This window comes from Sminthopsis crassicaudata, chromosome 6, assembly GCF_048593235.1.
Source record: "Sminthopsis crassicaudata isolate SCR6 chromosome 6, ASM4859323v1, whole genome shotgun sequence".
NCBI lineage: Eukaryota > Metazoa > Chordata > Mammalia > Dasyuromorphia > Dasyuridae > Sminthopsis > Sminthopsis crassicaudata.
Window position 1 is genome coordinate 174,209,781 of NC_133622.1, and position 144,179 is coordinate 174,353,959.

The following is a 144,179-nucleotide window of genomic DNA, read 5'->3' on the forward strand; positions in this document are numbered from 1 at the left end:
TGTTAGGTGTGGGGCCAATGCCTAGTTTCTGCCATACTAGTTTCCAAATTTCTCAGCAGTTTTTATCATACAGTGAGTTTTTATCCTAAAAGCTGGGGTCTTTGGGTTTATCAAACACTAGATTGCTATAGTTATTGATTCTTTTGTCCTGTGAACCTAATCTATTCCACTGATCAACTAGTCTATTTCTTAGCCAATACCAAATGGTTTTGGTGACCACTTTATAATATAGTTTTAAATCTAGTCCAGTTTAGATTTGCATTTTTTTCATTAATTCCCTTGAAACTCTTGACCTTTTGTTCTTCCAGATGAATTTTATTGTTATTTTTTCTAGGTCAATAAAATAGTTTCTTGGGAGTTTGATTGGTATAGCACTAAATAAATAGATTCATTTAGGTAGTTTTTTCATCTTTATTATATTTGCTTGACCTATCCAAGAGCACTTCATATTTTTTCAGTTGTTTAGATCTGATTTTATTTGTGTGCAAAGTGATTTGTGGTTTTGCTCATATAGTTCCTGACTTTCCCTTGGCAGATAGATTCCCAAATATTTTATACTGTTGACAATTAATTTAAATGAAATTTCTCTTTATATCTCTTACTGTTGGATTTTGTTAGTGATGTATAAAAATGTTGATTATTTATGTGGATTTATTTTGTATCCTGAAATTTGCTAATTTGGTCTATCTATTTTCTTTCTCTGTTTTCTTCCTACCTGGTTTAGATATTAGTACCATGTCTGTGTCATAAAAGGAGTTTGGTTAGAGTCCTTCTTTCCCTATTTTTTCAAATAGTTTGTATAGTATTGGAGTTAATTGTTCTATAAATGTTTCATAGAATTCACATGTAAATCCATCTGGTCCTGGAGATTTTTTCTTAGGGAGTTGATTAATATCTTATTGTATTTCTTTTTCTAAAATGGGATTATTTAAGTAATTTATTTCCTATTCTGTTAATCTGGGTGATCTATATTTTTGTAGATATTCTTCCCTTTCACTTAGGTTATTAAATTTATTAATATAAAGTTGGGCAAAATAACTCCTAATTATTGCTCTAATTAACTCTTCATTGGTAGAAAGTTTTCCCTTTTCATTTTTGAGATGAACAATTTGATTTTCCTCTTTCCTTTTTCCAATCAAATTAATTAAAGGTTTATCTTTGGGGGGCAGCTAGGTGGCACAGTGGATAGAGCACCAGCCTTGAATTCAGGAGGACCCGAGTTCAAATCTGGTCTCAGACACTTAACACTTCCTAGCTGTGTGACCCTGGGCAAGTCACTTAACCCCAGCCTGGGGGGGGGGGAAGGTTTATCTTTTTTTGTTTTTCCATAAACCAACTCAATTTTATTTATTAATTCAATAGTTTTTATTTTTACTTTCAATTTGATTAATATATCCTTTTATTTTTAGAATTTAAAGTTTTGTGTTTGATTGAAGTTTTTAATTTGTTTTTTAGTTGCAAGACCAATTCATTGATCTTAGCATCTAGAGATATAAAATTTCTCCTTATTACCACTTTGCATGCATCCCACAAATTTTGTTGTTGTTTCATTATTGTCATTCTCTTGGATGAAATTATTGTGTCTATGATTTGCTGTTTCATACATTCATTCTTTAAGATGAAATTATTTATTTTCTAATTACTTTTTGGTCTATTTCCCCCTGGCCTTCATTTAAATGTAATTTTTTCTTGCATCATGATCTGAAAAAAATGCATTTAGTATTTCTGCCTTCCTGCATTTGATTTTCAGTTCTTTATGTCATAATATATGGTCAATTTTTGTATAGATTCCATGAACTGCCGAGAAGAAAGTGTACTTCTTTCAGTCTCCATTCAATTTTCTCTAAAGATCTATCATACCTAACTTTTCTAGTATTCTATTTACCTCCTTAACTTCTTTCTTATTAATTTTGTGGTTCAATTTATCAAGTTCTGAGAGAGTAAAGTTGAGATCTCCCATTATTATAGCTTTGCTGTCTGTTTCTTCTTTCAGTTTTCTTAAGAGATATTTTTCTAATACTAAGGGTCTTAAACCCTCATCAGTGTGCTATCTCATTTTCAGTTGACAGAAATTGGTTAGACAGGTTTAACTTAACTTTTAGAAAAGGGTATTTAATGAGTTTCTAATTAAGAACAGTTGGTAGAAAACATTTTCAATGGCATATAACACATTTGCCCACCAGAGTCCAGGGGAAAGTGGGCTTAGAAAGCATATACAGCCAAAAGGTAACTCATAGCTCTTGGTTACTGAAATCCTTTTCTCTACCATGTGAAAAACTTCTGATGTTCTCCTTAGGAATGATGTACCTTTTCTTCTGGGCTTATTGTAGAATTACAAAGCTCTCTTTCCTCAGAATATATAGTCTGTCCTTCATCAATGATGTCAGCTATTTTGGGAATACTGTAAGGACCAGGGAAGCAATGTGAAGTCCAAAATTACCCCACCCTTCAATATTTACAAAATCTTCCTCTGGGGAAAGGTCAGGGCCTGGGAAGGGAGAAGTCATAGGATCTTGTCATCTCCCAATAACTGCATTTCTTCTCAGAGGTTTGTCTGAGAGTTTTCTCCTTTATCCTAGCAAATGCTTTTAAATTAGACTGGTAATTATACAGTCTCCATAGGGCATGAACCAGTTGCTCAATCAGATTATTTCTTATATCTAGATGAAATGATTTTGATTGGTTTGGTGAACCTGTGGGGATAACTTAAATTGCTTGATTCAACTGAAATGTTAAATCATTAAGCGTTGACCCTCACCCTTAGAGTGTTATATAACGAAGTCCATAAGTTCAAGATTTTACATTTTATTTTGATTTTAGAAAAAAATTCAAAATGTCTAATCAAGTCAATGATAATACAATTTAATCTTTGACTGATGACAGTCTATTAAAAAAAATAGCTTCAGGAACTGGCAACTAGTAAGTGCTTAAAATGCCTATATTATTTCTTTTACCATAACACAGGAAGTAAATAGGTTGTTTACAGGTAAAGAATTTGAGGCATTTAGGGATTAGATGATTTGCCTATGGAAAAGCATTCCACTTTTGTAATTTACTGGGTGATAAATAGTGGAAATCTATAGGCTTTAATTTTAAAACAGTGGCCCTAATGTCATTTATTTCATTTTCTTTAAATGCTATTTAATGTTGCCTTCATTTATGAAATTGTCATCATTATGTATGTATATATATATATATATGCATATATATATATATATATGTATATATATGTATGTATGTATGTATGTATGTACATTGTTACCCTGGTTCCCACTGCCTGGAAGGGCAGGCATGTTACATTTCACTCTTCTCCAGGATTCTCTTGTAGAAGAGAATCTACTATTTCTTGCTGCTGTCTCATAGCCAGTTTCCTCAAGTGAGAAGACCTCAAATCATAAGTATACTACACCTTGAGCATTCTAATTCCTGTTGGGTGAATTGTATTTCCTGAGCAAAGGCTGCTTGGACCAGACCGGGTATCATCAACTTTCCCAAAAGCAACCACTTCCATTGGTACTAATACAAAGTATTAGTATTATCTCCTACTACCTGTTGCCAGTTTAGTCTTCCAACTAAGATGTGGAGAACACCCAATGCAAAGGAGAGCAACCTTTTCTCAGCTTCAGACCTCCTGTCCTTGGAGGGTAAAAGAGTGGCACCATCACTTCAATAATGAACATTCTCACACCTGATCATATTTTCCACATCCAAGTGAATTTTAAATTTTATAGATCATCATCCAAAATCCACTCAACACCCCATACCAGCTGATTTCTCATTTTCATCCTCAAATCTTCTACCCCAAAGTTTCATTCTAACTGTACTTGGTCCTTTCACTATGCCTTCTGGAATATCTATTCCATAGGTAACAAATTTCCTTCATCTTAAATCTATTTCTCTTGTAGCCCTTCCATCTGCTAGCTCTTACTCAAAAATGATTTTTTGGCTTTGTAATCCTACATGTCCAATGGTGTCATTAGTTTCCTCTTGCCCAATTCTAATTTTTTAGGAAATTATTTTCAGTAAGCTTTTCTATCTCTTTTCTTTCAGCAAATTCTGTTTTTAAAATTTATTTTCTTTGTATTTTTGTGTCTCTTTTTTAAAGAAAAAATCTGTTAATTGTCTTTTCATAATTTTATAATATTTCATAATTGTCTTTACTTAGTTTTTTCTTTACTTTCTTTATCATTCTTATTTGATTTTGAAAATAATTTTAGATTCTCCAGTAATTCTTATTGATTTTATGTGTTATCACATTTTTCCTTGCTTGAAATCCCAAGTAAAATCTCATTTTCTAGAGAATCTTCCCTCCTAATTCCAGTGCTTTCTTGTTTTTAGTTATTTCCTAACTATCCTGTATATAACTTGTCTATATATAGTTGTTTGCATATTGTTTCTTGCTTTAAATTGTAAGTTCATTCAGGGCAGGGACATTCTTTTGCCTCTTTTTGTCTTCCTTGCACTTAACACATATTAGACACTTAATAAATGTTTACTGAATTGGAATTAATTTGAATACAAATATGTTTATTTACATATCATATGGTTGTATCATGATTCTTACAAGGAACTAAGACAGTGGAATTGATATAGACAATAATTATCTAATTTAGCATGGTTCAGTATGATTGATCTGATCTTACAAGGAGATGTTATGGGTCAGAACTTGAAAGAAGGAACTAAGTGGAATTGAGGAGACAATGATTAAATCTAATTTAGCATTGATTTAATCCTACAACAAATAATGATTTCCTAGTGATATAATGATTGGAGTATACTTAGTGCACAGCATATTAGCAAGAAGCTCTCAGGGCCAGACAAAGAAGCCCACAAGCCCACTCTCAAAGGCGGAGTCAGATTCATTCTAACTTCCACCTTTGTGCTGACTGGAGGCTTAAGTGAAGGAGAAAAGACTTTGAAGGAAACAATAAAGGATTTGAACTTTAATCCTGGCTGAATTCGAGGTAATTATTACACTGAACTGGAACTAAGGGTGCCTTCAAAAGCTCCCCAAGAAACCTACTCCCAGAGAAAATTACATTTTTGGTACCCGAACATGGGACAGACACAATCCTGATCCAGTGGAAAAGTCTCCTTTACCCAGAAATTAGGGTGATTACGACAAGGAAACTTTGTTAAAGAGCTAAAGTAGAATTTCAGCTAAAATGGGACAGATGTTTAGAAAACAGCCTGCTTTTCCTCTTCAAGGAAAATGTGTAGAGATCATTGCCAAACTTATAAAAAATCAAGGTTTAATTATAACTTGGGAGCAGATCATTGATCTTTTAAAAACTGCACAGTACACATCTTCTTGGTTCTCTAAGGAAAAAAAATTCGATTTAGAGAAGTGGAAATTAGTAGGAGAGCAACTATGTCAATTCACAATAAAAATGGACCTGACTCAATTTCCAAAGATACACTTTATACATACAATTTAATACAACTGAATTTAGGAAATTATATGTTATAGAATAAGGAAAAAGAAGAAAGAGCAGGAGGAGGAGGTGCCATCTAAACTAGGTGAAAAGGATGAAGAATCAGATAAGAATGAAGTTAAGTACAATTCTGAGTGTGGCACTTAACAACAGGAGCATTACCCATCCTCTGACCTCCCTCCCTCAATTAACCCTTCATGGGTGGAGGGAGAAGGAGGAGGGGCAGAGGCAGTAACACAGTCAGGACCTCTTATGAAGCAGCCTATGACAAGATTACAAAAGGCATTTGTTAAAGCAAAAAATGAAGGACAGGATGTATCTGATCTAAAAATAAATGCATACCCTCTGATTGAAGAGCTTGACCTTTCAGGGCAAAAAAGGAGAAGATACACTCCTTTTGATCTGGAAAAAAATCAAGGATTTGAATAAAGGTTGCACTTTTTATGGGGCTACATCATATTATGTTAAGATATTATGAGATAATTTGGCTTATGAAATCCTAACCCCCAGTGATTGGAAATCCATATCAAGAACATGTTTAGAACCTGGAAAAAACTTGTGGCTTTCAGAGTATCATGAATTATGTAGGATTCAAGCCCAACATAATAGGTAAACAGGAGTTAATGTACAAATCACTTTTGACAAACTAGCAGGTGAAGGTCAGTATGGAGAGAACTCAGCACAGATTAATTATCCCATAACAGTGTATGAGTAAATTTCTAAGGCTGCAATAAAAGCTTGGGGTTCCCTCTCCAGACAGAAAGATGGAGGTAAAGCTTTCACAAAAATAGAGCAAGGTCCCAATGAACCTTTTGCTGATTTTGTGGGACATTTGCAAATAGCTGTCACAAGAACCATTGGAGAAAATGCAGCTACAGAAATAATGACCAGACATCTGGCTAAGGAAAATGCTAATGAGATTTGCAAAATAATTATATGGGGACTACACAAAGATGCCCCTTTAGAGGAGATCATAAGAGCTGTGCTACAGTGAACACAAATGCTTATTATACCCAGACTATGATGAACACGGGAAGACAGGGTCCCTCTTGCCAAGGGACTTCTAGAGAAACTTGTCAATCTTTTCATTGTGGAAAATAGGACATCTTAGAGCTCAGTGTAGATATAGAGATAGAGTGAGAGGGCAGAGTGAGAGAAGCCTATGTCCAAAACCCTATGTCCAAAATGCCACAAGGGCTTCCACTGGGCCTCAGAATGTAGATTAACCCAGGGAAATGAGAGCAGGGCCCCAAGATAGCATACAAAAGACAGGTGGGGCATGATGGCAGCTAAGTTTACACCCAAAGAGTGTTTAGAAGGTTAGGACTCTGATGTGATCAATCAGCTGAAAAGCAATCACATGGCAGAAAGGGATTACATGATCAGTCATCCAAAAAGCAATCAGATGGCAGAAAGGGATTTCAACCGGGGAGAATAAAGGCTTTTTTAAACCAACAGGGCAGTGTCTAGTGCAAACAGCTCCAATGTAATTGCCAGATGATGAAGAGAGAGTTAGAAAATAGTAAATAGAAGGGACTAGATAGGTTAACCGCCTGGGAGAGAGGGTTTGCTTGTATTCCTCCATATAGAGAAGGAAACAGATGGAGAAGGAAACAGATGGGTGGCAATGAGCACCTGGAGAGAGACAGAAAAGGAGAAAATCCTCAAAACAAAGGAGAAGATCTAAGAAACATCTGACTCTGAAAGAGAATGGCTGATAATGAGACTGTTGCAAGACTTGAAAACCAGCAGGAACCATTGGATTCCCTAACACAAGATGAAATGTTGCAGGACTTTAAAACATGCAGGAATTATTGGATTCCTGGCACATGATCTTTTGGACTATTTCTAGGACTTATGGACATGTATAATTCCTCATGTTGATTCATGTTATTTGTTACATCACTACTAGCCTGTGTTATGTTATTATGTGCTTATGTAATTTATGCAATTATGTGTAATTCCTCCCATACTGATGGATTAATGTGTACCTATTTTAAGAGTGAGCCCCTTCAGAAACCCGCTAATCTGATTTGATTTCCCATTTCCTTTGGTGTTTTCATCTCCCTTCCTGAGATGTCAGGGAGGGGGTAATCACCTCTTTTTATTCCTTTTTTGAGCAGTCAGGGAAGGCATGATCACCTTCTTTTTTGGGGTTCTCACCGCCTTGAGAAGTCAGGGAGGTCATGATCACCTCTGTTCTAAATCAAAAGAAAGGGAGAAGTTATGATTCTTACAAGGTACTAAGACAGTGGAATTTATAGAGACAATAATAATTTAATTTAACATGGTTCAGTATGATTGATCTGATCCTACAAGGAGATGTTATGGGCCAGAACTTAAAACAAGGTACTAAGTGGAATTTAGGAGACAATGGTTAAATCTAATTTAGCATTGATTTAATCCTACAACAAATAATGGTTTCCTAGTGATATAATGATTGGATTATATTCAGTGCACAGCATATAAGCAAGAAACTCTCAGGGCCAGACACAGAAGTCCACAAGCCCACTCTCGGAGGCAGAGTCAGATTCATTCCAACTTCCATCTTTGTGCTGGCTGGAGGCTCAAGTGAAGGAGAAAAGACTTTGAAGGAAACAATAAAGGATTTGGACTTTAACTCCTGGCTGAATTTGAGGTGATTATTACATTGAACTGAAATTAAGGCTGCCTCCAGAGAAGATTATAATTTAAAGAACATTACATAGTTGTACATCTATTTTATGTATTTTTAGATATCTTTTAATGTCTCTGTCTCTCTCTATATATACATACATGCACACATACATACATATATGTGTGTATATATACCCACACATATATGTGAGAATAAACTTACCTGTATGATTTCTTGTTCAAAAATTATGAACAGTATGGCAACTTTTATTCTAGATCCATATTGCTTTCTAAGTGCAGTATTGGACAACTCCAATAGTAGCTGCTGAATGTGCTTTTTTTTTTCATAGTCTAGATAAAACTTTGGTTTGCTCATGTTTCCTTTTTGATAGGTGTAAAATGATACCTATAAATTGCTTTAATTTTCATATCTCTAATCTTGAATAGATTTACACCCTTTTTTAGGAGATTGATAGCTTGTGTTATTTCATCTAAAAATGATCTAGTCATAACTGTTTACTGCTTCTCAACTGGGATAAAAGCTTTCAATTATTTTTATTTAGGAAAGCTGAGCTTTGTCAATAGCCAAAATAGGGCATGAAAATAATGAGGCTTTGCAATTGACTGATGTGCATAAAACAATCAGGAATGCAGACAAGACAGATCAAGTTGACCTGACCTTCTTAGCTTACTTTTTGTTTTGACAAATTCATTTGTAAATTAAGCCAGAAGGGATCTTGGAAAGTCAGAAAGGATCTCAGAAGTACATATAAATCCCTAATCTTTAATTAGATTGTTATCCATAGTAAAAATCTTCCTTTGAGATATCAAGGTTGAAAAGAAAAAATAATTAAAGACTAATTAAAAGGCACTTATGAAAGTCAAATTGTTTATACATATGCAAAACTCTCATCAATATTCTTAAAATTCATCATTATTAAGGTAATTTGAAAGAAAAGTTGGAAATGAGTTGTTTATGATTAGGTGATTCTAAAAACCAAAATTTCTTTAATTTTAAAGAAAAGAAAAGAAAAGAAAAACTATCCTTAGGTTGATGTTGTCTCTGCTAGTTTTTTTTTTTTTTTTCTTAATCTGGGTGGGTGCAATGACCTTGAATAAACCTCCTGGGATGTGGGAAAACTGGGACACTAATATATTGTTAGAGGAATTGGGAACTATGTAATCATTTTGGAGAGCATTTTGGAACTATATTAAAAACCAACCAACAAATAAAAAACCCCCACAAGGGAAATTGGGACACTAATACATTGCTGGTGGAGTTGTGAAAGAATCCAGCCATTCTGGAGAGCAATCTGGAATTATGCCCAAAAAGTTATCAAACTGTGCATACCCTTTGACCCAGCAGCGCTACTACTGGGATTATATCCCAAAGAAATACTAAAGAGCGGAAAGAGACATATATGTGCCAAAATGTTTGTGGCAGCTCTTTTTGTTGTAGCTAGAAACTGGAAGATGAATGGATGTCCATCAGTTGGAGAATGGTTGGGTAAATTGTGGTATATGAAGGTTATGGAATATTATTGCTCGGTAAGAAATGACCAGCAGGAGGAATATAGAGAGGCCTGGAGAGACTTAAATCAACTGATGCTGAGTGAAATGAGCAGAACCAGAAGATCACTGTACACTTCAACAACAATACTGTATGAGGATGTATTCTGATGGAAGTGGAAATCTTCAACATAAAGAAGATCCAACTCACTTCCAGTTGATCAATGATGGACAGAGGTAGCTACACCCAGAGAAGAAACACTGGGAGGGGAATGAAAATTGTTAGCACTAATATCTGTCTGCCCAGGTTGCATGTACCTTCGGATTCTAATGTTTATTGTGCAACAAGAAAATGATATTCGCACACATGTATTGTACCTAGACTATATTGTAACACATGTAAAATGTATGGTATTGCCTGTCGTCGGGGGGAGGGAATAGAGGGAGGGGGGGTAATTTGGAAAAATGAATACAAGGGATAATATTATAAAATATATATATATATAATAAAAAAAATAAAAAGCTTTAATAAAAAAAAAAAACCCACAAAACTAAACCAAACTGTGTATACCCTTTGATCTAGCATCATCTCTACTGGTCTGTATCCCAAAGAGATCATACAAAAGGGAAAGCGACCTGCATGTACAAAAATATTTGTAGCAGCCCTTTTTTTAGTGGCAAAGAATTGGAAACTGAGTTCTATAAGGAATGATTACCAGGATGATTTCAGAAAGGCATGGAGAGACGTACACGAACTGGTGCTAAATGAAGTGAGTGGAACCAAGAGAACATTGTACACAGCAACAACACAATTATGTGATGATCAACTCTGATGGATGTGACTTTTTCAGGAATGAGGTGATTAAAGCCAACAGACATATAATGAAGAGAGCTATTTGCATCCAAAAAAGGGGCTGTGGGGACTGAATGTGGTCCCCTTTTTTGTTGTTTGCTGGTTTTAATTTTTTCTCATTTTTTCTCCTTTTTGATATGATTTTTCCTGTTCAACATGATAACAGTGGAAATATGTATAGAAAAATTGCATGTTTAACCTATATTAAATTACTTGTTGTCTAGTGGAGGGAAGTGGAGGGAAAGAAGGGAGAAAATTTTGGAACACAAAGTTTTGGAAAGGTAAACATTGAAAATTTATCTTTGCATGTATTTTGGAAATAAAAAAATTATAATTAAAAACATAACAGTGAGAAGCCCTAATCTCTATATCCTAGTGGACTGACATTGAGATGGCAGTCTGAAGAGATGAGGCCAGAAGATAGTAGCAGGAAGTAATTTACAGCAGAAACCATATACTCAGCCACTACTGGACCAATGTCTAGCACAGTTCAACAAGTCTTAGCAGTCCAGTGTGCTCAATGAAGGTAGGATCAGAGACATTTAAGAATCAACAAGGAGATACAAACTTGACAACAATGTGTGCAACAATTGTAATGATGGAGAGATATGTGTGAAGACCCATAGAGATCAGTAGAAAACATTTCAAGAAGAAAAACCATAGTCATTGAGGAGCAGGCCTAGTAGTGAGACTATCTCCAAGACAAAAACAGAATATAGCAAAGGTAGGCAGTATTAGAGATATGACTTCCCTTCTCTCCCAGGTCTTTAATATTCCCCTCATGTGGGGCCTTCATGTGTGATTCCTTTCATGTTTTCTATCCCTACTGAGTTGTGTATATTTGTGGGAGATTGTGCCCTAGGTTTATGTGGGAATCTTTGATTGAAAATCTTATTATACTATGTCATGAAATCTTTTTGCTTTGAATGAATGGACCAGACCAGACCAAACTCAGCCAAGTGACTCAGGTTTGGCACTGGAATAAATGAAATGAGAAATAGGTTAAAAAGGAAACATAGAAAAAGATAGTCATCAAGAAGACAGCATTAATTAATTTGAGTGAAGTTTACCTGTTGGCATACTCGCAAAGCCAGAGGGAAGAGATCTTGACTTCTCCTAGATTAGTATTTATAACTGAGCAAATAAGAAGTTGCCTTAGCCACCTAGATTAAGTACTGGAAACTTCAAGGAGAGTTTCACTATTTATTTATAGAAAAACAAGGCCAACTGATTTGGAAGAGACTTTAGTCTTAGAATATTTATTCCACAGTAATCACATCCTTTGGTTGATTAGAGAAAAAATAAATATAGTAATGTGCAATCTTATTGAGGGCACATAGATTCAGGAAGAACTTTAAACTTCAAGTAGCTATTCTAGGGGAGGTCCAGAATATGGGCATATTTCAGTTGCTATATTTCAATTACATATAGATTTTGAATTTCATGCTTTTGTTAGATATATTAAATACAAAAATGTAATATTCTTCTCTAAATTATAATGTTCTCTGGGAGCAGGTTTCTTTTCAGTTCAATAATCACCTCAAATGTAGCCAGGAGTTAAAATCCAAATCCTTTAATGTCTCTTTCCAAGTCTTGTCTTCTTCACTTGGGGCTCGGCTAGTTTTCTTGGAGGCCTTCTGTAGTCTTGGTTCCGAGAGCTTAAGCTGCCTTCTCTGGCTTCTGAATATTCTCTACTGAATCCTGGCTGAGGCTCCCAGAGCTTCTAGTGAGCTTGTCCTTTCTGGCCCTGAAAGTTCCTCCTTATATGTTCCACACTGAGTATACACCAATCATTATATATCACTAGGAAACCATTATTTGTTGTAGGATTAAATCAATGGTAAACTAGATTTAACCACTGTCTCCTCAATTCCACTTACTTAGCACCTTGTAAGAATCCTAACATAAAGATTATCAACTAATCTGCCTTTTCTTATTCTGATTGCAGTGTTTTTATTTATACAAAAACTTTAAAATTTTTTCATAGAAACTATCTCTTTTGTCCTTCAAATTTTCTTTACAGGACTGTTGTTTAAACATATCTTCCTTTATTCACTATAAAGAAATAATCTTTGATTTTCCTCTTTTTAAAAAATAATATGTGTCTCAATGTTTAGATCATTTATCCATTTGGAATTGATTATGCTATTTGTGTGTATTCATTTCTCACAAACTACTTTTTCATTTCCCCAGCAGTTTTCACTAAATAAACAAGATTCACCCCTGTGGTTTTCATTCTTATATTTATTGAGCCATTGTTCAATAAGTGTTTTTGCTTCTAAATCTTCTTATTCTAATCCATTTCACTTATGTCCTATTCTACCAGGTAGTTTAGAATCGACAGCTTTGTAATATAATTTGAGATCTATTAAAGCTAGTTCCCCAGAAAAGGTTATGAAAGCATTTCGGAGGCATTTTCTTCCCTTGAATCTCCAAAATTGAAGTGGGACTTCATTAAGAGGTTCTTGTTTCTCAGTGCTGTGGAAATGGCACATTGCCCTACTAAGCAAGATTCTTTCCCAAGCCATCTAGATGACTGTCTTTAAAAAAAAAAAAAAAAAAAAAGGAGCTTACCTTAAGTATTCTTAAGATATTAAGTATCCAATTGCAATTTTAACTTACCAAATTGGTGATTTAAGACTCTCTCAAAAGATTTTCTCTTTTGCCATGTGTTGTAAGCTCTAAGTATCTTAACGGAAAGACTTTCAGACTGATACACATACCTTGTGTATGCCAATCAGCAGGGGTCATATCTGAGTCCTCTGCCATTGTTTTAATATTAAAAGTTTGCCTACTTACCCATGATATGTGTTTACCCAGTCCTTCTGTCAGGGAACTCCAGGAGACAAGAAGCTGTTTTTGGAGAAAGAAATTCCCCCTCTGACCTACAGAAACTATTAATGCTGAGCAAGTCAATTTTTTCCATGTGACAATTAATAGCAAGTTGTACAGGATAGATTTTCAGTTTCATGTGCAATTGTCTCTTACTACTATAGTTACTAATTATTATACAATATTGAAGTATTTATTTTATTCCATAAATTAAGAAAAAAAAATCTACTACCTAAATAAAACTTTATGGAATGGAACGCTGCACTGTGAATCAGGATAACTTGGGTTCATATCCTGACATAAACTAATTAACTTTGTGATCCTAGGCAAATCATTTAATCTCTCTTAGTTCCTCATTTGTAAAAGGGGGGAATTGAACCACATGACCCTTATAAGGTTCCTTTAAGTTCTAAATATATGTGATTACAAGTTGGTAGAGGTGATTAGTGTTTTGTTTTATTTTGAATTATTCATTTAGCAGAAATAGAAAAAGTTCTCAGTCGAGGAAATAACAGATATAGAGGGATAATTCCGTATGTGGGATTGAGGACTCAATCTGGATTGAATTTCCCCTTTGATAAGTTCCTTTTCCAGTCTGGGCCTCAGTTTCCTCACCACTAAAATAAAGAAATTGAATTACAGTCGCGGATCCCAAGAAAAGCCAGGGAACGCCTACAATCCGCGTGAGGGTGAATCCGCGCGAACTGGGCAATCCAGCCGGACTGGGCTTGTAGGTGGGGAGCCCTGGCGCATTGTGCGTTTTGATTGGAGGGCTGTCGACATTAAAATCTGCTCCCCGCTCCGCCCTCTAGTGACTTCGGAGTCTAGAAGCAGGTGCTCTGGGCAAGTGGTCCTCATTGTGCTCCTGCATCTTCTTTCCTTTAGGCATCTGAAATCCCGTACGGAGGTATAGAAGCTGAGAAGGATGTGAAGCTGAATCCTGTCTGGGAAGCCCACCATGAAGCTTTCTCCTCGCATGCTGATTTGAGTTTAAAAGAATCTTTGCCTGATTTCCTTTGCATTCTCGTAGACCCTCACCAGAGAGAGAAGTTTCTCTGAGCTTGAAAATTCTCTTGATTCTAGTCCTTGCGACCCTTGTAACTGCTCCTCTTTTCTCTTCGTTTGAAGGCACTCCCCTTGCTTTTTCTCTGTCGGTTTTCCCCGATCTTGTGAGGTGCAGTGGAAAGAAAACTGGATTTGGAGAGTCCCGACTCTAGTCGAGCCAGTTACCTCGGAGAAGTCATTTGACTTTGCCCCGCCTGTTTCTTGTCAAATGAGAAGGTTGGACTAGATCACTTTTAAGGTTTGACTGTGCGATACGCTTCTAGGTGAGGACCAGCGTTAATCCTCTCGCTCCCTCAGTAGGGTGAACAGTGGAACTCAGACCCCAGAGCAGGAGCCGAGAAGGAACCGCTCCCTGCAGGTCAGACCCCAGCTACTAGGAGGGCAGTGGAAGCTCTCCAGTTTTTGCAGGTCCCCACCGCCTCATCACGGGCTTCCCAGCTTTTCCCTTGCATACTGGTGCGCCCAAGCGCACCCTCGCAGGCACGCTTCAGCCCACTCCACTGCGCTGTCTGCACTCTTAGTTGGAGCAACTGACCACAGACAGCCTCGGGACCCTGGACAGCTCTTGAGCTGCGGGGCCAGAATCTTGCGCCCTACTTCCTTAGTCCAGTGTTGTACTTTGCCCTGCGCGCCATGCAGTCCCTCAACATCACCTCGGAGCAGTTAGCCCGGCTCCTGCGGGAGCACAACATGAGTCGCGAGCACTTCATCTCCCTGTACGGGCTGCGGCCCCTAGTCTACAGTCCCGAGCTGCCTGGCGCTGCCAAACTAGCCTTCGTACTCATCTCTGTGCTCATCTTTGTCTTGGCACTTTTCGGCAACGGCCTGGTACTCTATGTGGTGACCCGAAGCAAGGCTATGCGGAAGGTCACCAACATCTTCATCGGTTCACTGGCACTCAGCGACCTATTCATTACCTTTTTCTGCATCCCGGTCACTATGCTTCAGAACATCTCCAGCGACTGGCTAGGTGGTAAGCATGACCCTGTGCTTTATCTCGTCTCCTTCCCGCCACTAAAACCATTCCTATCCCTCTCTTCCAATCCCTTGTCTTTTTCTTAACGAAAAATTCCCAGATCTTTCCTCCCCTTTCTCTTTCTTGGGGATTTTTTGTTGATGTTATTAGAATTTCATGTTCACTTCTGCATTTTGGATAGCCTTTCGTCTCTACTGACAGGTTCACTTCCCCATTAATGATGGTGACTCCTGTTTCTTTAGCATTGAAGGTTTGCAAAGTACTTTCCTCTTCATGCTGGAAGGCACGAATGAATGTTTATCACATCCCATTCTAGATTGGATCTTTGCTAAGGGTTTGAAACCCAGGATTTCTGACTGAGTCCAACGATCTATCCACTGCACTGGGCTCTCCTGTTTCCCTTTGCACTACCCAAGAAGCCCTAAGCAAGAACCAGGCAGGAGAAATATGACCAGATTACCTTTCTCTCATTTTTTAGTTATATCTTAGCCAAATAGGTAGGGAGAAAGAGCCCAGAATTTGGCAACTAGTATTTAAAATAATGGAACTTAAAAATTGGCAGATAGTAGAGATTTTCAGTGGAAAGAACTAAGGCAAGAGAGGTCAAATGACTTGCTTAAGGTCAAATAAAATCAATAAGGGTAAAGGACTAAAATTTGAATTCAGGTCTTTTGACTCTCAATGCAGTGTGCTTCCTATTACATCAGGTCACGTCTCAAAGAGTGTGCTTAAGGTGAAAGCTACCTATCTCACCTTTTCAGAAACAAGGATAGTACTAAAGGACAGACATTTTGGGTACACTGACTCCTGGGAGAGACAGGCAAAAGAAGGAAAGCTAGTAGGCCTTGACTAGGATGCACCCTTTTAGATTACAGTCCATTCCTTTTCAAGTATAAATACTGGCTTTATCCCTTTTGGAGCATCCTCTGTACCTGGAGTGCTAGGCACGAAATCAGAGTAAATAAACTGGCAACATATTAATAGACTTGAGGGAGAAAAAAGATAATTGTTTTGTGGAATTTTATTTTAGCCAATCCTTTAGTAATTGCCCACAGAAAAATCTTAGGTTTGGTTCCCAGTTCATAACTTTTGATTTCTACCTAAACTGTGCTTGACTTCTATTTAACTTCATTTGGCAGGGGATCTGTGCTACTTAATAAATGTGCTAAAAGGAGTGTTTGCCATCTCTTTTGGTATTGGAAGGTTTTCTCGATCTCATTACTCATTAGGCTCACAGTGAGAGCACGAATTAAGGTTGCAGGAATGGTTGGCTTTCTTTAAATATCATGATAGAATTAGTCTACATGGAGTTTATAGCAAGCATTGTTTTTCGCTTAGCACAATGAATGAAAAGAGCCAGGCTGTGAGTTAAACCATTGAAATACATCAAGAAATACCCTACTTTGACCTTCAGAGTTTTTCCTGTTTAACTCAATGCCTTTCGTGGTGCCTAACAGACTTAATGAAAGCTTTCAGAATTGGATTGTAAATTTGCTTTCCATTGTTATAGTCTCCATACTTACATTTAAAAAATAATTGTTTTATTTTTTCTGGCCATACCTAAATATTGATTTTTAACACACATTTCTTTATTAATCATATTGGGAGAGAAAATCAGAACAAAAAGGAAAAACCATGACAGAAAAAAAAAAAAGAAAAAAGTGGACATAGCTTGTGTTTTGATTTATATTCAATCTTCATAGTTCTCTTTCTGGATGCAGATGTCATTTTCTATCAAAATTTTATAGGGATTTTCTTGGATTTCTTAAGTTAAAAAATAAGTCTATTAACTTTCATTTAAAAAAAAAGTCCCAAATTCTTTCCTTCCTTTTACTCCCTTCCCCAATCATTGATAAAATAAACAATATATCAATAAAAACATGAAAATATTTAAAAAACCACATTTCCATATATACACCATGTTAGATTTAAGTAAAAAATATGCTTCAATCTGCACTTCAGGTGCTTTTTGTGGAGATGAATAGCATTTCTCATCATGAGTTTTCATAAAGTGCCAGACATATAGGAAGCCCTGTACAAATAAAAGATCTATATGTCTTCAAATATCTGCTGTTACCTTAAGAGTAATAATTGGGATAATAGCTAATATTTATAGAGCACTTCTGTGTGCCAGGCATTATGTTAACCACTTTACAATGATTTTTTCCTAGTAAATTTATTTATTTAATAATTTTATTAATTATATTAATAATAATGAGTCATGTGGGGAGAGAAAAATCAAAGCAAAAGGGAAAAACCATGGGAGAGAGGAAAAAAAAGACAGAAAAAAGAAGTGAACATAGGAAGTGTTAAAGTGTTAATTTATAATAAGTCTCCTTCATTCTTTTTCTGGATGCAGATGGCATTTTGGTCCAAAGTCTATTGGGATTGGTTTGGATCACTGAACCACTGAGAATAATCAAGTCTTTCATAATTGATCATTGCACATTCTTGCTATTATTGTATACAATGTATCACTGATTGTGCTTGTTTCACTCAGAAGTAGTTCATGAAAGGTCCCAGACCTTTTAAAAATCAGCTTGTTCATAAATTTTTATAGAACAATAATATTCCATTTCCTTCATATACTGCAATTTGTTTAGCCATTCCTCAATTGATGGGCATCTATCATTTTGTAATTCTTTGCTACCACAAAAAGAGATGCTACAAACATTTTTGCACATGATGGTCCTTTTTCCTCCTTTTTTAAATTTCCTTGAGATACAAATCTAGTAATGGCACAGCTGGGTCAAAAGGTACACACAATTTTATAGCCCTTTGGGCATAGTTCCAAATTGCTCTCCAGAATGGGTGGATCATCTCACTACTCCATCAACAATGCATTAGTACACCAGTTTTCCTACCTCCCCTCTAATATTTATCATTATTTTTTCCTGTCATCTTAGCCAATCTGTGAAGTGTGAGATGGCATCTCAGAGTTGTTTTAATTTGCATTTCTCTAATCAATAGTAATTTAGAACATTTTTTCATATAACTATAGATGGCTTTAATTTCATCATCTGAAAATTGTTTATATCCTCAAACATTTATCACTTGGTGAATGACTTGTATTCTTATAAATTTGACAAGGTTTTTATATATTGTAGAAATTATACCTTTATCAGTAACACTGGCTGTAAATATTTTTTTCAGCTCTGTACTTCCCTTTTAATCTTGTTTCTATTGGTTTTCTTTGTGCAAACCCTTTTTAATTTAATGTAATCAAAGTTGCCCATTTTCCCTTTCATAATGTTCTCTATTTCTTCTTTGGTCATAAATTCCTTGCTTCTCCAAAGATCTGATAAGTAAAATATCCCTTGTTCTCCTAATTAGTTTATGGTGTCATCTTTTATGTCCAAATCATGTACTCATTTTGACTTTATTTTGGCGTGGGGTGTGAGATGTAGATCTATGCTGAGTTTCTGACATTTTTTTCCAGTTTTCCCAGAAATTTCTGTCAAATAATGAATTCTTATTCCAGAAGCTGGAATTTGGGGGTTTATCAAATACTAGGTTGCAATACACCTTGATTTATTGTGTTGTGTGTTATCTAATCTGTTCCACTGATCCACTTTTCTATTTCTTAGCCAGTAGCAAATAGTTTTGATTACTGCTACTTTATAATATAGTTTTAGGCTTGGTACTGCTAATCCACCATCCTTTGAATTGTTTTTTACCATTAATTCTCTTAATATTCTTGACCTTTTGTTATTCTAGATGAATTTTGTTATTTTTTCTAGTTCTATAAAGTTATGTTTTGGCAGTTTGGTATGGCATTGAACAAGTAGACCAATTTTTTCCCCAATTGTTTAGATCTGACTTCATTTGTGTGAGAAGTGTTTTGTAATTGTGTTTGTATAGTTTCTATGTTTATCTTGGTGAGTAGATCCCCAAGTATTTTATTTTGTCTACATTAATTTCAAATGGAATTTCTCTTTCTATATTTTGCTGATGGGCTTTGTCAGTAATAAATAGAAATGCTGATGATTTTTGTGGGTTTATTTTATATCCTGCAACTTTGCTAAAGCTGTGAATTGTTTCTAGTAGGTTTTGGGATGATTTTCTAGGATTTTCTAAGTATATCATCATATCATCTGCAAAAAATGATAGTTTTATTTCCTCATTGTCTATTCTATTTCCATTAATTTCTTTTTCTTTTCTTATTGCTAAAGCCAAGGTTTCTAGAACAATGTTGAATAATGGTGATGATAATGGGCATCCTTGTTTCACCTCTGATCTTATTGGGAATTCTTCCAGCTTCTCTCCATTATACATAATGTTTGCTGTTGGTTTTAGATAGATACTGCTTATTATTTTAAGGAAAGCTCCTTTTATCCCTATGCTCTCTAGTGTGGGCTTTTTTTCTCTTTTAAATATGAATGGATGCTGTATTTTGTCAAAAGCTTTTTCTGCATCAATCAAGTTCATCATATGATTTCTATTGATTTTGTTATTGATATGGTCCATTATGGTAATACTTTTCCTGATATTGAACCTGCTTTCCTGGTGTAAATCTGACTTTATCATCTTATATTATCCTGCTGATAAGTTGTTGTAATCTCTTTGCTAGTATTTTATTAACATTTTTGTATCAATATTCATGAGGGAAATTGGTCTGTAAATTTTCTTTTTCTGTTTTGGCTCTTCCTGGTTTAGGTGCCATGGAAGGAATTTGGCAGTACTCTTTTACCTATTTTTCCAAGTAGTTTACATAGTATTGGAATTAATTGTTCTTCAAATGTTTGGTAGAATGAACTTGTGAATCCATCTGGTCCCAGAGATTTTTTTTTTTTTTTTTTTGAGAAAGTTCATTAATGGCTTGTTCAATTTCTTGTTCTAAAATGGGACTGTTTAAGTAATTTATTTCCTCCCCTTTTAATCTGGGCAATTTATATTTTGTAAATATTCATTCATTTTGATTAGATTGTAAGACTTGCTGCCATACAGTTGGGCAAAATAGCTCCTAATTATTGCTTTAATTTCTTTGTCATTGGTGGTAAGTTCACTGTTTTCATTTTTGATGCTGGTAATTTTTTTTTCCTTTTTCTAATCAAATTAACCTCTTAAATTTATTTTGAAATTTATATTTTTACTATTTTTATTCATAATAATTATTTGATTAATTGTTAATTATTATTTTTATGTTTTATATATATATATGTTACTTTTAAAATCTATTTTGTTGGTTTTTCATAAAATCAACTCTTAGTTTTGTTTATTAATTTAATAGTTTTCTTAATTTCAATTTTATTAATCTCTCCTTTAAGTTTCAGGATTTCTAATTTGTTATTTAATTGGGGCTTTAAAATTTGTTCTTTTTCTAGCTTTTTTAGTTGCATGTCCTCTTTATCTATTTTATTTATATAGATATTTAGAGATACAAAATTTCCCCTAAGAACTGCTTTGGTTGCATACCATAGATTGTGGTACATTGTCCCCTAGATGGGGAAACAACATCTGTAACTTTTTTTGTAACTCTTGAGAACTGTATCTACCACTGGGGCAGATCACATGATCTGAGAGTGTCCCTTTTTCTTGGTAGTTTTTTTTTTTTAACCCATGTCACCCACTACCTTATCTTCTATTACCCCTTCCCTCTTCTCTTATCTTTTCCCCTAGTGTTTCTACCTTGCCTTCTATCCTGTCCCTCCTTTTTCTTTACTCTTTCTCCTCCTACTTCTTTATAGGATTAGATAAATTTCTACACTCAACAGAATAATTAAGTTATTCCCTATAAAAAAAAGTTACAGATGTTGTTTCCACATCTAGGGATGTAAACAGTTTAACCTTTAAATAATGTACATTTTTCTCCTGTTTACTTTTCTATGCTTCTCCTGAGGCCTATGTTTATAGATTAAATTTTCTGTTTAGTTGTGGTTTTTTCAACAGAAATGATTGAAAGTCTCTTACTTCACTGAAGCTCCATTACCTTCCCTGAAATAAGATGCTGAGTCTTGTTGGTAGTTGTAACCCTAGATCCTTTGCATTATGGAATATGTTATTCCAGGTCCTTTGATCCTTATTGAAGGAGCTGCCAGATCCTTTGTTGAACGCTTTTTTGGGATCTATGTCAAAATAAATATGTGTGGTTTTTTTTTCTTTCTTTTCCTCCTTTTTAAACAAGTCATTGTCAAACTTTCCTAATATTGAAATATGCTTACATCAATGGTATAAATCCAGCTTGATTACAACAAATTTTTTTGATTAGTTGCTATAGTTTTTAAAAAGTAGAATATCTGGGGCAGCTAGGTGGTGCAGTGGATAGAGCACCAGCCTTGAATTCAGGAGGACCTGAGTTCAAATCTGATCTCAGACACTTCCTAGTTGTGTGACCCTGGGCAAGTCACTTAACCCCAGCCTCAAAAAAAAATAAAATTAAAAAAAAGAAAAAGAAAAAATAAAAAGAAAAAAAAGTAGAATATCTATATCAGTGTCTACTAATTATATTGATCATAATCAATTCTGAATAAGTACCTTTGATTTCAGCTACCTTGGAAAACTTTTTTTTTCCAGCCAGTATTTCTGATGGAGAGAGATCTCATTTCTTTTTTTTTTTTTAATTTTTATTTTATTTTATAATTATAACATTTTTTTGACAGTACATATGCATGGGTAATTTTTTACAACATTATCCCTTGCACTTACTTCTATTCAGATTTTTTCCCTTCCTCCCCCAACCCCCTCCCCCAGATGGCAAGCAGTCTTATATATGTTAAATATATTACAGTATATTCTAGATATAATATATGTGTGTAGAACCGAATTTTTTGTTGCACAGGAAGAATTGGATTCAGAAGGTAAAAATAACAGTTTACATTCATTTCTCAGTGTTCCTTTTCTGGATGTAGCTGGTTCTGTCCATCATTAATCAATTGGAATTGGATTAGCTCTTCTCTATGTTGAAGAAATCCACTTCCATCAGCATACATCCTCATACAGTATCATTGTTGAAGTGTATAATGATTTTATGGTTCTGCTCATTTCACTCAGCATCAGTTGATGTAAGTCTCTCCAAGCCTCTCTGTATTTCTCCTGTTGGTTATTTCTTATAGAACAATAATATTCCATAACATTCATATACCATAGTTTACCCAACCATTCTCCAATTGATGGACATCCATTCATCTTCCAGCTTCTAGCCACTCTGAAAAGGGCTGCCACAAACATTTTGGCACATACAGGTCCCTTTCCCTTCTTTAGTAGTTCCTTGGGGTATAAGCCCAGTAGTAGTACGGCTGGGTCAATGGGTATGCACATTTTGATAACTTTTTGGGCATAATTCCAGATTGCTCTCCAGAATGGTTGGATTCTTTCACAACTCCACCAACAATGCATCAGTGTCCCAGTTTTCCCACAGCCCCTCCAACATTCATCGTTATTTGTTCCTGTCATCTTAGCCAATCTGACAGGTGTGTAATGATACCTCAGAGTTGTCTTAATTTGCATTTCTCTGATCAGTAGTGATTTGGAACACTCTTTCATATGAGTGGAAATAGTTTTAATTTCATCATCTGAAAATTGTCTGTTCATATCCTTTGACTCATTTCTAAAATATATAAAGAATGGTATCAAATTTATAAACATACAAGTCATTACCCAAATGAGAAATGGTCAAAGGATATGAAAAAGCAGTGTTTAGATGATGAAATTAAAGAGATCTGTAGTCATATGAAAAAAATTCTCTTATCACTATTAGAGAAATGCAAATTAAAACAACTCTGAGATATCACCCTATACCTCTCAGATTACCTAAGGATAAAGATACATGTTGGAGGAGATGTGGGAAAACTGTGACACTAATGCATTGTTGATGGAGTTGTGAAATGATCCAACTATTCTGGAGAGCAATATGGAACTATGCTCAAAGTGCTATCAAACTGTACATACCATTCAATGTACCAGTTCAAAAGAACTTGTAATATTCTAAGAAAGGAGAACCAGAACAATTGGCATTGTTCTCTATGTCAATTACAGAGATTTTACTCACAACAACTCTGCATAAAGTGACAGCAGCATCAACAAAAGAAAATAAAGGAACACTGAAAGACATTAGAACTCAGATCAATGCAACATCATTTCTGAACATCAGAAAAGAAACATACCTTCTTCCTCTTAAGTAGAAATATAGTGTGGTATGTGATAGAACCCCTGTTTCCCAAGAAGTAGAAAAAAAAGTGACAATTGGCTTTATTGGCTAAAGAAAAGGAAAAAGCTTAAGCTGTGCTCCCTTGACAGTTTTCTGGTGGTCCGTAATTATGTGAGCCTTCTGGTCACCAATAGACATAAAAGTCCTACCCTTTTGAAAAAGGACCATTCTTGTTTAGTGAATATCTGAAAATTAGGAAAGTAACCATACTCAGCCTTTGTGAGAAGATAATTTTCCAAATAGATGTTGGGGAGGGGGTACATCTGTGAAGTTACATGTCACTGTATCCTCATTACATATCTTTGCTATAGTAAGAACAAGTAAATCTTTTGTTAATTGTTCAATTACTTTTGAGTACCTCATTTCATTTCAGTATCATCCTAGGCTACCAGTATGAATTTAGTGCCCCTTAATAATGGATTACAAGAGTGGAATGAGACTTGTTTTACTTAACTTCTTTGTTACAAAAGAGTTCTATTTGGAACTTATTGAGAACTGATGAAGAATTTTTTAAATAAGTGAATAAAAAATCTCAAGAGTTTATCTATAATAGTCACCCATAACTCCTATTCATACAGCACTTTAAAGTTTGCAAAGCATTTAAAAAAATTGTCCGAATTCTTCATTTTATACATTCACAAAACACAGTTTGATTAACCATTCTTCAACTGATGGGAATGTAATTTGCCCACCATTTTGTTACTATATAATGCTGCTGTGGATATTTTGGTATTCATGGGCTCATTCTTTCTGCCTTGATATCCTTGGTATGTAATCACTATAGCAAGAAAGCTAGTTCATTCATTATGCATTATGCATTATTAAGATTAATGATTTTTTTCATTTCATTCTAAATTGTTCTCCAAAAGAGTTAGACTAATGCATAGCTCCATCAACAGTATCCTAGTTTTCTTGCTTCCTCCCTTACCCTTCAATGTTGAGTATTTTCATCTTTTATAACTTTTGTCAACTTGATGCACCTGAAATGATAACTTAGAATTTATTAAAAAATAATTTATCTCATGAGTATTTGAAACCCCTCTTCCCCATGATTGTCAACAATTTTCCTTTTTTTCTGAAAATTATTTCTTCTTATGTTTCAGTCACTTTATTGTTAGGAAATGGCTCTTTATTTTTAGAGAATTGTATCAGTTTCCAATAGATTTTGGATGTTGGCTAGATAGCATTTATTAATCACTTAGTTTATGCTAGATACTCTCTCTCTTAAGCACTGGTTACATAGTTCTTTCCATGCACCCAACAAAGAATTCACATTATAATGAGAGAGATAACATCTAAATAACTATGTATGTATAAGACACATATGGAACAGATTGATGATAACCTTATAGGGGGAGTATTCAAGTATGGAGGAGAAAGAGTCTCCAGTAGAATGCAGGATTTGAGCCAACTACAAGAGTAGTTTCAATTGAAATATGAGGTTGAAAGTCAAGTTGGTATCTAGGTCAAGTATCATGGTGGAACAAAATAAGGCATTTGTACTTCACTCAACAATCAACAAAAAGTTTACTTAGGCATAGCATAGAAAGAATATTCAACAAGGATAGTATAGTGCTTAACTTGGGTAAATGTGGGTCCTCTTCAACTCTATGTGGAAACAGGTCTGATTAATAGGGCCAGACTCCTGTGCTCTTGAAAAATCTGTTCAGTTTGAAGGACTCTGACTTCATATTAGTAGAACTTTTTAATGCCCTTAGATGATCAGAGAGCCACATTAATATGATCAGATGTTTTCAGGAAGGTGCATCAAGGTAGCTTTAATCTTAGCACATTGGGTCAATCAAGTCCCCAGGATGAATATGTGCAGTGAATGTGAATAAAGAAGGGTTCAAGGACAACATTAACATAGCAAGGGTGACTGATTGGGATGATGTAATAATACAATTTGATAATAATACATAATTTGGAAAGAGAGAAAGGTTTGGGAAGAAAGATAATGAGTTCTTTTTGGATATGATGAATTCAAGAATCCTACAGAATATCTAATTTAAGATGTCCAGAAAGCAATAAGTGATACAGAAATGGAGTTCAGAAGAGAGACTAGGTCTAGATATGTAGAAGATATATAAAGATAAAGATTTAACCTATGGAACATAAAGACACACACACACACACACACACACACACACACACACACACACACACATATATATATATATATATACACACACACAGCAGGAGACTGAGAAGCAATGGCCAGACAGGTAAGTAGAAGAGAACAAGGAGAGAATAATATCACGAAAATATTAGAGAAGAGATATTATTAGGAGAAGGTGGTGATTGACAATGTCAAGGGCTGCAGAAGTTAAGACCATTATTTTAAACAATTAAGTAATTGACAATTTTGCATAGAGTAGCTTCAGTTGAATTATAACATTCAAAACCAGATTGCAAAGGACTTTTAAATAAGTGAGAGGAGAGGAAATGGTACCTAATATATCTATTATAAATGTTGACTACTGTACTAGTTACCTAGTGTAATGGATTTTTAGGGAGTTTAGCCAAGAAGACAATAAAAGATTTCGATAATAGATAATGGAGAAAGTCTACTCAACTGAGGATTCTTTTTTAAAGGATAAGGGCAATGTGCCATGTTTGTAGATGACAGAGGAGACTGTAGATAAAGATATACTGATTTGAGAGTTCAATTTATTAACTCTTTGACAACACTTTCACTGCTTTTCTTATACAATTAATGCTAGCACATGGAGTTTAGATAAATATTTCTTACCCCTTTATAGAAGGATCTTTCCATGGGTCTGTTTTATAAAAAACAACTTTTTAAACATAAGTGCCACATTTTGTTGAAGGCTTTTTTTGGGATCTATGTCAAAATAAATATGTGTGTTTTTTTTTTTCTTTCTTTCTTTTCCTCCTTTTTAAACAAGTCATTGTCAAATTTTCCTAATATTGAAATATGCTTACATCAATGGTATAAATCCAGCTTGATTACAACAAATTTTTTTGATTAGTTGCTATAGTTTTTAAAAAGTAGAATATCTGGGGCAGCTAGGTGGTGCAGTGGATAGAGCACCAGCCTTGAATTCAGGAGGACCTGAGTTCAAATCTGATCTCAGACACTTCCTAGTTGTGTGACCCTGGGCAAGTCACTTAACCCCAGCCTCAAAAAAAAATAAAAAATAAAATTAAAAAAGAAAAAAAAATTTAAAAAAAGTAGAATATCTATATCAGTGTCTACTAATTATATTGATCATAGTCAATTCTGAATAAATACCTTTGATTTCAGCTACCTTGGAAAACTTCTCTTGAAGCAAAGTTTATGTGTAATACTTATTTAAATAATACTTATCTCTCTGTTATCTCTTCAGGTTCTGTTTTGTTCTTCTAAAGTATGCAGATTGATGACTGTGCCATGTGCAAGTTTGGGCAAGGCACTTGCCTTTTCTGAGCCTAAATTTCCCCATTTATAAAATTAGGAATTTAGATCAAGGAAATCATCTTTAAGTTTCCTTTCATCTCTAAATCCCATAATCCTTAGCCTTAGTAAAGGGAAGAGTCACATTTTCTCAATTTGGAATGAGGTCAGAGTGTCAGAGGTGTGGCTCTAATGTTAACACTTGAGATAAAATGAGGCACTCAAAATTAATTGAGTATTTACTATCAGGAGGTTTATTTTGTCCAAACACAACAAAGATATGCAACAAAGATACAGTGGCACTTGGTTTCTCTTAAAGAAATGTTAAAAATATTTCTTCAAGTTCCATGTAAAAACAATTGTTATCATTCATTTAAATTTTTTTTGAGTTTTAAATTATTTCCCTCCCTCCACCCTTCCTTGAGAAATCAAGCAATTTGAAATAGATTATACATGTGCAGTCATACAAAATACATTTTTGTATTAGTCACATTGCAAAAGAAAATCAGACTAAAAAACTCCAAGAAAAAAAAAAAAAAGTATGCTTCAATCGGCATTTAGATCATTAGTTCTTTCTCTGAAGGTAGATAGCATTTTCCAACATAATTAATTCAGAATTGTCTTGGGTCACTATTTTGCTGAGAATAGCTAAGTCTTTCAGAGTTGATCATTATACAGTTTGGTGTTACTGTGTGTAATGTTCCCCTGGTTATGCTCACTTCACTTTTCATCAATTCATATAAGTATTCCCTGTTTTTTTTTTTTTCCCCTGAAAATATCCTGCTTGTCATTCTCAGAGCACAAAAGTATTCAATTACATTCATACCCCCCATTTTATTCAGTCATTTCCCAGTTGATGTGCCTCCCATCAATTTTCAATTCTTTGCCAAAAAAAAAAAAAAAAAAAAAAACTTCTATAAATATTTTTGAAAATATACGTCCTTTTCTTTCTTTTCTTTTTTTAAAATTTTCTTTGGAATACAAACCTACTAGTGGTATTTCTGGGTATGCACAGATTTATTAATGTTTTGGGCATAGTTTCAAATTGCTATCCAGAATGATCCAGTTCACAATTCCACTAACAATGCATTAATGTTTACATTTCACCATATCGCCTCCCAAGATTTGTCATTTTTCTTTTCTGTCATATTAGTCAATCTGATAGGTGTGAGGTAGTAGTATTTAGAATTATTTTAATTTTTATTTCTCTAATCAATAGTGATTTGGAGCATTTTTTCATGTGACTATATATAGCTTTTTTTGTTATATACATTTGTTATATACATTTTATTTCTTTCTGTTGAATTTTGTGGATAATCTATAGAAATCCTAATAATTTCCATCTCACCTCTATATGGAAACTTTCTGATTCAGGAGAGGGTATTTATTCAAATGGGCTTTAAAAATCCACCAAGTCTTGTGGAGGAGGAAGGAATTTATGACCAGAGGAGAACTAGAGATCATTATTGATCACAAAATAGAAGATTTTGAATACATCAAACTAAAAAGTTTCTGTACAAATAATACTAATGCAAACAAGATTAGAAGGGAAGTAACAAATTGGGAAAATATTTTTAAAAACAAAGGTTCTGACAAAGGTCTCATTTCCAAAATATATAGAGAACTGACCCTAATTTATAAGAAACCGAACCATTCTCCAATTGATAAATGGTCAAAGGATATGAACAGACAATTCTCAGAGGAAGAAATTGAAACTATATCCACTCACATGAAAGAGTGTTCCAAATCACTACTGATCAGAGAAATGCAAATTAAGACCACTCTGAGATACCACTACACACCTGTCAGATTGGCTAAGATGACAGGAACAAATAATGACAAATGTTGGAGGGGATGTGGGGAAATTGGGACACTAATACATTGCTGGTGGAGTTGTGAAAGAATCCAGCCATTCTGGAGAGCAATCTGGAATTATGCCCAAAAAGTTATCAAACTGTGCATACCCTTTGACCCAGCAGCGCTACTACTGGGATTATATCCCAAAGAAATACTAAAGAGCGGAAAGAAACATATATGTGCCAAAATGTTTGTGGCAGCTCTTTTTGTTGTAGCTAGAAACTGGAAGATGAATGGATGTCCATCAGTTGGAGAATGGTTGGGTAAATTGTGGTATATGAAGGTTATGGAATATTATTGCTCGGTAAGAAATGACCAGCAGGAGGAATACAGAGAGGCCTGGAGAGACTTAAATCAACTGATGCTGAGTGAAATGAGCAGAACCAGAAGATCACTGTACACTTCAACAACAATACTGTATGAGGATGTATTCTGATGGAAGTGGAAATCTTCAACATAAAGAAGATCCAACTCACTTCCAGTTGATCAATGATGGACAGAGGTAGCTACACCCAGAGAAGAAACACTGGGAGGGGAATGTAAATTGTTAGCACTAATATCTGTCTGCCCAGGTTGCATGTACCTTCGGATTCTAATGTTTATTGTGCAACAAGAAAATGATATTCACACACATGTATTGTACCTAGACTATATTGTAACACATGTAAAATGTATGGTATTGCCTGTCGTCGGGGGGAGGGAATAGAGGGAGGGGGGGTAATTTGGAAAAATGAATACAAGGGATAATATTATAATATATATATATATATATATATATATATATATATATATATATATATATATATATATATATATATATATATAATAAAAAAAAAAATCCACCAAGTCTGAAGTGCCTAAAATCCACATGGGAGCAAATTTTTATGCCCTTACCTTTATTGTTTCTCATTTACTGTTCCTTGTGTGATGATGGTTGATATGTCCTCTATCCTTTGAATTGCTTGTTTCACTTTCCTTTATTTCATTAAGACCATTCCAGGTTTCTTTGTAATTAATCTCAATTACTTCATAGCATTATCTTACAGTACTATTTTCATTCACTGGATAGACTCCTGACTTGTGAAATGGGAAGAGATATTAGAAATAATATGTTCCAATCTTTTCTTTTTACAGAATAGGAAACCAAGGCCTATAGAGTGGAAATTATTTGTATATTTTGACATGTCTATATCTGTTTTTTCTTTTCATGATGACCTGTGGCATATCCTCAAATAATGGACACTCCATTTTCAAGGTACTTTGTGTGCTTACAATCCCTAAAACAATAGTACACAAGCATCCCATCACCCTCAATAAGTTTACCTTTAATAACCAAAAGATATAATCAATTCAAAGGAAAGGCATTTTCATGAAATGGATTAGAAATAAATATAGCAACAAGTCCCTGCTCTAATAAACTTGTGACACCATCTCCCATAATTTCCACAATTAAATATGGGGAAGCAAAATGTGCCTTCAAAACTGCAGAGCCTCTCATGTCTTCTGGTCATATATCCCACCGTTTTCAACAAGCATTTTCGCACCTTATCCCTACACAATGCTGATTGGCTGGACATTGTTAAATCAAAAGCTGCTCCACTAAATTTATTATCTTTATCAGGATCTGCACTGCGGGGCCTCTTTTGATAGAAACAAACTATCTTTGTTTTTTCTCTTTGACTCCAACATCTGATTCTGCTGTTTCTTCTTTCTTATGAGAAGAATGACTCCATCATAATTTTTTAGCTTACTGACAATAGGCTTCTTCTTGCTACAGATCTTTAGAAACAGAATAAATCTTTTTAGTGCATAAAAACTTTTTAGCATAAAACCTGATTTTAGCTTACCTTTCTTGTTCCCTATAGTCTTGGATCTAACTTGCATCCCTAAAAAGAAATTCTCACACCAGGAATATAGGCTAATTAGAATGGAGTAGGATGCTTTCTAAGTAGCTAATATGCTCACACTTTTATCTTTTCTTTTGGACTTACTTCCCCCCTCTTAGTCTGTGGACTTGGGTGTCTCTGCTGGAAATCTCACTCTAGCTCATGATGACTAGGTTCTTCTAGTGCCTTTATAATACATAGCTTGTTTGTACATAGTTGTTTGCATGTATTTATGATCATTTATTAGCATTTTCTTTATTTTCTCCACTCTTTACATCTATTTCCTTCCAATTTCTTTGGTCTCTTTCCTTGTGATATTTTCCTCAGGTTTATGAAAATAACACTTTTTCAATGTTTCCATGAATAAAAGCAGTCATGAATTTTAGCACTAGTGAGACAGCATTAAGAGTATATTTCAATTGTATTAAGGTAACTTTAGAGGGAGCTCAGGGACACTAGGTGACTCAGCAACTACAATGCTGGAACTGCAGTCAGGAAGTCTTGGGTTTAATTCCAATTCAGACTTTCTGTGTGACTCTGGGCAAGTCATTTAACTTCTCTTTGCCTCAGTTTCTTACTCTGTAAAATAAGAATAATAACACCCCTTACCTCTAAAGGTTGTTATTAGGATCAAGTGAGATAATGTTTTAAATGTATTTCATGAACTTTAAATGTCAGATAGACATCTCTGCAAATGTCCTATTCTGAGGTTTCATCCCAGCACAGAGGTACTTTGGATTTCCAAAGGCATATTGGTACTATCTACTATAGGAAACTTTTTTCCTTCCTCCCTTCTAGTGTTTTTTTTTTTTTTTATTACTCCCTATACATCCTGTATATAACTCATTTTGACACATTAATTTGCTTGTTTTTCCCTTCCAGATTGTCAGTTCCTTGAAAGTAAGAACTATTTCCCCCCTTTATTTTCCCAGAATAGTGTCTGCACATTGTAGATACTTAATAAAACCTTACTGAGTGACTGATGTGTCACTATACTTTACACACCAATGGAAAACAAGTTGTCAGGTTCTGCCAAACTAGAAAAGTTTCAAGTATAACTCCAGTAATACATCACAGGACCATAGATTCAAAGCTGAAACTACTCTTAGAGGTCATTCATTAAACCTGTTTATTTAAAAAATGAGGAAACTGAGGTCCAGAGAGGTGAAATAACAATCAAGGCCCATAGATAATTCATAAGAAAGTGATGATTGCAACATTGGTTTTTTGATTCTCAGTCCAGCTCTTTTTACTTGGCTCCATGATATTTTGTTTGTGTGATGTATCAGTCATGAGCATAGCCAAGTTTGGAAATGGACAGCAATAATAATTTATGGAAACTGCCCATTTAGTTATTGAGGTGATTTTTTTGGTGCAGGTATAAGGTGAAGTAGGACAACAGTGAAATCCTAGTTTCATGAGGGAATGTGCCAGGGAAGTACCTGTTGACTAAATCTCATGTGAAATAAAATAGAAATTACTCCCAAATGATAGGAATATGAACAGATAATTGAACTCTAAGAATATTGTTTTCTTTCCTTAAAGATCAAAGGAATCAAGAGACCAAATTCAATAGCATTGAGCTTAATAGAAAATCAATTCTACTACTTCTAAGAACTAGGATTTTATTCTTCTGTGCAGGTTTATTATTATTATTATTATTATTATTAAAGAAAGAAAGAAAGAAAGACATAAAAATAAGAAAGAAAGGAGGAAGAGGAAGAGAGAGGAAAAATAAGAAAGAAAAGAAAGAAAAAAAAGAAAGAAAAGAAAACAAAAAAAGAGCTGCCTCATTCTCACTTCTCCTTTAGTTAACAGAGAGCAGAGGATGAATCCAGATTCTGAGAAGGTTTTCATTAAAAGGCCATGAACCAGTACACCTAGTTAAATCACAGGATTACATGTCTGTGTCATTCTGAAGCTTTTGCAGCCGAAATTACCTTATGATTTCTTTGGGCAGACACTCTCATTTTGGAAGATACCCATTTAATCACATTTGGCAATTTCACTTTGTGTAAAATGAAGTTTTCTATATATAAGACATAACTGGTAACTGTGGAGATTTATATATATATGTATATTTGGAACTGATAGCTACATTTACAAGTTTCTTTCATTTCTTTAAAAATTAATCTTATCTCTGTAACAATGAATTACATGTTTACAAAAAGTCAGCCAAAATATTTAATTATGTGTCAACCATTGTGCAAAGTGCTGGGAATATAAATTTAGACAAAAGACAGGCTCTGTCCTCAAGAATCTCATAGTCAAAAGAATATGATACATAGAAACAAACAACTGGCAGAAGAAGGTGAAAATAATAAATAGAGGAAAGAAAAAGAATTATGGGATGGGGAGCACTAAGAAGGAAGTAAAATTTAATATTCTGGCATAACCTATAAATGTATTTCCCCATATTCACTGAATAGAAGCTATAATCCAAGGGTAGTGAGAAAATATCTCATATAATTCAGTGCTTCATTTCTTGAAAGTTTTAACATGTTAAATAGAGAATGCATTATTCATCACGGGTTTCTTTTTTAATTAAAGCATCACAAGTTTCTGATAATAAATCTAGCACTTTGGTGGTATACTATGCTAATCCAATGTGAGAGGGGGGGAGACAAGGGAGGTATGGAGGGAAAGAGGGAAGTATGGAGAAAGGGAAAGAGAGAAGAACAGAAAACAAAACAAAACAAAAAGAATCACCCTAGGAAATTATTATGATGACAGGGAAGACCAAGATATAAACTTAGACCAAAATATGAACTCAGAAAAGGACAAAAATTTAAAAAAACCTCCAAAAATAAATTGGAAATGGTTTTAAACCCAGAAAGAACTCATAGAAGAGTATGAAAAGGAGCTTAAAATCGTATAACAGAGGTAGAAGAAAGAAGAAATGAGAGTGATACAAGAGAATTATGAAAAAATAGTCAGCAGCTTAGAAAATTGCTTAAAAAATAGAATTGGCCAAATTGAAAAGAAGATACAAAAATTACTAGAAAAAACAACTCCTTAAAAAGCAGTTGGTCAAATAGAAAAGAAAGTAGAAAATATAATTGAGTAGAACACTTCACTTGCCAATCTAGCAAGTGAAAGAAAGCTAATGATTCTAGGAGACTTCAAGAATCAGTGAAAGAAATTAAAAAGATTGAAAAAAGTGTAAGAAAATGTAAAATATCTCATGGAAAAACAACAGACTTGGAAAATTGATCTAGGGCAGACAATATTAGGACTACCTAAAATATAATTCTGTTTTTAAGGAGTTTTTTTTTTCAGCTAATTATTTTGCTTCCTTTTCCAAGATGTTGACTCCATTTTCATAATTCTATTGCATAACTCATTTTTCCCCTGATTTTTCTTCTCACTTTGATTTTAAAAATCATTTTTTAGTTCATTTAAGAGGACTTTTTGGGCTTAAGACTAATTCATATTCCTCTTTGTAGAGTTATATGTAGGCATTTTGACATTGCTATTCTCTTCTGGGTTTGTGTTTTGATCTTCTTGTCACCATAGTAGCTTTCTATTGTCAGGGCCCTTTTTTTTGGTTTGTTTTTTGCTCATCTTAAAAAAACTTAAACTATGTTTCTGAGGTACTGGGGCACTGGCCCAAGCTTCTTGCACTGGGGACCAGTGAATTTGGCCACTGATAATCTGTGCCAAGCCCTGTAGAGTTGGTGCCATGGCTACTGTGCTGATATAGCTTAGTCTATGTTTCTGTTGTACTGTGGATTCCAGCCTGGCAGTTTGCCTACTGTACTTGGGCCAGAAGCCTTACAACTAGCCTTCTGTGCCAATGGCCTGCTGAACCAAAACTGCAGAACTCTAGTTGTTGATTTGAGGCTCTCACTGGCTTGTTTGGACAATGAAAGTATTGGGTTTTCCCCTTTTATACAAGACAGACTTTTCTTGAAATTCTTATATGTTATCTTGGCCTGGAAAAATTGTTTCACTGCATATTTTTGTGGATTTTGACACTCCAGAATTTTTTAGAGGCTTGATTTAATGTTGTTTCTGAAGGAAACTGGGAAGAGTTCAGGCAATTTCCCAGCTTCTCTCTATCAAATTGGCACTGCCAGTCTAACAAATATTTAAAGAGAACTACCTTGTGTCCTATGAGTCTTCTGTCCTCCAGAATGGTCTTTTTTCCTTCATCTAATTCTCATTTTTTTCTCTATTTCTGTCACTCTCCTGGACCACCTAAATTCAGTCCAATTCAAAAAGCATTTATTAATCATTAGTCTTAATAAAGCACTGTCATGCAGTGTTAGACATTGAATATATGGAAAAAAACCACCAAAATTTCATTTATGTCTTTTCTAAAATATGCTGCTGTTACTGTTACTAAAATATGCTACTGGGTTCTTTGTAACCCCAAATCTGAGGTCTTTAGGCCTTAATCTTTGTGAATATGAGAGAATAACTGCACAAATTTAATCTCTAGAGAGATATGTTTAATAAAATCTATCAATTCATGGGAGCTAGGTGGCATAGTGGATATAGTGCTAATCCTGGAATCAAGAAGACCTGATTCCAAATTCATCCTCAGACACCTACTAGCAATGTGACTTTGAGAAAATTACTTAACTCTGTTTGCTTCAGTTTCTTCTCTGTAAAATGAGGTGGACAAGGAAATGCCAAACCACTTCAATATCTTTGCAAAGAAAACCTGAAATGGGATCACAAAGAGTCAGCCACAATTTAAAAAACTCAAATGATTTAAAAACAAAATCAACACATGGTCCTACTTTCCACCATGCCCTGATCTCTGTACTTTATTCTCTCTTCCTCCTCTTCCTCTTAGAAAGTAGTCTCTGACTCATTGGATGTTAGGTTCTGATTGCTGAGCTTTTGACATCTTCCCAGATTTAGGCTTGCCATGTTCTTTCCTAAACATCTTCATTCTTACTCTCTTCCATAACCCTTTTCAAATGCTGTTTCTGAGAACAGTAATCAAATCAGTCTTGTTATTCCTAGATAAGCTGTGTCCAACAATTTCCTCATTACTCTATCATTCCTCTGACTTTACTATCTGAAACATTCCTCACCTTGACTCCTCTTGTCTATTCCTTTTTCTATATTAGAATGCAAATTCCTTGAGATTAGGAGTTTGTCTTGCTTGCTTGTATTTGTATTCCCAGTGATTGGCACAATGCCTTGCAAATAATAATTGTTTAAAAATGCCTTTTTTTCTCTTTCATTCATTTGTAATATACTTTAAGGAAACAACAGAAAAATCTTAAAAATACTATATTATTATGTATTCATTTATTTTATTCATCAGTTCACATATCATAGAAATGCTTAGCTGAGTAATTCACTATAAAATAGTGGTATAATGAAGAGTATCCTGTAACAATAACCCCAAATTTGCAAGGGCCACAATTATTTACGGATCTAGCTCTTTCCCTAGTATCTGCTGTTCTGTTCAGACACAAAATGACTAGTCCTTTGACCTATGTGCTAGAGGTGAATCAAAATGACATCACTATATTGGGGTCAAGGCAGAGCATGTTTGACTGTGAATGATCAGAATAATATGAGCTTTTATGGATGAAAAAAGTCCATATGAACATTTAAAGTGGAGATAGATCTAAATCTCATCTTTCAAGTATTGCCATTCTGCTTTTGATAGATCACAGTGATGCAGATGTATTATTATTATGATTCTGGGTGTTTTTAGGTGAGAGAGAGAGAGAGAGAGAGAGAGAGAGAGAGAGAGAGAGAGAGAGAGAAAGAGAGAGAGAGAAAGAGAGAGAGAGAAAGAGAGAGAGAGAAAGAGAGAGAGAGAGAGAGAGAGAGAGAGAGAGAGAGAGAGAGAGAGAGAGAGAGAGAGAGAGAGAGAGAGAGATGTGGATGACCAAGAGGGAAACAAGATCGAGACTCCTGATGCTCTTATGAACCTGAGAGATAAGAAATAAAAAAACAAAATATAAGAAAATCTTCACTTCTTTGTTCAACAAAAGGAGGGGGGAGAATCAAAGGCTGCTTCACTGTAGAAGCAGGGTTTTAAGAGGCTGGAGTAGTGTCTAGATGACCAACCACTTTTATGTTCAATAATTAAGGGAGGGCATAGAAAAAGGAGAATGTGTTTACCATTGAAAATGGGGCTCTCAAAGCCCTAAATTGCTACCAGAAATGAACAAAAAAGTTGCAGGTACAACACAAAATGATTATGGGGAAAGAAAATGATAAGTGAGTTTAGGAGCCAAACTTCAGGTAGTCTGCCAATTATTTCCAGTATGGTTTTAACCATGATGACGCTTCATCTCTTCCCCTACAAGAGCAAAACAATGCCTATTCATTTTAGAAGCTCTTCCAAGAATACACTTTAGGTTGAGGTGACATTGAATCCATTAAGTGAAAGAAATTTTCTCTCTTGGTCCAATCCTCAAGAATCCTTGGGATCTGTGTCATTCTATCAAAAAGACCCTGATCCTTTCAAGAATGGAAAATCATTCATTTTGTGGAACATTTTTGTTCTGGGGTTGCTAAGTGGCCGAGATAAATATGGTCTCAGATACTAGCTTTATATATCTGGGTAACTCTCTGCTATTTGCTCAACAACTTCTTTTTGTAAAATTAGAAAAATAATATTTCCCACTTCCCAGAGTTGTGAAGATTAAATGAAATAATACTTGTAAAGTACTTTTTAAATCTTAAAGTAGTTTATAAGTGCTAGATTTAAAAGAATAGAGAAGGAGATAGACTATTTTACTAGCATCTTCCCATTCAATAACTAGAAGGTATCAACTATTATCTATGAGAGTACATCAGCTGTGGTCTGATCAAGGTATTGACAGTAAAACTTTCTTCTTCCTTGTTCTCAACATTTGCTTTTCTTAATGAGCCATTAGCTTTTCTATATGCCATGTCCCACTATTGACCACTATTGAATTAGAATTGAATATAGAATTGAATTAGAATCCATTAATACTCTTAGATCAATCTTATTTTCAGGAACTATTACTAGACATGCCTCCTATATTCAGTGTTTTTAAAGTTCTTCACTTTGAATCCAAGCTTAGAGCTAATTTACATGTAATTAATACTTGATGTTATTTGGTCAAACCCAGTACTGTGCCCTACTGAGGTGATTTTGACATTGAGGTTTGTTATCCAATATACTAGCTCTTTTCCATGCTCCATGTACTTTGAAAATTTGATAATTCCTTGATACAAAGTAGTAACTCAGGACAAGGCACACTACACTTTTTAAATTGATACCAACTCTAATTCTGATTATATTAGAAATATACCGATGCTAGTTAGGATTCTTTAGATTTGTTCATGAAACCATTTCCACATTTATCATTTTTATTATCATTAACTCAAGAGTCTGTTGGAGTTAATTCATTGGTTTTTGAGAACCATTTGTTAAATTTTCCGTGTGAACATTTGAACTTTAGAAATTGACAAAAGCTACAAATCAGCGTTTAATTTAATTTTTTTGATTGGTTAGACTTTAGTGATGGAGAAAAAGCTAATGCAAATTCAAGTTAAAATTGTACTGTGTATTGTTGGAGAACTGGTTGGTAAATATTTACTCATAAACACTATATTTAATCTATGCAGGAAATTATGAAATACTTTGTCAAATACTTGGATGGATTCTGAACCTTAGATAAGGAAACCGAGACTCAGAAACATGAAATGATGTGCCCAGTGTCACACAACTACTTAGTGGCAGCATCTTTATGTCCTCAGACTTAAAGTTTAGGGTTCTATTTGTTATTTCATGGAGCTGATTAGTATGTTTAATCTGCATTAGTAACATTTTCTTCATCACTTTCTTAAATCTAGATAATCAATGGAATAACATCAAATTCTAACTTTTAGAGTATGTTGATTTTCAAGGTGGGACTGTTTATAAAGAAAATTTGACAATCTGCTCATTGAACCCTTGTTCTTTAGGTGCCTATAATCTAAAAGAAAAACCCAAAATCAGCATCAAAAGGATATCACTGAATATTTTCTGTATAGATTGAAGGGAAATAAGATGTGAGCAAAATGAGTCCATTTTTAGAAGAGAAAATTATTAAAAGAATGTACACAGTGAGGAAATTAATGCACATTAGAAAAATTGCTGAAAAGAAGTAGGGCAGACTTTACACACACAACTCAACTGAACACAATTTTTTTGAGCACCTGCTATTTGTAATCCACTGGTTGTATTCTAGAGATAAAAAGATACAATTAAATGGGTGTTACCTCAAATAGTTTACATTCTACTGAATCTTACAAACTCTACAATTGTACCATTCTAGTTTTGTGGTTATTGGGTGATAAGGTTTTTTGTAAAAAGTTTGAAATTATAAAATATTTTAAATAGTAAATACTACTCCTGTGTATGAAATCTGTGATTTCATGTGATGTGATGAAATCACATTTCAATACTTAAAGGATACTATGGATGTATTATTAATAATAATAAAAGTGACATACAAAAAAAGAAAAAAAGAAAATATTTTCTATACCATGAACTTTAAATATGTAAAAAGTCCTATAGGGAATTTTATTCTAGCTGTATTGGTTCTTTTCAATGTCTTGAATGCAGTGGTCTGAAAAGAAGAGGCCTTAGATCTTTGTCATTCTTTTGGCATTTTGTCTCAATCTCCACCGAAAATTCTCTGATATCCTACCAAAAAGCAAATGTTTGTTACCTAGAAATTTTAGAGGAGAGAACTAGGGAGTTTAAAAGAAATTATACAAAGTCAGAAGAACTGAAATATATTATAATTGAACAAATCATTCTTGGTAATGAGTTTTTTGTTTGTTTTATTTCAGGGGGAATCTCTGAAGCAGTGAAAGAATTATACAATTTTCCCAATGCAATTAAATCTATTTTCTATGGTGCTTTTGGCCCTTGTCCATGTCTATGGATAAAAGGGAAAAATATTGGTTCATGGCTAAAAGTCAGTTTGGTTTGGAGTGATTGAATAACCAGGCTGAGATAGCTATTAATAGGCTAATATTTAATTGAACAAAGTTCTCTAGTGGAACATTCCAGATATATATTCTTGGATTTGTTTTATTTGACATTTTTATAAATGACTTAAATAAAGGAACAGATTGCATCCTTAGAAAGTTTGCGGATTATATGCACCTGGAAGGGATAGATAACACATGCATGACAAAATAGGTTCTACAAGGATCTTGGCAATATAACCTGATGGAATAAATCTAATTAGGATGAATTTAATAGGCATAAATGTGACAGAAACTGGAAAAGACAGGACTAGACAGTAGTTTATGTCAAAGGAGTGAGATTTGGAACAAAATTGTTATCATTTGGCAATGTGGCATGATAACTTCCAGTGCCATTGTGATCTTAATCTGATTGCATTAAAAGTGAGAGTCCAGAAGAGTGATGAGAGAGACTTTCTGTTCTCATTCTATGTACTGGATGGAACATATCTGGGATCCTATGCTCAGTTCTGGGCACTGAATCATACAAAAGGCATTGACAAGCCAGAAGGTATCCAGAGGTGAAAGTAAGAGAGGGATGAGAATTACTAGAAGACTTGGGAACAGTTGGGAATGTTTCTGTGGAGAAGACCTGAAGAAGACCTGATGGCCATCTTCAAGGCTAAAGGACTATAGAGTGAGAAGTCACATCTTCCATGCTGGAAACCCTCCCTCTTCCTCTCTGACTCAAATCATATGAAAAATAACATATTAAGAACAATGGATAAATCAAGAAATCTGATGGGGTTTTGGAGTGACTGAAGTAGGGTTATGGCATTTAGCATTTTTCAATAATTTAAATGTAATCATTTGACAAACTTAGTGGCTTTTATTGCTATTCAAAGTTAGAAATCAAAAATATTCCAGAGTTCTGTGGCTCCCTGTCATTTCAGGATTAAAATACAAGTTCTTCTGGCATTTGAAGCCCTTCACAATGTCCAACTTTTTTAGGCTTATTGTGCACTGCTCTTCTTTGTGTATTCTATGTTCCAACCAAACTAGCCTCCTTGTTTCTCCTTATATGTCCCATCTCCATGAGATTTAAAGATAGGTAAATGGCCTGGTGGATAGAATGCTGGACCTGAAGTAAAAAAGATGGGTTCAAATATGGTCTCAGATACTTACTAGCTATATGATCCTTGGAAAATCACTTTTCAGTTGTCTACCATTGTTTCCTTAACTGTAAAATGAGAATAATAATAATTCTTACTACCGGGTGTTGATGTGAGGATCAAATCAGATGATTGCATATAATAAATGCTTAATAAATATCTGTATCTTTCTGTTTATGTCTCTTTCTGTCTTTCCTTCTCTTTTCCCTCCTCCTCCTCTTTTCCCTCTTCCTCCTTTTCCTTCTCCTCCTTCTCATCTTCTTCATCCTTTCATCCCCCTCACAGTTTTTCCACTATGCACAGAAAATACTACCTCTTTTCTTCCTCTCAGAATTCCTTTCTTCAAGGTCCAGTCAACTTCTAAATGAGATCTTACCTACTGTCCCCAATCTCTATTGCTAATACCTTCATTAAAGTTACTTTATAATTGAAAGGTCTCATGGTGTTTTTACTGAAGCATGTTTTTTACTTTTTCACTTTCATTCTCTTTTTTTGTTTGACTCTTCTTGTACAAAATAACAAATGTAGAAATGTTTTACATGATTGTACATGTATAAACTACATCAAATTACTTACCATCTCAGGGAAGGAGGAGGGAAAAAAAAGGAGGAAAGGAAGCACAGACTTTGGATCTCAAAATTTAAAAACAACAACAACAACAGTTAAAAATTATGTTAATTTAATTGGGTGAAAATAGAATATTATTAAAAAGATAAGAGTTATCTTAAAGCCAGGAAAACCTGGGTTCCAGTCCTTTCTTTGAGAAATACTATCTCTGTGACTCTGGGCAAGTAATTTAATCTCTCTAAGTTTCAGAGATCTTTACCAGTTGAGAGAATTTCTTCATTAGGGAGTTCCATTATATAAATGAATTCACAGGTACAATCTTAATGGGGAAAAATAAAGACTTTTCTGTTTGGTCCCAGAGGGTATATAGTTACTGAATTTTAAATTTTGTGCAAGGGAAAATATTCCTAACAGAGTTATACAAAATAGGATGGGATGGTTTGGGGCACCATGGGTTTCTATGTAGCAATTTTCAGGCAAAGGATGCATGACCATTTTTCTTTCTTTCTTTTTTCTTTTTTCTTTTTCTTTTTTTCTTTTTTTTTTTTTTTTTTTTTTTTTTTTTGCAAGTTGTGGATGGGATTCTTGTTCAGCTGAGAATTTGAACTTGAGTTCAATTGGAAAATTTGTGATTCTCTTTTAGTGGGGGAGGGAAGAAAGGATTTTGATTGTCTTTAAAGGTGCTTCTAGTACATAATATTGTCCCATGATTGTGATAATGGTATTTTTCAAGGTTTGGTTTTGTCAACAAACTTTTTAGAAACACAAGTTCTATTTTAGAGAACTTTATATAGAAATACCTAAAAATACAAATCCAGAAGCAATTGAAGAAGAAAGTCCAGTATTTAATACAACAAATATGATAAATTCCTCCATATTCCAATAGAACCATTGGCAAAATGGGAAGAAAAAAAATCTCTGGCAGAAATTAAGATTGAGAATCTTAGAAGACATGTCACCTTAACTCCAAATAGATATGTGAGTTAAATATAAAAGATCAGAAAATTAAAAAAAAAAAGAGTAGAACAGAAGCCATCCAGTCTATTAACACTTATTAAGTGCCTATTATGTTCTAGGCAACATGCTAAGCCCTGGGGTTACAAAGAAAGATAAAAATAGATCTTTCTCTAAAGGAGCCCACAGTCTAATGGGAGTGACAATAGATATACAGGAACAAACAAAATCTGTACAGAAAAATTGGGTCTGGTGTGAGAAGAAGGGCACTAAGATTTAGACTAGGGAAGATTTCTTGCAGAAGATGAAACTTTGAGAACAAAAGTAGCAATGTTTCACTTTTATGACAGAGAAATTCTAGACATTAAAACATTAAAACGAACAAAATCAGTATAAATAAATAGTAAATAAATAAAGTAGAGAAATTCTTGAGTGAGGGAAAAATCTTTTATATAAATTAATACACATATACAAATTATATATATATATACATATATATGTATATATATGTATATATATATATAAAGCTATCCCCCAATTTGGCATAGAATCCAAAAATTATGAATAGTTTTCAAAAGATAGAATGCAGACATTAATTGTAGAATATTTGATCTTAGAGGACAGTTCCAGGAGCAGTTGATGAACTCTATAGACACAAATATAGAATTCAATTACAAAACAAAACAAAAAATTCTTTTTAATGATTAGAGTTGCTCCCAAATGGACTGGGCTTCTTTAAGAGAGGTACTTCTTTCCCTGTGTAAGAAGATCACTTGTTTGTTTTGTTGGAGTTGTGATTCTTTTTGGACATGAGCTGCACTGTATGGCTTCTGAGTAATCTTCCAACTCTCAAATTCTGTGATTCTGTGCATGGCCCCCCAGTGGATGGGTGTGAGCAAGGACAAACACCTTTTTTCCAACCACCTCATTTGACCTTGCTGGTCTATATTTTCTGCAATGGAAGTTCTCCAGCTCTGAGAAGTGGTTCAAAGTATCTTTCTTTCCCCTTTCTAAAGGAAGATCCCTTTAGATCTTCCAGGTCGAAGATATTAGACCTTGGGAGAAGAAACTAGCCTTTCCAAGCTTTCCTTAGGAAAAGCAGGATTTTTAGCTTTACACAGTGAGGCTTTTCTTACTTTGCTGTTCTTTTTTGTTAGTGCTGGATTAAATTTACTCTTTTGTCTAGGCTTCATTTAGGATTCTAAAAAAAAATCTTTACAACATCCCTATTAAATTGTACAAATTCTCTCTAATTGGTTGGCTGCCATCTCAGCCAAAGAGGAAAATAAACATAATTCCCTCTTCTCCCATTCCCCCCAAGCTGAGACTTCCTCCCACTCACAATACCCTCTTCATTTAACAACCAATATTAACAGGTAAGGGTTGACAGTAATCAATTTTCTTATAAAAGCAGTTTAAATAACAATCATAAAATCATATATGCAGAACTAGAGGACAGGACAATGGTTTCCAATGTCATCATAAAAGCAGAGAAAATTTAAGTGGTCTGTCCAAGATCAGAGAGTGGTCACAAAGTGGCAGACTTGGGATTCAAAGTCAAATTCTCTGATTCCAAAAACCAGTGTTGTTTCCAATATATTATGGTGCCTCAAGGAAAAATTCAAGAAACTAGTCATTATTAGTCATCCCAGGATGCTGCTCTAATGGCCAGTCTGTATCCTCATTCTTGCTCTTTCCAGTCAGAAAGAGGCAGAGTAGAAAACTTCATAGACCTTCCTGTCTTTACCTCCCAGGCTATCTCTGGGTGGGGATTTTTCCTCTTCTCTCCCTTTCTCTCTCTCTTTCTCCTTCCTGAAGCAGGGGAGAGAAAGAAAAAGGCACATTATTAACAAAATACCAGAGATTCTCTATCTAGGAAGAAAACATTCTATCAGAAACCATTTTAAGATTACCTACCCTTTTTTAATTATCTCTATGGGACTGTTAGTAAAAATTAAATTAAATTAAAGGTTGCCTCAATTTCTTTTCCAGGTGATTTAAAAAAGTACCATGCTGGAAAAAGAAAGCTTTGGGATTTGTTTCTCTGGGGAGTTACATCTCCATGAGCTTATACTATTTTATATTTTAAAAATTATACAAAATGAAATGCACAGCTCTGAAAACAACCGCATATATTTATGTGACAAGACAATTGGGATAAAAAGAAAGATAAAACATAAACAGAGAGTAGATTCTAAAGGTTTATGATATAGCAGACAGTTGGGTGAAAGGGGGAAGGGAGTTGAAAAAATAAGCTTTGCAGATCTTTTCTAGGTTCCTAGCACACATAGTCAACTTCTTTTATTATAGAGCAGAAGTCCAAGTCCAGAGCACCAATCTTTGCCCTTAGTCCACTATTCCAAAATGACAAAGTTTTCTTGATTATTCAGTATTATTGCTCAAAAGCCATCTCTGTCTCTCTTCCTTTTCAAACTTCTCTAATTCTCATAGGCTGAATAATCTTTCCAATAGTCTTTCAGTTTTGGCTAGGAAGAAAGCAAAGACTCTTAGTCGCAGAAATTTAAACTATGGTTCAGGCCATCCTTGGTGAGGAGAGGGGAAAAGTGGAAAGGTAAGATTGAGTGAAAGATGAGACTCAGAGAATATGTTACAAAAATAGAATTGGGGATACTAAAGCTGACCAGTAATAATTTTTGGTCCAGTAGCCAAAGAGGGAGGGGTACTGAGTTAAAGGACTGACTAGCAAACAGTGGGAAAAGAATGGATTCTATATGGACAGATGGGAGATGGGAAATACAGGTATTGGTGCTGAGCTGGTATTTCTTATTGGTCCTAAGATCTGATTCAGGCTGTTATCTTATTTTTTTCTCCAGTTTTTGCCTGGTCAGAATTCAGGTCCAGACTTTTTCTCAGTTCCTAATTCAATAATGTCTACTCTTTCCCATTTTTTATCATCACTCTTCTTTGTGCTCATATGATACATAAAAGAGACCCAGGTACAGTGTATCATGACACTTTGTGAAGTCTTTCTGCTCCCAATAGCATTTCCCTTTTAGCTGTCTTTTTGGCTTCTTCCTTGAATTTTCTTCAAGGTTAACACCATAAAACCTTAGGAACTTTGGTCCTGGCTGCAGACAGATTCTTTGTTTCTTTGGCAATAAATATTTGAGTGGGGGTCATGATCAATTTACACATCAATGGATAAACAAATTGTGGTATATCAATGCAATGAATATCATTGTGACTTACCAAGTGTGAGGAATGGTTATTATGACCAACATCAATATTAGAAAGCATGATAATACAAACATTATTTCTCTCAATTGAACAGTTAGGAGAGGGAAAATATGGCACACATTGTCAGAAATAATTGCTGTTTGTTGATTTTGCCTTTATGTTCTTTATTATAGGGGAAGATTCGGTTAGGAAGAGTATTGCTTAGGGGAAATAACTTTGGTATAAAAATACGAGTAACTAAAGAATTAAAAAAATGACACAATGATGAATTAAACAAAAAGAAAGAAAGGAAGAAAGAAAAGAAAGGAAGGAAGGAAGAAAGAAGGTAGAAAGAAAAAAGAAAGAAAGAAAGCATGTGCCATGTGCTAGGCACTGAAAATATAAAGATAAAAATCAAACAGTTTTGCAGCTTACATGTTCATGAGGGACCAATATGTACATACATAAGTATATATAACCTATATATCTATATCTACACTTATATAAAATAAGATAATTTTGGGGAAATGTTAGAAGCTTGCTGGATTGAGAAAGAATTCATGTATGTATTACTTGAGCTGAGCCTTGAAGGATATCAGATATTCTAAAAGGAGAATATTAGGAGGAAGTACATTTCAGGTATGAAGTATAGGCAGTATAAATATTTGTATAGAGATGAGGGACTAATTCCTGTTCGTGGAGCACTAATTTAATTTTTCTTAAGTGTAGATCATTCATAATTTATAGACTTTTGGATGAAATGGTAGACTTGTATGATGGGAATATATATGTTCTCTTCAATTTTGTGGGGATACTTTGTGGGAGGTTGCTATTCTTCATTATTGTTTCATTATTGAAGATTTTTCTAGCCTACCAGTTGAGTCAATTTGAGTTGACTCAGGTTATCAATGAGTTAATTTTCCTTGCACGTGTAGAAGAAGAAATGGGCTTTGAAAATCAGAAGATAAAAAAAAAAAAAAACAAATGTTCGCTCAGTTTTATGTTAATGATTCCCTAATTGGGAGTTTGTGGGAATCTCTGATTAGAAAGTGCTAAGGTAGGATCTTATTGCCAAGCTAATGTGCAGTGCATTTTATCTACATGTATTAATTTTCAGAAAGCCCAATTGACTTTGTGTTTATTCTTTATGGATTCAGGTAGAATGACTAAAGTAGATAATGGAATTCTATTTAGAGTATTGAAAAATGCAGTTTTTCCTAGTTTGAGCATTTAAGCACTAACTCATTGCCTACTTAAGAGATTCCCCCAGTCATGGTTGGAAGCTACCAAAGGTCCAGGAAACATTTAAATTCTCATTAGTAGCTCTTTGAGGTAAGATTCTATCCTATGATTCTAATCCTCTCTCTCATGCAATATTGTTCACTACAGAAATGCTAATTTTTTTTCTTCAGTGTGACTCTGGTCTTTCCAACCCATTTGATGATCTTAGAAAAATCTTCTTCCTTGGAGTTTCTCCATCTGTAAAAAGATCAGACTTTTTCACAGACTGATCTGTAAGGCTATTCATTTCCACCTTCAACATTCTAGAATGCTGCAATATGAAATCCTAGGATGCTTCAGGTCTCATTCAATTTTTAAAGGTCATAATTCTTTGATCCTGCTCTATTCTTACTTGATATTCTTTGAGACTGGGTATTTAATAAATTCTAAGTTATAAGTTCTATTCTCTATAGCCATTAACCTGTATGAGCTCTCTCCTCTGTCACCACCCTCAATTTTTGAGCAATTTAAGAGCAAGAAAGAGAATAAAATTTACCTGCCATTTTTGGAAAACTAATGGTATAAGTTGTAGGAGATTTCAGAGGTCAACTAGTTTAATTTTCCATCTACTGTCCAACTTTCCATCTTCTTGGTCTAATATTTGAACATTTTACATAGGCTCTTTGGTAGAAGGATTATAGGATTGCAGAGTTGAGTTAGCACATCATAAAATAAACACCTTAATTATTATTTTCTATAGAATGCTAAATTGGATGGGAGGAAATTAAGAATTTACAAAAGGCCCTGGGTCTTAAATTCTCTTAAAAGTTGTAGGATAATTCTGGAGAACAATTTGGAACTATGCCCAAAAAGTTATCAAACTGTGCATACCCTTTTGATCCAGCATTGCTGTTATTGGGATTATATCCCAAAGAAATACTAAAGAGCGGAAAGGGACCTGTATGTGCCAAAATGTTTGTGGCAGCTCTTTTTGTTGTAGCTAGAAACTGAAAGTTGAATGGATGTCCATCAATTGGAGAATGGTTGGGTAAATTATGGTATATGAAGGTTATGGAATATTATTGCTCTGTAAGAAATGACCAGCAGGAGGAATACAGAGAGGCTTGGAGAGACTTACATCAACTGATGCTGAGTGAAATGAAAAGAACCAGAAGATCGTTGTACACTTCAATGCTGTATGAAGAGGTATTGTGATGGAAGTGGATATCTTCAACATAAAGAAGATCCAACTCACTTCCAGTTGATCAATGATGGACAGAGGTAGCTACACCCAGAGAAGGAACACTGGGAAGTGAATGTAAATTGTTAGCACTACTGTCTATCTACCCAGGTTACTTATACCTTCGGAAGCTAATACTTAATGTGCAACAAGAAAATGGTATTTACACATATATATTGTATCTAGATTATATTGTAACACATGTAAAATGTATGGGATTACCTGTCATGGGGGGAGGGAGTGGAGGGAGAGAGGGGATAATTTGGAAAAATGAATACAAGGGATAATATTATAAAAAAAAAGTTATAGGATATTAGGGGGGGTCTTGGAGGATGTTTTGTCCATTTCATTATCTCTCATACAATTATAAAACCATAGAGTTGTGAGGGATATAGAATTCTAAGTATATGTCTTAAGTCAACATTGTCTGAAAGAGAAATCATGATTTCAGAAACCTAATCTGAACTACATGATCTCTGATTGATCAGTCAGTCACCAAGCATTTATTCAATACCTATTATGTTCTAGCCATTATAAACTGGGATAACAAAGAAAGGCAACAGATAGCTCCTGTCCATAATGAGCTTATAGTCTAATGGGAGACATGATATGTAAACAGCTCTGTATAAGCAAGCTATAGATAGTGAAAATGGGAGGTAATCTCAAAGAGAAGGCACTAATATTTGGGGAAAAGGGAATGATCCATGAAGATTTCCAATAGAATATGGGATTTGAGTAAAGGAATTTACTATTTTCTGAGAATTAATATAAATACAATGACAAAAACTGGAAAAGACAGAAAAAGGAGAGACTTTTCTTGATGGAATTATTTTTTTATTTTAATTTTTTGAAGATGATTAAAAAAAACTACTTGGAAGACCTTATTATTTAATTTTGGTGTTTTAGTGAACACATATTAGTGAATTATATAGCCAGCAACTAACTGTATTTAATCTTAGGAAATTAGAGCTTTCAATATGTAGAGAATATGCAAAATTTCTTAGAGGAAAATAAGTTTCTCTGGTTAACAAATAAGAAAAATTTAATAAGTTGTAATAGAAATTCTGAGCTAACTAATGAATTGAAGTGCTGCAATTTCTAATTAAATGAGAAATATGTAAATATTCTCTTGACTACTGTAGTGTTCTTATTGGTTTTCTGGAGGTCTTGGAGCAGCCTTAGTTTCAGTAGAGTAATCACCACAAGAATAGCCAGGTGTTAAAGTCCAAATCCTTTATTATCTCCTTCACAATCTAGTTTCCTTGCCTGGGGCTCCAGCCAACTTTTTGGAGAGCCTTTCAGATCTGTCTTGGTCTCAGTGGGGGGAAGTATAGGAGGCCAGCCACCAAGGTGGTGTGATATGAAATGAATGAATCTGGCTTGTGTTTTAGCCTCTAGCCACCACAAAGGTGGAAATTGGAAGGAATCTGTCTCTCAGTCCCTGCTGGTTGTTATATATTGTATTATAATTATATCATCATAGGTGTGAATCTTGTAGAACTATATTAAGTACTAAATACATGTACTGAACTAGAGAACTATTAAGCACCATGCTAAACTAGATAACCATTTCCTTGCCAATTCCACCGAGTTAGCACCTTGTAAGAATCCTTGTTTTAAGTACATAGTTCTCGCCCATAACAGATTACCATAGAATTTATGATGAGAATGGACATGATAGTCATCCAAGTAGCAGGGCAATCTAAAAGGGAATATGGGAAACTGGAATATGCTGTTACATAAATATATACAATACATATAAAGAGAATAGATAAAAATAAATATAAGATAGTTAGAGAGAACCCTAACATTTGAAGGAGTCCAGAAAAGTTTCATATAGGATATAGTGCTTAAGCTATGTTTTGATGGAAGAGAGTAATTTTTTTATGGAGTAGAAGTAGGGAAGAAATCCATATTAGGCATGGGAGATGGCAGGTGCAAAAGTACAAAGATGGGAAATATAGAGCTATGTGTAAAGATCAGAGAAGTCCAGTTAGTTGGATATTAAAATGAAGATTTGGGAGCATTGTATCATGAAGTTGCAAAGATATATTTGATGCAGTTTATACACAGCTTTACAAGATCAATTTATATATTTTTTAAAACTAAGAGAAGTAAAAAGTCACTGAAGTTCATTGAGTAGGGGAACGATATAGCCAGAAATGTACTTAAAGAAAATAATCTTGGCAACAGGGTGGAAAATAAACTGCATTGGAGAGAAGCTTGAAGCTAGAAGAATAATTAGAAGGATGTTGTCATAATCTATTTGAGAAGTGATGAGGACATGAATCAATGTCAGTAGAGGGAAAGAGTTAGATGCAACAGATGATATAAAAACAGAAATGGCAAAGTTTGGCAACTTTTCCATTGGGACAATAATTCAATATTCAATAAAAACTGCTGGGAAAACTATAATCTAATTAGGTATAGAACAATATCTTACCCTGTAGACCAAGATAGTTCAATGAAAGAGAAGTTATCTCTGTTGAAACATTCCAATTTTTGATAGCTATTAGTGAAAGCCCTGATATTAAGCTTTAGTTGGCATTTTTGTACTTTCTCCATTCATTGCTCCTTGTCCTTCATACTGAGTCATGCAGAACAAGATTAATCATTCCTTCATGAGAACTTTCAAATCCCTAAACCTAAATAAAGCCAACATGTTGCCTTTATTCTTTTGCTCTCCAGGTTAGATATGTCCATTGCCTTTAAGCACTCTTCATAACTCATGAACTCAAGTCCTTTCATCACTTTGGTTACCTTTCCTTTGTCCAGCTTAGGAATATTGTTCTTAAACTATGGTAGCCAGAATAAAATGCAATTATGGTGCCTTAAACAGAACAAGGAAATTTAAAAGGGCTGGGTTTTAGATATTTGCTTATAGTATCATTCTATAGTAAATTCTATAAAGGGAAGTCGATTGGTGGAGAGCATGTGGTAGTTTGTCGATCCCCTTCACTTCTCCCCCTAAAGACCAGACTTTTGCTTATCCTGACTCTGGCTGATTCTGGGGTCTCCAGGGGACTAACTCAGACTTTACAATTTGTTATTTGGCCCATCAATTTTTTAGGTTTAAGCTTAGTGTCCAATTAAAATCTTTCGTACAAAGATTTTTTACTGAGTACAATTTTTATTACATTATATTTAGTAAAACATTTAAGATTTCAACTTTTCTGAATTTATTTATGAGATTTTTATGCCCTGATACATGATCAGTTTTTGTGAATGTGCTAGTTTCATCAGGAATGCTTAGAAGTTTTCTAATTTCATTTTAGAGCTATTTTCCCACTATAGGATTATACTCAATTCTTCTGGATAGAATATTCTTGGTTGTAAAAAGCATATTCACAGCTCTCATTTCCATTATAATGGTGATTTCTAAATCTTGTTTTGTTTTGATTGTGATTTTTTGATATTTGGATTACTTCTTTCTGGCTAATTGAGTTATTTCTCTCTTAACCTGGGAGATGCTGATGATGGGAACTGCTGAGGCAGTTGAGGTTAAGTGACTTGCCCAGAATCACACAGCTAGGAAGTATTAAGTGTCTGAGGTGGGATTTGAACTCAGGCAGGTTCTCCTGACTTCAGGGCTGGTGTTCTATCCACTGTGCCACCTAGCTGCCCCCAATCCCCAGAAATTAATTTTAGATATATTATCTCTGGGAGTTTTCATTTTGGCAGTTCTTTGAGGAGATGATTGGTGAACTTTTAAAATTTCTACTTTGACTTCTAATTCTAACATATTTGATTAGTTTTATTTTATGACATGAAAACAAAATATTTAAGCATTTAGGAGTTTCAGATAGTTCAGTAATTCTTCAATTATCTATCCTTCATTTATTTTTCAGGTCAATTGTTTTTCCTTTGAGATATTTAACTTTTCTCCTATTTTTCCACCCTTTGATTTTATTATTTCCTGTTGTATGATAGAGTTATTAACTTCCATTTAACCATTATTCAATTTCAAGGATTTACAATTTTCAATTAGTCTTTGTACCTCTTTTCCCAAGCTGTTTTCATATCTTCCATACCAAAACTCTTTGCATATTTTCTGCCCTGCTCTTGACTCTTTTCCCATTTTTGCTATTGTTCTCATTTTATTTTTAAAATTATTTTTAGCTCCTTATTTAACTCTTTAAGGAAGTCTTGTTGGACTTGTGTTGTAATTTGTGATTTTTTTTTTATTCATTCTTTTGTGTTTGTGTCTTTAACTTCCCTGTCACCATTATAGATCTTTATAGTGAGTTCTTTATTTACTCATTCTTCCAGATTACTATTTGACTTTGGACTTTTTTTGTTAGTTCTAATCTCTATACACTTTTGGAGAGTCATATTAAACTTTAGTTTCCATTGTCATGTCATTCTGATCCTTTCACCATTCTGACTACAAGATTTCCTCCAAAGTTCTATGATCTTTGTAGATCTATTTTTGCAAGTTTCTGACATTCATTTGGGTCTGTCACTTTGTTCATGGTAGAGAGTTTCAGCAGATTGTTATTTGATTGCCATTATTGGTCTGATTCTACAATGCACAGCTACTGAGCTGCCAGCTCAGTATTTTAGTATGAACCATTGTTCTCTTTTCCTTGGAATCAGAGCTATACAACTACTAGTTGATTTCAAAACTTGTCTGCACAGATAGTACTCAAGCTCATGATCACTCTTGGCCATATATCTGTGACTTGGCACTGGGTGGAGGGCAACAAAATTTCTAGATGGCACACATTCCTGTACATAGCACTTGCTCAGTAATTCCTTGGAATCTTTATGGCGTCTTGTCTCAGCCTTTTATTAATCTCTGGATTCTGCAATGCTCTCCACTGCTACTGAAGCCATGACATGGGCTCTTTGCCAGCCCTTATCTTAATGTACAAGATCTCTCTGTCTATCTTACTTAGCCTCCTTAATATGGATAAATGATATATAATACAATTGGGAAACTTCTTATTTAGCAGTCTTGATGACTAGACTAGAAGTACACAATGATTTTTCCTTGGCTTTGCCAATTAGTATTTGGTCTAGTTTATTCTCTAGATCTTTGTTGAGGAGGTTTGAAGGGGTGAGCTGGACTGTAATAATTTCTTGCATTCCACCAATATGGCTCCCTTTTGTATGTGATATCTCGACATATACATCCAATCAACATGTTTGAAATAAGACTTATTATGTTCTTTTACCCTGCTGTTTCTCCAAACTTCCCTATTCTCTACCTCTTCCTCCATTTGAAAACCACACTTTATTTATGAAGGTGAATAGAAATAACCCATATTTTTTTAAGTAAAAACAAACAAAAAAAAGCCCAAGCAAAATGTGAGAGATTTCCTCTCACATTTTCCTTCCTTGTAGGGTTATTTATCTAAGACAAAAAAAATGTTAGTCTTGGTTATTACATTGTATTTCTACAAAAATGGAGAATAAGTTTTTTATTTGCAAATCAATCAGGATCAATGCACTCTGAACACATGTTGTTTTCCTAAGATCAAGATGGTTTATACAGATTCAACTGTGACAAGTTTTTTTTTTTTTTTTGTACTGCTTAAATGTAGCATGTAAGACTTAGTAAACAAAATGAAAAAGGTAAGACGCTGAGAGGATACTATAGGGGAGAGCACACTGATAGGAAAAGCCCAGAAGTCTCTGCCTGAGCAAGAGTTTCTATCACCAGCTGGGTTGCTCTCAGCACCACATGCTCATCTGCCCAGTTACCTGGGGATGAAGGGTCATCAGTTTACTAAATGGCATCATTTCAGGGATGTTCCATGTTTATTCTACTGCCACAGCTACTTCTGTCCTTACAAGAAAACACAGGTAGTGCATGGGTAACACTCCCCTCCCCCTTCCAATATTTTTAGATGGGAATCCTTGTCTATGCAGGCAGAGCCAGAAGTGGTTTTTGGAGAGTCCCCAATTTACTGTTATTTAAAAGTCATTTGAGGAAAGGAAAGCAGAGGTGGCAGCTGTAGCAAAAACTAGCACCCACTGAAATGAATAGCTTCCTACCAGATCTTGAGATCTGTCATAAAATAAACAATCCTGCAATGCAAAAAGAATCATGTATTTAATATTGGATCATATAGCTAAGTTCACCTACATGTTTCCTCACACCATTCTTACCCCAAAGTATTGTGGGATTTTTTTTTTTCTTTCTTCAACTAACATTTTTTTCTTCAATCGACAATTCACATTCAAGAAGAAAGAAAAGAAACCTACACAGAGTTCAAACTCTTACAGTGACATTTGGGCAACAGAGGAGCCAAGATTACAAGATAGTATGCCAGGCTTACAGAAGTATTTCCAAATTGCATGCCCTCATCACAATGCAGGGTCTAATTGTTTGATTTCTCCTCCCAATGCCATGGGAGAGAAGACCTGGTGCATGCTACAGCCCTCACTTCAGGCAGCTCCAAACTCTACCAAGTACTCACTACATCATTGCTGTTCCCACTTTTGGTTTTGCCATCTAAAGAAGCATTTTTATTTTAAAAAGTACATCAGAATTTTTTAAAAAATGAAGGCCCAATAGGTACGAAACCATTTCAAATTTTACATAGAGCAATATTCACCTCTCTTTGATTAGACCAATTTTCCACCATGACTAGTTAAAAAATCTTTAATACAGTCTTTTTCCTTAACCCCAAAACCTAATCAAGCCCAGGGGGAGCCAAATTATTAATAAAGCAAATAATTTTATGTATTATCTTTTCTTTTTCCTTTAAGCAATTTTAAAGTTTTAGAAAATATTTTTCTATTTCTTATGTTTGTGATTCAGAGTAGGATAACATTATCTGATAGATTAATTGTCAGTCAATCACTATTACATGCTCCTGCTGTATTGGAGGCAGAGAAGGAATTATCTTTCAAACATCTCAGTTTTCTTACCAGAAGGTCATGTGGTTTGTCTTATTGAGAGGTCCATTAAGTGATGTAGGTGGTTTTTCCATCAGCAAAAGACTTTATTTATTAAAAGGACATTAATGCTTAACATTCAACTTTGGATAACAATTTGATGATGAGATTCATAACCTTGAATTTACTTTGATATTTAAATATGTTCCTGGGGGTTCTGTACCACATTCTGGAACACCACTACAACCTCTGGGTTCTGCATGGCTGAAGCACTTCTGGGTCACATCATTAGGCCTAAGTATTCCTGTCATCTCAGCCATGGCCTCTCCCATTCCAGGCATGCCTCCAAAGATCCCAGGCTTACCTACAAGGAAAATCTAGAAAAGAAACAAATTGGACTCTGGAAGTTTTCTAGGCTTCTTCCTGCTTGTAGCCTTATTCATGTTCCTCTGGGGTTTTCTTCACTCTTTCTAACATTTCTTTGTTGTCTCACTCCACACATTTTCCCCCTGTGTTTCCCCTGATGTTCTAGACCCTTGGCTGGACTTTTTTTAAAAATAGTTTTTATTTCCAGATATGTGCATGGGTAATTTTACAGCATTGACAATTGCCAAACCTTTTGTTCTAATTTTTCCCCTTCTTCCCCCCCCGCCAAGATGGCAGGTTGACCAATACATGTTAAACATGTTAAAGTATAAATTAAATACAATATATGTATACATGTCCAAACAGTTGTTTTGTTGTCCAAAAAGAATCAGACTTTGAAATAGCGTACAATTAGCCTGTGAAGGAAATCCAAAATGCAGGCGGACAAAAATAGAGGGATTGGGAATTCTATGTAGTGGTTCATAATCATCTTCCAGAGTTCTTTCAATGGATGTAGCTGGTTCAGTTCATTACTGCTCTATTGGAACTGATCTGGTTCATCTCATTGTTTAAGATGGCCACATCCAACAGAATTGATCATCATATAGTATTGCTGAAGTATACAACAATCTCCTGGTCCTGCTCATTTCACTCATTCGCTGGACTTTTTCAACATAGCATTGGTATAGTCATCATAGTCCAGTTTGCAAGCCATGGAAAAATCACAGGCTGATTCCTCCCAATGGCCAAGTCTGTGGGCTTTCCCTCACAATTTGTAGGGTTTATTGGAGTTTGGGTTTATTTAGATCATTCGTCAACAATCTCTAATAGTAGTCTTGAGTTTTTGCAGTTTTATAAAAGATACTGACTCAGCATATAAAATGGACAAACAGAGATGCAGTTTGGTGAGTCCTGTGAGAAAATGAATGGCAGCTTTAAGATCACCTCATTGAGGAAGTCAATGGCCTCCACTTTCTTTTTGCTAGCCTGATCCACCATCTCATCTGTTATCTTGGCAATTTGACTTCCCATTTCCTGAGAGGAATCTGTATCTGTTTCAATCATTCTTTCATTATCAATTTCTGTGTTACTTTCCTCACTTTCTTCTAGCTTTTCTACTTTGGGGGATTCCTCTGATTTCTTACGTGCAGCTTTTTCCTCAAAATTTTTTCCCTTCTTATTTCCCTTTAGGTAGAATAGATGGAATTAATATTCTGCCAATACTCTCCACATAGTCCAGAAGGAACCGTAGTTCCCGGGTTCTGCTGGCAGAGCCTGATGAAAGCTTGATGCTGCTTGAGCTTGCGACTGTCCCTGTTGGGCAGAGTGGGGGTGACTGGGGTCAGATCCGCGGGTTCTCGAATGCCGGGGGGCGGCTGCTCGCTAGCACTCCCTCGAGACAAAACCGCCTGTGGTGGAGACGGGAGGAAGCAGAGACCTGCGACTTGGGAGAGGACTGGGTCCGGCAAGGCAGATCCAAACTTCGCTATTTTTGTTGAAGGCGCTATCACACATCCAGTTACACAGATTCACAACCTCAATCATCGTGGATGGTTCTCTTTCTCTCACTTTATGTATACAAATCATTATCAGGTCTTGCCAGTTTTACTCTCTTCCCTCTTCCCTTTCCCATAGCACTGCCACGACTTTACTTCCTAACACACTCTTCTCTCTACTCACATAGCCACGTTCTCATCATCTTTTGTCCAAACTCTAACAAGTCTCCTTATTCCATTGGCTGCCCTATCTGACACATTTTCCATACAGCTACTAACATAAACTCCCCAAGACACAGCTATGATTAGGCCCACATTCTCACAAATTCTCAGTATCTCAGGTTTGCCTCTAGGATAAAATGCAGGGTTACTGTAAGGACTAAATGAGTTTAATGTAATAAACATCCTCAATACTCTCTTCAAAACACTTTGCACATGCATGGGTAGAGGTTCATTCATTAATGTTGGACCTTCAGTATGGCATAAGTTCCTTGAAAGAAGGGAATATTTTATTTTTTTGTTTCAGAATTCCCAATGCCTTACACTTGCCTATATTTAATAAATACATATTGTTTGAATTTGTTAGACTAAATTTGATAGCTATCCCAAAGCAATGAAGTTACCTTGTCCTATAATGAGTTTTCCAGCACCAAGAATTGTTTATGCTTAAGCTTATTGATACTTTGTTACTGATGTAATAGAGGAGATTCTTAAATTAAGTAGAGGATTGGGTTGCAAGCTTTCTAAGAGTCTTCCAAAAAAAGGGTCTCTTCCATGTCTGAGATTCTCTGCCCCTGTAATATATTTAAAATATACATCCAATGAGAACCCTTGAAAAGACACATGTAAAACAATTTATAATCTAAAAGTAATAGATAGGTTTAAAGGTTACTTATATGAGGTAATGAATCTTTCACAAACCGAATACAGAAATAGGATCAAATAATGAGATGTAAATCTCACTGTAATAATTCAGCTTACTAAGTGATCAACCTTTCCAAGGTATAAATGAGTCCCTTGAGTGAATCAGAAAGAAAGTAATGCCCTAGGGTGAAAACAGGCAACATCTCAGTTAACCTTTAAAAATTAGTCCAGAAGGGAGACTTGATGGGGAAACCAATTCAGAGTGTAGAGTGGAAAACACATGAACCTTTAAAAAAGGAACTGATAAAAAGCTACAAGCACAGGCAGAGAGGGAACTGACACAAAAAAGGAACCAGGATTTTGGGAGCAAGGCTGTTTTTTTAATTTTATTTATTTTATTTTATTTTATTTTTACTTGGCTGTGAAGAGGATTAGGATTAGGATTAGGATTATTTTTATAATAACATATTATTTATAATTCCTGTGACAAGCATTTATTAAGTGCTTATTAAGTGGCAGACAGTGCTAAGGGCTGGAAATACAGAGAAAAAGAAACATTCTCACTGACCTTAAGATGTTTGTGTGCTATGGAGGAGACAACATGTTAACAATTACATCTATACATATGATATACTTTATATTCAGTGTAAATGGGAGATAAATTCAAATAGAAGAAACAAGTAGTACTGTTAGGGTAAGGGGAGAGAATTTAAAAAGCTCTTATAGAAAGTGAAATTTGAGATAAATCTTGAAGAAAGCCAAGATAGCAAGAAGGTGGGAACAGGATAAGAAGGGAGAATGTTTCAAGTGTGGAAGACAGTCAATGAAAAGGCAGAGATTTGGGATGGAGAATATTATGTTTGAGAACCAATAAGAAAGTTAATATTACTGGATCACAAAATACATTGAAGAGAATAAATCAAAAGAAGATTGGAATGGTAGTTAAATGCCTTCCCATCATCTATTTGGACGCAATAGTATTTTTTTACTTTGTATGCATAGGCTCCCTCATGTATATCTGAAATCTTTCCCATCTGTTAGCTTTTCTTTGTTTTAGATGTTTTCTTTAAAAACAGCATTAATAATTGACATTTACTAGCCTAAGTGTACTATCAAGAAATACAATTGGGAAGAGACTGAAGGGGAAACATCTCCAAAGAAGAACCAGAGATAGAGCTAACAAAGTCATTTTGCCAGAAATATTGTCCTGGCTTGGGGCTCAGAGCTGACAAATCAGATAAAAAGAATTACAATTTTTGTAGTATTTAATAGAAAGAACATTTTTAATTAAGAATATTGGTGAAAGACAAAATGGAGTATTTGAATAACCACCTCAACTCACTACTGCACACTTTTATTATTTTTTATATTTTATATTTTATATAATAAAATATACTATTACCGTAATAATTTGTCATTTGTAGTCAAGATTGATTGGACTCAGGATAGAGTAGAGTAAAAGATACCAAGTAAAAGTATTGTTTTCTTCAAAAAATGAATGCATGGACTCATAATAACCATGAATTCCAAGATACAAACAGATTGAAATGACATTTTTAAGGAGGAATCCTTTTGAGTGATTGTTTCTAGACGTGAAGGAGGAGGAATAGAAAACTTCAGGATGTTTTTTGATTTGATTGTGCTTAGGGCATTGTAGCCCAGCAGAGTCATTAATCAGAATTTTAATGCTAAGATTAGATATAATTTCATATGAAGAACACTATGAAGATTTCAGCATATATTCACCTCTCCTTTCTCTCCCTCCTATTGTAGTTACCATCTATTTTATGCAACTAGTTTCAGATAATTAGCTGTTTTGTCTTCTGTTTTTACTGAATAATGATCAGTGGCTTATAAGCTTAACTAAATGGGAGTATCAATGTCTAAATGGAGTGATATGATAAGCATGCATGAAACAAGTATTCTTTCTGATTGTATAGTAATGATGTAAACTAACACAGCATGCCATTGTGTGTAGAGTGCTAAGCTTTGTTAGAAGGGTGAGGTTCAATTCCCATCTTTGATACCAACTAGGAGTGTGATGCTTAAGCAAGTCACTTAAATTTTATGTGGTTCAGGTAGACCTCAAGGGGGTTATATGGATTGTGTTCATACATTTAGAATTACTGTCTTGTATAGGTTAAATATAATGCTTATGGGTAAATATTTAACAACTAGCTTTCCAATGACACACAATACAATTATATCCTTCTCTATATGTAAAATGTACTTCTCATTTCAAAGAATAAAAAATGAACTATTTTCATCAAAAAAACACTATAAATTTGAGAAGAAACACATCTTCTAAGATAAAATGTTGAGGAGAGACATAAGACTGTTCTCAGGTTTAAATAAAGAACTGTTCCTCAGATGAATGTACTGAGGTGACCTATTTAAAGGCAAACCAATTACTGAGGTAATTGCTGAAGGACATTGTGGTCCATCAACTAATTTGAATGTGATACAAGCAGATCCCACTCCCTTCATGCCTTGTTTTTCAGGAGTTATTATGATCTAAAATATGGCCAACTCACACAACAATTCTGTAAGAATTTCAGAATTTTTATGGCCATAATTGAGAAATAGTAAACAATATAATTGAGAACTATGGGGAAATTATTTAAGGATTTTTGGAGTCAGAATTGACAAAAAAGTGGAATTTTTCAGTTTCATATCATAAAAGATGGGCCATTTTAATTAATTAATTTATTTTAAGGAATCATTGCTTTGAGGTAATGAAAGTAGTGAATGAAGAAAGGAAGCTGAGGGCAAGGAAAGGAGGTATAGAAAGTGATAAAAAAAAAAGTACTTGCAGAAGACAATATGTTGCAAGCTGACTGGAGTATAGTGAGGTCGGATATCTGATTGAAGACTGATAGTTCGTTGGAAAAAAGCTGAATCCTGTCAGTATTTGAAGAACATAGTGATTTATGGATCTCTAGTCCTATGTATAGCTTAAGAGAGGGACAACATCTTTTGTTTCTCTCTATTGCCTTCTCTGATGTGAGAAGGAAAGAGAGAAGAGAAAACAGACTTTGGTATGAAATAAAAAATAAAGTTTGCTGAGAACTGATTGGACAAAGTAAAATCCTTTGCTATTTGTAGATTTGAGCAGATTGACAATTATCTGGCTTAAGGGAACTGCTTGTTTCTAAAAGAGTGTTACACTTTGTCTGTCCTTTGCCAGTTCTTCCTGTGTACTAAGAGTCTGTTACTTCTTCAGTAATTGGAGTGATGCAAAGATTGAAAAAAACATCTTTGTAACAGAGCAGAAAACATATAGGCATTTTGCCTAGAAGGTAATACATGTTGTAAATTATCTATTTTTAAAAAATTCATTTTAAACATCCATTAAAAATTTTTAAGTTTCTCTCTCCTATCTCCCTCCGTTGAGAAGGCAAGCAACATATCAAATATACAGTTGAAGTTCTATAAAACATATTAGTTATGTTGCAAAAAATAAAAAGCGAGAAATATAAAGTTTAAAAAGTATGCTTCAATCCACTTTCAGTGTTCAATAGATGTTTTCTTGGAAATGGATAGCATTTTTTGTCATGAATATTTTGGAACAATCATTGTATTGGCTAAAATAGCTAAGTTTTTCACAATTGATCGTCATTATACGATTGCTATTACTATGGACACTTTTTTTCCTGGCTCTTTTCTTACTTTATTGTACACCAGTTCATATGTTTTCCCATTTTTTCCCCTGAAACTCTCCTCTTTATTATTTTAATTTTGATAATATTCCATCACAATACTATTCCATTATAATCATATACTACAATTTGTTCAGCCACTCCCAAACTGATGGACATCCTATCTATTTCTAATTCTCTGCCAGCACAAAAGAGCTGTTATAAATATTTTTGTACAATTAGGTCTTTTCTTCCTTTTTATTTACATTTTTGAAATATAGACTTAATAGGGGTATTGCTGGGGTCAAGAAGTAAGCACATTTATAGCCTTTTGGACATAATTATAAATTGTTCTCCAAAATGGCTGGTACAATTCACAACTCCGTCAATGATGCATTAATGTGCCTATTTTCCCATATCCTTTCCAGTATTTATAATTTTCTCTTTGTGTCATGTTAACCAATCTGATAGGTTTGAGGTCATAATGTGGAATTGTTTTAATTTACATTTCTCTAATCAAGAGAGCATTTTTTTTTCCAGGTGACTAGTGATAGCTTTAATTTCTTCTTTGGAAAATTGCCTATTCACATTCTTTGACTATCAATTGGAGAATTACTCTTATTTGCAAATAGTTATCTAATGAGACATAGGACATCAAGACATACTACCCCAAGTTCTGAAGTGCCCCTAGCACACTGATTCTCCTATTCAGAAGCATCCTTGAATAGTTTCTGTTAAGTGTATGTCCATTCTTTGACAAAGAAATTATGTATATAGATACCAAAAAGTGGTCCAGGTTTATGTGTGGAGTAACATTTTGAGGTATCTGCTCTTGCCTTTTATTGAATAAAAATGTTATGATCATTCTTATGTTTTTTTATTGTTAAATAAATGTTTTACATAAATTGTGTTTGATTGTGTATAAACAAGAGACTCTCTGCTGGGGTCTTAGGTGTTACTTTGGTAAGTAGTGTGAGTATATTTCTTCCATACCATCATTGTCTCATGACCTTGGGAGATATGTTGACTTGCAGTCATAGACTTGGATGGCCCCATTGTGGGAAACAAATAAACAATCTCAGACTTGCTAATACAAAGGCACAAGGTGATGACTGAGCCAAACCAGAGGGAAAAGGATTTGTGTGTGCCATGTTGAATGCTATATCTGTGAGCTAGGCTATTTGTACAGGTGGGCCAGTGTCAAATCTGAATCATATTTTTATGATATAAACTAACAAAAACTTTTAAGTTTAATTGATCATTCTTGTCACATATTGCTTAAATGAGATTTATTTTTAATGTTTTATTTTCCTCCTTTTCACAGGTGCCTTTGTTTGCAAGATGGTACCATTTGTGCAATCTACAGCTGTTGTTTCTGAGATTCTGACTATGACTTGCATTGCTGTGGAGAGGCATCAGGGAATTGTGCATCCTTTGAAAATGAAACGGCAGTATACCAACAAAAGGGCCTTCACGATGCTGGGTGAGGTCACAAGAAAGTTTGATTATTTTTATGCTTTTACTATATTCTATTCAGTCAGAAGGCCCTTGACAATAATATGGAATAACTGGCAGAGAATCCTGTCCTAGTACCACCCTAAGGTGCCAAGTAAGCTCATATATTTCTCCTTAGCTACCTTTTAGTTTCAAGGAAAGAACTTTGTAAATTTTAATGTATCATATAAATGTGAACTATTTTATGCACCTATATTTCAGGATTAACTAGTATAGTAATTAATAATAATAATAATGATAATGATAATGATAATAACATTATCTTACTTGAGGCTCATGATGATCCTGTTATTACAGATGAAGAAATTTAGTCTCATAGGGGATAAATAATTTCCCATTGTACACATAGTTAAGAAATTTCAAGGACAGATTTCAAATTCAGATATTTCTAATTGCAAGTCCATAACTCTATACTTTACTGCATAACTTCTTCAATTTCTTTCTTCCTCCCATCGATAGTATTAATATAGTCATAATGCTCCTCCACAAATCTCTCTCCTAAAACTTATCATAGTGGAAAAGTATTCATGGGTTCTCTAGAATGATGTAGGCAAAAACAAGGCTTGGCAGGTCTTTCCAAGCTGGCTTCACTTCAGTCAGAAGCTCCCCAAGAAATCTGCCCCCAGAGAATGATCTACAATCTAGAGACAATAGAACTTTACATACTAACACTGACACAGCAATGTCTTTCACGTCTGTCAGGCAGGATATGCCATTTTTGGCCACCATAATCCATGTAGACCTATGTGTTCAAGTTTTAGTATTTGCCTCCATGGAAACAGTGTCAATAGAGAGCAGATCAAATTCTTGCAGTTTGGCCATCTGAATCCACACTGAAATAATGTGCTAATCTTTACAGAGCACTTGATTAACAATAATTCTGTAATAATCAAAATTTTTTCAAATGGTAAAATCTGATAAAGATTATTTGTGACTTCCTCTGGTCCCCATAGTTACTAAATTCTGGAGATGTAATTAGAATAGAGATTTTCTGACTTAAGTAGTGATCTTTTCTTGGGAAGAGCATTAAAGTTTAAATTAAACAACCTGGATTCAAATCCCAGTTTGGCTACTCGTTGCCTACATGACTTGGGCTCTCTGAAGTCCAGGATTTTCATCCGTAACATGAGGTGACTGGACAATATGATCTTTAATTTCAGAATCTATTATATTGTGTGATCTAAGTCTGGTCTGAAGTTACATAAATTATAAATATCAGAGCTTGAATTGGAATGTAAATATCCTGAACAAAATTCAGCTTTCTATTATATCTCACTGCTACTGGCATCGACTGTAGAAAGGCCATGTTAAAACCTGTTACCAGGAAAGTTTAAAAGGGTTTATTTTGTTATATGCTATGTAATGGAATGTAGTAATGGATATTTTTGGAGCCAATAAGGTTCAGCTTCACCATCTGGCACATGCTGGCTCTGTAACACAGAGAAACTCACTAAACTAAGTATTCTAAGCAGCTCACCAAAAACTCTACATGCTGATTGCCTAAAGTAAAAGGAGTTTTGTTAGGATTACAAGGTGCTAACTCAGGGTGTCTAAACAATTCTCTAGCTCAGAATTCACACTTTTAGTTCAAGCCTTTAAAAGGAGTTTACACCTTTAGACTTCTGAAAAGGAGTTTACACATTTAAAGGAGTTTACACCTTTAAAAGGAGCAAGTTCATTGGCTGTAGGAGTTCTCACAAACCCATTCTTTTTGAGGATAAAAGAAGGCAACATTGAGTCTGAAGAGCAGTCTAGACTGGGACATTGAGTTGGGACAGGAGTCTGAATTGAGTCAAAGAGAAAACAAATGGATTTGCAAGTGCAGCAATCCAACACTTTTAGAGGGGAAGGCTCCAGAAGCCTCTCAAGAAACCTGCTCACAGAGGAAAAGATTTCACAGAAAAGAAACCTCCTCCCAGAGAAGGATTACAATTGAGAGACAATTAGAACTTTACATTTTGGTGCCCAAAGGTGGGGCAAGGACTTATTCTGAGCCCTTCAGAGGAGCTAGCCCAGACTTTACATTTTTGGCACCCGAACAGGGAAGTAGGAAGTAAGAACAGTTAGGTTCTTACTAAGTGCTAAGTTGGTACTTAACAATTCTCTAGTTCATATCTTTAGTTCACACCGTTAAAAGGAGTTCTGAAAAGGAGTTTACACAACCTTTAAAAGGAGCAAGTTCATTGGTTGAAGGAGTTCCCACAAGCCCATTCTCTGGGAAGATAAAAGAGAAGGGCGGTCGGGCAAGGAGAGTCTGGATTGAGTCAAAGAGAAGATGTCCAGTGAATTCACAAGTCCAGCAATCCCACACTTTTGGAGGGGAAGGCTCCAGAAGCCTCTCAAGAAACCTGCTCACAGAGGAAAAGATTATACAGAAAAGAAACTTCCTCCTAGAGAAGGATTACAATTGAGAGATGACAGAACTTTACAGTTTCCTCACCTAGGAGGTCCCCATATAAATGAAATCACAAGACTAGTTCCTGCCTTTGTTAGATTAGTATGATTAAGTTCATTTGATTAAGGAATTAGGGTTGTGAGTTGGCTAAGCCAAAGGAAAAGATATAGACTGGAACAAATTCTAAAGACATGTATGGGGAATGGGAAAAGGACTTTTGAAAAATGTTGGAGAGAAGATACAACCTAAGAAAGGAGGTCTAGTTGAAGTTTTAGGGAGAAAATCAAATAAGAAGCTATTTGCTGACACCTGGAATCTAAGTTCCTCAGAATGGTGTTAGGAAAGGTGACTCAAGACCAACAGCTTTCATTCCCTCTCTTTTGCCAGGTTTTTTCATGAACTTCAGTTTTCCACAATTATTTCTATTCTGCCTAGGAAGAATGATGGACAGGAATTTGGCAATAGTTAAGAAACTTGAAAGGATTTATTAAAGTCCAGCACAACAAAATAGGGAAGGTTCTTGGTTCAATAACATACATTTAATTATCTTAGTAAATTTCCTTGAGAGTTATGCTTGTCTGCTCATAGTAATGATTCACCAATCAATCTTGTTAATATTCAGAGAAAGAAAATTCTCCTAATCTCCCACCTGAGAAGAATAATTCAACTTTTATTTTTATAATGAGAAGCAGTGTTGGACCATGGAATAAAACCATCTCTACAGATTTGTTAACTTTATGTTTTGTTTTTTTTTTTTTTTATAGAAATACCAAAATAGAGGGAGAAATCAATAGGGAAGACAACTGAGCAGACTCCCTGTATTTATTCTTATATTTTTTTCCTTCTGCCCTCTGAAGAGTTCAAAGAGCTGGAGCTAGGAAGAATTAAAATCCCTCATATCATTAACCTCAGAAAACAGTAAAGCTTCTTTGTAGAAAGTTAAACCCAATTTGTTAGGAAAAAAATACTTTTTAGTCCTTTCCTGCCTCTGTCCTCTCTTCAGTCTTCACAATTGTTCCTTCAGAACAATTAAAATTCCCAATCAATTTAGAGATTCCTTAAAGTATGGCATTTAAATTCATACTTCAAGATCCCATTGCCTCTTTGAGATAAAGAACAAACATCAATATGGGAGAAATTGTTGTAGTTTGGTGTTAATTTCCCTTTATGATTAAATAATTTCATTGCCTGAGAATCATATGAGAGTATATCAAATGCAATATAAATATAATTTAATAGGCTGCTTCAAATAAGGAAAAATGAAATACAACAGTAATAACAATAAAGATAACAATATACATTCATAAACTGCATATACATTTAGAAAGTACAAAGCAACATGGTATATAATTTTATAATGAATTAAATTTAACTGAATGAGTAACCATTTCTGCAACATTATAATTTAGCCAATATAGTTTTATTTTTTGTGACCTATTGATGGTTTCCACATGTGTGGCTAAGTTGGTTGATAGGATAACCACACTTTCAATATTTGTAAAATGTGTTTTTCTCTCTATCTTAAGGAACTCTACTGAAAAGATTTTAGATATTAAAGGTATGGCCTCTGGATTCAGCCCTTCCCCTCTTGTATGAATTATGTGTTCTTATCCCTAGATAAAATTACTCGTTTTTATATATAGTATCTTTTTTACATGAAAAGATGCTTTATTATTTTTTCTAGGAGCTCTCTGTGCTATCTTGGAAGCAAGCTGAGCCTCAATATTCTTTAGCTGCTATTTCAATATAATAGTTTCATTTTAATCATCATTTAGTGGTTCTTTTGTCTGATGTTGATGGTCTTGTTTCAATGATAAACTGTCTTTTTGTAACTAAAATATGAAGATTGTGAAGGTTTTTTTTAAACGTAATTCTTTACTCTACTTTCCAATTTCTCCTTCAGCTAAGATGTCTTAAATCAATATTTTTATTTTAACAAATGATGATTTTTTTTCTGATTCCACTGTATTGTAAAATTGTAAAATCCATTTGCAGATTTTCTATAAAATGGTCTTTAAATCTGTTACTATCTGGCTCTTTTTCATGCTTCTTTAAGCCAAAAATAAGAGGATATTTTAGAGCTAGGCAATGTTGAGTTATTCCAGACAGTTATTCCTTTGGCAGCTCTGCATTCACACTCCATTCTAACTACTATGTCTATTAACTTTTAAAACTTTGGAAAAGCCTGGTACAGATTAATATCAACTTGATGTTAAGTTGTTTCCAATTTGTCATGACTCCATTTGTATTTTTAGTAAAGATACCATAGTGGTTTGCCATTTCTTTCTTCAATTCATTTTACAGATGAGGAACTGAGGTGAACATAATTAAATGATTTGTTGAAAGTCACATAGCTAGTGTATGAAACTGAATTTGAACTCCTGAAGATGAGTCTTTCCAACACTCTATCCATTGGCCAACTAACTTCTTAATATAATCTAGATGCCATCTAATTCCTGGGCTATATATCAAGTTATACCTTTAGTCTAGTCTAATCTCAAGTTTTACTACTCCCCTTTGTATTTCTTGCTTTATTTGTTAGTATGAACTGCAAAGTTAGTAATTTATTCCTCTTTATATTGAGGAGTAACCTTAACAAAACAATTCTATGCTTCCTTTGACATCCTACCAATTCTCTCTCATAGTTTTTATAAACAGGTTTGCCATGTGAGTTTAGGGTGGATATCTTTTGAATCATATGCAAGTTCAGAAGCTAAGGCATTCCATTAAGCTAATTTTTAAAATATATTTGATTTCATGGTGATAATTTTATCTTGCTGGATCAATTTTCTAACAATCCCTGGAAGATATGATACTTTCTTAAAAGTTTTCTAACATTGGTTTGCAATGTCTTTCTGCAATAATGTATCTAATTTTGGTCTTCACACCATAGACTTGGCATCTTAACAAGTGAGGAGATCTAGCTCTTTCTTTTCTCACAGATGAACCATCTTTTTCTGCCATAGGAAACCTTTGTACAATTTTTCAGGAAAACAATCTAAGGCTACATGATTTTTCCAACCTTGCATTCATTATTCTCTTAAATAGAACCAAGTGCGGCTTGCATATTCAAGGAGTGAAACTAAGACTTCTTATTAGCCACATGTATATAATGGCATCAAGCCATTTGGTTCCCCTGAAGAGAATGGAGGGAACAGATTAAATAACTCCTTCATCTTTCACAGCATTTCTCCAATATTATATAAAAGTTATTCAGATTCCATAAGTATAACATTCTGAACAAACATGAAGTCTCTAAGCTTTAATATATAGGTAACTGACACTGAATCAAGGTAATTTGCACAAAAACTTTGAACTCCCAAGCAAAACATAGCAAGTGTTACTATATCAGGTACAAAGCAGTTCTGTATACTTTAAGAGACTTGTTAACATTCCGAGACAAAAGTTAATGGGAAGGATACTTAGAGCAGTTAATATTTATCTAATACTAGTGTATGCTTTTTGAATTAAGAAATGAATCATAAACATTTAGAAAGAAACATAATTATTAATTAATCATAGATCTTATTGTCCTAAGGTAACTAAAGAATAGATTAATACTTTCATGCTAAAAGGGAGAGAAAGAAATGGCACACAGTCTCAAAGGAGATGATACAGAGGCTGTTGTTGTTTGTCCTTCTTTCTCAAGGAGGACCAATTATATCATCAAGATGATATCTTGATTTTTGATTTGCAAGGGAATTGTATTTTAGTAAGGCAGAATAGCACAAAGTTGTCAGCCTTAATCCTTCAGAGTTTTGGGGGCACACGGGAAAGATGAGAGCCAAGATAACTGGGATGTGCTAGGATACAGTGGGTAATTTTGGCTTTTTTTTTTTTTTACCTTAGCCTTTTCTAAATTAGGTCTTTCCCAGGTTTCAGTTATTCTAAAGCTACAGAAGTTAAAAAATGTTCAGAAATATTTTTGGGATAAACAAACATTAATGCTTCACCAAGGAATAAAAGCAAAGTATATGGCATTAGATTTGTCCTAATGTAACCTCAAGAAGTATTCCTCTAATTGTAATCTAGTTGAAATTAAGTGAGGTCTTAAAATAGAATCCAAAGACACTCCTTGAGTAATATCCTTGGGAATTCAATCAACACTATGTTGATGATGGGGAATGAAAAGAATAATTAAGTAATACACATTTCTTTGGGAAATGAAGAAACTTAAAATGGTAATAAGGGACTAAGGATATTGCTATTAGAAATTATAGCAGCATTAACCTAGAGCCCAGATTAGCAATTTATGTAAATTTTGCAAGGAAAAGACTGTAATCTGGTGATGACATCTTTATGCTCCATATCAACCTCCTTAAGTAGACATTAGTCTGGCCCATAGAATTATGGGGCATCTCTCTAAAGAATTCACCACTAAATTATCTAGAAATACTGTGGCTCCAGGGCAGCTAAGCAGTGCAGTGGATAGAGTGTTGAGTCTATAGTTAGAAAACATGAGTTCAAATCTATATCCAGACACTTACTAGCTGTGTGATCCTGGACAAATCACTTAACTCTGAGCTGGAGAAGTAAATAACAAACCAATCCATGGTTTTTTGCAAAGAAAATCCTAAATGGGGTCACAAAGAGTCAGGTACAATGAAAATGATAGAAAGAAAAGTTGTGGTCACAGAGGGCCAGTAGAAAATATAATAAATTACTAATAATATTTAACACAAATGGTCTCAATTCCATTAAAATATAGAGTTATGGAATGGATAAAGAAAATTTTCATAATATCTAATGAATATACATTTCACACAAATAGTTATATATAGATTAAATTTGAGAAAGCCAATTTTCCCTCCATGATATGCATTTTGAACGTTTTAGGAGATCTGTATTATACATGAAATTCTCTGATATAGATATGGAAATATTCAGTATGAAGCATATGGAAAATTTCTGGTTCCTTATATATTTATAAGGAGATCAACATAACAAAGTGAAAGGTGGGTCAAATATTCAACAGAAAGCTTTCATGCTATTAACATAATGAAAAGCAGAATAGTTATAACAAAGGAGAGCATAAAAATGCTAAGATTTCTGCAAAATTGGAAAATGATGAAAATGGATAGGATTCATAATTATTGGCTCAAATGCTTTATGATGGCTTATATATGTATCTAAATTTGAAGTTGTAGTCATGGGTAATACTCATAAGGGTCATCCCAAGGAACTTATTTAGATAAGCCTTGTCCTTTGAAATGATGCCACAGTGCCCTATTGGTCATTCAGTGAGTAACTCAATCAGAGGAAAAGGGATTGTGGAAGCAACTTTGTGAGTTTGAGAGGGGAGGGAAGGGATGTAAAAATCATTTATATAATATCTACTGTGGTACTGTTTACAAATAAAATTTCATTTGACCCTCACAAAAACCCCACACAAGGTAATAACTATTACTGTTACTATTTTAAAGTTGATAAAAACAGAGATAAAAAGTTTCTTTAGAGACCTAAAGTTCATAAGTGTCTGCAAGTGTCTTTGAATTCAATTCTTCCTGACTCCAGGGCTAGTGCTCCATCCATTGCCATTGTACCACTATCTGCCTCTGCTAAGTTGGATATCCTCTATATCTTGATCTTAAGATCATCAGAAATGAAAACCACATGGACACATGATAAGGAAGATGTGCCTCTTGTCCTATCAGTTATTGGAGCCTTTCTGAAGATAATCTTTCATTTGATATTCTAATTTAGCTACCCAAAGTCAGAATTTCATTGACTCAGGTAATAGTCTGCAGAACATTGATTATAGAACAATAAAGGATCATGAATTATACACGCATAGTTTCCATAAAAATTCCATTTTTGTATAATACAGGTGGCAATTTGTATATTATAGGTGGGCAAGTCTTTTAACTTGTAGCCTCATTTTCCTTACCAGTAAAGTAGAAATGCTCCATCTGAAAAGGTTATTATGATGACTGAATGAGCTAATATAGAGAGTTTTTGAAAGCTTTTAAATAGAGAGGGTATAAGTATTATGGAATTTAATATGAAAGTGCCTCAAATTTTTAAGACAATGGTCATGATAGATGGAGGTGTGTCTATGAATGATCAGAATGCTCCATGAGATTTTAGTATAGAATACTTTCAGTTATCAGCTCATAATCTTGAGTAGTTTAGATTTTAAGTTCAAAATAAATCATGATTGCAAATATTTTCCACTTCTATGGCTTATTTTTGAATATAATTATTCAGTAACTGATATATGCAATTTGATCATTTTAAAGTGGCATATAAATGCTAGTTGTTGTTATAATTCATTATTATTGTTATTATTGTGGTTGTTAATTACTTGATGGTTTTTCAGGTATTGTTTGGCTGGTTGCTGTGATCGTTGGATCTCCTATGTGGCATGTACAGCAACTGGAGGTATACAGTTGTATAGCTATTTCATTTTGGAAATCTTCTCCCTATTTGCTGTGAAATTTGTGCATGTTTTCTTTCTTTTGCAACACTTTCCATATTTCCTTGGGAATCTTCCAAGAAGCTCAAATAGAAAAAGATTATTTTTAGTAAATGGGATCAAAGAGTATTTCATCCAAGCTCTTCTTTGCTATTACTTTTCTTGGGAAATTATGATTTAAAAAATAGATGCTAAAACCTCTATCTCCCCATCTCTGCTCCCTGAGAGTGTTTTTTCCTCATTCACTAGTGCTACCCCTAACTTTATAGTGAAAAACAGTTCCTCTTAAGTAGTAGGACTTTTGCTCATTTATTATTGTGATATTCCCTATCACAATTGCCTAGCAATTGCTTGTCCTGTGTTGTTTACATTAAAAAAAAGTCTGATTGGTTGACCTTATACTCAATTTCCCTCTAAAATCCTGAATCCTATAGCTTAAGAGCCACATATATAGTGATTTGTATTTCAATTGCATTTTAATTTTTATGGAGCGCTTTATATGCATTGACCCTGTAAAAGTCCAAGGATTAGCTCCATTGTAAAATCATAGAGTGAGAATTAGAGGATCTCCCATAGAGAATGTAAAAGGCTTTGTTGTTCTCTATTTCTTTTTTCTCTGGGTGAAGAGTCAAGCCATCAAGAGAAAGCTGGCCTCTATTTCTAGTCTGTTGGATCACAAACTCCTGGTTATAGTCTTCCTTAGCTGCTTTGAATATTAAAGGCAAAAATTCTATCTTCTATATTCTAGATAAAAGTTCGTGGAGCTGTTGGAGTTGTACACATTTCTGCCCTCATTACCCTCCCAGGAATGAGTTTGTTTTTTCTTCAAAGAATCTTGCTCTATTAATAATAGAAAGCTTTCCTCTAGGCATATAACTCATCTGTCAAATTTGATCATTAGGTGAATTCCTACCTTGTTAAAAGCAGGAAACCACCTACTCGACTGAGTTACTTGATTTGGTTTTGGGGACCATTTTACTGAGACATATTCTTTGCCTGGAGCTGGGTAAGAAGGTGAGAGCTTTTATATACTGCCTCTACCTTCTCCTTTTCTACCATTTTACAATCAGCTAGAAGATAACTTGGTGACAGCTAAAATTATGAGCTAGCTAAGGAAAGCTGAGGGAGTAGGTGCCTATAGGGATGAATAATGTCAAAGTATACCTTCAAATCCCGAGTTAGAAGGATCATCAGAAATCTTTAATGGCAGTAATTCTCAAAGGGGATGTCACCAGTTTTGCTAGATGTGTCATGGAACTCATTACTCAACCTCAAAGCTTCCATGTATTCTGTTCTTACCTCAGAGGCATTTTGTTTTCTCCCCTTTCTGGCTTGTCAAGAAAATCATAGTATAGTTCTCTCTATGAAGGCTCAAGGCTTCCTTTTCCAGTGTGCATCTTGGAAAGCAAAGATAGAAGTGGGAAAAGAAAAGAGATATCCTGGGGATTGCCAAAGTCTGGGCAATGAATCTAGAGGCCTGAACAATGTTTTTAAAAAACTAACTTAAACTTTTGTTCTGCCAAAAAATGTTGCAAAAACAGTGATAATCAATGAACCAAAACATGCTTTTCCACTGGAGGAAAATGAGATCAAGCAAAAGCCTAATAGAAAAAAGCTTTTTTTTTTTTTTTTTTTTTGGTGCTAAGTTCAACGATCACCCATCCCTGGGAGGTGCCTCACTTTTTTTGTTTCAGTTTATAGGTCCATTTATTTAAAGAATCCTAATATTCCTGAACCTTGCAACCATCACAAACCTGAAAGAGCTTGAGTATCCTCTGAGGATGCAAGGTCTATCATTCACTTCTTGAAATGGAATGACCTGACACAGGGAGCAAGAAGGGTGTCTCAGATTTGGGAATACAAAAAGGTTTTCTGTATTCACTTGGTTAGCACAGAATCATATCATCCACTGATCTTCTCTCAGAGCTCAAAAGCATACATGTGACGCTAAGGGATTTAAAAGTTACAAGAATAAGCTATGTCTTACTTGAAATGAAAAATTGAGAAGCAAAGAGTGATGGGTTTGGAGTGACGGAAATCAGAGTCAAATCGTGGTTTTGTCTCAGTAGCTACATGTTCAAATCCTGGGTAAATCACTTAATTTTTCTAGGTCTCTGTTTCCTTATTTGTAAAATGAATATTTTGAACTTCATTCCAACCCTGAACCTATTACCCTATAACTCCATGATTGATGGTGATGGGGAAGTACCTTATTGGGAAAAAATCATTTTTCAATCATTTTGATCCTTACAAGGTAAGTTATCAGTGCTTTAAAACTCATTACATTTTATAAGATAGAAACAATTTTGCATGATATATTAACACAAAGAAGTGGACCATATTTTTTTTTTGATTCTGAGTATTGATTCCTTTTTTCTTTTATAGATTAAATATGATTTCTTATATGAAAAAGAACACATTTGTTGCTTGGAAGAATGGAGTAGTCCTGCCCACCAGAAAATATACACCACATTTATCCTTATCATCCTCTTCCTATTGCCTCTTGTGGTGATGCTTGTCCTTTACAGTAAAATTGGCTATGAGCTTTGGATTAAGAGAAGAGTGGGAGATTCTTCGGTTCTCAAAGCTATTCATGGAAATGAAATGTCAAAGATAACAAGGTTGGTGTGTCGACAGATTTGCTCCTATTTAAAAGATATTCCTATAAATGGCATAATAAAACAATATAACTATTTGTATACATTATCTTATGAAAATCTTCTTAATAAGTCTTTGAAGTAATGTTATCCCCTCACTTTACAGTTGTAGAAACTGAGGCTCAGAAAGCTCAAGCTACTTCTCTAGGATTACAGAGCTCAGATGTATTAGACACAAGATTTGATTCCAAGTCTTTCCTGATTCTTAACTACAGCACAGTACCTACTTTTTCAAACTCTCAGGTGAATTTAATCAAATTGAACTATAAATTGAAAGTGGCTAAGACAAATCCTAAGTCTCAATCTTAGAGATGTAGGGACCCAAGGATGAGTACTTGGCACACATTTACCAACACTATTTGTCACTCTCTAGTGGAGTCTTCATTTTTTCCTAACTCTCAAAGTTTTCCTAGTCACTCCTCCAGATGAAAATCACTCCCTCCAACTGTCTTTAATCTGTCCCTCCTCTAAACAGTTTACAATTTACTCCCACCCACCATATCACTTCGCACTCAGTAACCGTATTCTGTTCCCAGGTAATTTTCAGTTCACCAAAGTTCCTTGAATGTCCAATGGATGGGGTTATTCATATTTCCTGAGGTTGTTTCCTAAATTACCCAGGTGAAAGGGAATAGTGACATTCCTACCCCAGAACTGCTGTCCAGCTGTGACCTTGGTACAAGTACATGGTTACATACATGCATGCATACAAGCATACATGTGTTTTGGAGCTGGTTCCAACACATCATTGAATATTCACATTTATGTGCATATGTATATATAGCATTTATTTGCATATTTATCTATTTACATGTACATATATAGATATATATGTAAATGTATATATATATACATACATACATAGATACATATATATGTATCCCAACTACCTGCACATGCACATTTATACATGTGCACATGTGTGTGTGTGTGTGTGTGTGTGTGTATCTTCAGGGGTATATTGGAGTCAGCTTAAACTGCTTTTCAAGAGTCAATTGTTAAATTTTTAATGTGACATATATATCTCAGAAAATATTGCTACAAATCAGGACTTGATTTTTGTTGTTCTTGGTATTATTGATTGTCTAGACTTAAAACTTAAGAAAGTGAAGGATATAATACTAATAATGTAAGTCAGACTTAAAAGTCTGTCTTGCAAATATGTTTTGGTGTGAGGGAAACAGTTGCTAAGTATTTACCAGAACATACATGCATGTGTATATATGTATATACATATATATCAATTATCTATTATAGTGTAGCAGTTTTTGCTTACAGCACTAAAATTTTTGGTTTATCCTATATGTTCATAAATATAGATGTGTGTTTATATGTATATACATATATACATGTGTAATCTTTTTAAAATCTGCGTTTTGTTTGAAGTACTTGGTGAGTGGACAGAAGTGTAATTATTTTTGAAGTACACACATAGCAAACTCTACTGGCTTGTATGTTCCACTTTCAATTTCCCGTTTTTCTATTTTTTTTTCAGTTATTTTTCAGTCATGTTTGATTTTTAATGAGTCCATTTTGGATTTTTTTTGGCAAAAATACTGAAGTGGTTTGCCATTTAGTTCATTTTGAGGAAACTGAGGCAAACTGGGTTAAATAACTTGCCCAGGATTGCACAGATAGCAATTATAGCAGTCCAAAAGTGGAATGGAGTACCTTAAAAGGTAATGTGTTTTCTCTCACTTCAAGTGCCCATCTGGTTGTTGGAGACATCACTGAAATAGAAGTTCAACTTGATGAGCTTGGAAGTTCCTTCCAGTTCTGATATTCTGGGATTGAATCCTTTTTAAAAAATATTACTTTATATTACTTTTCTATTAGGCTTTAAATATTGTCAAATATTTCTTTTTTAGAACAAATATTTCTTTTTGAAAAAGTGACATAGAGCTTAGAGAATCTGAGTTTTTCTTTAAAAAAAAAAACAATAAATTTGTCATCAGGATAGTTCACAAAAAGAGTATGTGATTACTCTTGAATGAATAAATGGCATATATTGAATTTTTCCTAATTTAAAATTTGCTTTGTGTTTAACAGTGCCATGCCTGGGACCCAGTTCCTCTTGTTCCAATTCTTTTGTTCTTTCTACTAAATATATAAAACACTTTTCAAGGTATTAAGCATTAAAAGTATGGTGATTATTATTGTTGCTATTATTTACATATTTCACAGTCAACTATCTTAGGAAACACACTTATGTTTGGTTCAGAAAGATCTTAGTTCAAATTCTGCCTCCAACACTTATTGGATGTGTGATACTGAGCATGTCATTATAGCTTACATTTACAAAGCATTTTCAAATCTATGAAATGCATTATATTCATTATTTCATGTGATCCTCCCTCTCCATTTTATAGATGGAGAAATTGAGGATGAGAGATCTGAAATGGTCTATCTAAAAGTCACACAGGTAGGAATTCTCTGAGGTAGAATTTGAATTCTAATCTTATATATTCCAGGTTCAATATTATCTACTATGCTATAATGCCTCTCTCATGAAAGGAAGACCAAAATTGACTTTTCTGCTAATGTCTTGAGTAGTATTTGAGAAATGGTGGGTGAGAATTCCTGGACGAGTAGGCTGGCTAGCAGATAAACACATTCAATTGCAAAAGAATCAGGATAACAATGACAATAACAAATGTAATGATGCATTGATTCACAATCATTCTGGAGCTGATTGCTTTTTTCCTCCCAGGAAGAAAAAGCGAGCTGTCATAATGATGGTGATGGTTGTTTCCCTCTTCACTGTATGCTGGGCTCCTTTCCATGTAACTCACATGATGATGGAATATAGTAAGTACTTATCATTCCTAGTCTCAAGATGTTACCATTTCCTTGCATCTGATAATGAGTTATATATTATTATATATAATTCATGATATAATAATATAATGTATAAAACATATATTATGTAAAATAAAAATAAATCACAATATAATTTATTATAATGCATAATTATCAAATTATAACAATAATGCAAATATAATAATAATTTACAATAATAAAAAATAAATAATGACCAAGGGTAGAAATTGCTTAATATTTAGCACTGGCCCCTTCCCCATTCTTTCAGAAACACACCACTATCTGACTAAGGGACCTAGATGGTAATTAGGTTGCATTTCTGCAGATAGGACTTGAATAATTGCAGAAAGATCGGTTAGGCATATTAGTTTATCCCACATCCCCAAAAGTGAATCATTCTATTTTCATTTAGAAAATGTACACATTGTGAAATCTAAGAGAATAAGTTTCCATCTATCCTAATTTAAGTCTTGACTTGAAGCTGGTAGATATTCCAGTGTCCTGGATTTCAGCCAGAAATTTCTAGGTTACATTTTCTTTTGTTAACACCCTGTTTTTCCACATTGTGTTTTTGCCCTTACAACCTAATGTTCTACTAATATGCCAGTGAATGTCAGAGAAACTCAGAGAAAAAGCCCACAATGTTTAGAGCCTACAGCTTTCAAATTGACCTCATTGGAATTGATTATATCCTTAACAAAGAGAATAAGGATGTGGAACCCTTTAGGCTAAGAATCACATATGTCATAAAGAATATGTGTTGAATTTTAAGGATTTATCATTTCTCTGGATTACTTTCCCTCTAAGGTCATCATGGTATCTCACAATCTATCACCATTAAGGTGATTGTCATAAATCTTCTTTGCAATCATGTGGCTCAATAAGATTCGAAGTATGAACTGGTTTCTTTCTAGCATAAATAAAGCAAATGAGGTTTTACAAACCTCTTGGGAAATGAGGACACCTTTGTGTGAAACACTTTAATAAGAAATCTGAGGAACTTTGAGTCATGGCCTTGGTAGTCTCCTAGGAAGCATTGCTCCTCAGTATGATTCTTCTGCAGAAGTTTTGATGGTTGCTCCTAATTAGTGTTCTACTCACTTCCCAATTCCTTTGAATAGTTATATACTACAATGTAGTTTATGGCTTTCATTGCCACAGATGGAAGTGGTTAAGCACTTCTTAATTTTCATTTCCCATTTTGTATCAGCACATCTCTTCACAAGATAACATTGTCTTTCTTTTGCCATTTCTAGCCCATGGTGAAACCAGAGAGTAGTCCAAGAACCACAGGATATATTCTAAAATTATCTTATCTTGGCAGACATGGCCTTCTGAATCCATCCCCCTCTTAATTCTATGGCTTACTATATTTCCTACAGACCTTCTGAATTATATCTTTACAGAATCCTTCTCAATATGTAGAACCACTTAATCCCTGCAGATCTTTTAATTATATCCCTGCCTTCAAAATCAGATGGAGTCAGGATTGATTGCTCCACCCCCCACTATCAGGACAAGTAGTTTTTTTTTAGTATAGCTTTTTATTTACAAAACATATGCATTGGTAATTTTTCAACATGGACTCTAGCAAAACCTTCTGTTCCAAATTTTCCCCTCCTTCCCCCATTCCCTCCCTTAGATAGCAGGTATACCAATACATGTTAAAATATATGTTAAATCCAATATATGTATATATAGCCATATAGTTATCTTGCTGCAAAAGAAAAATTGGATCTAGAAAGAAAAAAAAAATTGAGAAGGAAAACAAAAATGCAAGCAAATAACATCAGAAAGAGTGAAAATAATATGTTGTTGTCCACACTCAGTTCCCACACTCCTCTCCCTGGATGTAGATGATTCTCTTCATTACTGAACAACTGGAACTGGTCTGAATCAATTCATTGTTCAAGAGAACCATGTCCATCAGAATTTCTCATCATGTAGTCTTTTTGTTGACATATACAATGATTTCCTGGTTCTGCTCATTCCAGGCCTCTCTGAAATCATCCTGTTAGTCATTTCTCACAGAACAATAATATTCCATAACATTCATATACCATCATTTATTCTGCCATTCTCCAATTGATGGGCATCAGTTTCCAGTTTCTAGCCACTATTAAAAGGGCTGCCACAAACATTTTTGCATATGTGGGTCCCTTTTCCTTCTTTAAGTTCTCTTTGGGATATAAGCCCAATCGTAATACTGCTGGAGGACAGGTAGTCTTACGTGTCTCAGTGACTCCAATCAATCTAGAATAGGGATTCTTATTTTTATGTCATAAGTCCTTTTGGCAATCTATAAAATCTATCAAATATTTTTCAAAATACCTTTTAAAATATATAATTGAAGGTGATGCTAAATTTCATTTAATGAAAATAAAGATGTAATTTTTTTCCTATCCAAGTTCAAGGGCCCCTTGAAATCTGTCTACAAACCACTTATGGACCCCAGATTAAAAACCCTGATCTGGAGACTCATCAAAGCCTCCAGTTTAATGTTGCATTCTCATTTGCATCTTTAAATTCTAAAAATCTCTTTGGGTAATACTGGGTGGAATTATTCAAATTACCTGAGACTGCTTTCCTTGACATACAGAATAGAAAAGTGGGAAGGAGAAGAAGGGTTACCAAGCCCTTCTGCCTTGCCAGGAAGAAAAAAATTTTTGCAACCTCCCGTGTCAGATACCTTACTATATCAGATGATTTTAAAATCCACAGATATAAGTTTATAGTACTTAAAAGTACTTTAAAGTTCATAGAAGATGTAAAAGTCCAAAGAAATCTTCTTGTGAAGTGTACTAAATCTTTTATGGTTTGGTAGAGAGAATACTGGATCTGGAATCCAAAATCCTAGTTCTGAGTTTCATCTCTATCATTCAATAACTAGGTGTACCTAGAGAAGTTGCTTGACATAACTTTCAGTTTATTAATCTGTAAATAGAGGTGATTGGGGTAGATGATGTGTGTGTCCCTTCTGCCTCTAAAATTGAATATTCAGTTTCAACATTCTGGGTTTTATTCCGAATGGGAGTTTCCTTCATCCATTAGGAAGAAATTAGGTAAATGTCTTCAAAAGTTGCTGTGGCCTAAAACAATTTATTATCTTAAAATAAAGGGGAGGAGTTAGAATGAGGTTTGAAGTGGACTAAGATAAAGAAAAACAAAACCCTCAACATTTTCAACCAGTTCCAGAATCCAAGTAGAAAGTGGAGGTGATTGTCAGAGTAAAAAAGATATGTTAAGATAGTGGGTAAGGAAGTAGCATACAGGCCTGAGTTTTTGCAAAATAAGACAAATCTTATTTAACAGAATAGCTGAACCCGGAGAAGAACTTGTAAGGTACGAATAGCCTTTCAATCAGATTGTTACTGCTTAGAAAGTGCCTTTTCCACAATAATTCCTGGAAATTCTAAAAATTAAAAGTGAGCTTAATAAAATTGAATAATAAAAAGCCATTGAATTAATCAGTGAAGCTAGGAATTAGTCTTATTCAAAAACTGTTACATGACTAACATGGAAATACATTTAATATGATTGTACATGTACCTATATAAGATTGATTGTTATCTTGGGGAGAGCTAAGGGGAAGGAGGGAGAAAAAATTGAAATAAAAATTTTACAAAATTAAATGTAAAACACCTACTAAATAAATGAAAGAAAACCTAGTGTATTTTTCCATTTTTGTGGGTTGGAGTCTGAGGACTTATATGTGTTCACATAGTCAATGGGTTTCAGCACCCAAAAGGCAAATCCTAGCTTCTGGCACTTAGGCCAATGCACTGCCCATTGTGCCAGAGTATTTTTTATAAAATAAGAAAAATGAGTAGGGCCATTTTATTATTGGCACTACTTGATGAATCTGTGTGCTTAAACTGTTGCTCTTCCTTTTTAGGTAATTTTGAAAAAGAATATGATGATGTCACCATCAAGATGATTTTTGCTATCGTGCAAATCATTGGCTTCTCCAATTCTATCTGCAATCCTATCATTTATGCTTTCATGAATGAAAACTTCAAAAAGAATTACCTCTCTGCGATCTGCTTTTGCATTGTCAAAGGGTCCCTCTCTCCAGGTAGAAGGAGGGACAGGCTGAATCATCGAAAAGGTGCAGTGGAGGAAATGAGGAAAGAAGCCTTCAGTGATGGCAATATTGAAGTCAAATTGTGCTAGCAACCAGAAGTAGTACAAAAGCCTGAAGGGATCTCACCCTGTTTAACAGTGATTTTTTATTTTAGAACATTCTCTATTCCGAGAACTCTGTATGTAGAAATGGAAATTAATTGTCCCTTACATTTGGCACTTTTATGTGTTATACAGAATCATTTTGGGTGATTTCCATTTGGAGGAAGAAAGGTCAAAGGCTTTTTGTCAGCTTTGAACGGTAGACTAATGGATCTGTGGCTATTTTGGACATTTATTGCAGTGAGGGTTGGCTTGGTATATATCTGAAAGTGCTAATGTTTCCAGAAGCTAAGGGAACTAAGTGTATGTTTCCATGTGATAGAAGCCAAATAGACAATACTGATTTTGTTGGATTTCTAAAACACAAAACCATGTTTTAAAAAGATGGTTACTAAATTTCTGGGAAAATATTGTGTTATGGGTATAGAAATATATAGAGATTTTCTGGTATTAGGAGTAGCTATTCATTACAAGGATAACTGGGTGGCAGAGTGTATTGAATACTGGTCTTGAAGTGAGGAAGATTCAACTTCATGAATTCAAATATGACCACAGACACTTATTAGCTATGTGACACTGGATAAGTCACTTAACCCTGTTTCCTCATCTATAAAATAAGTTTGAGAAAGAAATGGAAAACCATTCTATCATTTTTTTTTTGCCAAGAAAACCCAAATGGGGTTGTGAAGAGTTGGACGTGACTGAAAAATGATTTAACAACAACAAAAAATCTAGTATATATCTAATGATAGAACGTAATTAAAAAGGAATATGAAAGACTTGGAGGATTATAAAGTAAATTTTAGTAAATTCATTATTCGTGTCCTATCCAACCAGTTCATGTTAACCCCAATCCAATCCAACTGTACTAACATTTCTTTTTTAAAGTTTTTTTTATTTAAATTTTTATTTTTATTTTTTACTAACATTTCACAAAGATGAAAGAGAGAATGAATGTTAAGAAATGAAATAACCTATTCTTGTTCCACATGTAGTTGTCTATGTTGAGATTCTATGTTTGTACCTAATTTTGTATCGACAGCTCTGGAACATACCCTAGGGGTTTCTGTTTTCATTGAATATATATTAGGAAACAAAGCATTGCCTCACAGAGAACTCCAGTTGATCTCCTGGTTGTGGGCAGGACAGTGCTTCCTGTAAGAAACTGTAAGGCTTTGTCCTGACAGAGGTTCCCCTTTCCCTTACTAGGCAAATTTGCCCGCAGAGTCCTAGAAGTACTTTGAGAAATCCCTTCCAGTACTGTTATTCACAAAGTAGAATGAAATCCTCCTATGATGGCTATGATGGGTCCCAGCTTTCCTGCCCTTACTTCCAGTATTTCAAGGAAGGGGAAGATTCTCTTTCTTAGCAGATATTTAGCACTTTGGTTGTGTACAGGACTCTGACTTGAAGGGAAGGGGAAATTCTCAGCAAGTCCATAGGTAAGGGACGAGTTTTTATGGGTGTACCTGGAAGAATCATTGACTCATAGATAAATTCTATGTGATATTCTCTGGGGCCCAAACATAATTGTCATAGCAAAGTTATTTTTAATGGTCCAATATTAATTTTTATTGGTTTGTTTGACTTTCAGCTTGAAGAATATGTTGTCTATTGAACAAATTCATATATTTAACTATATCAAGGTCTGATTTGTATGTGTTTATATGTATACATATATGTATGTGTGTAGATATATATATATGCATACACACATAGACATGCACATTCATATACACATGTACTATAATATATATTGTTGTCTGTCATCCAGCTTTGATCCTAGGCTGCTCCTTTGTCCAAGCCAACGACAAGTGTTAGAGGAAGAAATCTGCCTTTTCTGGAATATTGCCCAGAGAAAAAATTCTTTGTTAGACTACCAAAATTCATTGTGAAAAATTATTAAAAGTAAAATAAAGTCAGTATAATCTGACATTCAGAATGATTTCCCTGAAGGAAGGTGAGTGTTCTGAAACCTAACATACTAGGAATTCTCATCTCAGACAGACAGTGATTTCTTCCCATCCTAAGAAAGACTGAGTCCATCTTGAGTGTTATAATAAGAAGATTGTAGCCAAGCTAACAGCAGCAAATGTGATGGAGACAGAAAGATGGAAGTGAGAGAGGAGAGAAACTCTATGCCAGCCTTATGACAGCCTAGAGTCTAAGTATTGTAGACTTGACTCCAGTGACCAGAGCTTCAACTCAAAACCAGACACTTATGGGGGTGCTCAAATCGACTGAAGTTGCTGGCTCTTCTTGCCTTTTGAGATCAGCAAAATGGGAGATTTAATTTATTTCTCCAATGCTTTTCAGAGAGGGACAGTTATTTCCTAAATAATTTTCTCTGTTTCTTTTTTTTTTAATTCTTTTAAATAATATTAGCCTTTTATTTTTCAAAATAAGTTCAAAGATAATTTTCAATATTCATCCTTGCAAAATACAAATTGTTTTCCCTCCCTCTTCACTTCTTGCTTCCCCTAGACCACAAGTAATCCAATATACATTAAATATACGAAATTCTTCTAAACATATTTCCACATTTATCATGCTGAACAAGAAAAATCAGATCAAAAGGGGAAAATGATAAAGAGAAAAAAAACAAACATGCAACAACAATAAAAAGGTAAAAGTTCTATGTTGTAAATCCCATTCACTCCCTATAGTTTTCTCTTTGGAAGCAAATGGCTCTCTTCATCACAAGTCTTTTGGAATTGACCTGAATTGCCTCATTGTTGAAAAGAGCTACATCCATCAGAGGTGATCATCACATACTCTTGTTGCTGTGTACTAGGTTCTCTTGGTTCTACTCACTTCACTTAGCATCAATGGTAAGTTTGTCCAGGCCTTTCTGAAATCAGTCTACTGATGATTCTTATAGAATAATAATATTCCATTAATCCATATACAATAACTCATTCAGTCTTTCCCCAACTGATGGGCATCCACTCAGTTTCCATTTCCTTGCCACTACAAAAAGGGTTGCTATATTTTTGCACATGTGGGTGCTTTTCCCTTTTTAATGGTCTTTTTTTTTGATGATCTTTTTAATGATATCTTTGGGATCTCTTTTGGGATATAGTATCAGTAGAGACACAGCTGGATCAAAGGATGCCCAGTTTGATAGCCCTTTGGGCATAGTTCCAAATTACTGTGAGAGTGGTTGGATCAATTCAAAACTCCACTGTCAATGCATTAATGTTCCAGTTTTCCCTCATGTCTCCAATATGTATCTATCTTTTTCTGTCATTTTAGCCAATCTGAGAGGTATGTAGTAGTACCTCAGAGTTGTTTGAATTTGCATTTCTCTATTAGACAGTGGTTTAGAGTGATTTCCCATATAATTAGAAATGGTTTTGATTTCTTTGTCTGAAAATTGTCTTTTCATATTCTTTGACTATCAATTGGGAGAATGGCTTGTATTCTTATACATTTGAGGAAATTCTCTAAATATTTTAGAAATGAAGCTTTTATCAGAACCTTTGGATAAAATGGATAAAATCCACTCCACACTTTCTGCTTCCCTTCTACTCTTTGTTTATACAAAACTTGTTAAATTTAATATAATCAAAATTGTCCATTTTCCATTTCATAATTTTCCTTAGTTCTTCTTTCTCTTTTTCTTTAAGTGCCTTTAAATTTGTGATTTCTTTCATATAATTATACTGTTGATCGATCATACTGTTTTTCTGATTCACACGTGAATGAATTGTACAAAAGGAGACTGTAAGAGAGGAAGCCAGTAACAAGTTTGTGGTATAGAAACAGGCAGACTAGATGCATCTTCCTTGTCTGGCTGTCAGGGCAGCAGGGAAAGGCATTCTTTTCTTCCCCCACCACCTACTCTGAACCAGTTATAAAGAATTTTATGGTTTTGAATCAATAACTGTTATGAGCTCCTCAGAAGCAGAGATAGAAAAACTACAGAACAAAGGATCTGGGCTATAAATCCATTGGCAAACCATATTCAGGGAGCTTAGAGAGAAAAATGTTTTGATTTTGATAAAAGGGACAGTATAGAGATGTAAACCAGGGGAATGTCCCTTTCTAGGATATTCAATGGGAGGAGGAATGTATGATTTGGGGAGATTTCTCTACCTCTTAGTTAACTTCTAAAGGTGAGAGGGAAAGAGAACTTAAAATTTCACTCCCATGTCCAAATTCTGCCTGACAATCCTGCTTATTATTGTTATTGTTTTGTTGTACTATTTGCAACAGCTTTTCAGGTATGCCACTGCTGACTGGCCAATGGCTTCCTTTTTCCTATAAAGCTTCCAAGATAGCTTGGCTGTTAGCCAGGTCTCCACCAGTAGAAAGATTTTGTTAATTATAGTCCATCTTTAGCTGATGATTTAAAACTTAAACAGATTTATTTTATTAGTCCAGATTGTCCCTGATGATTGAGTGGGACAGGTTACAAGATAAGCCTTTGACGTTGGGACTTGTTGTGGGTCTGCTTCCCTGCAGCTTCACTGGAAACTGAAAGTTTCTTACTGCGCACTTCATGCTATCACCAGCCTTCGGATGTCTCCGGCCCCGCTCCGGAGACAGGAGCAGGGAATAAGCAAACAGATAGCCAACATGTAGCAGAGCTGTTCTGCTCCCCAAAATGTCTCCCCCAGCCGTTGCTGTTCCCTACTTTTATACAAAATCTTCTTGGACCCTCCGCATTCCTCCCTTTGTGGGCGGGGCCAGCTCCTTTAGCAATGCCTAGCCGTTTTTCTCCTTATATGGCCAGGCAACTCATAGTTCCACGCATCTACTGACACGTAGCTCTATTAGTCGACCCGGAACCACATCCTGGAGATGACTGACATTAGGGCGGCTCCCTTACGCACAGGGAAGATCGGTTCTAGGTCCCTTACAGGGACTTTAACCATTTCCCACACTCATCAAGAACTGGTTAGTAGAACTATCCATCCATCTAACCATCCATTTATTATTGTTGGCATTTACTTTGTTATTATTCATGACTAGAAACTATTCATGACACAGATTCAGGAAGACCTAGATTTAAGTTTAAGCTCATATCAGCTGCATGTACTTAGAAAATTGACTTGACCTTGTATGACTGCAAGCAGTTTTTAAACTATAAATTGCAAGGAAATTATCACTTTGCAGTGATAGTGCTTGTTATCCCATCTAAGATTTCCTAGTAAGAATGAATTACAAGTCCAGTCCCTATCATATTTTTAAACAAAAATCATCTTAATTTTGGTATGTTTTTCATCATAAGGGAGATAATTCATTGTCTTCAGGGAGTATTCATTTTCTTGATCTTAGTCCCATGACTACTTCAGTCCCACCATGGTGTGCCCAATGTCAAGGAGGTGGACCTAGGAAATGGAATGGGTGCATCACTCATTTTAGAGGAATACAGTGTTTTTTATGATTGAATAAAGATCAGGGACAGGACCCAGAAAATTTCTTGTGATTGGCTGAAAGAATCAGATATATCCCCTGGTCTATACATAACATGACAAACTAGTTTGAAAACAGATTTCCATAGCACAAATGTCTAGTGATTGAAGAAGTCTAGTCATGTCTCTAAGAAGCAATCATTTAAGGGGTAGGAGAGAAAATTTTTTACATAATTTATGTAACCATATGAATTTTGGAAATCTATGAATGTTACTCATCATGGTGATATATAGTTCACTAGAGGAGTTGCAGTGGCTGCCAGGGCAGTTGTGGCTGATGATAAAGTACCTGAAAACAGATGTGGAAAGGCAGTCACCCAAGCTTTAGGGATTTTGATTCTCTAGAGTAAGAGAAAAGTTTCAGCAATAAGAGAGTATAAAGACAAAGAGCCTATCAGAGAGTTACTCCTACGGATAACTTCAAGAAATCTAGTTGAAGAGAGAAAAGGATTATCAATAAGCAGGAGATGTGCTTTGCACATGTATGTTCCCTATGCTCCTTTTGCTACCATTTAAGATATGTTTGAGCATATTCCATAATAAGCTTGTGTATTTAAGAGTATGCACCTTGTATGCACACCTCTAGTTTAGAGAGATTATTTTGGGAACAACTATCTTTGTTATTCCTGCTTAGTAAATACTTCTCCTCCCCTAAAATCCAATTAAGGTCTATTGATAACCAATGGGGATCACACTTAGAGGAGCTCATCAGTAACAGAACTAGTAACTTCAATGACTATCATTAAAACCTGTAACAAAGCCTGTAGTGGCAAAGTAGTCAGCCACTCTTTAGTGATTCAGTCTGCTGATATGAATAGAAATTAGGGAAGTAGAATGAGAAGGGATAGTTTGGGTGATACTTATTCATTTTTAATGTGTCAATGTTAAATTTTGTTTAATTCTCCTTGTGAGCTAAGCCCACTCTGTTTCTTCTTCAAATCTCTCCCCATCCTAATCTGCCTTGGATTCATTATTTTCCCCTTTAATTTAAAAAAAAATAATCAATTATTTAAAATAATTTTCTTATTTAGTAGTTTCTCATTTAACTGTTATGTTGTTATCATTTACAAAGACCCTTTGAACTGATGATTTCTAGTTGGAGGGATAGTCCATTTCTGATTCCTTTATTTCTGGAATTTTTTAAAGTCTGAATTAATTGGTTGAACTTTTTTCAGAAAATTAGACTGTCCATAATTTCCCCTCTACCACAAAGTTGGGTTTATATGTATGTATATAGTTTATATGTATATATATATATATATATTTCTGCTTCTTTGGGTTGTACTTTTTGTTTTTAATTTTAGAAATTTTTGTTGTTTTGGATATCACATTTATTTCCTGAGAGAATCCTCTGCCCCTCTCCTACAGTTTTATTCCTTAGATAAAGAATTTTAAAAGAGGACAAAAGGAAAAAAGGTAGTTCATCAGAAGTTTCCAACTCATCTATTCGGTCTCAAAGTATTTATAATATTCCATATCTATATAATATTCCTTCTAGGCACCAATCCTGTCACTCACGGTCTTTGAAAATTCCATGGGGACCTCAGAGGCAAAGATTATTATGCATTTAGGGACTCAGGTGGTATTTGAAACCTTTTTATTCTTACTTTTCTAAGATACCTCTGTGGAATTTTTGGTGATTGTCTTTCTGGTCAGTACCTAGGAAGTCATTCTATCCATGGCTTCCAGGGTAATGAGGTATAACTTTAAGTTGGAAAGGAGGAGAGAATGTGTTTATATGTGTATTTCTGCAGTAAAATTCTGATTTTTGAGTGCAGCCCATCATGATAATTTAGTATGTTTACTTAGCATCTTTCCTTTTTGTCTACTTCCAGATCCCTAAATGTCCTATTCCATTTCTATCTGTCATAAGCCAGAGAGATTAGAAAAAAGAAGTAAAATAATTAGCATCTGAGTGAGAAAATGGCTAGTTGGGTGTGTGAATGGACGGATGCATGGATTCATGTAGGTTCTGATTTTTTAAATAGCCTCTTCCTTGACTTGTCCAGAGACAGAATTGCTTGGTCATAGCATCATAGATTTAGAACTGGTAAAGATATCAGAGAAAATAGTAGTATAGGAAAATGAAGTGACTTTTCCTGGCTTCACATATGGCCCTAGGATGTTGATTCCTCGTCCTCGCCACAGGTCAAACATCCAAAGTGAGAGGGGAATGAATGAGTGAAAAGATGGGTGGATAGTTCATGCCTTCACTTGCTCTGAGCCTTGGAGGAAAATGTCCTTAAGGATCTTCTATTCCTATGCTCTCCATTCTTGCCCTTAATTTTTGAGCTTCTGCCATATTTTCAGTCCTCTGGACTAGGGCCTATTCTCAAAAGCAGAATCTCATACCTGGGCTCTTCCCTGAGTTGTTGGCTTACCTCACAGAGAAGAGAGCATTGAGTTCTTCTTGATCTTTCTAGTATTTTTGACCTTGCTCCCAGGAAGAGAACACTAGCTAAATGCTCTTCTGTGACTTTGATCTTGGTCTTCTTGGACTGTTAAGGGAGGTAGAGCTTAGCAGCTAGTCTCCTCTTCTTAGTTCTCTTGTTCCTTCTATCCTCTCTGATTATGCCCTGCTGTGGTTTTAAACTTAATAAATATTGTTCCCTTTTAAGTCTTCTTAATCCTTTATTTTTCTGCTTATCTCCAATTTCACATTGGACATTTTACATTGGATGTCCCATAGACATCCACCTTCAATGCTCTCTATGTATGTATGTATGTATGTATGTATACACACACACATAAACTGAACTTATAAGGCATCTCCATCATCCCAATCATTCAGACATCATCTTTGATACTATCATCCCCATATTCAATCTGTCATTAAAGGCTATTGATTTTAGCTTTAAAACATCTCTCATTTACCCTCTTTTCTTCTCCAACATAGCTACTACCATGGTACAGATCCTAATGACTTCATTCCTAGACTATTACAGCAGCCTACTGGTTGTACTGCTTGCCTCAATTCTCTTTCTAATCTTGCCCATCCTCCATTCAGCTGTTAAATGAGCTCCTTAAAGTGCAGGCCTGACCATGTCACCCTTCACATTCAGTAAACACAATTGTCTCCCTCTCAACTCCAATATCATATACAAAACCTTCTATTTGTCATTCAAAGCCATTCATAACCTCCCTTCCAGTTATCTTAAGCTTGATACCCTATCCTGTACTCTTTGAACCAGATACATTGTTCTCCTGATTTGTCCATGATCAAAATACTCCATCTCTTGGATCCCAGCACGTTTTTCTTCTGTTCATTTAAAACTTAAATATAAAATAGAAAAAGAAAAAAAAAAGCCATGTACATAACAGAATCTAAGAGAGCATTCAAAATATGAAACAATAAATTTCTATTAGATATTGTACATTGACTGCAGTCAGTATTTTTTGATATCTCCAATGCTTGGCTCTCTCTCCTTCAATTCTTTGATTCCTTCTAATGCCATCCAAACCTTTCCTTCTATAAGAAGTCTTTTCCAAAATCCTTTAATTCTACCTGAAAAGAATTTCTAATTTATCTTCCAAATATTTTATATCTAGCTTGTTTGTATATAGTTGTTTGTGTATTGTTGCTTCCAGTAGAGTGTGAGTTCTATGAGGGCAGAGCCTAGGTCTCTTGCCTTTCTTTTGTGTTTTCAATGCTTTTAATAATGCTTGGCAAACAGTAGGTGTTTAATAAATGTTATTGACTGACTCCACACATTTTACAGTTAATCAACATTGGTCTTTTTGCTGTTTCTCACATTTCATATTCCATTTTCTGACTGTGCTTTTTTCTCCAGCTGTCCCCTTATGCTTAGAATGACTTTCTGACTTCATTGGACTTCCTTTAAGATTAGCTCAAATCCTTCCTCCCAGAAGGCATTTCTTTCTTCTTTCCCTTGTTTCCCACTGCTGGTGCCTTGCTTCAGAGATTACCTTCATTTTACTCTGTGTGTATCTTAGATGCATATAGTTATTTGCATGTTATTTATTTTATTAGAATGTGATCTCCTTTAGACAAGGGATGTACTTTGTATTCCCAGGGTTTGTTGCAACATCTGACATATGACACATGTTTAATAAATGTTTATTAACTGATTGCTGTTGTCTGTGTTCTATTCCGTTTTTTAAATTTGCATTTTTATTACTGAGGTTTTAATACATTAATATGGCTAATATCTAGGGTGTTAGCCTTCTTAGGTATATTTTAATTTTATTAGAAGCTCATGAAAATTGAAAATGCTTTTGAGAATTATAGGGACTGATGATACTATGTTATAAGTATCAAGATGAATTATGGTAGTGGGGGAGATATTTATAATTAGAGGAACTTTTCTTAGATCTACCAAACATAAGACTTCTCAAACAAACTTGTGGAATTGAATTAAATTCTTTTTCCCATGCCAAATGGGTTGTCCTGTAAAACATTTAATCAGAAGGTAGTATTCAGAATACTATTCAGAATACAAATTTAGCATGTCAACACTTTATAATTCTAGTTTATTAATTTCCTCTACTTCTAAATTTGTAAAGTTTCTGTGGTATAGCTAGGAAAGTATAACTTCCAGGATAGGAGGGGAAAGTTTCTCTGTAATCTACCCTTGTTGGGGTTATTGTATTTAGTTTGGGGAAAATCACAATTTAGTAAGGATACTCATCAGTTGGACAATGTCTAAAAGAAGGCAAACAGTGGTGAAAAACTTTTAGTTACTTAAGGATCAGTTGAAGGATAAAGATTGGTGTCGTAACCTAGAGAAGAGAAGAGCATATTCTGGCCATCCCAGCTGGCCTGCTCTTCCATTATTTTTTGTGGACTTTTCCAGCTCTGTCTTAGGAGAATACACTGGCAAAGGTTTTCACATCTCAATAGTGTAATTGAATAAGTTGAAATAAAGAAAGAGCTTTAAAAAAAGCTTACTTAGATTATTATGATGAAGCTGTGTGAAAATTGTCATAAGTACCTTTATCTCCCCTAAATCCTTACAAAGATGACATTGGAAAAAGGAACAGTTCAGCCTATAGAGTCAGGAACCCATCAGATCTGGGGTCAAGATTATATTATGAACTAGAGGTTAGTGTTGATATTATATAATATATAGCTCATTTATTCATTTCTCAATTCAAAAAATTAATTCAATTCAGAAAGAAGTATGACATAACAGAGAATCCATTTTACAACCTTGCTATATGTGATCAACTAGATTAAAGTCACTATAAAGTCTCTAAATCACTATTGATTAGCGAAATGTAAATTAAAACAGCTCTGAGGTACCACCTCACACCTATCAGATTGGCTAAGATGACAGAAAAAGATAATGATAATTGTGGGAGGGATGTGGAAAAACTAGGACAATTGTTGGTGAAATTGTGAAGGGATCCAATCATTCTGGAGAGTAGTTTGGAAATAAATAAGCCTAAAGGGCTACCAAAATAGACTTACTTTTTGATCATTTGTGCCACTACTGCATCTATATGCTAACAAAATCATAAAGAAGGGAAAAAAACCCTGCATGTGCAAAAATGTTTGTAGAAGCAATTTTTGTGGTGTCAAATAATTAGAAAATGAATAGATGCAATAGGGGAATAAATTATGGGATATGAAAGTAATAGAATATTATTGTTCTATAAAAATAATGAACAAATTGGTTTTAGAAAGGCCTGGAAAGATTTACACAAACTTATGTGGACCAAAACAAACAGAACCAGGAACACATTGTACAAAGCAACAAGACTGTGCAATGATCAAGTATGATAGACTTGGTTCTTCTCAGGAGTTCACTGATCCAAGGCAATCCCAATTTTGGATAGAAAATTCCAACTGCATCCAGAAGGAGAACTATGAAGATTGAATATAAATCAGCAATGCTAGGTTCACTTTTTTTTCCTGATTTTTCTCCCTCGTGGTTTTTTCCTGTTGTTGTAATTTTTCTCTTCCAACATGATTCATAAAAATGTTGAAATGTTAATACACATGGATATCCAGAAAAAAAGAGAAAAATTTAAAAAGTCACTATGAAATGAGATGCATTTAGTAGCCCTTTATTTTTGTGATAAGCTAATGTAGATCTAACAATTAAAAAATGTATTAAAAAGTGATTGCCCTGTTTTAGTCAACCCTTAATTCTCTTTTAGACTTTACAGGCTTTTGAGAATCTTATGCACTTTCAAATACTTCAAATCAGGAAGATAAGATTAGGATGGAAAACAAGCAAATGGATCTGGTAGCACAGATCACAGTTTCCCATTAGATGGAACAAATCTTCCTTATAGATAACAGTTCTAGCCTTTCATGGAACAGATATGCCACCTACACAAAGAAACTGAAAAAAAAGCATCTAACCTGATTCAGAATCATTGTGATCAGAAGAGCTTGAATTGTTGCTGCTGCTACCCAAACCCAAGCAGCTGCAGATGTTGCTCTCACTCAGGGCTTGTGATATCTCCTGCTGCCTTGGACAATTGAATTTTCTCAGAATAAAATTCCTGGGTCTTTTTCTCAAATAGGCCATGATGTATTTCCCAATTCTCTCAGGGTTGATGCTTTAAGTGTTTCAAAGACAATTTCTATCAACTAGGATTAGAATTCCTTAAAGATGGTTATCTTGATTCTATGGGCCATACATCCAAGCTTGTATCTGGGGAGCTTGTTATTATCTAGGCTTGTCATTTTTCATTATAATTCATAGACTTAACATTATCTGCATCCTCAGTTTTATATGTCACTGCTTGATGATTTTCAACTTTTTCTGTAATTTCATTTGCTTAATTTTTTTCCTCTGAATTTCATCTTTGTTGATAAATTTCTTTTTGTCTTTAACATTGCCTATTTTAGATCTTTTATTCTTTTTCTTTAGCTTGTAGTAATGTACTCAAAATAGAACTTTTAATTAATAATGAATGGCTTTAAGCTGCTCCTGAAACTTTGCAAGGTACTATACCTGTTCATCAAGTGACTTCTTCAGAAAAATTGCATTTTGAGGAAGCATCACTACTATATTCTTTATAAACAAACAGTCTTCGTGATTTCCCTTTTCCTGTAACATTTAGGCATTCTTTCAGTGGGTTCAACTGTGATCTACCAAACTGCATATCAAGAATATCCCAAAAGGTTCTTTCCATTGCTACAGCCTCATTATCTGGAGGTTTATCATTATACAATTCATAAACATTAACTAAATATCTGCAGCAAATTCATATGCATCCTAATATACTTGTTTGCCAATTTTTCATAGTTGTTCCAAGGTCCATTGTGTTTTTAATACATGTTTTTAAATTTTATTTTTATTATAGCTTTTTATATACAAAACATATGCATAGGTAATTTTTCAACATTGATCTTTGCAAAAACTTCTGTTCCAACTTTTCCCCTCTTTCTCCCCACCCCCTCCCCTAAATGGCAGGTGGACCAATACATGTTAAATGTTAAAATACATGTTAAATACAATATATGTATACATATTTATATAGTTATCTTGTCGAATAGGAAAGAGCAGATTTAGAAAGAAGGTAAAAATAACCTGAGAAGGAAACAAACAAACAAAAGAAGCAAGAAAACAGTAACAGAAAGAGTGGATATGTTATGTTATGGTCCATATTCATTTCCCAGTGTTCTTTCTATAGGTTCAGCTAGTTCTATTCATTGCAGATCAATTGGAACTGATTTGGATCTTCTCATTGTTGAAGAGAGCCATGTCCATCAAAATTGATTATCATGTAGTATTGTTGTTGAAATATATAATGATCTCCTTGTTCTGCTCATTTCACTTAGAATCATTTCATGTATATCTCGCCAAGCCTCTCTGTATTCAATCTGCTGGTCATTTCTTATAGAACAATAATATTCCATAACATTCATATACCACAATTTATTTAGTCATTCTCCAATTGATGGACATTCCCTCAATTTCCAGTTTCTAGCCACTACAAAAAGGGCTGCCACAAACATTTTTGCACATACAAGTCCCTTTCCCTTCTTTAGTATTTCTTGGGATATAAGCCCAGTAGTAGCACTGCTGGATCAAAGGATATGCACAGTTTGATAACTTTTTGAGTTTAATTCCAAATTGCTCACCAGAATGGTTGGATCCATTTACATTTCTACCAACAATGCATCAGTGTCCCAGTTTTCCCACATCCCCTCCAACATTCATCACTATCTTTTCCTGTCATTTTAGCCAATCTGACAGGTGTATAGTGGTATCTCAGAGTTGTCTTAATTTGCATTTCTCTGATTAACAATGATTTGGAACACCTTTTCATATTAGAAATAGTTTCAATTTATTTATTCAAAAATTGTCTGTTCATATCCTTTGACCATTTATCAATTGGAAAATGGCTTGATTTCTTATAAATTAGAGCCAATTCTGTATATATTATGGAAATGAGGTCTTCATCAGAATCTTTAGCTGTAAAAATGTTTTCCCAATTTATTGCTTCCCTTCTAATCTTTTTAACTTAATATAATATAATTTTTCTATTTTGTGATCAATAATGACCTCTAATTCTTTGGTTGCAAATTTCTTCCTCCTTCACAAGTCTGAGAGGTAAATGATCCTACATTTTTCTAATTTATTTATAATCTCATTCTTTATGCCTAGATTATGAACCCATTTTGATCTTGGTGTATGATGTTAAGTATGGGTCAATGCCTAATTTCTGCCATACTAATTTCCAATTTTCCCAGAAATTTTTGTCAAATAATGAATTCTTATCCCAAAAGTTTGGGATCTTTGGGGTTGTCAAACACTAGAATGCTATAATTATTGACTATTTTGTCCTGTGAACCTAACCTATTCCAGTGATCAACTAATTTGTTTCTTAGCCAATACCAAATGGTTTTGGTGATTGCTTTATATTATAGTTTTAGATCAGGTACAGCTAGGCTACTTTCATTTGATTTTTTTTTTTCATTAGTTCCCTTGAAATTCTTGACTGTTTTTCCAGATGAATTTTGTTGTTATTTTTTCTAGGTCATTAAAATAGTTTTTTGAGAGTCTGATTGGTATGTCACTAAATAAATAGATTAGTTCAGGTAGTGTTGTCATCTTTATTATATTTGCTCAACCTATCCGGGAGCATTTCATATTTTTCCAATTGTTTAGATCTGACTTAATTTGTGTGGAAAGTGTTTTGTAGTTTTGCTCATATAGTTCCTGACTTTCCCTTGCCAGATAGATTTCCAAATATTTTATACTATCAACAGTTATTTTAAATGGAATTTATCTTTGTATCTCTTGCTGATGGATTTTGTTAATGATGTATAAAAATACTGATGATTTATGTGGATTTATTTTGTATCCTGCAACTTTGCTAAAGGTGTGGATTATTTCTAACAGCTTTTTAGTAGAATCTCTGGGGTTCTCTAAGTATACCATCATATCATCTGCAAAGAGTGATAATTTGATTTCCTCATTACCTACTCTAATTTCTTTAATCTTTTTCTCAACTCTTATTGCCAAAGCTAGAATTCCTAATACAGTATTGAATAGTAATGGTGAAAGTGGGCCACCTTATTTCACTCTTGATTTTACTGGGAATGGTTTCAGTTTAATCACCATTACATATGATGCTTACTGATGATTTTAAATAGATGCTATTGACTATTTTAAGGAAAAGTCCATTTATTCCTATACTCTCTAGTATTTTTAATAGGGTGTTGGATTTTATCAAATGCTTTTTCTGCATCTATTGAGATGATCATATGGTTTTTGTAAATTTGGTTATTGATATAGTCAATTATGCTAATAGTTTTCCTAATATTGAACCAACCCTGCATTCCTGGTATAAATCTCACTTGATCAGGATGTATTATCCTGGGGATAATTTTCTGTAGTCTTTTTGCTAAGATTTTATTTAAGATTTTTGCATTGATGTTCATTAGGGAGATTGGTCTATAATTTTCTTTCTTTGTTTTCAACCTACCTGGTTTAGATATCAGTACCATGTGTGTGTCATAAAAGGAATTTGGTAGGATTCCTTCATTCCCTACTTTTTAAAATAGTTTATATAGAATTGGAATTAATTGTTCCTTAAATGTTTGGTAGAATTCACATTTAAGTCCATCTGGTTCTGGGGATTTTTTTTAGGGAGTTGATTAATAGGTTGTTCTATTACTTTTTCTAAAATGGGACTATTTAACCAATTTACTTTTTCCTCTGTTAATCTGGGCAACCTATATTTTTGAAGGTATTCATCTATTTCACTGACGTTATCAAATTTATTGGCATAAAGTTGGGCAAAGTAACTCCCAATTATTGCTCTAATTTCTTCTTCATTACTGGAAATTTCTCCCTTTTCATTTCTAAGACTAACAATTTGGTTTTCCTCTTTCCTTTTTCTAATCAAATTTATCAAGGGTTTATCTATTTTGTTGTTTTTTTCCATGAAATCAACTCTTAGTTTTGTTTATTAATTCAATAGTTTTTTAACTTTCAATTTTATTGATCTCTCCTTTTATTTTTAGAATTTTAAGTTTAGTGTTTGATTGGGGGGTTTTAATTTGCTCTTTTTCTAGCTTTTTTAGTTGTAAGTCTAATTCGTTGATTTTCTCTTTCTCTATTTTATGCAAATAAGCCTCTTGAGATATAAAATTTCCCCTTATTACCACATTGGCTGCATTCCACACATTTTGGTATGACATCTCATTATTGTCATTCTCTTGGGTGAAATTATTAATTGTGTCTATGATTGTTTCACCCAATCATTCTTTAGGATGAGATTATTTAGTTTTCAATTACTTTTTGGTCTATTAACCCCTAGCTTTTTGTTTAATGTAGTTTTATTGCATCATGATCTGAAAAGAATGCATTTACAATTTATGCCTTTTATGAATTTAATTTTGAGGTCTTTATGTCCTAATATATGATCAATTTTATATAGGTTCCATGAACTGCTGAGAAGGAAGTGTACTCCTTTCTGTCTCCATTCAGTTTTCTCCAAAGATCTATCACACCTAACTTTTCTAATATTCTATTTACCTCTTTAATTTATTTATTATTTGTTTTGTGATTGTTCTGGGATTTAGCCACAATATTTCTTGGAGTTTTGATTTTGGGATCTCTTTAAGTAGGAGAGTGATGAATTCTTTCAATGACTATTTTGCCTTCTGTTTCTCTAACATTTGGGCAGTTCTCTTCGATAAGGTTTTGAAAAATAGTGTCTAGCCTCTTTTTTCCATCATGATTTTCAGGAAGTCCAATAATCCTTAGATTATTTCTCCTAGATCTATCTTCCAGGACTGTATTTAACTTTTTTCCCTATTTTTTCATTTTTTTTTGGTTTTTCTTGACTGATTCTAGGTGTCTCCTCGAGTCATTCATTTCCATTTGTTCAAGTCTGATTTTTAATGAATTATTTTCTTCATTTACTTTTTAAATTTTCTTTTTGTATTTGTCCAATTGAGTTTTTAAATGATCTCTTTATCCATCTGTCTTTTAATGACTTATCCTGACCTTCTTTCAAAGCTTTCCTTTCCTTTCCCCATTTTTCATCTAGCTCTCTTTTTAAAAATTTCTTCTATGAGAGCCTTGTGTGATGGGGACCATATCATATCCATCTTTGGATCTAGAGACAAACTGTTTTTAGTCTCCTCAGGGTTTGAAGTCTGATCTCTTTTCATATAGAAATTATCAAAAGTTAATGCCTGCTTTGCATTTTTGCTCATTTTGAAATAAAAAAGAAAACAAACAAATACCTATGGTTTGCTTATTGGGGGCAGTGGGGTATTTCCAAGATGCCTCTATAGACAACAGGAAGTGTTAGTGAAGGGGTAATGGGACAGCACTCACTGGCTGTGCTGGAACCTGAAATCAGGTCCTGAAATCATCAGCAGCAGAAAGGCAGCTACTAGGGCTATGCTGGGACCAACTACTGCAGCTGCGCCTGGATCACACTGAGTCACTCTGCTCCCGGGTAGGTGTGGTCAGATCCCAAGAGACTCTAGCTTTTGGGGTTATAGTCTTTACTCCTTGTGTTTATAGCTTCTCTAATAATTTACTGGTTTGCAGCCAGGCAAAGTAGCTCACACTGTGGTAAAGTTTTCCCTACACATTTTCTGCCAGTAGAGACCACACTCCACCCCCTCTGGTTTGCTCAGCCATGAGCTGTTTCCTGTGCTCTCACTGCTTGCCTGAGGTCTGTGCCTGGCCTACCCTGTTCCATCCCCACCCATGAGCAAAAACAGACCTTTTGTGGAGAATTTCAAGAATATCTTCTGTTGGTAATGTGTTGTACTCCTAATATTTGTGAGTTTTATCAGTCAAGCACTAATTCCAAGACTTAATATCATTAAAATAGATTGAGGGAAAAGAAAAGTTTAGGAAGATGCAAGTGTAGTCTCTGCCATCTTGGCTCTGCCCCCTTTCATTGTATCTTTTAACAACATCATAATTAGAGTGCTAAAGCAGTAATATCAAGGAGTTTATAAAAAGGCTAAGCACATGGCATATGTTTCTTTGCAAACATTTCTTTAAGAATCTTATTATAATAGTTTAATTGTTCAGTTAATTTAACACTTTTTTCTAAATATCTTCTGCTATAAAATATAGCTATAAATATAGTAGATATTTATTTAGAAATTGATATAGATGTATATTTGTGACAGAGAAATTTCCTGTGAAAAGGGAACAAAAGTTTATTCTTTTAGCAACATTAATACTCCTCATTCAGATTTCGACTTGAAAGAAATAGATTGACTTATCACAGAAAAAAATAGGACTTAATTTCAGGTAACTAGCAGATACTTTTAGAAGCATCCAATTCAGTTATCAGAAGTTCATATTTTTTAATTGGCATCATGGCCAGGCTATGATCTTATCCCTTTTTGTGATCTGGTTAGTCAATCTGATGAAGTCTATGAACCTTCTCAGAATCATTCAAAATGCATAAAATACAATCTTTATACTTAGAAATGAAACTGATTATGTTTAAATAAAAAGTAATTTCTTTCAGATCTCTTGAAAAGTATCTATGTACCCCTTGAGGGACTGTGTTTCCTTAATTACCAACCCATGGTGTAAAAAAATTAATTGGACACTAAATCATCTAAACCTAAAGAATGAGTGGGTGAAACAAATCATAGACACAACTGATAATTTCATTCAAGAGAATGACAATGAGACAACATACCAAAATTTGTGGGGTGCAGCTAAAGTATTTACTAGAGGAAATTTTATATCTCTAAATGATTACTTGCATACAATAGAGAAAGAGAAGATCAATGAATTGGCTTGCATCTAAAAAACCTAGAAAATGAACAAATTAAATTACAAATTACACTTAAATAACAAATTTGAAATTCTGAAAATAAAGGGGAGATTAATAAACTTGAATGTAAAAAACATTGAATTAATAGATAAAACTAAGAGTTGGTTTTATGAAAAGCCAAAAATTGATAAATCTTTAGTTAATATAATTAGAAAAAGGAAAGAAGATGTTAGGTTCTTACTAAGTGCTAATGAGATAATGAGATATTAGGTTCTTACTAAGTGCTAAGTCAGTACTTAACAATTCTCTAGTTCTGGTCTTTACTAGGAGTTTAACCCCTTTGAACTCCTGGGGAGGAGCTTGCATGCTTAGGAGGAGCAAATTCATTGGTTGAAGAATTTCTTCCCAGAAGCCCTTGCATTATCCCACGCCCATTCTCTGGGAGGATAAAGGAAAGCAGCACTTGAGAGAGAGGAAGACTCTCTACTCTGGACCAGAGTTGGCGGCAACTCTCTGGAGACAAAGACTTTCTACAGGAAGAATCTGTCCAAGAGATTTGAGTTGACACAGTAGATCTCCACCCAGAGAGCAATCAGCAGTCTCTGGAGACAACAGAATTTTACATATTGCCGCCCAACGTGGGGCACAAACCCAAGACCCTGGGATTAAGAGTCTTATGCTCTACTGACTGAGCTAGTCGGGTTGAAAGAGTTCAAAGGGGTTAAACTCCTAGTAAAGACCAGAACTAGAGAACTGTTAAGTACCGACTTAGCACTTAGTAAGAACCTAATATCTCATTATCTCATTAGCACTTAGTAAGAACCTAAGAAGAAGAAAATCAAATTGTTAATCTCAGAAATGAAAAGGGAGAACTTTCCACAATCAAGAGGAAATTAGAGCAATAATTAGGCATTATTTTGGCCACCTATATGTCAATAAATATGATAATCTAAGTGAATGGAGGAATACTTACAAAAATATAAATTGCTCAGATTAACAGAAAAGGAAATAAATAACTTAAATATTCCAATTTTAGAAAAAGATATTACTCAACTCCTTAAGAAAAAATCTCTAAGGCCAGATGGATATACATTTGAATTCTATCAAACATTTAAAGAACAATTAATTTTAATACTATCCAAACTGTGTGGAAAAAATAGGGAAAGACAGAGTCCTACCAAATTCCTTTTATAGCACAGATATGGTGCTGACACCTAAACCAGATAGGGTGAAAACAGAGAAAAAAATATTATAGATCAATTTCCCTAATGAATATTGATGCACAAATCTTAAAAAAAAATATTAGCAAAGAGATCACAGAAAGTCATCCCAGGATAATATACTATGACCAAGTAGGATTTATACCAGGAAAGCAGGATTGATTCAAAATTAGGAAAACCATTAACATAATTGATTATATCTGAAACCAAACTAACAAAAATCATGTGATTATCTCAATAGATGCAGAAAAGACATTTGACAAAATCCAACATCCATTTCTATTAAAAACACTAGAAAGTATAGAAATAAATGGATTTTTTTTCTTAAAATGATCAGTAGTATATATTTAAAACCATCAGCAAGCATCATATGTAATAAAGACAAACTAGAAAATTCCTAATAAGATCAGAGGTGAAACAAGTTTTCCACTATGGCCATTGCTATTCAATATTGTATTAGGGATGTTACCTTTGGCAGTAAGAGAAGAAAAAGAGACTAAAGGAATTAGAGTAGGTAATGAGGAAACCAAATCTTCACTCTTTGCAGATGATAGATGGTATAATTAGAAAAAAATTTCAAAACTTATGCAACTAAAAAGCTACTAGAAACAATTCACAACTTAAGCAGAGTTTCAGGATACAAAATAAATCCATATAAATCATTAGCATTTTTATATATTATCAACAAAATTCAACATCAAGAGATACAAAGAGAAAGACAGTTTTAAAATAACTGTTGATGATAATATGAAATATTTTGGAGTCTACTTGCCAAGACAAATTCAGGAACTATATGAACACAACTATAAACTCTTTCCACACAAATAAAGTCAGATCTAATCAAATGGAAAAATATCAAGTGTTCATGGGTAGAACAAGTTAATAAAAATGACAATACTATCAAAATTTATTTACTTATTCAGTGCTATGCCAATCAAATTGGAAATTATTTTACAGAACTAAAAAATAACAAAGTTCATCTGGAAGAACACAAAATCAAGAATTTCAAGGGAATTAATGAAAAAAATGCAAATGAAGGTAGCCTAGTTGTGTCAGACTTAAAACTATATTATAAAGCAGTGATCATCAACACCATTTGGTACTGGCTAAGAAACAGAGTAGTCTATCAGTGGAATAGATTAGTTTCAAAGGATAAAATAGTCAATAATTATAGTAATCTAGACCCCAAAGACCCCAGCTTTTGGGATAAGAAATCACTATTTGACAAAAACTGCTGGGAAAATTGGAAACCAGTATAGCAGAAACTAGGCATTGACCTACACCTAACACTCTAGAAAACATGAAGAGGGATATTATAAGCAAATTAGAAGAACAAATGATAGTTTACTGTAAAGTAAAGAGCATGACTAATAAAAAGACTGTTAAAGAACTTTAAAACCAGCAGGAATCATTGGATTTCCTAAAACAAGATGAGACTAATGGACAATGGACTCATGGACATTTATAAATTCTCAATTTATGATTATTTGATCATGTTATTTGTTACATACTTCTAGCCTGTATTATGTTACTATGTTACTATGTGTTTATGTAATCTATGTAATTATGTGTAATACTTCCCATATTGATGGATTTATGTTTCAAGGTCATGACCACCCTATGTTCTAAATCAAAAGAAAGGGGAAGATGCTAGGTTATTACTAAGTGCTAATGAGATAATGAGATATTAGGTTCTTACTAAGTGCTAAGTCAGTACTTAACAATTTTCTAGTTCTGGCCTTTGAAGGGAGTTTTACCCCTTTGAACTTCTGGGGAGGAGCTTAATGCTTAGAAGGAGCAAGTTCATTGGTTGAAGTATTTTTTCCCAGAAGCCCCTGAGTTATTCCACGCCCATTCTCTGGGAGGATAAAAGAAGCAACATTGAGCAAGGGAAGGAGTCTCTACTCTAGGTCAGAGTTGGCGGCTGAGAGATTGAGTTGAGACTGCAGATCTCCTCCCAGAGAGCGATTGGCAGTTTCTGGAGACAACAGGACTTTACAATTTACCTCTCAGATCTGTGGAGAAGGAACAAATTTGTGTCCAAAGAAGAACTGGAACTCATAATTGAACACCAAATGGATAATTTTGATTATATTATTCCCTCTCGCTCCCTCTTCCTCTCTCTTTCTTTCACCCTCTCCTTGTCATTCTCCATGTTCTTCTGTCCCTCTCCTCTCTTTCTCTCTGTTTCTCTCTGTCTCTGTCTCTCTGTCTCACTCCTTCTTCATGTCAGTTTGTCTGTTTCCTTTCTCTCAGATTTGTGTTTTAATATTGAATAAATCCAAGAATATATATTGACCTTGCTAATCTTCTTTTCCTCTTTGTTTTTCAAAAATCTTCTGCTACCACCAGTCCAACAAGTCTGAGGTTGACAGTAATTTGTGTAGGAAGCGATTCAAAGATTTTAGTCATTGAGATATGGAAAAATAAATTTGAATGTGAAGGCTCAGGAAAAATATTTGAAATATTTAAAAAATACTATTCTTCTTTTGTACTTGTACAGGTCAGTCACTTTCATAGTACAGTTTCATTTGTGGCTCTCATTCTGGAGAATATCATATGTAGTTTGAATGAGTCATAGGATAGATTTGTATACTGCTCTTCATCTAGCGATGACATTTATGTAAAGAGGTTTTATGTTACATGATGAAATCCTACAAAGATTTCAGAAGGAAGAATTACGATGGAAAGCACTTAGGGGTTGATCAAAAGAGTAAGAAACATGAAATTCTTAGATTAGTACATGTGGACAGGTTAGCATTTGTAGCGCATTTTAAGGTGTGCAAAGTAATTTATTTTTTATCCTAAATAATCCTAAGAGGTAGGTGCTATTATTATTTTTATTTGCCAGATGGAAAAATAAAAGTAGACAGAAGATAAGAGACACTTGTCCAGAGCCTCATAGTTAGAAATTATCTGGGTTCAAATCTGAATGCTGTATCCACTGTAGGATCACCTGTCATAAAGAAACAATGATTAAAGGAGCCTCTGCTCTTTCTGAGCTTCAGTTCTCCTGACACTTTTCTTATAAAAAGAAGTCACACATTTGTATTCATCATATTTGCTTCCATTCCCTTTTTGTGAAAGATATATTCAGATCTAATTTGGTCTTTGCATTCCCTGTATATCCACTTCTTTTTAGACAACACCTTCTCTTTCTATCATAACTCCTTCTAATTAAAGAGCAGGGAATGCTAAGAACAATAATAGCCAGAAACATTTTTAAAAGTGATTTTAGGAAAGAGGAAGACCAAAGAAGGACAAGGAAGAAATGCTTATGATGGACAAGTGAGAACATATTGGATGAAGAGGCAATCTTGTTTCTGTTTCTGTGAAAAGGAGAATGCTCATTGGGTAAAAAGGACAGGATCAAAACAACCAATAAAGAGTTGAAATCCCACATTTTTTTTTAAATTGAAGTTTCTTAATTTTCAAAACATATGCAAGGATAATTTTTTCAACACTGACCCTTGAAAAACCTTATGTTCCAATTTTCTCCCTTTCCCTCCCACTGCTTCCCCTAGATGTCACGTATATTAAACATGGTAAAATATATATTAAATCAAAAATAGGCATACATATTTATATAATTATCTTGTCACACAAGAAAAATCAAATCAAAAAGAAAAAAATGAGAAATAAAATAAAATTCAAGGAAACCACAACAAAAAAAGTGAAAATTCTATGTTGTAATCCACTCTCAACTCCCATAGTCCTTTCTCTGGGCAAATGGCTCTCATCATCACAAGATCATTGAAAGAGGCATGGATCATCTCATTGTTGAAAAGAATAGAATTGGGGGAGAGTGGAGCCAAGACGGCAGAGAAGGAAAATGCAACTTTCTAAACTCCTCTCATACCCTCATAACCAATTATTAAATTCAGCCTCAAAAATAGTGCTTGACTGGTAAAATTCATGAAGATTAGAAGTACAACAATTTACCATCTTAAGATAATCTGGAAGATCGCCAGAACAAGTTTGTCCTGAGAGGCCAGAACAGATCAGCACAAGGAAGAAGATAGGAGAGGCTAGTCTGGAGCAGACCAAGGGCTGGAGTAGCCTCTGTGGTTAGAACATTTATAGAGATGACTCTGCCATAGTCTGACTGCTCTGCCTTAATTATAAAACAGTAGAGCAGCAGAGAAATTAAAGCCAAAGGTAGAGGATACTCTAAAAATGCCAGAACCTAACAAGATCTGGCTATACCCACCCAAAACCGGAAGTGACTCAGTACAGACCACAGCACCACTGTGCAGTTGCATTCTGCACTGGCCGGGGCAGCCTCTAATCTGCACAGTGTGGGGCTTGGCCTGGGGCAATAGAATTTCCACAGCATGACTGTGCTTCCCTGGGCAGAGACACTTCCTATGCTTTGCAGGACTATTCCCGGTCAACTGGAATACCCACAGCCCCACAGTGGGCTTTGGCTTGGGTTAGTGACACTTTTGCTGCTCAGCCCCTAGCTCCAGGGCAGTCGCTAATCTGCACAGTGGGTTTCTTCACTGGGCACTTCCACAGCTCAGCAGTGCAGGCCTGAGTCACTTCTGGTGGGGAACTTTTTTTCAGTGCACTCCCGTACCTCTGCACTCTTTGTAGCTGTTGGCAGGAGAGCTACTATCCATAGACCTATCCCTGTTCTGCAGAGGAAGCTGATAACCTCCTGATCCTGAAGGCAGACCCTACAGGCTTTTAAAAACTAAGTAAAAAAATTAAAAGGATGATAGCTTCTATACAGAAAGAGAGGTGGTTTTCAACCCCGAGGAGACTAATAGCAGACAGTCTCCAGACAACTGTTGATCCTCAACACAAAAGGCTCTCCTAGAAGAGACTATTAAAAATCTTAAAAGAGAGCTAGAAGAAAAATGGGGAAAGGAAAGAGAAGCTATGCAAGAGAATAACAACTTCCTGAAATGTGAATTGGAAAAGGTAAAAGACTCCCAGGAAGTACAGGGAAACAGAATTTGTGAATTGGAAAAGGTAAAGAATTCCCAAGAAAGTAGGATTTGTGAATTGGAAAAAGAAAATAACTCACTAAAAATGTAGTGAAATGGAAAAAATCCATAGGGCAAAACAACTCCTTTAAAAACTCAATTGAACATATACAAAAAGAAGTAAAAAAAGCTAATGAAGAAAATAACTCATTAAAAATCAGAACTGACCAAATAGAAATGAAGAAGCAGTCAAGCAAAACCAAACAAATGAAAAATTAGAAAAAAAATGCTAAATATCTACTTGGAAAAACAACAGACCTGGAAAATAGATCTCGGAGAGATAATCTGAGGATTATTGGACTTCCCAAAAAGTATGATGAAAAAAAGAGCCTAGATACTATTTTACAGGAAATCATCAAAGATAACTGCCCAGATATAATAGAACTGGAAGGTAAAATAGACTTTGAAAGAATTCATCGAACACCTTCTGAAAAAGACCCTAAAATAAAAACTCCAAAGAATATTGTGGTCAAATTTCAGAACTATCAGACTAAGGAAAAAAATATTATAAGCAGCCAGGGAAAAAACCAATTCAAATACCAAGGTGCCACAATAAGGATCACTCAAGATCTGGCTGCCTCCACATTAAAGGATCAAAGGGCCTGGAATCTGATATTCCAAAAGGCAAAAGAACTTGGAATGCAGCCATGGTTAAACTACCCAGCTAAGCTGAGCATTTTCTTCCATAGAAGAAGATGGACATTTAATGAGAGATGAATTCCATTTGTTTCTAAGGAAAAAAAAAACATATCTAAACAAAAAAATTCATCTCCAACCATAGACCTCAAAAGAAGTAGATAAAGGTAAAAGGAACTCTTGAGAACTGTATTTCTGTTGTGGATATACATAAAGACTACATACATGTATAATTTGATTTTACTGATATAACATAAAAAAGGGAAGTAGAAATGGAAAGGGGATAGTGTCATAAAAAGGGAAAAGGGGAGATAAAAGAGAGAAACTACATCCCACAAAGAGGCAAAGGAAACCTATCATATCTGAGGGAATTTAGAGAGGGGGAGGAACATTGTGTGAATCTTACTTTCTTCAGAATTGGCTCAAAGAGAAAATAATTGACATATTTGGTTTACAGAGAATTCTCTCTCACCTCATTAAAAGGGGGGAGAGGAAAAGGGAAAAGGAAAAGAGCAATAAGGGAAGAATACAAGAAAGGAGAAGGGATTTAAAAGGAGGGGGGAAGGATACTAAAAAAGGGAGGGCTGCGTGACACACAAGTTTAATACTGGGGAAGGGGTTTGGGGGGGCAAGGGAAAAAAAGCATAATCTGGGGATAATAGGATGGCAGGAAATACAGAATTAGTAATTTTAACTGTAAATGTGAATGGGATGAACTCTCCCATTAAGTGGAGGTGGTTAGCAGACTGGATCAAAAGTCAGAACCCTATAATACATTATTTACAGGAAACACATTTAAAGCATTGTGTCAATCTTTCATCAGAGTTGGCTCAAAGAGAAAATAATTGACATATTTGTTTTACAGAGAATCTTCTCTCACCTCATTAAATAGTGGGAGAGGAAAAGGGAAAAGGAAAAAAGTAATAAGGAAAAGGTATAAGAAAGGGGAAGGGTAAAGGGAGGAGGGCCAATCTTAAAGGGGGAGAGCTGTGTGACACAAGTGGGGTCTATAAGTTTAATTCTGGGGAAGGGAGTAAGAGGGGCAAGAAAAAGAAAAGCATAATCTGGGGATTTTATGATGGCAGGAAATTTTAACTGTAAATGTGAATGGGATGAACTCTCCCATTAAGCGGAAGCAGATAGCAGACTGGATCAAAAGTCAGAACCTTACAATACGTTGTTTATAGGAAACACATTTAAAGCAGGGAGATACTTATAGAGTAAAGGTAAAAAGCTGGAGAAAATTTATTATGCTTCAAGTGAAGTCAAAAAAGCAGGAGTAGCCATCCTAATCTCAGATCAAACAAAAAGCAAAAATTGATCTAATTAAGAGATAAGGAAGTAAATTTTGCTAAAGGATAGCATAGAAAATGAAGCAATTTCAATACTAAGCATATATGCACCAAGTGGTATAGCATCTAACTTCCTAAAAGAGAATTTAAGAGAGTTGCAAGAAAAAAAATAGCAAAACTATAATAGTGGGAGATCTCAACCTTGCACTCTCAGAATTAGATAAGTCAAACCACAAAACAAATAAGAAAGAAATTGAAAAGGTAAATAGGATATTAGAAAAATTAGGTATGATAGATCTTTGGAGAAAACTGACAGAAAGGAGTATACTTTCTTCTCAGCAGTTCATGGAACCTATATTAAAATTGACCATATATTAGGACATAAGACCTCAAAATTAAATGTAGGAAGGCAGAAATAGTAAATGCTTTCTTTTCAGATCACAATACAATAAAAACTACATTCAACAAAATGTTAGGGGTCAATAGACCAAAAAGAAATTGGAAACTAAATAATCTCATTTTAAAGAATAATTGGGTGAAACAGCAAATTATATACACAATTAACAATTTCACTCAAGATAATGACATCATACCAAAATTTATGGGGATGCAGCCAAAGTGGTAATAAGGGGAAATTTTATATCTTTGGAGGCTTATTTGAATAAAATAGAGAAAGAGAACATCAATGAATTGGGCTTGCAACTTTAAAAGCTAGAAAAAGACCAAATTAAAAACCCCCATTCAAATACAAAACTTGAAATTCAAAAATTAAAAGGAGAAATTAATAATATTGAAAGTCAAAAAAAACCTATTGAATTAACAAATAAAACTGAGTTGGTTTTATGAAATAACTAATAAGAAAAATTTACCTTTGGTAAATCTGATTAGAAAAAGGAAAGAAGAAAATCAAATTTTTAGTCTTAAAAATGAAAAGGGAGAACTTTCCACCAATGAAGAAGAAATTAGAGCAATAATAAGGAGTTACTTTGCCCAATTTTATGACTATCTCCAAAAGTATAGGCTTCCCATATTAACAGAGGAGGAAGTAAATTGCTTAAATAGTCCCATTTCAGGAAAAGAAATAGAACAAGCTATTAATCAACTCCCTAAGAAAAAGTCCCCAGGACCAGATGGATTTACAGGTGAATTCTACCAAACATTTAAAGAACAATTAGCCCCAATGCTATATAAACTATTTGAAAAAAATAGGGAATGAAGGAGTCCTTTTAAATTCCTTTTATGACATAGACATGGTATTGCTACCTAAACCAGGTAGGTTGAAAGTAGAGAAAGAAAATTATAGACCAATCTCCCTAATGAATATTGATGCAAAAATCTTAAATAAGATATTCATAAAAAGACTACAGAAAATCATCCCCAGGATAATACACTATGATCAAGTGAGATTTATACCAGGAATGCAGGGCTGGTTCAATATTAGGAAAACTATTAGTATAATTGACCATATTAATAACCAAATTAACAAAAACCATGTGATCATCTCAATAGATGCAGAAAAAACATTTGATAAAATCCAACATCCATTTCTATTAAAAACACTTGAGAGTATAGGAATAAATGGACTTTTCCTTAAAACAATCAGTAGCATCTATTTAAAACTATCAATAAGCATCATATGTAATGGGGAAAGATTACAACCATTCCCATTAAGATCAAGGTGAAACAAGGTTGTCCATTATCACCATTACTATTCAATATCATATTAGAAATATTAGCTTTGGCAGTAAGAATTGAGAAAGAGATTAAAGGAATTAAAGTAGGAAATGAGGAAATCAAATTATCACTCTTTGCTGATGATATGATGGTATACTTAGAGAACCCCAAAGATTCTACTAAAAAGCAATCAGAAATAATCCACATTTTTAGCAAAAATTGCAGGATACAAAATAAACCCACATAAGTCATCAGCATTCTTATATATCACTAACAAAATCCAACAGTTAAAGTTACAAAGAGAAATTCCATTTAAAGTAACTACTGATAGTATAAAATATTTAGGAATCTATCTGCCAAGGGAAAATCAGAAACTATATGAGCAAAACTACAAACACTTCCCACACAAATAAAGTCAGATCTAAACAATTGGGAAAATATCAAATGCTCTTGGGTAGGGAGAGTAAATATAATAAAGATGACAATATTACCTAAATAAATCTATTTATTTAGTGCTATACCAATCAGACTCCTAAAAAACTCTTTTAGTGACATAGAAAAAATAACAACAAAGTTCATACGGAAAAACAAAAGGTCAAGAATTTCAAGGGAATTAATGAAAAAAAAAATCAAATGAAGGTGGCCTAATTGTAGCAGATATAAAATAATATTATAAAGCAGTGGTTACCAAAACCATTTGATATTGGCTAAGCAATAGACTAATTGATCAGTGGAATAGGTTAGTTTCAAAGGACAAAACAGCCAATTAATAGTCTAGTGTTTGCCAAACCGAAAGACCCCAACTTTTGAGATAAGAACTCACTGTTTGGCAAAAATTGCTGGTAAAATTGGAAATTAGTATGTCAGAAACTAGGGAATGACCCACACTTAACCCTGTACACCAAGATCAGGTCAAAATGGGTTTATGACCTAGGCATAAAGAATGAGATTATAAATAAATTAGAAGAACATATGATAGTTTACCTGTCAGACCTGTGGAAGAGGAAGGAATTTGTGACCAAAGGAGAACTAGAGATCATTATTGATCACAAAATGGAAAATTTTGATTCTATCAAATTGAAATGTTTTTGTTCAAACAAAATTAATGCAGACAAGATTAGAAGCGAAGTAATAAACTGAGAAAACATTTTTACAGTCAAAGGTTCTGATAAAGGTCTCATTTCCAAAATATATAGAGAATTTACTTTATAAGAAATCAAGCCATTCTCCGATTGATAATTGGTCAAAGGATATGAACAGACGATTCTCAGATGAAGAAATTGAAACTATTTCTAGCCATATGAAAAGATGCTCCAAGTCATTATTAATCAGAGAAATGCAAGTTAAGACAACTCTGAGATACCACTACACACTTGTCAGATTGGCTAGAATGACAGGGAAAGATAATGTGGAATGTTGGAGAGGATATGGGAAAACTGGGACACCTAGTGCACTTATTCAGAGTTTCAGCCCTTTACAATTGACTTGTCCTGTGACAACACTCTTCTTTTTCTTAGCCTGTATCAAATGGTTTTGATTACCACTGCTTTATAATATAGTTTTAGATCTGGCACAGTTGGACCACTTTCCTTTGTAATTGTTTTTATTCATTCCACTGAAATTCTTGACCTTTTGTTCTTCCAGAAAAAATTTTGTTGTTAGTTTTTCTATATCTGTAAAATAATTTCTTTGGAGTTTGAGTGATATGGCACTAAATAATTAGATTAATTTAGGTAATATTGGCCTTTTTATTATATTAGTTCTATCCACCAATGAGGACTTGATATTTTTCCAATTTATTAGATTTGACTTGATTTGTGTGGAAAGTATTTTGTAGTTGTCTTCAAAAAGTTCCTGACTTTGCTTTGGCATGTAGACTCCCAAGTATTTTACATCTATAGTTATTTTAGATGGAATTTCTTTTTGTATCTTTAGCTACTGGACTTTGTTGATAAAGTATAAAAATGCTGAGGATCTATTTGGATTTATTTTGTATGCTGCATCTCTTCTAATGTTGTGTGTTAGGATTACTAAGTGAGAACTGAGGTTGTCTGGATAGTGACAAGGTGAGAATTCAGGTTGGACAATTACAAGGTGAGAACTCAGGTTGACTTGATAGAAGGAGCAAGCCCATTGGCTGAAGTGGTTCTTCCCAGAAGCCCTTGCATTATCCCACACCCATTCTCTGGGAGGATAAAAAGCAACAGTGGGCCTGGAAAGAGAGTCTACATGGAGAAGGATAAGAGCTGGAGGAGATTCAAGGAGGGGACTCTGCATTGCATCAGGCTTGATGGGGCTCTCTGCAGGAAGGGAAGTCACTTCTAAGGACAAGAGTTAACGGCAACTGCCTGGAGACAACGGTTCGTTACAGGAAGAAGAATCTGTCGGAGAGATTTGAGTAGAAGACACAGCAGATCTCTTCCCAGAGAGCGATCTGGCAGCTTCTAGAGACGACAGCTTGCTACATTTGGCGCCCAACGTGGGGCAAGGACTTTTGCTTATCCTGACAAGAGGAGCTAGACCAGACCTTCGCAATTTGGCGCCCGAACAGGGCCTTTGCCTCCAGGCACAGTAGGCTTGACCATTTCACCTTCTGAGAGTGCCTACAAAACAGTGTCCATCCATACACTGATGTGGGAGACTGGAGAACGTGTATCTAATATCCCAGTCACTAACACAGGCAGACAACGTGTGATTTATCAACCAGGAGAAGTAGTAGCATCAGGCTTATTGTTACAGACCCCTAATAAGCAACCTAGTGATAGTCGCCTAGATTTTGACTCCAATGAACAAAATCCAGGAATATATTGGACAGCAGCTGTGACAGCTGACCGACCTATGCTTACTATTTATATAAACGGAATACCATTTGAAGGATTGGTAGACACGGGTGCAGATCGTACAGTTATTAGAGGTGCCAATTGGCCCGGTCACTGGCCAAAGATTAAAGCAGACACCTATATGTCTGGGGTGGGAGGATCAATAGCAGCAGAAGTTAGTGCTAGGCCTTTGAGATGGGTATTTGAAGGAGAAACAGGAGTTTTTACTCCTTTTGTGGTTGAAAAAATCCCCATCAATCTGTGGGGAAGAGACATTTTACAGCAGATAGGATTACAAATAAGCACTTCGGCTTTTTAGGCAGGGCTGCTGTTGAAGGCCTACCTGCACTTTCACCACTTCCTATTCAGTGGAAGACTGATTCACCAGTGTGGGTAGAACAGTGGCCCTTAAGAAGTGATAAAATTCAGGCCTTATTAGACATAGTGCAAGAACAACTTGACCAAGGACACTTGCGGCCTTCTCTAAGTCCTTGGAATTCCCCAGTATTTGTGGTGAAAAAGAAATCTGGAAAATGGAGGATGATAACTGATCTAAGAAGAGTAAATGAACAGATGGAAACTATGGGAACTCTTCAGCCTGGACTTCCATCTCCTACTCAGTTGCCAAGAGGGCCAAGAGTTGCCTCTATGGGTTATAGACATTAAGGATTGTTTCTATTCTATTCCTCTAGATAAGGAGGATATGAAAAGATTTGCTTTTTCAGTGCCTAGTGTTAATTTGGCTGAGCCTTATAAAAGATATGAATGGACAGTTTTGCCACAGGGAATGAAAAACAGCCCTACTATGTGCCAAATGTATGTTGCAGCTGCTCTTGCTCCAGTAAGAAAAGCCTTTCCAAAAGTAATATTGTTACATTATATGGATGATATTTTGGGATGTGCACCTGAGGAACAAATGTTAGAGGCATGTCTACAAAGGACCATGGAAACATTAAAGTACTACAAACTGCATATAGCTACAGAAAAAATTCAAAGACATGCTCCTTTTCAATATTTAGGATATGAAGTATATCCTAAGACACTCACAGTACAAAAGCTTTCTTTAAGAACAGAGAAGTTGAACACCTTAAATGACTTTCAAAAATTAATAGGAGATATCCAATGGATGCGTCCAGTGTTAGGCTTAACTACCAATCAACTACAACCTCTATATGACATTTTAAGGGGAGACAGTGCTTTAAATTCACTATGCCAGCTTACAAAAGAAGCACAAGAGGCTTTGAGAGAAGTTGAACTGGCTTTATCCAATGTGGTTGAAAGAGTCACTCAAAAACCCTTGGAAATATCAGTTTTTGCTACAAAAGAGGCACCCACAGCAGTCCTTCATCAAGGAGACAGAGTGATTGAGTGGGTGAACCTCCCAGCACAACCAGAACAAAGCCTTACACCTTACCCAGTGTTTGTGGCTAGGATTTTATTAAAGGCTATTAAGAGAGTAACACAATTATCTGGGATAAGTCCTGAAAAAATATACACATTCTATACTAACGCACAGATTAATGTATGCTGTGAGACCATCCCAGAATGGCAAATTTTATTGGCCACCGCTCCAAATTTTGCACATGGATCTCCATTAAAGATTACCCGGCTACTACATAATTGGTGATGGATTTTTGAAGAAAAGGTTTCTAAGGTTCCTCTTAAAGGACCAACAATCTTTACAGACGCCTCCAAAGAAAATATTTGTGCTATATACTCTCATGATTTAACCATAAAGAGAGTAATCAGGACTCCTTTTCAATCCACTCAACAGAATGAATTATTTGCTATCATGCTAGCTCTTACTTATTATCCAGGAGACGTAAATATAGTTACTGATTCAGCCTATTCAGTAGGTGTAGTACAAAGAATTGCCACAGCCCAAATAAAATTTGCAGCCTCTAATATTTATCAGCTCTTTAAGGAACTTCAAGAGCAAGTGAGAAAACATCCAGGCAAGATTTATATCTTGCATGTCCACTCACATAGTGGACTTCCAGGTCCCATTTTTGATGGAAATTCAAAGGCAGATAGCCTTCTAACCATGTTAGCCAGTAGTCCTTTATTTCAGGAAGCACAAGAATCTCATTCTAAATATCATCAGGCTGCTCGAGCTTTACGTTTACAATTTGGAATCACAAGAGAGGAAGCTAGGAGCATAGTAAAAAGCTGTACAGCTTGTCTTCCTTTCCATGCTCCTACACTCCCTCCAGGGAAGAATCCTCGTGGTTTGAGACCCAATGAAATCTGGCAAATGGATGTGACCCATTATAAATCTTTTGGTCGTCTATCTTTTATTCATGTCGTGGTAGACACCTTTTCAGGATTCACATTTGCAATGCCAGCAGCAAAAGAGACAGCCCGAGTGGTCACTGAATTCCTTATACAAGCTTTTGCAATTATGGGTGTGCCACAAGCAATAAAAACAGACAATGGACCTGCATATACGTCCAAACATTTTACACACTTTTGTGCACAGTATAAGATTTTACATACCACGGGCATACCCTTTAATCCTCAAGGGCAGGCAATAGTAGAGAGAAGAAACAGAGATATTTTTTTTTTTTTTTTTTTTTTTTTATTTATTTTTTTTTTTAAATTTTTTTTTATTATATATATATATATTTTATAATATTATCCCTTGTATTCATTTTTCCAAATTACCCCCCCTCCCTTATTCCCTCCCCCCGACGACAGGCAATACCATACATTTTACATGTGTTACAATATAGTCTAAGTACAATACATGTGTGTGAATATCATTTTCTTGTTGCACAATAAACATTAGAATCCGAAGGTACATGCAACCTGGGCAGACAGATATTAGTGCTAACAATTTACATTCCCCTCCCAGTGTTTCTTCTCTGGGTGTATCTACCTCTGTCCATCATTGATCAACTGGAAGTGAGTTGGATCTTCTTTATGTTGAAGATTTCCACTTCCATCAGAATACATCCTCATACAGTATCGTTGTTGAAGTATACAGTGATCTTCTGGTTCTGCTCATTTCACTCAGCATCAGTTGATTTAAGTCTCTCCAACCCTCTCTGTATTCCTCCTGCTGGTCATTTCTTACCGAGCAATAATATTCCATAACTTTCATATACCACAATTTACCCAACCATTCTCCAACTGATGGACATCCATTCATCTTCCAGTTTCTAGTTACAACAAAAAGAGCTGCCACAAACATTTTGGCACATATATGTCTCTTTCCGCTCTTTAGTATTTCTTTGGGATATAATCCCAGTAGTAGCGCTGCTGGGTCAAAGGGTATGCACAGTTTGATAACTTTTTGGGCATAATTCCAGATTGCTCTCCAGAATGGCTGGATTCTTTCACAACTCCACCAGCAATGTATTAGTGTCCCAATTTCCCCACATCCCCTCCAACATTTGTCATTATTTGTTCCTGTCATCTTAGCCAATCTGACAGGTGTGTAGTGGTATCTCAGAGTGGTCTTAATTTGCATTTCTCTGATCAATAGTGATTTGGAACACTCTTTCATGTGAGTGGATATAGTTTCAATTTCTTCCTCTGAGAATTGTCTGTTCATATCCTTTGACCATTTATCAATTGGAGAATGGTTTGGTTTCTTATAAATTATGGTCAGTTCTCTATATATTTTGGAAATGAGACCTTTGTCAGAACCTTTGTTTTTAAAAATATTTTCCCAATTTGTTACTTCCCTTCTAATCTTGTTTGCATTAGTATTATTTGTACAGAAACTTTTTAGTTTGATGTAATCAAAATCTTCTATTTTGTGATCAATAATGATCTCTAGTTCTCCTCTGGTCATAAATTCCTTCCTCCTCCACAAGTCTGAGAGGTAGATTATCCTCTGTTCCTCTAATCTATTTATTATCTCCCTCTTTATGCCTAAATCATGGACCCATTTTGATCTTATCTTGGTATATGGTGTTAAGTGTGGATCCATATCTAATTTCTGCCATACTAATTTCCAGTTTTCCCAACAGTTTTTTCCGAATAATGAATTTTTATCCCTAATGTTGGAATCTTTGGGTTTGTCAAAGATTAGATTGCTATAGATGTACCCTTTTTTGTCCTTTGTATCTAATCTGTTCCACTGATCTACCGGTCTATTTCTTAGCCAATACCAAATGGTTTTGGTGACTGCTGCTATATAATATAGCTTTAGATCAGGTACACTTAGACCACCTTCCTCTGAGTTTTTTTTCATTAGTTCCCTTGCAATTCTTGGCCTTTTATTCTTCCATATGAATTTTGTTGTTATTTTTTCTAGGTCATTAAAATAGTTTCTTGGGAGTCTGATTGGTATAGCACTAAATAAATAGATTAGTTTGGGGAGTATTGTCATCTTTATTATATTCGCTCGGCCTATCCAAGAGCACTGAATGTCTTTCCAATTATTTAAATCTGATTTTATTTTTGTGGCAAGTGTTTTGTAATTTTTCTCATATAATTCCTGACTTTTCTTTGGTAGATGGATTCCCAAATATTTTATACTCTCAACATTTGTTTGGAATGGAATTTCTCTTTGTATCTCTTGCTGTTGCATTTTGTTAGTGATATATAAAAATGCCGAGGATTTATGTGGATTTATTTTGTATCCTGCCACTTTGCTGAAATTTTGAATTATTTCTAGTAGCTTTTTAGCAGAGTCTTTGGGGTTCTCTAAGTATACCATCATGTCATCTGCAAAAAGTGATAGTTTAATTTCCTCATTTCCTACTCTAATTCCTTGAATCTCTTTCTCGGCTCTTATTGCCGAGGCTAGCGAAGAAACAGAGATATTAAGACACTCCTCCAAAAACAAAAGAAAGGGGGAGCCATAGGTAGTCCTAGGGAACTTCTAAATTTAGTTCTCTATACCATTAATTTTCTAATTTTTGACAAAGATGCACTGGCTCCGGCAGACAGGTTTTATAACCCACCAGAAGGGCAGTGTCCAGTGCGAGCAGCTCCACTGTCCTTAGATAATCGCCAGGTGATGTGGAGAGATCCAGAAAGTGGTGAATGGAAGGGACCAGATAGGTTAACTGCCTGGGGGAGACGGTTTGCTTGTATTTCTTCAGCAGGAGAAGGAATCAGATGGGTGCCAACAAGTCATATTCGCCTTGTCCATCAGAGAAAGGCAGAAAAAGAGAAAGGCCTCAAAATAAAGGAGAAGATCTAAGAAACATCTGACACTGAAAGAGCATGGATAATAAGAAGACTGTTAAAGAACTTTAAAACCAGCAGGAATCATTGGACTTCCTCACACAAGATGAGACTAATGGACAATGGACTTATGGACATTTATAAATTTTCAATTTATGATTATGTTATATACTTCTAGCATGTGTTATGTTACTATGTTACTATGTGCTTATGTAATTTATGTAATTATCTGTAATACTTCCCCTATTGATGGATTTATGTTTCAAGGTCATTTATGTAATTATCTGTAATACTTCCCATATTGATGGATTTATGTTTCAAGGTCATGACTGTCCTATGTTCTAAATCAAAAGAAAGGGGGAGATGTTAGGATTACTAAGTGAGAACTGAGGTTGTCTGGATAGTGACAAGGTGAGAACTCAGGTTGACTTGATAGAAGGAGCAAACCCATTGGCTGAAGTGGTTCTTCCCAGAAGCCCTTGCATTATCCCACACCCATTCTCTGGGAGGATAAAAAGCAACAGTGGGCCTGGAAAGAGAGTCTACATGGAGAAGGATAAGAGCTGGAGGAGATTCAAGGAGGGGACTCTGCATTGCATCAGGCTTGATGGGGCTCTCTGCAGGAAGGGAAGTCACTTCTAAGGACAAGAGTTAACGGCAACTGCCTGGAGAAGAATCTGTCGGAGAGATTTGAGTAGAAGACACAGCAGATCTCTTCCCAGAGAGCGATCTGGCAGCTTCTAGAGACGACAGCTCGCTACAGTTGTGAACATTTCTAGTAGGTTTTTTTATTTGATTCTCTAAGGATACCATCATATCATTTGCAGAGTGATAATTTGGTTTCCTCATTACCTACTCTAATTCTTTTAATTTCTTTTTCTTCTCTTATTGCTTAAAACTAACATTTCTAATGCAATATTGTATAGTAATTGTGATGGTGGGCAATATTGTTTCACCACTGATATTATTGGGAAGGTTTTAGTTTGTCCCCATTATATGTGATGCTTGCTAATGATTTTAAATAGATGCTAGTGATCATTTTAAGAAAAACTCCATTTATTCCTATTCTCTCTAGTGTTTTTAAAAGGAATTGATGATGGATTTTATCAAATGCTTTTTCTGCATATTTTGAGATAATCATATGATTTGTGTCAGTTTGATTATAATCAATTATGTTAATGGTTTTCCTAATATTGAACCAGCCTTGCATTCCTAGTATAAATTCTATTTGGTCATAGTGTATTATCCTGGGATGATTTTCTGTAATCTCTTTGCTAATATTTTATTTAACATTTGTGCATCAATATTTTAAGGAAATTGATCTATAATTTTCTTTCTCTATTTTCATGCTACCTGGTTTAGGTGTCAAAAAAGATATAACACTAGATGGAAGAGCTGAAAGAGATCAGATCCAATCTTAGCATGAGATAAAGAAGGAAGCCACAGAGTTAGTGACCATTCCTCCTTGATCCAAAAAATCAAAAAACTGTAGTGTCATCCTCTGGGTGATAGACTAAATATACAGAATGACACACATTTTGGTGGATGGCTAATGTGGAAATTTGTTTTCTTCAACATATATATATATATATATATATATATATATATATATATATATATATATATATATATATATATATATATATATATATATATACACACACACATATATATATACATATGCATATACATATATGTATATATGTATGTACACACATATATACATATGCATATACATATATATGTACACATATATATGCATATACATATATGTATATATGTACATGTTACATGATTTTTTCTTTATATAACAGTAGAAATTACTGGCAGAAAAAAAAATCCCAGGGAACACAAAGCAAAGGGAAGAGTTTTGAAATAAATATAGTCATAGGAGGTCAACTGTTACCTGTAGTCAGATTTATTTTTCCTTGCTTTAACTCATTCCTCTCTTGTAGAAGATTTGATGTAAACTTAAGCGAGATCAGGCCATTAACTAACTCCGAATCATGAGAGGAGGAGTTTCATGGTAGAAAGGGCAGGACAGTTGGTGCTTTTTGTTCACAATGTATTCTGATCACTACATCCAATGTCCTCTTGTCAACAGAAGCAATATAAGCAATAATATATAAAATCTTTAAAAAGAATAGAGAAGGTGTAGCTAGATAGTACAGTGGATAGAGCACTGACTCTGAAGTCAGTTCTGAGTCTGAGTTCAAATTCAGCCTGAGACACTTAATACTTTTTAGCTGTGTGACCCTGGGAAAATCACAACTCCAATTGTCTCAGCAGAAAAAAAAAAAAGAATAGAGAAGCTATCCAGAGATCTCCAGAGAGTGGATGAGGCAGATAATGCCTCATTTCTAAAAAAGTTTGTGTGGTACTTAAATTGAGAGCAAACTTTACATTTTCCATCTCTAAACTTCTCATTTCTTTTTCTCAGAAATCTCCACAAAATAGTCCTAGAACTGAAGTTACATATCTATGCAAGCTCTTCCTTGGGAAATATTTTCCATTTTTATAATACAATTAGGAATTACATGAAGGAAGGGAATGCCAAAGTATTGTTAAAAAATGTGGCCACATTTGAAATCTATTTTGAATATTATGAATTTGGCAGTCATAAAAATGAAAATTTACTTATAAAAAGGACAGAAAATGAGGATTGCAAATGAAATTGTGAATCTCTCACAGGAAAGCATATGTTTTAAAACATACATCACATTTAACATGTTAGCACCGTCACAGACTTTCTTGTCTCTGTTCTGTTCTGAATTTTCTTTTGATTTCCCTTGTGTGTTTTTTTTTTTTAATTTCCTTGATGTCTTCTCCTCTCCCTTCTCCTCCTCTGCTTCCCCCTCCTATTCTTCCTCCTACTCTTTATCCTCCTTTTCTTCATCCTTCTCTCTTCCTTTTAATCATTCTTCTAGGACAGAACTAAGGCAGATGAGCACAATGATTCAGGATTCAGAGTGAAACACAAGAAAGTTTTTGTTAATCATAAACATTCAATTAAAAGCTAATTTACTGATAAGGAATAAAACATACTTAAAACTTAAAAAGATATAAACTATTATTCATCTCTGCAGTTAATAAATTAAGAAGACAATTAACAATCTTTAAAAAGTTGGAGCTCAGGAAAAACCTCAGACTATCTTTATACCTGGTCTTTTTTTTTTTTTTTTAAAGGGAGTTTTCTTTTCTTTTTTAATGAAGTTTTAAAATTTCAAAACATAGACAAGAATGATTTTTCAACCCTGAACTTATGTTCCAATTCACACATTTTTCCCCATCTCCTCTCTAAAATAGCAAGTAATTCAATATATGTTAAACATGGTAAAATATGTTGAATGTCCATTTTCTTCCCTGGAAAAAGGTAGTCATTTTGGCTGGGTCAGTTATTTTTGGCTGCATACCAAGTTCCTTAGCCTTTCAGAATATCATATTCCAGGCCCTTTGATTTTTTAATGTGTACGCTGCTAGCTCCTGGGTAATCCTTATTGTGACTGCTCTATATTTGAACTGATTTTTTTCTAGCAGCTTATAATATTTTTTCTTTGGCTTGATGGTTCTGGAATTTGGCCACTATATTTCTTGGAGTTTTGATTTTAGGGTCTCTTTCAATAGGTGATTGATGAATTCTTTCAATTTCTATTTTACCCTCTGTTTCTATAACATCTGGATGGTTTTCTTTGATAATTTCCTGGAAAATAGTGTCCAAGCTCTTTTTTTCATCATATTTTTCAGGGAGTCCAATAATTCTCAGATTGTCTCTCCTAAATCTATTTTCCAGGTCTGTTTTCCCAAGAAAGTATTTGACATTTTCCCCCATTGTTTCATTTTTTTTTGGTTTTGCTTGACTGATTCTTGATGTCTCCTCAAGTCATTCAATGCCCTTTGTTAGATTCTGATTTTCAGTGAAATATTTTCTTCACTCACTTTTAAAATATCTTTTTCTAATTGTCCAATTGAGTTTTTAAGTGAGTTGTTTTTTTTTTCCTATGGCTTTTTTTCCCATTTTGCCAATTTTATTTTTTAGAGAGCTATTTTCTTTTTCCAACTCACTAATTCTGTTTTTCAAGGATTTGATTTCTTTATCCACTCTATCTTTAAATGAGTGGGATGACTTATCCAAACTCTCTTGCCAAGCTTCGTTTTCCTTTTCCCATTTTTCTTCTAGCTCTCTTGTGAGAGCCTTTTAAATTTCTTCTATAAGAGTCTTGTGCACTGAAGACCAGATGATATCCACCTTGGGAATTTGTCTGGAGACAGTCTCTTGGTTTTTTTTTTTTTTAATAATTTATTAATTTTATAATTATAATTTTTTTGACAGTACATATGCATGGGTAATTTTGTTTTTACAACATTATCCCTTGTATTCACTTTTCCAAATTTTCCCCTCCCTCCCTCTACTCCCTCCCCTAGATGACAGGCAATCCCATATATATTAAATGTGTTACAGTATATCCTAGATACAATATATGTGTGTAAAACCACATTTCTTGTTGCATGGTAAGGATTGGATTCCGAAGGTAACCTGGGATGAACAACAATAGTGTAAACATTTATACTCCTTTCCTAGTGTTCCTTCTCTGGGTGTAGCTGTTTCTGTCCATCAGTGATCAACTGGAACTGAATTGGATCTTCTCTATGTTGAAGATATCCACTTCAATTAGAATATATCTTCATACAATATCGTTGTTGAAGTGAAATCTCCTGGTTCTGCTCCTTTCCCTCAGCATCAGATCATGTAAGTCTCTCCAAGCCTCTCTGTATTCATCCTGGTGGTCATTTTTTACAGAGCAATAATATTCCATAACATTCATATACCATAATTTACCCAACCATTCTCCAATTGATGGGCATCCATTCATTTTCCAGTTTCTAGCCACTACAAAAAGAGCTGCCACAAATACTTTGGCACATACAAGTCCCTTTCCCTTCTTTAGTATTTCTTTGGGATATAAGCCCAGTAGTAGCACTGCTAGATCAAAGGGCATGCACAATTTGATAACTTTTTGGGCATAGTCCCAAATTGCTTTCCAGAATGGCTGGATTCTTTTACAACTCCACCAACAATGCATCAGTGTCCCAGTTTTCCCACATCCCCTCCAACATTCATCATTATCTTTTCCTGTAATCTTAGCCAATCTGACAGGTATGTAGTGGAGACAGTCTGTTTTTAGTCTCCTCAGAGTTTAAAGTCTGATCACTGTCCATATAGAAGCTATCAAAAATTATAGTGTGCTTTAATTTTTTTCTTCATTTTGTCAAAGAAAGGTCAAAGAAAACAAACTAACAAAAAAAACAAATGGTCTGATTTTTTTTTTTTTGGGGGGGGGTGGATGGTATTACTGAGTCTCCTCTACAGACTGTAGGGCAGCAGCAAGGCACTAGCAGGACAGCAATAGCTGCACTGTGTCTGTACTCTAAGACTCTGAGAGTGTGCTGAGACACTGTGGGTGGGTGTGGCCAGGTCCCAAGAGATGCTAGTTTTTTTGGGTTATAGTTTTCAGCCCCTGTGTTTTTAGCTTTTCTGATTGTCTACTGGCTTGCTGCCAAGGCAAAGTAGCTAACAGGGTTTTAAAGCTTACTCCACAGAAACGACTGAGATCACACCCTACACCCTCAGGTCTTCTCAGCTGTGAGCTGCCTGCCTTACTCTGTCTGCTGTGCTGCCGGTACCTGCCTTCAGTTTATGCCCGATCTAAAACTGTCCCTATACATGAGCAAAAACACACCTTTTCTGGCTAATTTCAAGGATATCTTCTCTTGGTAATTATTTGTGTTGTTTTTTTTTTTTTTTTTCAATCAATCACTAATTTTGAGGCTTGTCATGAGATAAATTATTCTGAGAGAAATGCGAAGCTTAAGTAGATGTGTGCTTCCTCTCTGCCATCTTGGCCAGAACTCAATTCTAATTTTTAGTGAATTATTTTTTTCAGGTACCTTTTATTAGCTCCATTGTATTTGGCCAATTGAATTTTTAAATGAGCTGTTTTGTTCTATGAATTTTTTTCCATTTCATAAATTCTATTTTTCAGGGAGTTGTTTTGTTTTTCCATTTTGTCAAATCTATTTTGTAAGGAGTTATATGCTTTTCCCATTTAATTAAATCTATTTTAATGTGTTTTCTTCAGATAATTTTTGTTTCTTTTTCCAAACACTCTTTTTAAAAAATTTCCTTTCCCCATTTTTCTTCTGTCTTTCAAGATTCTTTTTGAATTCTTCCAAGAGAGCCTTGTGAGATGGGTACTAATTCATATCACCATTTATGGCTTCATCTAGAGATGATCTGCTTTTAGTTTCCTTGGGGTTTGAAATATTTTCTTTCCTTTCTCCATAAAATTTTTCTATAGTTAGGGTTCTTTTTGCTTTTTTGCTCATTTTTTTTTTACAAGGTTGAGATCTGCTTTTAGGGCAAAGGGGAGATTATCCAAGCTTCCTCTACAGGTGAGACTAACTATGCCGGGTGGGGGCTGACTAAATTCTGATGCTAGGTAGGCATGGCCAGGTCCCACAATATTCTGGGGTTTAGGGATCACTATTTGCTTTTTATATTTGTGTTGGATATTTTACCAGCTATCTGCTGATCTACATGCTCATATCTAGAATAGAGGAGGCAACACTGATGTAAATTCCTCCATGTAGATTCCCTAGTAAGTGGAGCCCCCACTGCCCTGGGCCTCTGTACTATCTACACTCAGCCTGCCTCCCTTCATGCCAGATTGAAACAGAACTTTTCTGAAATTCTTCCAAATTATCTTCTGCTGGAAATTTATTACACTTCAAATATTTGTGGGTTCTATGACTTGACTTGCTGTTAATTTGAGGGATATCTGGGAGAGCTTGGAAAAAGTTGTGTTTCCTCTCATCATCTTGACTCCCCCCCGCCCCCCCCCCAAGCCTGTTTTTTTACATCTCAAACAGTCAGATGATTTAAAAAATGCTTTGTAAGTCTGGCAAGGCAATAGAGAAAGGGAGCAAGGAATAAAATAAAAAGGAAGAAGAAAGTTTTCTGGCTGCAAGGAGCAGAAAGCCCCAGAAACACAACCTTAGCCTTATTGATGCATAGAAAGATAATCTAGCTGCATTTCAATCAAAATAGTTTTTTGGTGCTCTCCCCATTGTCAAAAGAATATGAGTATAACTCCTTTTACAGTTACTATTCATAAACCTCAGCTTCTCCACCCCATAGCAATCTCTTTCACTAGAAAATGTCCTTCATTTTAATAAATCAGTATAATCAAGCAAAACAAATAGATTAGATATTGGATATATTTAGCAATGTATCTCATTCTATAACTACAGTCCATCTAGAGATAGAAAATATGCTAGATCATTAATAATTGGAAGTGGTGATTAATCATCATTGTTAAGTATTAAGTTGTCTTACTTTACAATTTTATAGTCATAATGTAATTTGTGCTTCTTATAGAACACCTTGCTCTATACCAGTTCATATAAGTCTGTTAGGCTGCATTTAATTTTTTCCTTTTGTAATTTCTTAGAGAATAATAGCATTTAATTACATTCAGATGCCATAATTATTTAGCCAACCCCAACTCATGGGCAGCCATTTAATTTACATTTTTGTTTGTTTCGTTATACAAATAATTTTATTGTGAACATATAACTCCTTTCTCTCTGTCTTTGGTCTTTTAGGGATATAGGGGTGTTTTGAGACAAAGTTCATATATAATTCAGTAATTAAACTTATAATTCCAGATTACTCTCAATAGATATATAAATTTATCAACAGCAGTTTATTAGTGTGATTGTCTTTATCCAACATCTTCAGCAATTGTCAGTTTCCTTTTTGGTTATTTTTACTTATCTGGGTATGATGGACCTGAGTGTTAATTTTCTACAAATACTTTTTCCTCACATTTCATTTAATTTGCATTTATCTTGTCATTTAAAAGAAAAAAAAAGAGTGAAATATGTTAACTGTGTACCAGAGATTTTTTTCACTTATTTACCTGTAAAATTTTAAAATATATGATTTGTTGATATCTTAAAAAGGAAGTATTGAATAAGATAACAAGACAGTAAGAACCAACAACTCATAAACAGCTCATAAAATAATAATTTCTTTTCCCTTTTTTTATACTGAAACTATCTAGTTGACTTATCAAAATTCCAGGTAGCCCAAAACAGTGGGATAAGTAACATGTAATACAATAGTAAGTTCTTATTTCCATTTATATTTTTAGTGAAATTTTCCCCTAAATCATTGCTCTTGTGCTCTAGAAACTTTCTAGAGTCACATGAGTGCTAAATTGAGTATTTAGAAGACCTTGTTGTATAAATCACTCATGATCCAGGGATCTTTACTCTGTACTTGGAAGTAAGCTCTGAGGCCATGTAGTCCAACCCACTGATTTTTTTTTATTGGCAGTATTTTATTTTTGCAAATACATGTAAAGATAGTTTTTAACATTCATCCTTGTAAGACCTTGTGTTACATTGTTTTCTCCCTATCTCTTTTACCTTCCCCCAAGACAGTAAGTGATCTGCTTGATATAAGTCAAATTTGTACAATTTTTTTTAATATCCTTCCCATATTTTTTCATGTTTTGCAAGAAAAGTCAAACCAAAAGAGGAAAAAATCCCTGAAGAAGAAAAAGCAATCAAACAAACAAAAGATGGAAATACTATGCTTCAATCCACATCCATTTTCAATGATTCTCTCTCTGGATGCATTGAAATTTTAAAACCCAAGTCTATTGGATTACAGCATTGCTGAGAAGACCCAAGTTCATCAAAGTTGGTTGTCATATGGCCTTGTTGTTACTGTGTAGAATGTTCTCTTGGTTCTGCTTACTTCATTTAGCATCAGTTCATGTAAGTCTTCCCAGTCTTTTCTGAAATCAGTTTGTCCATCATTTCTTATATAACAATGATATTTCACTACAGGCATACATCATAATTTATTTGGTCATTCCCCAATTAATGCAACCACTCAATTGTCAATTCCTTGCCACTACAAAAAGCGCTGCTAGAAACATTTTTGCACCTGTGAGTTCTTTCCTCTCTTTTATGGTCTCTTTTGTAAAAAGACCCAGTAGTGACACTGCTCATTTTCCAAATGAAGAAACTGGGAGCCTGGAAAGTGAAGTGATTTCCACAAAGTCACAATAATGGTGTTAGAAATGAGAACTGAACTTTGTTTTTTTACTTCAAATTCAATGCTTTTACCACTTTGGAATTCAGTTTCTTTACCTCTAAAATGAAGAAGTTGGGAATAGAATTAAAATGCTGGAAGGGGTAAGAATTCCTGCAGAGTTCTCCTAACCCAACTCTCTAAACTTAAAAAAAAAGCTTCTCAAATCAAATTATGAATGAGATAAACAAGAAAAATTCACTGTGAAACATAGCCAGTCTGGACCCAATATAAGCCCTCAGAAGAACTCACAAAAGCTCAGACTTGCTGCCTTTCCCTATCCCATCTTCCCAGAGATATGCAGAGCCCAACTCTAACATAAAGTCCTAAGTCAAGATATAGAATGGAAAAAATTAGCAAAAAAAAAAAAAGCAAACAACAGAACATAAACAGAACATAAGAGATCATAGAAATCTTTTACAATGACAGGGAACTCAAGATACAAACCCAGAAGAAGTTAATAATTTGAAAACATTTACAAGGAAATTCTCTTTTTTTAAAATTAATTTTATAATTATAACATTTTTGACAGTACATATGCATAGGTAATTTTTACAACATTATCCCTACAAGGAAATTCTCAAAGAAAAACATAGAGTGAACACAAGCCCACCAGAAATTACTTAACGAGAAAGAAAGAGATAAAAAAGAACAAGACAAGCGATTTAAAAAATAAAAGAAGAGTTTCACATGAAAAATTGGGAGAAGAAATGATAATACTACAAATAAATTGTGAAAAGACAGTTAACATTTTGATAAAAAAGAGTCACAAAATACTAAAAATTTGGCAAAAGGAAAAAGAGGCAAAATGTTTACTGAAGAAAATAATTCCTTAAAAATTAGAATTGATCAAGTGGAAGTGAACAACTCCATGAGACATCCAGAAACAATAAAACAAAATCCAAAGAATGAAAACAAAGGGAAAAAAGTGAACTATTTTATGAAAAAGAAGCTGAACTGGAAACAAGATTAAATGATAATTTAAAAATTATTGAATTACCATTATCATCATCACAATAATTGTACTAAAAATGTTCATTTTAGCAATAAGAAAAGAAAAGGAAATTAAATGAATTAGAGTAGGCAATGAGGAGATAAAGCTACCACTTTGCAGATAATTTGATATATACTTAGAGAATCATCCAAAAATCTAATTGTAACAATTAACAGCTTTAGCAAATTTGTAGGATATAAAAGAAACCCACACAAATCATCAGTATTTCTATATGTTACTAATGAAGCCCAGCAGCAAGAGATTGAAAGAGAAATTCAATTTAGAATAATTGTAGACAAAATAAAATACTTGGCAATTCTACCTAAATTAGTGTACTTGTTCAGTGCCATACCAATCAAACTGTCAAGAGAGTATTTTATAGAGCTAGAAAAATAATAATAAATAAATTTGGAAGAACAAACAGAATAAAACTCTGTTATAAACAGAATAAAACTCTATTATAAACAGAATAAAACTCTATTATAAAGCATCAGTCATCAAAACCATATGATACTGGCTAAGAATTAAAGTGGTGGATCAGTGGAATAGATTAGATATATATGATACAATAATCAAGGCCTTTAGAAATCTAGTGTTTGATAAATCCCAAAATTTCAGCTTCTGTGATAAGAACTCACTATTTCACAAAAATTTCTGGGAAAAATGGAAAAAAATTTATGTCAGAAACTTGGCATAGACCTACATCTCACCCATCATAAAAAAATAAGGTCAAAATTGATGTACAATTTAGGCATAAAGAGTGATGCTATAAGCAAATTTGAAGAGCAAGGGATAATCCACCCATTAAATCTTTGGAGAAGGGAGGAATTTATGGCCAAAGAAGGACTAGAGAACATCATGAAAGGCAAAGTGGATAATTCTGAGTACATTAAATTAAAAAAGGTTTTGCACAAACAAAACAAATGCTGCTAAGGCTAGAAGAAAAGCAAACATCTGAGGAAAATATTTATAGCCAATGTTTCTAATAAAGGCCTCATTTTTAAAATGTATAATGAACTTAGTCAAATTTATAGGAATACATGTCAAGGAATGTCAAGGAATATCAATAGACAATTTTCAGGTGAAAAAATTAGAGCCATCTATAGTCATATGAAAAAATGCTTTAAATTACTATTGATTAGAGAAATGCAAATTATGACAACTCATTATTACCTCACAACTCTCAGGTTGGTTAAGTTAACAGGAAAAGATAATGATAAATGCTGGAGGGGATATGGAAAAACTGGAACACTAATTAATGTATTGTTTGTGGAGTTATGAAATTATCCAATCATTCTGGGGACTAATTTGGAGCTTTGCCCAAAGAGCTATAAAACTGCATACCCTTTGATGCATCATATATATCATTTCTAGGTCTGTATTCCAAAGTGATTATAAAAGAAGGAAAAGAATCCATATGTGCAAAAAATATTTTTAGTAGCTCTTTTTGTGATGACAAAGAATTGGAAAATAAATAGATGTACATCAATTGGGGAAATGGCTGAATAAGCTATGACATATGAAAATAATGGAATATTATTATTCTATAGAAATTATGAACAGCCTGATTTTAGAAAAGTCTGGAATGATTTACATGAACTGATACTGAGCTAAAGAAGCAGAAACAGGAAAACCTTATACATAGCAACAAGACTATTGTTTGATAACTATGACTTCATTTTTTCTCAGTGGTTCAGTGATCCAAGGCAATTCCAGTAAACTTTGGATATAAAACTCTATCTGCTTCCAGAGAGAACTTTGGAGAAAAAAACATATTATATATATCAACACATGCTATATTTACTTTTTTCTTTTTTTCCTATTTTTTTCTTGTGATTTTGCCTTTTTTGTTGTGACTTTTCTTTCCCAACATGATTCATAAAGAAATAGGTTAAAAATGAATATACATGTTTAACCAAAACAAAATGTTTTTAGATATAAAAGTGGGGAAAATAAAAAAAAAATAAGCATTGCTGGGCCACTTAAAAATCATGATCAAAGAGAATATAGGCATTATGTTGCAAAAAATTATAAAAGAAAACTTCCCAAATGTTTTAGAGCCAGTGAGAAAAATAGAAATGGAAGCAATTTACTAATCATTTTCTGAAAGAGATCCCAAAGTACATTATAGACAAATTCCAGAATCAAGAAAAATTCTGCAAATAGACAGAAAGAAACAATTCAAGTATGGCAGAGCCACAGTCAGAATTATGCAGGATTTAGCATCTACCAAAAAGAGAAGCAGAGGGTTTCTAATATAATATTTTAAAGGCAAAGGAGCTAGAATAACAACAAAAAAATAACCTATCCAGCAAAACTGAGCTTAATACTATAGGGAATAGTAGATGATAAGACCATTGCTAAATGTAAAATTTGACATTAAACACAAAACTGAAGGGAAACAGAAATGGAAACATGAATTAGAAACATAGTTAAACTGTTTATATTCTTATGTGGGAAAATTATATATATATATATATATATATATATATATATATATATATATATATATATATATATATATATATATATATATATGTATATATATATATATACATATATATATATATATGTATATATATATATATACATATATATATATATATATATATATATACAAAACTCATAAAATCTTTTTTGTTATTGGAATAGAATCTACTTAAATGAGTCTATTATTTTGGAATGATCTCAAAGCAGTGACTGAGAAGGAAGGATGCACTGGGTGAAGGAGGAAAGGAATATGAAGAATGAATATAACTAATTATAAATCCAAATCATCATGTAAGGAAGAGTTTTTACACTAGAGGAGAAAGTGGAGGAGAGAAGCAGGAAACACATAAATCTCACTCTCATGTGAAATAGTTCAAAGAGGAAAGAACATATCTATGAATACATATACATATATATGCATATATATACACATGTGCGTATATATACATATATAGATATATTATAAGTATGTACTAATTTATGCACATATTTATACTAATATTGTATTATATATTTACATATATCTATGTATATGATATGTAACACACATATATTCTTATAATGAATATAAACAAATACACAATTGTATATAAATATTCATTACCCCTACAGAGAAGTAGAAGAAGATATAAGAAAGGGAGGCTTGTAAGATGTACAGTGGATTAAGGAAGACACAGATGCAAAGCTAAAAAGATCTTTGAAGAGGGAACAGGGTTAAAAAAAAGAGAAAAGGATAAGTAGGAGACACTAGAATAGAGGGAGATGCACAGATAATGATCATAACTGTGAATGTGAGTGGGATGAACTCACCCATAAAATAGCAGATATTATAAAGGATTAGAAACTAGAATCTATCAATATGTTGTTTACAAGAGATGTACTTGAAATATAAAGAAGCACAGAGTTAAAATCAAGGGCTGGAACAGAATCTGTTATGCTTCAGCTGAAGTAAAAGGCAGAGATGTGTCAAGATATTAGGAGACACCTTGTTTTCCAGAGTTAAAGAAGCTGTACCCTGAGTTTGGCATAATTGCAATCTTTTGTGGTTATCTTCTGGAAGATTATACTCTCTGGCAAAATTATATAAAAATTTTTTATTTCTTTGACTAGAACCAAGTGTTCTAAGACTGGATGAGCTAAAACAAGTTCCAGTCACGAAGCCCTGCTATGAATCAAATTTATCCCCTTGTTACTGTCTGTACTCATTGTTAGGGCTACAGGTTCCTACATAGACACAAGTATAAGTATTGAGATATGCCTTTGCTAAAGTGGGTCCCCCATTAGGTGTGGGATTCTGGCAAATGTGTCTAATCTTCCCACTTGCTTGCAAGTTATTTGTATATTATAGTTAACTTTGCACAAAACTCAGATGGAAATTACATTTTTATTTCATTATATTAAATTTAGTTTATGACAAGTCAGGAATATGTTGTCCTAATGGAGCCCTAATTTGGTGGGCTATAGTTAATAAATCCTCTGTTTAATAATAAGAGCTGCCATTTATATAGCACTTTAAGATTTGCAAAGCATATTATATTATGTCATTTGATTCTCAAACAACCTTGTAAGGAAGAAGGCACTGTTAATTCCATTTTAGAGGTGATCAAACTGAAGTTGTGGTTAAATGTCATGCGCACGTCCCACATTTACAAAGCATCAAAGGCAGTATTTTCTCTCAAGTCTTGGGGACTTCAAGTCCAATGCTCTATCCATTCTACCCATTTGACCCCCTCCTTTTTAAGGGAAAATCACCATAGAGAAAATTCAGACCACTCTGGAATTATAAGATTAATCATTTAAACCCAGAAGAGCCTTAGAGATCATTATCTGGTCTCTGACTCTCATTTATCAAGAAGCAAGCTGAGTACTAAAGAAGATTCTCACTCAAATTTGAGAAAGCACCTGTGAGTGGCAGACAGGATGATTTTCCTTTTGATGAAGAAAATGTGTTGAGCACACATTTATAATCCTAATGTCAGGCTAGGTGCTGATAAAGGTAAAAAAAAGTACAAAACCCAGTTTATGTGAATAGTTTCTAATCTAATTTAGGAAATAAGCTATAGAGAGGTCAGATCATTAATAGCAAATAAATCATGGAACAACTTTCCTATCCAATAATGAAATATTAATTTCAGAGAAGAAAGTGATCAGTATGTTCTGGACAGGTGGCAAAAGGTTTTGTAAATTAGGTGGAACTTCTTAGGGTGGAAAGGAAAAATCATTCAAACCCACAGAACAAAATCCAACATCATATAAATGAGAATGAGAATTATGAGTGGGGAAACTAATGGGGAGGCCAAGTTGAGTGGAATAAAAAAGAGAATAAGTTGAAAATGTAAAAACCCTATGTTACTAAGAGTTTTTACAAAGAAGAGGAAGAGGCATTATGGTCTGATGGATAGAAAGCAAAGCAGACCTAGATTTCAGTCCTGTGTGTTACATACTGGTTGTGTGACCTTGAATAAGCTCAGTGCTCTGGGCCAGTGATTCTCAAAGTGTGGCCTAGGGAGATATGGGAACCCTGAAACCCTTACAAAGGGCCTGTGAAGTCAAAATCATTTTTATAATATATAATATAATATATAGTTTCAATATGATAAATATCAATAGATATAATCCCATAAAAGTTCTTTATAACCTTCAATAGTTTTTAAGGACATAAGGAGGGTACAGAACCACGATAATGCAATATAGGCAGCAAACTAGCTGAACTCTTCCAATATTCCCCTCCAAACAATTTTAAAATAACTTCTCAAATTAAATTTTGGCATGGCAGAGGTAGCAAAAGGTCAGAGTGATATATATATTTTTTTAATTTTTTATTTTATTTTATAATTATAACATTTTTTGACAGTACATATGCATGGGTAATTTTTTACAACATTATCCCTTGCACTTACTTCTATTCAGATTTTTTCCCTTCCTCCCCCAACCCCCTCCCCCAGATGGCAAGCAGTCTTATATATGTTAAATATATTACAGTATAATTTAGATACAATATATGTGTGTAGAACCGAATTTTTTTTGTTGCACAGGAAGAATTGGATTCAGAAGGTAAAAATAACAGTTTACATTCATTTCCCAGTGTTCCTTTTCTGGATGTAGCTGGTTCTGTCCATCATTAATCAATTGGAATTGGATTAGTTCTTCTCTATGTTGAAGAAATCCACTTCCATCAGCATACATCCTCGTACAGTATCATTGTTGAAGTGTATAATGATCTTCTGGTTCTGCTCGTTTCACTCAGCATCAGTTGATGTAAGTCTCTCCAAGCCTCTCTGTATTTCTCCTGTTGGTCATTTCTTATAGAACAATAATATTCCATAACATTCATATACCATAGTTTACCCAACCATTCTCCAATTGATGGACATCCATTTATCTTCCAGCTTCTAGCCACTATGAAAAGGGCTGCCACAAACATTTTGGCACATACAGGACCCTTTCCCTTCTCTAGTAGTTCCTTGGGGTATAAGCCCAGTAGTAGTATGGCTGGGTCAAAGGGTATGCACATTTTGATAACTTTTTGGGCATAATTCCAGATTGCTCTCCAGAATGGTTGGATTCTTTCACAACTCCACCAACAATGCATCAGTGTCCCAGTTTTCCCACAGCCCCTCCAACATTCATCGTTATTTGTTCCTGTCATCTTAGCCAATCTGACAGGTGTGTAATGATACCTCAGAGTTGTCTTAATTTGCATTTCTCTGATCAATAGTGATTTGGAACACTCTTTCATATGAGTGGAAATAGTTTTAATTTCATCATCTGAAAATTGTCTGTTCATATCCTTTGACCATTTATCAATTGGAGAATGGCTTGATTTCTTATAAATTAAAGTCAATTCTCTGTATATTTTGGAGATGAGGCCTTTATCAGAACCTTTAACTGTAAAAATTTTTTTCCCAATTTGTTACTTCCCTTCTAATCTTGTTTGCATTAGTTTTGTTTGTGCAGAAACTTTTTAATTTGGTGTAATCAAAATGTTCTATTTTGTGATCAATAATGGTCTCTAGTTCTCCCTTGGACACAAACTCCTTCCTCCTCCACAAGTCTGAGAGGTAAACCATCCCATGTTCCTCCAATTTATTTATGATTTCATTCTTTATGCCTAAATCTTGGACCCATTTTGATCTAATCTTAGTATGTGGTGTTAAATGTGGGTCCATGCCTAGTTTCTGCCATACTAATTTCCAGTTTTCCCAGCAGTTTTTGTCAAATAATGAATTCTTATCCCAAAATTTGGGATCTTTGGGTTTGTCAAAGATTAGATTGCTATTTTTATTCACTATCTTGTCCTGTGAACCTAACCTATGCCACTGATCAACTAGTCTATTTCTTAGCCAATACCAAATGGTTTTGGTGACTGTTGCTTTATAATATAGCTTTAAATCAGGTACACTTAGACCACCTTCCTCTGACTTTTTTTTCATTAGTTCCCTTGCAATTCTCGACCTTTTATTCTTCCATATGAATTTTGTTGTTATTTTTTCTAGGTCATTAAAATAGTTTCTTGGGAGTCTGATTGGTATAGCACTAAATAAATAGATTAGTTTGGGGAGTATTGTCATCTTTATTATATTCGCTCGGCCTATCCAAGAACATTGAATGTCTTTCTAATTATTTAAATCTGACTTTATTTTTGTGGCAAGTGTTTTGTAATTTTGCTCATATAATTCCTGACTCTCCTTTGGTAGATATATTCCCAAATATTTGATACTATCGACTGTTATTTTGAATGGAATTTCTCTTTGTATCTCTTGCTGTTGGATTGTGTTGGTAATGTATAAAAATCCTGAGGATTTATGTGGATTTATTTTGTATCCTGCGACTTTGCTAAAATTCCGAATTATTTCTAATAGCTTTTTAGCAGAGTCTTTGGGGTTCTCTAAGTATACCATCATGTCATCTGCGAAAAGTGACAATTTGATTTCTTCATTTCCTACTCTAATTCCTTGGATCTCTTTCTCGGCTCTTATTGCCAAGGCTAGCGTTTCTAGTACTATATTGAATAGTAATGGTGATAGTGGGCAACCTTGTTTCACTCCTGATCTTACAGGAAAAGGTTCTAGTATATCACCATTACATATGATGTTTACTGAAGGTTTTAAATATATGCTCCTTATTATTTTAAGGAATAGTCCATTTATTCCTATACTCTCAAGTGTTTTTAGTAGGAATGGATGTTGGATTTTATCAAATGCCTTTTCTGCATCTATTGAGACGATCATATGGTTTTTATTAATTTGATTATTAATATGGTCAATTATACTAATAGTTTTCCTAATATTAAACCAGCCCTGCCTTCCTGGTATAAATCCCACTTGGTCATAGTGTATTATCCTGGGGATGGTTTTCTGAAGTCTATTTGCTAATATCTTATTTAAGATTTTAGCATCAATATTCATTAAGGAAATTGGTCTATAGTTTTCTTTCTCAGTTTTCGATCTACCTGGTTTAGGTATCAGTACCATGTCTGTGTCATAGAAGGAATTTGGTAGGACTCCTTCAATCCCTATTTTTTCAAATAGTTTACATAGCATTGGAGTTAGTTGTTCTTTAAATGTTTGGTAGAATTCACCTGTAAATCCATCTGGTCCTGGGGACTTTTTCTTAGGAAGTTGGTTAATAGCTTGGTCTATTTCTTTTTCTGAGATGGGACTATTTAGACTACTTACTTCTTCCTCTGTTAATCTGGGCAAGCTATATTTTTGAAGGTATTCTTCCATTTTATTTAAGTTATCGAATTTATCGGCATAAAGTTGAGCAAAGTAGCTCCTAACTATTGTTCTAATTTCCTCTTCATTAGTGGTGAGTTCACCCTTTTCATTTTCAAGACTATCAATTTGCTTTTTCTCTTTCCTTTTTTTAATCAGGTTTACTAAGGGTTTGTCTATTTTGTTGGTTTTTTCATAAAACCAACTCTTAGTTTTATTAATTAATTCAATAGTTTTTTTTACTTTCAATTTTATTAATCTCACCTTTTATTTTTTGAATTTCAAGTTTTGTGTTTGTCTGGGGGTTTTTAATTTGTTCCTTTTCTAGCAATTTTAGTTGTAAACCCAATTCGTTGGCCCTCTCTTTCTCTATTTTATGCAGGTAGGCCTGTAGAGATATAAAACTTCCCCTAATTACTGCTTTGGCTGTATCCCACACATTTTGGTATGATGTCTCATTATTGTCATTTTCTTGGGTGAAGTTATTAATTATGTCTATGATTTGCTGTTTTACCCAATCATTCTTTAGTATAAGATTATTTAGTTTCCAATTATTTTTTGGTCTATTTTCCCCTGGCTTTTTATTAAATGTTATTTTGATTGCATTATGGTCTGAAAAGGATGCATTTACTATTTCTGCCTTACTGCATTTGATTTTGAGGTTTTTATGCCCTAGTATATGATCAATTTTTGTATAGGTTCCATGAACTGCTGAGAAGAAAGTATATTCCTTTCTGTCTCCATTTAGCTTTCGCCAAAGATCTATCATATCAAACTTTTCTAGTAGTCTATTTACCTCTTTGACTTCTTTCTTATTTATTTTGTGGTTTGATTTATCTAATTCTGAGAGTGCAAGGTTGAGATCTCCCGCTATTATAGTTTTGCTATCTATTTCCTCTTGCAGCTCTCTTAATTTCTCTTTTAAGAATTTAGATGCTGCACCACTTGGTGCATACATGTTTAATATTGATACTGCTTCACTATTGATGCTTCCCTTTAGCAGGATATAATGCCCTTCCTTATCTCTTTTAATTAGATCAATTTTTGTTTTTGCTTGATCTGAGATGAGGATGGCTACTCCTGCTTTTTTGGTTTTGCCTGAAGCATAATAGATTCTGCTCCACCCTTTTACTTTTAGTTTGAATGTCTCATCCTGTTTCAGGTGTGTTTCCTGTAAACAACATATAGTAGGATTCTGACTTTTAATCCAGTCTGCTAACTGCTTCCTCTTTATGAGGCAGTTTGCCCCATTCACATTTATGGTTAGAAGGAGTAATTCTATATTGCTTGCCATCCTATTAACCCCTGCTTATGCTTTTCCCCTTTCCTTCCCTTTTACCCTCCTATCCAGTATTAAACTGGTAAACACCACTTGCTTTTCACAGCCCTCCCTTTTTAGGATCCCTCCCCCACCTTAAAGATCCTCCCCTTATTTTACCCCTTTTCCTCGAAATTACTGTATTCCCTTCCCCTTAGCTTACTCCTTCCCTTTCACTTTTCAATGAAGTGGAAGAAGTTTCACCATAAATCCAATATGTCTATTGATACACGCTATGTTCATCTCCCTCCTTTCTTTCTCTCAGATATAATAGGTTACCTTTGCCTCTTCATGAGATGTAGTACCACCACTTTATACTTTTTTATAATCTCCTTTATAATCTTTTTTATAATCTCCTTTCCCCCTCTAGTTTCTAAGACAAATTGTACATATGTTCTTTACATATTTTTTTGACAGAAGTATAGTTCTCAAGATTTCTTTTTACCTTTTTTAGAAGTCTCTTGAGTTCTGTATTTGAAGATCAAACCTCTTATGTAGGTCTGGTTTTTTCATCAAAAATAGATGGAATTCACTTATTTCGTTAAATGTCCATCTTCTTCCCTGGAAAACGATGCTCATTCTTGCTGGGTAAGTTATTCTTGGCTGCATACCAAGTTCCTTAGCCTTTCGGAATATCATGTTCCAGGCCCTGCGTTCTTTTAATGTGGATGCTGCTAGATCCTGTGTTATCCTTATTGTGGATCCTCCATATCTGAATTGTTTTTTTCTAGCAGCTTCCAATATCTTTTCCTTTGTCTGATGGTTCTTGAACTTGGCCACTATATTTCTTGGCGTTTTGATTTTAGGGTCCCTTTCAGTAGGTGATCGATGAATTTTCTCAATGTCTATTTTACCCTCTGTTTCCAAAACGTCTGGGCAGTTCTCTTTGATAATTTCCTCGAAAATGGTGTCCAAGCTCTTTTTTTCCTCCCATTTTTCAGGGAGTCCGATTATTCTCAAATTGTCTCTCCTGGATCTGTTTTCCAGGTCTGTTGTCTTTCTGGTAAGGTACTTGACAGTCTTTTCAATTGTTTCATTTCTCGGGTTTTGCTTGACTCCCTCTTGGTTTCTCCTTGAGTCATTCATTTCTACTTGTTCCAGTCTAATTTTCAATGATGTATTTTCTTCACTCACTTTTTTTATATCTCTTTGTAATTGTCCAATTGAGTTTTTATCTTCTATGGAATTTTTTTCCATTTTATCCATTTTATTTTTTAGAGAGCTGATTTCTTTTTCCAGCTCTCTAATCCTGTTTTCCTTGGAGTTGTTTACCTTTTCCAGCTCACTAATCCTGTTTTCCTTGGAGTTGTTTACCTTTTCCAGCTCACTAATCTTGTTTCTCAATGATTTGATTTCTTTATCCATTCTGTCTTTGAATGCATGGGATGACTTCTCCAGGCTCTCTTGCCAAGCTTCCCTTTCCTTTTCCCATTTCTCTTCCAGCTTTCTTGTGAGAGCCTTTTTGATTTCCTCTATGAGGTTCTTTTGTATTGAGGAGCAGCTTATATCCCTCCCAGGGGATACATCTGGGGACATTCTGTTCCTAGTCTCCTCAGCATTTGAAGTCTGCTCCCTCTCCACACAGAAGCTGTCAATGGTTAGAGCCCTTTTGAATTTTTTGTTCATTTTGTCAGAATAGGAATCAAAGAAAACAAACTGACAAGAGAAACAATTGGTCTGTTTTGCGGGGGATGGGGCTGGATGTTATTAATGGGCTTCCTCTACAGACTGGGGGTAGGGCAGCAGAGAGCCACTAACAGAACAGCAATGACTGTACTGAGTCTGCGCTCTGAGGCTCTGAGAACGCACCGAGTCAGTCCAGGTGGGGGTTGGGGGTGGCCGGGCTCTGAGAGACGCTGGCTTTCTGGGGTTTTAATCTTCACCTCCGGTGTTTACACCCTCTCTGCTGCTCCTGGCTTGCTGCCAAGACGGAGCATCCACACTGGGGCAAAAGCCCTTTTGCAGAAACGGCAGAGATCACACCCCTCCCCCTCCGGTCTGAGCTGTGTGAGCTGCCTGTCTTGCTCTGGCTGTCTGCCCTCAGTCTGCGCCCAGTCTGATTGACCCTCCCCCGAACAAACACAGACCTTTTCTGGCGACTTTCAAGGATGTCTTCTCTTGGTGATAATTTGTGGATTTCTTTCTGGGTCAAGCATTAAGTCAGAGGCTTGTCATGAAGTAAGTTCTGAGAGAAAATGAGGAGCTCAAGCAGCTGTCTGCCTCCACGCCGCCATCTTGGCCGGAAGTTCCAGAGTGATATATTTTTTCAGCCTAAGACAATTTTGGAGATGAGTAGGAAAAGTATGTGACACGAGAGTGGGGGTAAGTCTGTAGCACACATGGTGGAAGCACAAAAAATGGGACTTGGAGATATCTGAGCCAGCATTAGCAGCAACTCCAGCATCTCTAAACCCAGAGAGGATAAGAGGGTTGGGTGACTAGTCAGAGGCTAAACCCAGAGAGGATAAGAGGGTTGGGTGACTAGTCAGAGGCTACGGGGAGATCCTTTGCTGGTACTGGGCGCAACTGATGCTGATTGGCAACACTATTCTTCATACCCAATTCTGGGTCACAGTTCTAGGGCAGAGGAGGACACCTTTGTTCAGTCACAAGGGAGCGGAGACCTTAGCTTCATTTCCAAAGAGAGAGAAGCACTAGTACTTGGGGCTGAGTAAAAACCAAAGTGAAGATAGGTTTTTCCATACATCTATCTAAATCTCACTGTCTTAGAAGCATCAAACACTTGTATACTCCTAGAACTTGTTCTGAAAATAGTAACACAAAAAATACTGAAACCTGGGACAGTGCCTCCCCACCCCTAGATGAGCAATTTTAATATAAAGTGCAAAATCAAGAAATAGGCTGGGGAAATGAGCAAATAATAAGAACAACAACAAAAAAATATTACCATAAAAATCTAAGGAGGTGGCAAGGAAGATCAAGACATAGACTCAGAAGAAAATAAGAATGTAAAAATGCAAAAACAAAAAAGCCTCAAAGAAAAATGTTAATTGGACCCAGGCTCCATCCCCACCATTCAATTTCTGGAATAAATAAAAGATAACAATGGTAGAGGAAGAATTGGGAAAAGAAATAAAAGTGAAGCAAGAAGATTATGGTCTATAATTTGGTCTCTAGTTTTCTTTTTCTGTTTTGACCATACTTAGCTTAGGTATCAGCACCATATCTGTGTAATAAAAGGACTCCTCTTTCCCATTTTTTTTCAAATAACGTGGCTAGTATTGGAATTAATTGTTCTTTTAATGTTTTGGTAGAATTCACTTATAAAATCCATCTAGTCCTGGAAATTTATTCTTTGGGAGTTTATTAATAGCTTGTTCAATTTCTTTTTCTAAAATGAGACAATTAAAGTCATTTTTCCTTCTCTGTTCATTGGTACAATCTATATTTTTGAAGGTATTCATCCATTTCACTTAGATTCTAAGATTTATTGGCATACAGTTGGGAAAAATAGTTCCTAATTATTGCTATAATTTCCTTTTCATTGGTGGAAAATTTACTCTTTTCAGTTTTGATACTAGCAATTTGATTTTCTTCTTTACTTTTTCTAATCAAATTAACTAAATTTTATCAATTTTATTAGTTTCTTCATAAAATCAACTTAGTTTTGTTAAATGGTTTTCATACTTTCAATTTTATTAATCTCCCCTTTTATTTTCAGAATTTCAAATTTGGTATCTAATTGGAGGTTTTAAATTTGTTCATTAGCTTTTTAAATTGCATGTCCCATTCACTGATCTTCTCTTTCTCTATTTTATTCAAGTAAGAATCTAAAGATTTAAATTTTTCCTGAAGAACTACTTTGGCTTCATCCCATAAATTTTAATATGTTGTCTCATTATTGTCATTCTCTTGAATAAAATTATTGATTGTTCCTATGATTTGTTCTTTCATCCACTCATTCTTTAGGATTAGATTATTTAGTTTCCAAATACTTTTTGGTCTATTTTTCCCTGGTCCTTTATTACATGTAATTTTTATTGAATCATTATTTGAGAAAGAATGCAAGAAAATTATGACAAGAGGATTAACAGTTTAGCAAAAGAGGTACAACAATCTTGAAGAAAATAACATATTGGTCAAAGAGGCACAAACATTTATTGAAGGAAAGAATTCTTTAAAAAGTAGAATAGGTGGAGGTATTTAGGTGGCTCAGTGGATAGAGCACCAGCCTTGAAGTCAGGAGGACCTGAGTTAAAATCTTGCCTCAGACAGTTCACACTTCCTACGTGTGTGAGCCTGGGCAAATCACTTAACCCCAATTACCTCAGGGGGAAAAAAGTAGAACAGGCCAAGTGCAAAAATTCGATGATGTAAGAGGCTACTTAAAAATTAGAACTAAGTGGATGCTCTTGACTCAATGAGACATTATGGCACAAAAAGCTAAAAGAATGAAAAAAATTGATGAAAATTTGAAATATTGCATTAGAAAAACAATAGAATTAAAAATAGATCAAAGAGAAAAAATATTGGGTTACCTGAAAGCTACAATCAAAAAAGAGTCTAGACATTATATTTTAAGGAATTATCAAGGCAAACTTACTGAATAGCTTAGATCTTAGGGAATAAAATATAAAATGAAATAATTTACTGATCACCCCCAAAATGAAAACTCCCAGGAATTTTATTGCCAAATTCTAGAGTTCCCAGATCAAGAAAAAATATTACAAGCAGTCAAAAAGAAACAATCCAAATATCATGAAGCTCTAGTCAGGACCACCAGTTTCCACCTTAAAGGATTTCCCAGCTACCACCTTAAAAGAGAGGGAAGTCTAAACTATGATATTCCAGAAGGCATAGGAGCTAAGATTAAAATCAAGAATAACTTATGTAGCAAAACTGAGTGTAATTTTCAGGGGGAAAATTAATATTTGATGAAATAGAGTACTTTCAATGATTTTTAATGAAAACAACAGAACTGAATAGAAAATTCAAGATTCAAACAGCAGACTCAAGCAAAGCACAAGATGGGTCCTGCTGTTTCTGTGCCTATGCCTGAAACACTGAATAATCTTTTGACCAGTGAGTACTTGGACTCTAAACTTCTGAACCCTGTGGTTTTATGGGATTTAAAGATGAACTCAAGAACTTCCTTTATACTGTTAGAGGCCATTTTAGTTTCTCTTAGTAGAAAGCAATTATGGTAGAAGTAAAGAAGAAGCAAATTATGCACAGGAGTACAGAATGCCTCACTCCAGACTGATGGATATGCTCCCTTCTAGACTCCAACTTTGGGAATGACTAAATCTTAAAGAGAGAGGGGAGCATAGATCTGGGACTATGTGAAGCAGGAAAAATTATCTCAGTCTGTCAATGACCAATCTGGCCCTCCTGCTCTGACTGTTTTTTTCTCTCTCACTGTCTCAATGTCTGTCTCAACATTTCTATCTTTCTACTTGTCTCCATCCCCATGTCCTATGTTTCTTTCTCTGGAATTTTTTCCCCTGTTTCTAATTCTTTCTGTGTTCTTTATACTCAAAATAATAAGAACAGATCAGACAAGGAAGGTCATAAATAGCTGGGGAAGGAGAAAGACAAAGCAAGGGGTTAGAGATGGAAAAAGAGTGAGTCTCTGTTTCTCCTTTGGTTCCAAGTTCCTAAACTACTGCAGTAGCCTCCATAAATTCTTGTGAATAAAAAGTGGCCTGGGTCTGCTCTTCTGGTAAGGTATTTCATCCCTCCTCTAGTTGGGTTCTCATTCTTTTTGTCAGGTTACCCTTTGTAGGCTTTTTATATCATTCTCTTCTATGTAATTTGTACTCCAGCCAGATTAGTACAATCTCTGCTGTTTCTCTGTCCATATAAAATACTAGCTGTGAATTCCTTCCTAAATATTAGCTGTGTAACCCTGAGCAAGTCATTTAAATTTCTTTTAAAAATTTTCTATTAATTTCTATTTTAGGTAATACATGTACATTCATTTTTGCATATTTCAATATGAATCATGTTGAAAGAAAAAAATCAGAACAAAGGGGAAAAACCAGGAAGAATAAAAACAACAAAAAAAGTAAAAACAATATGTGTTGATCTGCATTCAGTGTCCATAGTTCTCTCTCTGGATGCAGACGGCACTTTCTATCCCAAGTTCAATTGGGATTGTCTTGGATCATTTTATTTCTGAGAAGAACCAAGTCTATTATAATTGATCATCACACAATATTCTTGTTGCTGTGTATAATGTTTTCCCTGTTCTTGATTGCTTCATTCAGTATCAGTTCATGTAAATATTTCCAGGCTTTACTAAAATCAAACTTTTCATAGTTTTTCATAGAAATAATATTCCATTACTTTCATATGCCATAACTTATTCAGTCATTCCCCCAATTGATGGGCATTTTTCAATTCTTTGCCACCACAAAAAATCCCTGCTATAAACATTTTTTGTGGATCCTTTTCCCTCTTTTATGATCTTTTTGGTATACAGATCTAGTAGTGAAACCGCTGGATTAAAGGACAAAACCAGTTTCATAGCATAATTTCAAATTAATCTCCAGAATGGTTGGATCAGTTCATAATTCCACCAATAATATATTAGTGTTGTAGTTTTTCCACACCACCTCCAACATTTATTATTACATTTTCCTTTGATTTTATCCATTCTGATAGGTGTGAAGTGCTACCTCAGAATGGAGTTAACTTTCTTCTATATCAATTTCCTCATATGTAACATCAGGGGAAAAAATTGAACCTATATCATGGGATTTTCTAATAAAATGAACTAAAGAATATAATAATTTTAAGCATTATATAAATGTTAGATGTTATGATTATGATCATGATTCAAGCTATTATAAGGAATTGCATAGCCTTGCTAGAATTTATGAACTTGGACTATCAAGCTTTTCCCGAGTTAGAAGTAAATATTAAAGATTTTCCTTAAATGCAACATAAAAGCTATAATATTAAATCCTAAGGAGCATAGATCAAGAGAATCAGAATAAATTATGGTCATCATTGCAATTACTAAAAAAATTAATTGCAATATTGATTCTCAACCTTTAGCAAAAAAAAATCTCTTAAGGATTCATGATTTTCTGGATGGGATGTTGCTTCCACCATTGTGAATTTCAGTCATTCTATA

At 34.5% G+C, this 144,179-nt stretch overlaps 1 protein-coding gene across 1 annotated transcript; it reads left to right on the forward strand.

Annotated features, from left to right (window-relative positions):
* The first annotated feature begins 14,899 nt into the window (after positions 1-14,899).
* QRFPR (pyroglutamylated RFamide peptide receptor) lies at positions 14,900-82,561 on the forward strand. Its single transcript, XM_074273926.1, has 6 exons — positions 14,900-15,283; positions 62,345-62,503; positions 71,250-71,311; positions 73,731-73,966; positions 76,713-76,810; positions 80,718-82,561. The coding sequence occupies exons 1-6, from the start codon at positions 14,944-14,946 to the stop codon at positions 80,993-80,995; spliced, it is 1,173 nt and encodes a 390-aa protein (XP_074130027.1). The 5' UTR covers positions 14,900-14,943; the 3' UTR covers positions 80,996-82,561.
* Positions 82,562-144,179: the final 61,618 nt, after the last annotated feature.

Coding starts and splice junctions, on each gene's coding strand:
- QRFPR (XM_074273926.1), top strand. CDS start 14,944: ATGCAGTCCCTCAACATCACCTCGGAGCAGTTAGCCCGGCTCCTGCGG. Junction 15,284..62,344: donor CTCCAGCGACTGGCTAGGTG/GTAAGCATGACC, acceptor TCCTTTTCACAG/GTGCCTTTGTTTGCAAGATG. Junction 71,312..73,730: donor GGCATGTACAGCAACTGGAG/GTATACAGTTGT, acceptor TTTCTTTTATAG/ATTAAATATGATTTCTTATA.